This window comes from Paroedura picta, chromosome 3 (genome assembly GCF_049243985.1).
Source record: "Paroedura picta isolate Pp20150507F chromosome 3, Ppicta_v3.0, whole genome shotgun sequence".
Lineage (NCBI taxonomy): Eukaryota > Metazoa > Chordata > Lepidosauria > Squamata > Gekkonidae > Paroedura > Paroedura picta.
Window position 1 is genome coordinate 61,783,043 of NC_135371.1, and position 105,519 is coordinate 61,888,561.

The window sequence follows — 105,519 nt, forward strand, 5'->3', positions numbered from 1 at the left end:
CTGCAACAGTGCAGAGGAAATGGTGATTTCCATGGCTTTCCCCTCAGCCCAGATTAAGAACCCCCCTATCAAGCTATGCTATACACTCCAGTGTGTTAGAGTAGCGATCCCCAACCTTTCTGAGGTCAGGGACCGCCTCCGGGGGTGAGGAGAGAGCTGACGGACCAGTTGCCGCACAAACGCGCACATGCAGTTGCCGCACATGCGCGTTTTCGCCACCAGGAGGCGCAAACGCACATGTGCACAGTTGCCGTGCATGCATGTTTTCGCCACCAGGGGATGCAAACGCGCATGCGTGGCAACTGCACGCATGTGCGTTTGCATCGCTGGCGTGCTGGCGGCCGCACCTGCCTCTTCCCTTCCTTCTCGCTGTGGGGGAGGGAGGCAGGCGCAGCTGCCGGCGGCCCGGTACCGTGGGCTTCGCGGCCCGGTACCGGGCCGAGGACCGGGGATTAATGACCCCCGTGTTAGAGTATCAGACTAGGAATAGGATGACTCAATCATGAAAGCCTTTCAGGGGATACCAGGCTCCAGGGGGGAACTGGGGATCTCCTGGGATTATAGCTAATTTCCAGAGATCAGTTCCCCTGGAGAAAATGGGGGCTTTGGACAGCGGATTAAAAGATTCAGCAGAATTGAAACAGGTTTATTTTTTAAGGGCAAAGCTCCAAGAAATCTATGGGGGAAAATCCCTGTGTGTGACTCTGGGGAAAAGGAGACACTAGATGTGGAAAAGGGAAGGAAAGAGAGAGCAATTGTAGACAAGTGAGCTGAGTTGGGTTCAGGATTTCTCTCTGGGGAACTGATATAGGGTTGTGGGTCTATTGCCCTGAAGATCTCTGTGAAGACAAAAAACGCCATTGGCTCTAGCATTTTCTCCTTTATAGGAGTAACCTGTGATGCTTCTAATCACACCAAGAAGTAGGGCAAGTGTAATGGGTGTTTATGTCAACAGGGATCTCAGTGGACCTTCCTGAATAAAACTGAATTTATTGCCGCTCAATAGATGCAAAGGTTTAGGATGTTTTCGTCCTCTAGGTAGCTTTCAATCAGGATCAGAGGGGCTCTGGAATCATTTGGCATGGAAGATCTGAAGAAAGAACTCACTGTGGCGATTGAAAGCTACGTGGAGGATGAAGAGGTAAGAATTGAGAAAGCATATAGAGTTTACTCCAGAGCAGTGAAAAGAAATAACCAACCAAGAGATATCCTTGTTGGCTTTGAATCTCTTTAAAGAACGCATTTCAAGAAAAGCACAGAGAAGATCCATTTACTATTGAAAACCAAGAAGTTAAGATCTTTCAAGATTTACCACCAGAAATACTACAAAAAAGGGCACAATTTCATTTTTTACGTCAAATTCTGATTGGACAAAATATCAGATATTTCTGGAAGATCCCATTTGTACTGGAAGTCATTTTACCAACAAGAAGAAGGATAATAAAAATACTACAACAAGCACAAGAATCAGTGGGCACCCTAGCCAAAGGTTCCGCGCTGGCGGAAGAACAAAGAAAGCAGTTGTCAACAAGAATATCAGGGAGCAACAGGAAAAGGTGCCATACCTAAAAAGTAAAAATGGAGTCCTTGAAGATAGTCTCAGTCAATGTCAACGGACTAAACTCACCGAATAAAAAATCAAAAGTTTCTAACTAGTTAAGAAAGCTAAAATGTGATATAATATGTTTACAAGAAACCCACATTGCACAAAGACATCAAAACTTATTGAAAAACAAAAGTCTAGGAAAGGAATATATTGCATCAGCCAAGGAAAAGAAAAGAGGTGTGGTGACCTATATTACAAACTTAAACATAAATGTGAAGATTATATCTGAGGATCCAGATGGACGTTTCTCTGTCTTAAAGATCAAACTTCCAGATGGCCAAAACTTTGCATTGGTGAACCTATATGCCCCAAATAATGCAAAAGAGGCTTTTTATAGGGATTTTTAAAAATCCAATTTGGACTTATTCTAAAATGAGGTAATGATAATTGACCTCAATGCAGTTCAAGATCCGCACTGGGATATATCCTCAAGAAAAATGGGTTCAATATTTCCATCCTTCGCAAGATCTAATTTCCCACATTTGGCACTAGTACACATTTGGAGGGAACATCATCCCAAATTGCACCAATACACATTTTATTTGAATAGACATGATGCTTACTCAAGACTGGATCAATGCTGGGCATCAAAACAAATGTTACCTAAACTGAGAAGTTTGGAGATATTACCAAACACCTTTGCAGATCATAATCCATTACAAATACAAATAGTGTGAGAAGAATTGGAGTGAGAAGGTGGAAAATGAATGATTATCTTTTGGAGGATCCAAAGGTACAGCAAACCTGTGAAGCAAGTCTACAAGAGTTTTTTCAGATAAATATTACTCCAGATGTTCCACTGGCCATGGTGTGGGATGCCAGCAAAGCATACATGAGGAGCATACTCATGCATTTGAATACCACAATAAGAAAAAGAAAGGAAAAAATGTTGACTGAAATAAAAGAAAAATTACAACAGACAGAACGACAACACCAGCAGCATTAGACAAGAAGATTAGCAAAGCAAATAAAATTACTAAGAATACAGAGAGATAATGTAGAGGTCAAAGAAATGAGGAAGAAGCTTGACTATCTTAAAAAAAAAAACTTTGAATGGGCAGATAAACCTGGAAGATGGCTAGCTCAAAGACTGAGGAAGAACTCTCAAAAGCACAGTATCACAAAACTAAAACACGAAGGTCTGCACCATAATAGTGAAGCAGAAAATCATCTTTGTTAAATTTTTCCAGAATTTATATTAAAAAACGGATCAAAATATAGACCCTGGGATATTTTGCCAAAAAATACCAATGAGCAAATTTACAGATCATCACAGGAAAATTTTAAACCAAACAATTACAATGCAAGAAATAAATGACGCCATAACGGCAACAAAAGCTCAAAAAGCCCCAGGGCCAGATGGACTAAGTGCAATATACTATAAGAAGTTAGGTCATATTGTTTCCTCTCACTTACTTCAACTGTTAAATGAGGTTATAGATAACCCTGGAAAATCTCTCCCAAAATCATGGCGACAGGCTTCGATAACACTCATCCACAAAGGAGGAGGAGATACGATTTCACCTAATTCTTATAGACCAATCTCTCTGTTAAATATTTATCTTTGCAAAAATCCTTGCAGAAAGATTTTAAAAATGTATTGGTGATATTGTATATCAGGACCAAACTGGATTCATGCCAAGAAGGTTAATGAGGAATAATATATGATTTGTTTTGAATATTGCAGAATACGTGCATAAAGAAAAGTTGCAGGCTGCTTTTATATTTCTGGATGCAGAGAAAGCTTTTGATAATGTTAGTTGGGACTTTCTATTTGAAACATTAAAAACAACTGACTGTGGCAGCATTTTTTTGGAGCTTATCAGACAAATATACTTGGAACAAGAAGCAAGAATATTAATAAACAATCCATTAATTAAAAAATAATCCATTAATATAAACAAAGGTACCAGACAAGGATGTCCTCTGTCTCCATTGCTATTCAATTTGGTACTAGAAATGCTGGCAACCAAGATTAGAGCTACAAAGGAGATCATGGGAATTAAAATTGAAGATCAGGAATTTAAATTGAAATGCTATGCAGATGATGTAGTTGTACTGTTGTGAATCCATTAGCATCGATCCCATCTCTCCTAGAGTTATTAAATGACTTTGGACTTTACTCAGGATATAAAATAAATAAGGACAAAACAAAGATTGTTTTACAGGGAATCACAGATCCTGATGCACAAAATGTCAAAGAAAAAACAGGCTGTGAGATAAATCCCAAATGGGTAAAATATCTTGGTACTTACCTAGATAAAGATTTCCGAGAACTCTTCACCAGTAACTATGAAAGACTTTGGAATATTAAGCAACTTGATATTAAGAGATGGAATGATCTGAAATTGTCTTGGTCAGCTCGAATGGCCATGGTCAAGATGAACATATTGCCCAAATTTAACTTTTTATTACAAATGTTACCAATAGAGATCCAGGAGAAAACGCTGAAAAAATGGCAATCAGTAATTAACAAATTTATCTGGAGTGGGAAAAGGCCAAGAGTCGCTTTTAAAATACTTCAAGATGAGAAGGAGAGAGGAGGACAAGGTGTTCCTAATTTTAAATTATACAAACATGCGGCAGCACTTACATATATAGTGGACTGGATATGGGAACCACAATTAAGAGAATTGGTTTTTGAAAGAAAACTCTAGGTAGCTTCCATGAAAGACTATGGTCAGCAAGAAAACAAAAACAAGAGGCAATATCAAGTACTTGGATCAGTGGACTTTTGAATGTATGGTCAAGGTATAACAAAAGACTATCTCCAGCACCATCAATATTGAAATCACCAATCTTTAAATCGCTCCGCGGTATAAAATAAAAGGGTAAGGGCTAAGTGGGAGGAGAGTAGGGGGGCTCTGTCCGGGATAAAAACTCGGAGGAGCGAATCAGGAGCCACAAAGCGGCTCCCGATTCGCTCCTCAGAGTGGCACTCCAGGGCCAAGTGGCCAATAGGGCCAACCCTATTGGCTACTTGGCCCATCTCTCGAACAGCTAGCCACCGACTCCAGTCCTCCCAAGCCGCCATACTCGCGAGATCGCCACCGGGGAGGAGGCTCACCCCACGCCGCTGGACTCAGGGAAAGATACTTTCCGTACGCCCAGCAACAGCCCTTCCCCGCCCATGGACCTCACCGCTACTGCCCCTCCGCCTCCCGGCCGCCGCCGCCCGCACCCTTCCGATCCCGAGCCGGAACGTCCGTCGCCGCCGCCGCACGTGCGCTTCCCACCCCAACCCCGACCGTCCAAGCCTTCTCTGTGCCCCCACTTACACTTCGCCCGCTTGGCCGTCTCTCCCCACCTGTTGCCGCCAGCGCCACCCACATACCGTGAGGCCCACCTGCCTGCTGCCACCATGGCAGCAACAACTACACATGTGCGGCCTCCGGCGTTACGTCCCGCTGCGGCCCGCGTCGCCCACCACTCCTCGCTGGCCCGCTGACAATCATTGGAGCCCGCGGCCTACACCGCTGCCGACCCGCTCCGCAGCCAGCGCCGCACCGAGCCCTCACCAGCCGCGCCCCACCACGTGCCCGCCCGGTTCCATCCTGGCCTCCTTCTAGATGCCGTCGCCACGCCGCGGGCCCCCTGGCCTGCTCACACCATTCACGACCACCGATGGGACCCGACGCCACACCCAGCGAGCCAGTCAACTGTGAGTCTGGCCCCAGACAAGGGGGGGAACAGACAGACAGCCCGCAGCACCCACGCCCATGCCCAGCCGCCTGGAATCCCATGCTCCCGCTGCTAGCGCCCACTGTATTTATACCACAGTGGGCTTAATCCCTAGTTGAAGCATACTTTGGCAAAGCTCAACAGAAAAGCCTGACCTGTCTTCAGTATAAAAACTTATTATCCAAAGCCTCCAAGTTTAAGGATATGTAAACGATAAAGAAAGGAGTAGAAATTCAATGGTTAGAATACAACCAATTACTATCTAGATTAAAAGCAGAATTTCAGCAACTGTTAAATCCAGGGGCTTCAATACCTGAATTTGAAAATTTGGTAATTCAAGATGCACCTCACTTGCAGGGACAAATATATAAATTGTTATTGAGGTATGAGACGGAAATGGAACGGGTTAAGCCTTGTATGATTAAATGGATGCAAAATATTGAGACAAATGTGACAATACAACAATGGGAACTAGCATGGTCTAGAATCCCTAAGTATACTAACAGTCAAATACTCAAAGAAAACTGGTATAAAATGATTTACAGGTGGTATGTACTGAAATTGCTAAAAACTGTGATAACAAATGTTGGAAATGTGGTGACAAAGTAGGTTCTTTTTTCATATGTGGTGGAAATGTGAAAAAGTTTATAGGTTTTGGGCAAAAGTTCACACCATTGTGCAGAAAATGTGGGGTCTTAGATTTCTTATGAAAGCTGAATCTATGTTATTAAGTATATCTCCGCAGTGCCTCCCAGCTCAAACTCAAAGTTTATTCTTCTATGTGATGACGGCAGCAAGACTAGTTCTGGCCAAGAAATGGAAAACACAAGAATTACCTTCGATAGAAGACTGGTTGAACAAACTAATGGACTTTGCAAAGATGGCCAAACTGACAAGGATAGTTAATGGAAAAGCAGAAGAGGTGTTTCAAGAACAATGGGGACTGAATTATTTAAGAAGAAGATAAACTAAAAGGGGACACTTTTAGAGGGGATTTAAGTGCAACAAATGAAGAGCATAATCTATTTTTCCTTGTATTTTTCCTCACCTTGACTCCGTGGCCCTTTAATGGGCTCCGAAGCGACACCTCTGAGATCTCTGAGGCTTCAGAGATCCCTGAGGCGGCTGAGGTGGCTTCCTCCAAAGCCGAGGTAGTCTGGATCTCAAAGTACATGCATAACCCTAATTTGAAGATCTGCCCAAAATACTAATATCCACAGCAGTATGGTGTTGTAGTAATAGTATACTAATCTTTAGCTTGGTGTAGTGGTTAGGAGCACCGACTTCTAATCTGGTGAGTTGAGTTTGATTCCTGTCTCCTCCACATACAGCCAGCTGGGTGTCCTTGGGCTCACCACAGCTCTGATAAATGTGTTCTGACTCAGCAGTGATATCAGGGCTCTTTCAGCCGCACCAACCTCACATAGAGATGAAGGCTTTGGGCTGCCTCGGCCGAAAAACCTCTGAAGCAGGGGTGCTTTGGAGACAGATCACCCTGAGGCGATCTGAAGCTCAAAATCCCATAGCCAGACAGATTCGAGGCAGCTGTTCTGAGGTGCGCTTCAGGGTGCCTCTGGCCACTTCAGAGTGCTCCGACATGGCTTCCACCGAAGCCGAGGTGGTCCAGATTCAAAGATGAGTGCACAACCCTAACCTCACAGGGTGTCTGTTGTGGAGAGAGGAAAGGGGAGGTGATTGTAAGCCGCTTTGAGACTCCTAGTGTAGAAAAGTAGCATATAAGAACCAACTCTTCTTCATATTAATGTAAAATCCATCATCATATGTAGACTTTAATTTCTAAAAGAATACATAAATTGTGGAAGTTATGCCTTTTAACTTGGAAATGCCTCTTTCCCTATATAACTGGGAGGGGAAGGTGGCTGATTACTGTGCTCTCTTTCTTACCCTAGGTTCACATATGTATCTGTTCAAGTGTGAATCCCTCCTTCCATTCAAATTAAAGCTTGCACATCTCTGAATGCTTCCTTGATATCTTATTGGCCTTCTGCTGTCATTTTGAACTTGCTATGTCATATTGAAGACTACAATTCAAGTACTGAAATATCTTACCCTGGTGTATTCCTATAGATTTATAAATGGTATGTTGCTATCTTGTTTACTAGAATTCCTGGCAGCAGCTGTATCATCTGTTATCCCTTGTCAAGATAAAAACAAAGCTTGAGACTGTATCTTTCAGGGACAGGATAATCTTCACAATTGTGTTATATAAACACTACCACCAGATTCTTTCCTAAACTACTGAATACTGATATGCATTTCAGAGCCAAAGTTCAAGATCTGAACTTGGCAATGAGACAGTAAATATAAACTGTCTTTCCCATACCCACAATCTCAAAACACAATATTTTGGTGGTCTATTATTGCTAGTTTACTAGATCTCGCTAGTGTGGAAGCAAGGCTTCCAAAAGGCCTAGAGAAATATGCGCTGTCCCTTTAATGGAGGCTTAATTTGTGGAAATGGGCAGGTTGCTGTGACACATCGTTTCCTCTCAGAGTGCCTATTGCCTACTACAATCTCTGTCACACAGGTTCAGAGATACAAGTAAGTCAGGCATCACACATTGCTACCCTTCTTGCCTCTTTTAAAATCTATAGTGGATCATGACCATTTCACCACTCTTCAGCAAACAGGGTAGCCCAGCCGCCTTCAGACACAGTTATTGGGGTTGTGGACTCCACAGTTCCATTAATGCACTGCCACCATTTATTCATACCCAAATGTTGTTGTTGTTGTTGTTGTTGTTGTTCTATTTCTTACCCGCCCCTCTCAGCATGCCGGCTCATGGTGGATTACGGCATAAAAAGTACCATAATAATAAAACCCCATTAAAACAAAACAACAATACAAAACCCCCACATAGCGGGAAAACAATTATTCCCCATAATGGAAGGCCTGCCATCAGGCGGCAGGGAGCTATGTCAACAATCATCACCCAAGATAGTCAAAGGGTGGCATACTTCCTGATGGGGAAGTACAGAGATCTTTACTGTGTGTATGAGACTCCTTTCCTGAAACAATCAGTTTACAAGATTAAACAAACCAGAAATTAAATTTTATTTATGGTTTGAACACAATACTGAAGACAGTAAAGTACATGTTACAAAGTTTATTTTCCATTGAACTGTTTTCCTGTTCCACCATTTGGAATTTGTTCGTTACAAATTCACTTTTCTTTCCACCTTTCTTTAACAGCTCTTTTCCAACTTCTTTTATTAACATTCAGTCAGCTCCCATTGGTCACTCTCAGTGAGAGTTAGAACATAATCTCTCTGATATAGAACTAAGTTGGTGTCCAGTGGCACCTTTAAGACCAAGCAAGTTTCATTCAAGGTTTTTGTATGCATGTACAAAGCTTATACCATGAATAAAACATTGTTGATCTTAAAGGTGCCTCTGGACTCAAACTTAGTTCTGCTGCTTCAAACCGACACAGCTACCCACCAGAATCTTTCACAGTCACCTACTGCCATGAGGAAAAAATATCTTGCCCCTTTAACAGAGGATTCATAGAATGTTTACTTCCATATCATAAAAAGCTTCATCTGTACATTTCCACACATTAAGTCTTTCTCCAGGCAGCTGGCAATCCTAGTTGAAATCATGCTGTATTGGTCCAAAACTAGAGGGAGGGTGGTATATATATAATAAATAAATGATTTAATTACGGTAATTGTTATGTGCCCTGACCTGGGTGGTCCAGGCAAGTCTGTTCTCACGAGATTCCAGAAACTAAGCAGAGCTGGTCCTACTTAGTATTTGGATGGGAGACCAACAAGAAAGTCCAGAGTCTCTATACAGAGACAGGCAATGGCCAACCACCTTTGTTCATCTCTTGCCTTGAAAACCCTATAAGGTCATTATAAACTGACTATGACTTGATGTCATGTTTCACAACCAGTAGTTATTCTTTCAGAATATAATTCCAAGGTGAAAGCCTATTATAAAAAACTAGAAATTAAGCCCACTGCAGGCTGAATACAGCAGGCGCTAGCTGTTGGAGGCCAGGGTCGCGAGTGGGCAGACTCACCGGCGGCAGGCTGGCAGGGAGTGGGAGTGGTCCGGGCTCTCGGTGGGGCGATGGCGGCGATCGAGCAGGTGGGCGGCCATGTGCTGGGGCTGCCGGCGCAGCAGGTCACCTGTGGAGGAGGTTGGCGGCAGTTTGTGGGTGAGGTCTGCCATCTTGGGGGGAGGCATGGGGTCCTGCAGCCGTGCGCTGACGTGTCTGCGCGCAGGCAGCGAGGGCCGGGTGGTGCGGCCGCAGCGGATCGGGTGGGCTGCAGAGCGTTTAGGCAGCGGAGAGGCTGGCCGGGGATCTGGGCGTCAGTGTCCTGGCCGTGGCGGATTGGGTAGGCGGCGAGGAGCTGTGGTGGGCGGGTTCGGGAGGGTGCGGGGAGCGGCGGACAGGGAGGTGGAGGGGGGTAACGGGGGAGTGCGGCCGTTGGGAAGGGCAGTCGCTGGGCGGTGGGAAAGGAGCTATCCCGGAGTCCAGCAGCGTGGGTCGTCCCTGGCAGCCATCCTGAGAGGATGGTGGTTCGGGAGGAGTGGAAGGTGTTGGCTGGGCTGTTCGGGAGACGGGCCAAGTGGCCAATAGGGAGGCGCGCTTTGCGCGCCTCCCAATTGGCCACTTAGCCCTCGAGTGCCAATTGGAGGAGCAAATCAGGAGCCGCTTTGCGGCTCCTGATTTGCTCCTCCGAGTTTTTATCCCAGACAGGGCCCGCCCTCACTTCTCCCCAACAGCCCTTACTCCTTTATTTAATCTGCTCCGCAGGAGCGGATTAAAGATTAACACAGGAATCAAATAGCACCCTAAAGACTAAACGCTTATTTCAGCATAAATCATCAAAAGCCAGAGCTCTCTTTTTCAGATGCGTGATCTGTAGGGTCTGGTTTTATATAGGTTGGAGGGAGAGGCATTACAAAGAGAGGCTAGTGTCAAAAAAATAGACATGAGACACACTCTGAACTAACAACAGAGAAGAATACAATAAATCAAGAAATACCTTCCAGTGAATCAACCTAGAGACAGTTGCTTCACGAAGCAATCAAGGCTGTCTACTTGCCAAATCTCTGAAGCATTACAGGTATATTATCTTGCTTCACAGAAATTCAGTGTTTTGAAGCAAGCAACGCTTATACACGAGGCCAAGGACAAGTGGAATTTTTATTCTTGTGCTCAAGAAGCACGGGCAAGCAATGGCACACCACCTCTGAATGTCTCTTGCCTGGCAGCCAGACTTTCCTTAGGACCTCCTGGCTATATTGCACACATGCCAGTCAATAAAGAATACCTCAAGATATTTTAACCCTGATTTCACCCGTCCTTTCCCCCTCTACGTTGTATAAAATACCTTGCTTATTCTTGAATTTTAAAGGTCTCTTGTGTGCCATATTCAGAAACTGAAGTTAAGAGAATGATCTTGTATCTTCTCTCAAGTTCCCAGGCTGAGCCAGCATCAAAATACCATAGTGACAGGGTGGGACAGTCACAGATCTCCAAAAAAAAGAAACAGAAGAAAATAGGTAAAGGGGCTGCTCAATAAGAAAGGAAGAAAAACAAGAGGAAAAATCCTGTATATGAAGGGGGGAGGAGAAGGGAAAGAAGAGTTGGTTCTTATATACTACTTTTCTCTACCAGAAGGTTTCTCAAAGTGGCTTATAATTTCCTTCACTTTCCTCTCCCCACAACAGACACCCTGTGAGGCTAAGAGAGCTCTGACAAGACTGCTGCATGTGGAGGAGTGGGGAATCAAACCCAACTCACCAGATTAGAAATCTACTGTGGGAATCATTCAGCGTACTGAACCAAAGCGGAGCCATTTTGACCGCTGAGTGACCGAAGGAGGATGTGCAGAGTATGGAAAAATACTGCCACGCTGGCAAGAACAGAGCTATGTGTCCTAAAGTCCAGAAGGATTGAAAAACAACTCCAGATAGGAATAGGAAGTGCTATGTAGGCTCAATGTATGTTTAGGCTCAATGTAGGCTTAATAAGTAACCTTGTACATCCTATGTAGGGGGAGAAGACGGTAACAATAAAAGAGGAAGGGGAGGGGGAGTCTGGAGCGCGCTCAATCCCCGGACGGGGAAACTCTGCCCGGACTCCCCTCAGCTCCAACCCAGATGAAAAGGCACACCGACTCTGAATCTTTTTCCAGGGGCTATCAGCTGTCGGCTGGTACCGACAATCTACACTCCTAACCACCACACCAAGGTGAGATCCCCACACACACAAACATATAATCTGATGATTAAAACATGACTATGAGTAGAGCTTCATCACCACTAATAATAGTTTTGCTTTATCTGCAAAAAAAAAACCTTCCTAAAAAATTCTGTTTTGCGCATTTTTGCAAAATTATTGAAAAGAGGTGGCTTCCTAACTGCCTCAGGCAGACCAGTTGAAACTTTTCAAAGTGTTGAGGTAAATACCATCAACTTGTAAATATTGTGCCCTTTTAAGGGACAAGATATTTTTCCTACCATGCAGGTCACAACCCTGCACTCAAATGAGAATGGAAGGTGATGGAATACAGATCTATATTTGACAGAACTCCTGAAACTGTATTGTATAAGGGGCCTTTTGTAACAGACCTTTATGTAAGGTTTTATGTTCTCTCATTTGATAAGGTGACCAGAGAACAAATGCAACATCACGTTTAGTGACCAGAATGCCTCAAAATAAGCATTAGTCTGAAAACACAAGGCCTGGGCTTCCTAATGATTTGGACATTGCACTAGCCTGGTCTAGCAGCCACCTCTGAGTACCTAAAGTGTATGTGATCCAAAAATGACAGGCTATTTTGGGGTAAATATTTAGGTTGTTTTTATATGATGTTTTGATAGATCTTACATCAGTATCCATATTCACATTTGCCTCAGACCGATTCTGCATGAGGAATTTGCCCCTGCATAGCCTCTAATTGCTCATGGGTTTTAGTGCTGCTTCCTCATGACGTTGGCAGCAACTTGCGCCTGGACAGGAGCTGGCACAAGTTTTTGTCTGGTTTGCTCCAAGATGAGGGAAATTGCAAAATCCTGCTTCCCCTTTCTTGTTGCGCTGCAAATCGGGGCACAAACAGGGGCAAGCCTGTATGAAAAGAGAAATGCGCAACAGTCTTAGTAGCATTTTGCCTGCCTTCACCCCCTTCTTCCCTCTCCATTTCCGGATCACAATTTTTTTTTATGGTGTGGTCCACATTGCTACGGGACCACAACGTGATGTGCCCTCAGTTCAAATAAAATGTTATCTTCAGTGTGCATGGTAATATTGGGATCGGGCAGCAACCCAATCTAAAACACATTCCTATTTGTGTTTTTTGGTGGTGGGCTATGAATGGGGAAAGAAGGGGTGTATGTGATAAGAAGCCTTTAGCTTAGCATCCGTGCTGTGTGTTTTAAACCTTTATTGAGAACACACAACCATCAGGGTTCAATTACCATGGCCAGCCTATTACAAGTCTACCCAAACATAAAGACAGGCCATTATACAAAGAATTCCGAAAAGAGATCTAAAGAAATGGTTTATTGTTGTAGCGTGTCCCCGTAGCAATGCAGAAGTATATTTTGTTCTTTTTAAATTAATTTTGAGACTTGGGAGAGATGGATGTTTGAGTCCCCAAAACCATGCAAAAACGATCTAAGAGACAATTTTTTTTCTTAACCAAGCACTTATTTATAAATATAACATCGGGAACGTTGAACCAAGAAAGTCAGCACAATTTCTCCAAAGTTTACTTCTGACTTTTTGAATCCTTCCAAATTTGGCATCCCCTTGGCATATGATTGCACCCAGGAAATGGCAAAAATAGACTAACTTCTGGCTTCTTTTGAGAAGTATTTTTGGCTTGATATACATAGATTTATTTTCTTGGCAGAGTGTGGACTAAATGCCTTGGAGCAGTGGAAAAGTCCTCTAATCTTCTTTGTGCTTTGATTTTTTCCCCCATTCCTTACAGATAGTTTTAGGAAAAGGCACAAACTCAAAAAATGATTCCATGGTAACCACCCACTGGCAGTGATTGGTTTCAGGCCTGAGATGCTTTTTTTCTGACGCACATGAGATACACTCTCAGCACAGAATTATATAATAGCGAAGAATGGTGAGCCTAGACATATGCCATAGGAGGTGGTCTCCAAAAAGTCTAATATTTACATATATTGGTTGGAGCCATAATTTACAGATCCCATTCAACCACTCAGCTACACTTTATAATGAATTTAGAAATTTAGTGTATTGTTACAATTCTGACCACTGAGGAAGACCCAGTAGGGTCGAAACGCGTTTGGTCTTATATGCTGTTAGTTCTGTATAGTTTTTATGTAGTTTTTATTCTGTTTTTAATAGTGATTGGTTTCAGGCCTGAGATGCAGTAGCCATCTGCAGCAACCATCTGCAGGCTTGCCATGGTTTGTGATAAAGATTGGCCTCCATCAGTCCAAACTCTGCTATCATTTATATACACTGAAACAATCTCATTAATTCAAAAAGGAGGGATGGCAGACCAGTAATTATGACATGAGGATCAATTAACACCCACAAAATCCTATATCTAGAAATAGCCTTAGTATATTACTTTGAGATACTGAATACAGGGTGATGGGGTTACAGTAAAGTCTTTGGGAAGTTAATAGGAGAGGATTACAGAGACTCTCTAAAAACCCCAAAGGAGGCCAGAGTATTGGGATTCCATAAAAGGATACTTCTTTCGAGATGCTGATTTTCAGAGGATGGGGCTCCATTTACAGGCAGGGTGTGGCAACGCAGATGTGGATAGAGGTCTCCATGCATTGCTTGTGGTCCCTATTCTCAGGAGAAGATAATGGTAACCCTAAAAAAATGACAAATCAAGAGTTTTAAGTCTGCATTTGCCTGACTAGCTTGGCAACTGCCTGTGCCTCCCCCAAGTTGCATCTCAGGGCCCTGCTGGCAGACTCTGTGCACTCCCCCCCCCCCCGGGGTTGACGTAAGACTGGCCTCTTGAAGCGCTGCGGTTGCTTGCTTCAAAACTAGCAGCATCACTATAGAAACGGCTCTAAATGGTGAGCCAAAAAACCTCGCCGCGCGAGCAGAGGGCCAAGCGGGATAGGCGGCCAGGGGCGCTGCGCATGTTCGCTCTGTCCCACCCGTCGGGCGCTTGAAGCAAAAGCCTGGCGCGGTAATCGCCCTTGCAGGAAGCTTAAGACAGCGAGCCCCACGCACACGCACCCCCCCCCCCCCGCCGCCGCCGCCCCGCCACTCTTTCTGCAGAAGTGCCTTCCTTTCCGGCATCTTTCCAAGCATTCCACACGCCACCCTGCGTCGCCCGCCCTTTCAGCTGGTCGCCGGCAAGCCCGCCGAAGCCCTTCGGGTCCCAGCGCCACACAGCCGTCCAGAGCGCCGTCCCTTTCGGAAAACTTGGGCGGAGGAGGGCGATGTTCCCGCGGTTCATCTGTGGCTCGGAAGGTGCCTTAGGGCGGGAAGTGGGGAGGGGCGGCGGCAGCCCCCCAGCGCACGGGGCTAGGCACCGCCTCGGCTGCCCTTCTCCGCCCGCCCTCGTGAGGGGAAGGGAGCTGAATGAAGAGGAGGGAAGCGGGGACTTTTCCTTCGCTTGCTTGCGCGCAGAAAGGCAGGCCCAGTCCGAAGGCAGGTCGTGGCCCCCGCGGCGTTCCTCCCTGCCAGAAGGCCGGCGCGGAGAGGTCCGGAAGGCTGCCCGGCTTGTGCCAAGCCGGCGACGGGGGCGGGGCGGGGGCAGCGCCCCTGAGCTCTCCTCTGCCCAGCCCCTCGCGCCGAGCGCCAGGCACATGGGACGAGGGCTTGAGTTCTCTGGCCCGGGGCGGCGATGTTCCTCGGGCCCTGATGGGGACGCCGAGCCGCCTTCCAGGCCCTCTTCTCGCGAATAGCGCCGCCCCGGGAAGTGGCCATGAACCGGTCCACGGACCAGGAGATGATCGAGCTCAAGAACCTCAACTTGGAGAAACAGCTGGATCTGACGCGAGGCCTGCGGGGCACCGCCGAGCGCCCGGTCCGGCTGGAGAGGGCCAACGCCTTGAGGATCGCCCCCGGGAAGGTGCCCGAGATCCTGAGCCGCGTGAGGCAGATTCGGCTCCTGGGCGGCCAAAGCGACCCCAAACTGACCGAGGAGCTGGGCGAGGGGCACGTCTTCAAGCCTTGCGCCCAGAACCAGCCTACCTGGTGCGACCTGTGCGGGGAGTTCATCTGGGGCACGTACAAGAAGCGTCTGCAGTGCGTCCGTGAGTACGTGGGACGGTTGGCCAAGTTTGCCTTTGCAGAGGGTTCTGGGAGAAACAAAGGACGGGGCCCAATCGAGCCCCTCTCAAAGTACAGGCGGGTTAAGCAATAATAACAACAACTATTAATAATTATTATGGCAAATGGAAATGCAGCTCAGGGTGTTGTAGACCTGTTGGCTGGCTTAGCAGGTTGTGTGGTGTTGCCTTTTCTGTGGCTTATTTAACTTACATGATGGGCAAAACTCAGTGGGGGAAGCTTCCCTGTCACATATTGTTGGGGGAGGGCTACATCTGTTGCATCACTTTTAAAAATCATCCAATCCTTACAGACTCTTAGGGCCCTGCCACAAAAAAGCTAGTAATCCGAGAAATGTGCGTTCACGTGAAAGCTTGTACCCAAAATGAAACTTTGTTAGTCTTAAAAGTGCAACCGGATTCAAACTTGATTCTTTTGCTTCAGACCAACATGGCTCCATACCTGAACTTGACAGGGTATGTTAAAGTAGTAAGTCTGTTGGCCCAAGTTAACTGGAAGCTTCATGCCTTAGGACCTTTTAAAGTTTTTCAGATGACAAAATAAAAGACACAGTAACTGATGAAATGTCTGTAACATCACCTATTAACTTGTTTGAATGCTGGGTGAATTACTATGTCTGAAGGAGACTCTGATAAATTTCAGAATCATACAATCATACCCTGACCTTTATGACCCAGGCTAGCCTGATCACTTTTTGGAAGCTAAGCAGGGTGGGTTGGCCCTGGTTAGTATTTGGATGGGAAACCAACCAAGGAATACTAGGGTCAAGACACAGAGGCAGATAATGGCAAACCACCTCTGAATCTGCCTTGTCTTGAAAACCCTACAGGGTCACCATAAGTAAGCTGTCAGTTGACATCCAAAATATTTACTTAGAAGTAAGTCTAAGTAATGTCAATGGTACTTGCTTCTAAGGAAGTCTGCATAAGACTGAGGCTTTGGGCAAGTCATAAGCCCATTAGAATTAAAAAGTATGTATTTTCTTTGTTTGACTTTTTAATGCATATGGAAACACTTGTATAAAATGTGTATGACAGTCATGGCTGACAAATCCCAAACTTGAATTTTATGCCCATATAAACAGGTGCCACAATTCTATCACCAGTTATTTGGTTTTTATTGGATACATTCATATATCACATTTCTTCCACTGTGAAATTCAAGGCAGCACAAATAAGTTCCCCAGAGGATCTCTCACCCAGGTAACAAGTAGATCAAGACCCACTTAATTTCAGCAAGATGCTATATTGTGTGCCTTGGCTTTCTGAAACCCTATTATATCTAACCCATCACTCAATATTATAGATATTAAGGGGAAGCAGATGAACTTGGGAGGGCATCTTACCCCATAGCTTAAAAATTAACAACAATGTCATATGTATTGTGCCATTTGATGACAGTTGAAAACTGCCATGGTGAAATCTATTATCTGTGTGGATATGAATTATAATTACTGATCTGTGAAAGCTGTTAGACATAAACAAGTTGTCTCCTTGATTACTGTTGCAGTTACCTTGTGTGATGGACAAACGTGTTTGCAGTGTATTCTGCAATATTTCTAGACCAGAGGTTTTTTGATAATTCTCACCCAATGTGAATCACTATCCCTGTGTCAGTGGTTCTCAACCTTCCTAATGCCATGACCCTTTAATACAGTTCCTCATGTTGTGGAATTATGCAAGCGTTCTTTCACAGAAATTAAACCAAAACTGATCAATGGCGTGAAGATCCATTGTTCATGATTGTATACAAATTGGTTTTCCCCCCAGGATTTCTCAGTTCAGTTCTGCCTCTTGTCCTACCATGCTGATCTCGCTCTTTTCCGCTGCTCCAGACAGACAAATGCTCTATCTTGTGTGGATGGTGCCCCCCCCCCCCGGGCAAGCTGCTTGCCCTGCCGTGACCCCTGTGAAAGGGTTGTTGAGGACCACTGCCCGATGTGAATGCAGAGGGACAGTGAGTGGTCCTGTCTTATTTGCGGGGGGGGGGGAGAATTTATATGCACATCCTTGCCTGCTTATTTATTTGGAATATTTAAATCCTGCTTTTTCAAAAGTCAGGGTGACTCACCCAAAAAATTAAAAACAAACTTTACAATAGGTAAAGGTACCCCTGTGCAAGCACCGAGTCATGTCTGACCCTTGGGGTGACGCCCTCTAGCGTTTTCATGGCAGACTCAATACGGGGTGGTTTGCCAGTGCCTTCCCCAGTCAATACCGTTTACCCCCCAGCAAGCTGGGTACTCATTTTACCGACCTCGGAAGGATGGAAGGCTGAGTCAACCTTGAGCCGGCTACTGGGATTGAACTCCCAGCCTCATGAGCAGACAGCTTCAGACAGCATTTCTGCTGCATTACCACTCTGCGCCACAAGAGGCTCATGTTTTATAATACAAAAGTTATAAAAATAATATTTACTACAAACAAAAAATTACCTCCACCACATCTGCTCCATCACTAACCCCAAGCGCAAATGCATTCTGAAAAAGCCACATCTTACGGGCCATTTAAAAATCCAGGGGATGGGAACCTGGTGCACAGTTTCAGAGAGGCTCTTCCACAACAGAAAAGCCTGCTTTCTAGTTGAGTCTAGACTTGCTTTCCAGAAGAGAGAAATGATTCAGTAGGGACTCTGGGCTGACCTTGCTGTCTGCAGAGGTCTGTACCAAGAAGTATTCTTGAAACCAGATGGGACTAAGGACTTTAAAGATAATAACCAGTTGCCTGAACTGAACACCAAAGCAAATGCTTTGCAAGGATAAAAATTATATTTTGGGGGGATTTAGATATATTGGACCTGGATAATATCAGTGTTTTCTGACATTCCCAGATCCCATTACCAGTATGGCCTTTGGATTTGGTAATATTTGGGAATCCTGAATTTCTTTCAAATCCATTATACCCTATGTGGACTATTAAAGTATTTTGCATATCTTTCCTGCAGTATATTCAGTTGTTGCGGGGGGGGGGGGAGCGTGTTGAGGTAGAGGCACCCAGTTTGCAGCATAGAGCTTTCCTAAAAAAAACCTCCAAGTTTCAAAAGGATTAGACCAGGGAATCCAGTTTGATGAGCCCCCAAAGAAGGTGCTCCCATTTTCCATTATTTCCAAAGGTGGGGATAACAAGGCAATGCAATGTATTTTTGAATATTTTTTCAGCATAGATACAGCTGGATACACACCCCTATTCTATCTGCACTAGCTGAAGCCTTTGACACATCTTCCAGGTCAGCACCAAGGATTTTATTATTTATTTATTTAGGAGACGTCTTTGCTGTCTCATCAGAGTCCAGCTCAAGATGATTTACAGTTAAAATAACAGGCTGTCATTTTAAAAAACCAACAAGTCATGGGATATAAGCTGCATAGAACTATCTATAAAACAGATCTCATACCAGAAGTAGACCATTAAAAAAGTTAAGATGAAAAAAGTTAAGATGAAAGATGAAACCCCTAATTAATATCCAGAGTTTAAAAGATGTGTATCTAAAAGACAATAAAATAGGCAAGTTTCAAGAGGGACAGCATTCCAAAGGTGAGGCACCACCATAGAAAATGCTCTGTCTCTAGTCATCAGCTTCCTCCCTCTGAAGGTGGGGACCCAGAAAGCAAGGCTTAAGGGGCAAATCTTAACTGGATGGTACTAGAGAAGACAGTGCTTCAGATGCCCAGGCCCCACGCCATTTAGGACCAGCACTTTGAACTGTGCGTGGAAACAGATGGATGTTCAGTACCTTGCTGGCACTCAATGGAGCAGGAAGTGGAAACCACATCATTTTACGCGGCAACATCACTTCTGCCTGGAACCAGGAAATGGGAACACTGTGATGCGCTAGGACTTTCCCCAGTCTATTGTTTTTACCATCAAGATTGAGGCTACCATTTCATTTGCTGAAGCAAAATTATACTTTATAGTCTGTAAGAAATTAAATGATCTATTGAAAAGGGGGTTTACCAAATAGTTATGAATTGGGATATCTATTGTCTGTTTTTTAAAAATTACTGTATTTTGGCCTGAAGACCAAATACTATGACTATTTGCTTCAATTTCATTTTATTATATTGTTTATGCTGGTCAAAGACTGTAACAAATAAACAAACAATCAAGATTGGGAGGAATCCCATTGTGGCATTGTGGCAGAATCACTTCCATGTTGCTGGCAAGAAGTGATGTTGTAGAACCCTGCCCTCCAAACTCTCCTGCCACTGTTTGCAACATTGTAGCCAGATTAAGTCTAGAAAGGATAACATTTTCTTAAACTATGGGCAGCTGGGAAAATACAACTGTTTGGGCCTAAATTTGTTTCTTAGAGCAATTGGGACCAACGCCACCAATTTGCTTAAGGATAATTTCAGTCTATCCAGATCTGGGGGATCAATCTCCCCTAATAACAACAACACTACCAATCAACATGACCTTTTGGTTCACCAGCTTTGGGTTGGTGAATTCCCAAAGATCTGGTAGTGGATCTTGAGAAGAGATTTTGAAGAGGGAGCTCAGCAGGGATCTGATCCCAAGGGACTCCACCCTCAAAAGTGTCTATTTTCTCCAGGGAAACAGATCTCTTTAATATCAGTATCAACTGCACTTCTGGGAGAACTCCAAGACCCACCTTGAGATGAATTCCTCTTTGTCTTGCCTGGATTCAGTTTTGTGATAGTTACATAGAATTACACAGTTGAATTCATATTTTGGAGGAGAGGACATCTGCCTCCTAGTGGGACTTTGGAAAAAGAACTGTGTGCACATAGTCTGTTGTTAAGATGGCTGCCAGAGTTGATGCACTTAGAGCCTCTAAGTTCAACGTGTACACAAATAAAACCTGTTCAGTTCTTTCACAAGTGCCTGGGGTCATTTCTTCCCAAGTTCCCATTAACAAGTTTAATCTTGTTCTGCATTGTCCTCTTGACCACCACATTCAGGCACTGACTCAGGCTAGATAAACCTGCTTCTGGGGTCTAAACTAATGACCTTATAGTTAGTTGTCATCAGTGCATTGATGACATCCAAATGTACAGTTCTGGATATTTTCTTTTAAGGGCCTAGTATAAATGTTGTACAAAATAGAGCCCTGTGGCACCCCGTAAGGGGGGAGGCAGGCAAGTGAATCGCCAAAGAAAATTCTTTGTTCTTCCATTTTAAAAGATGGAAAACACTGGAGCACTGTGCTTGTAACATCCAACTCCAAATGATGCTATAAGATGGAGTAATCCACAGTATCAAAGGCTGAAGAAAAGTTTAAGTCAAGAATGAAGACACATCAATCTGCAATTGGAAGCTGTCTACCAGGGTCCCTACTGCTGTCTGTTTCCTATAACCAGGCCTGAAACCTGCTCAAAAGGAATCAAGGGCAAAAGCTTCATTACTATATGCCTGGAGTTGTGCCAATTTTTGCCCTTTCCATTGTTAAATCTGATACTGGCTTGTCATGGTAAGATTTAGAGCTTAGAGAGTTTCCCTGCCCAATCAAACAGGGATTTCGCTTTGAAGAGTTAAGAGATCCCTGGTCTAGTGTGGTTAAAAACTGCCTTTGGAGACCTTAAGAATCATTTAAAAAACTCAAGAGAAGTATTGTTGTTTCAAGAGAAAGGGTTTGGGTATTGGAAAGTGTGTACCAACCTTCTGGAAACCAAAAGAATCAAATAGTAAAAAAAAATGTACGAGTATTTGGGGAAACCCTGGGACAAAAGCCTTTCAACATGAACATTTAAGTAACTGTGAATAGCTTAAGAAACTCTCCTGAAACAAAAGAACTGAAGTTTGTGCATGTACTGACTTTACCACAGAAATTTTCAACCCCTGATTTCACTTGACCTTTTCTTTCTGTATTAACATATTTTGATATTTTTGAATTTCAAAATGCCTTGAGTGTCATTTAAATTAAGCTAAAACAAGCTCCTGACTCTCTCCTCAGGTTCCTGGATTGAGCCAACAGCCAAAATATCGTAGCATGATAGAGTGGGATAGTCAGAGTTCTTCAACAAGGCAACATATTACTAGGGCAGTTCAGTCAGTGAAGGGAAAGAGAAACAGAAATAGAGGGAGAATCTTACCTTTGAGGGAAGGAAGTGGACACGGAGGGTGTCATATCATCAATATGTATATGATGCTCAGCTTTACATCTTTCCACCTCAATCCCCTGGTGATATACTAGAAGTCTTGAGCCACAACTTGACTGCTGTGGTAAATGTCATGGTTCACAAAGTTGCACTGGTTAAGCAACAGGACTATATTTTAGATGTCTGCTTGATTTCTGTAGTCCAGACTTATTGCAGTGTTCATTGACTGCCCCATCCTGTCGATTTATATGATGTAAACTATTTTGAGTCTCTATGAGAAAGATAGCCTATAAATAACATAAGTATATAGAAAAATTGAAAGGAAATTGGGCTGGCAACTCCAAGATTAATTAGATTTATGATGCAAATTGTTTTATGTTAATTCACTAAATATTGTTAATGGTCATGAATAACGATCAAGAGCTTGGTAATAGTTCCAGATGAACTAATCTAGAATATTTATTTTTATTATAAAAGGGTTCAAGTTTTGTACATTTTGATGAGTAAATTGAGAATACCAACACAAGTTAAATGTGTTAATTTAGAACAGTTTGCTGCTTTAGTCACTAGAGGGTGTCAGAGTGCTTGAAGTCCTTCCTAGAGAAAAAAGCACAAAGAATAAACTGGATATTACAGGAAGTCTGTTAGTCTATTGTAGTAAAACAGAAGTCCAGTGGGCAACACCTTAAAGACTAATAAACGTTTATTACAGTATGAGTTTTGTGAGTCAGAGCTCACTTCTTCAGCTACAATAGAAAGGAAATAATTTTCCTCATTTATCCTACAGAAGGGAAAGGAGAAGGGCAGAAGAATGATCAGAGAAACCTGGTATCCTACAAGGGGTGTGATTCGTAGAGATTGTTGCTTCACTGGTAAAACTGAGCAAACTTAAATGCTGCAGTATAGAACTGGGCTTTGCAGCACTTGACTAATGTAATTATTGAAAACTTACTGGATCGTGCATTTAAGAAGTTGGTTTTAAAAATCCCTTTAGAAATTATGCTACACAGGTGCAAGTGTCCATTATGTTTCCCTTAGGCATCCTGAAATATAATCTGGTCTGTTGTTCAGTGTGGTTCCTCCTGTTCTTTGCCTCCACTCCCATGAATAGGGTTGCCAACTTCCAGGTGATGGCTGGAGATTTCTTGGAAATAATCTCTTTACAAATAATCTCCAGGCAACACAGCAGTTCGCCACTTTGGAAAGTGGACTCTATGGCATTATATTCCATAGAAGTCTTTCCTCTCCCCAAACCTCACCCTCCTCATATTCTGCCCCCCCTAATTGAACTCCAGGTATTTTCCTTCCCAATGCCTATTGAGCATGTGACTGTCGAGAAGCCTGCTGTTTGATAGTAGCAAATTGAGTAAAATCTCAAACATTGTATTTGATCTGGAACAATTGTTTTCTGGTTTGAGGGTACATTCTGGATTCACTTCCTATAGGCTAAAACATAAATTATGCTTTTATGGTGGGGTCAGAGGGAGCAAACAACTTCACAATAAGTCCATATCAGACTTATTGTAATAAAGATAATTTGGAACAACTAAAGTAAATCAGTGCACTCTTTTTATTAATGCTTGGTTTATGAATATGAACTGAGGCTGAACTATCCCATTAGTCTATGGCAATGAACACTTACATGAAGCTGCATTATAGTGAATCAGACCTTTGGTCCACCAAGCTCCATATTGTCTTCTCAAATTGGCAGCAGCTCTCTAGAGTCTTAGGCAGAAGTATTCACATCACCTAATCCTTTCTGCTTGTGATACCAGGGATAGGAGTGAGTAGAAAATATATTTGTACATAGAAGAAAAATGGCAAAATGCCAGCAAAAAATCAAAATTCAAAACTTTCATGCTATAGCATTCTATCATTTGTCCCATTCTACAAAAAATCATTTTGAAAACACAGCAGAAATATAAGAACTTAAAAAGTAGGCCTATATTGGAGACAGCCTGCTATTGTCCCTTATAGACACATTTTGAACACAGAAGGTATATAAATAAAAAATTAACAATAAGATATGAGTTTAGATAAAAGATTATACTGTTAAATGCAATATACATACATAGAAACATACATACATACATATATATACATACATACATATATATATATATATATTTCGACATGCAGATTTCTATACACAAGTGAAATTAGTGGGTTAATCCTTAAAGGCAGTGGTCCCCAACCCGCGAAGGCCTTGGCGCCGGGCCGCGGCTCCTTCTTCCCTCCCCCCCCCCCGAAGCTCGCAGCTCGCCAGGCCGCGAGCAAATCGGCCGATTAGCTCGCAGCCCGGCAAGCTTCTTGTTTCAGGAGGGGAGGGGAGGGGAGGGAAGAGAAGCTTGCCGAGCCGCAAGCTAATTGGCCGCTTTAGCTTTAGCGGCCGATTTGCTGGCGGCCCAGAGGGGCTGGGAGGGGGAGCCGCGGTCACCGGCATGGCAGCAGCGCAAACGTGCATGCGCGGACTGCCGGGCGCAAACGCGTGTGCGCGGGCCCCTGGGCCACCCTCTCCCCCCACTCCGCCGCAGAGGTCCGCAGCGGCCGAAAGCTTACGGACCACTGCTTAAAGGAATGTTTACTCTTATCTAATAGCTTAACCAGTGACACCTGGTAATATAAAAAGACTGTTCCATGTATTTTTCTTATGTTATTATGTAAACTGCCCTGAGCCCCCGGGAAGGGTGGTATATAAATATAATAAATAAATTAATAAATTAATTATTGAAATGTGAACCTATTTATTTATTTATTTATTACATTTTATTATACCTCCCTCCCTTGCAGTTCAGGGCAGTTCACAGCATAGTCCAATATACAAGCTCTAATATAAAATACAGTACACTCCAAAATTACTCTCAGTAAATTGCCTCAATATTACTGAACATTTAAACCATTTAACCATTTAAAATGTTTAACCATAACTTAACAGATTGGTCGAACAGACTGACAGACATTTGGTGCTGTGTTCACTCTTATTTATTGGTATTCGATTAGATATGATACAATTGTTCATTGACATGTTTATTTTACCATGTGATGTTTTAAGTGATATTCGTATTCTTAACAAATTACTTTCATACTTTGAGCTAATAGAACTTGAAACTTTTTCTATCAATGTGTATAGATGCCATCCTGGAAGGTCAAGTTATAAGCACAGACCGTAGTGGACTAGAGGCCTATACTAGCATGGCACATCCTCTGCTCAGGGTGACATTGTACCAAACAGCATGTGATTGATATTAGACATTCTTCTCACATAAGCATATATCCTATATAGCAGTTTCAAGCCATCTAAGCAGGGAATAATCAATGCAGGCTGTCCCTTAAAATGAGGCCTTTGTCCTGGCAAGCAGCAAAGTAGTTGCCAAGGAAAGGTGATGCCTGCGGACAGAGAGGCTTTTCATGCCTCTGCCTTTGAAGAATGTGCATATGAGGGATCACTATCTGATCCATTCTGTCTTTCTGTCAAGAGGTTATACCAGTAATGCAAGGCATAGCCTTATTAAAACAATGCTCAGGAGTGTAGGCCACATTTAGCTAAAAAGCAGATGTTTAAAATGGGATTTTTTAAAACTAAGGACTGTAGAAATAAACTGATCACATGGTTCCAAGAACAGATGGCGTAGGCACAAACTTATAGGGTACATAGATAATTACATTTGGTGTGGCAGGGGAGGCAAAATGGAATAAATATTAACTCCGATTATGACTTCTTATTCATATAATACACATAAATAGCCAGGCCTTGCTGAGCAACCAGCTGGCTAATTTGTATACCATTCTATTGGAAGAGAAAGGCTGAGAAAATAGACTATTAAAAGAGGGGTTGTAGTAGGATTGCCAGATCCTCTGGGGACAGGGTGGGGTAAGATAGTCAGATCCAAGTTGGGAAACTCTTGGAGATTTGGAGTTCAGTTGGGTAAAATGCCATAAAGTCTACTCTCCAAAACATCCATTTTTTTCCAGAGGAACTATTTTCTGTAGTCTGGTGATCCCCAGTTCCACCTGGAGGCTGGCATCCCTAGTAGTCAAACAAAATGGAGGGGTTGTTGGCTGAGTTATGGTCTTTACTGCAAGCCATCTGATAAATGAGGGATAACCTTAGTTTGACCACACTAGTCAAAGAAAGAGTCATGTAAGTTAGTGTTGTTGAAGAAAAATTGTGCCATCATCCATCAACACGGGGGGAAGCTGAAAATAATGGAGGTAGATGGTTGGATACTTATTCAGATTATACTTTTCATTTAGTAATCTAAGGACCTGAAGAAGAGTAGTTATTTTCCCTGTCTCCATTTATGCTCTCAACAATCCTACCCAGGAGGTTTTAGGACCGAGTATGAACTTGAACTAGGTTACCATTTTATCTTAAAGTCACTTGTATGTTGAAAGTTGGCTTCAATATAAATGTGTTTTTAGAGCAAGCATATGAATTATGCAAATAGAAATAAATACTCATGTGAATCTGCCAGGAGCTTCCACAGGGAAGGCCCACTGGTGACTTCTAATCCTACATGGTACTGCATTGGCTGCCACTAATTGCACTCTTGGGTTGAGTGATGGCAGCAGGCTGGTTGAGCCTTTCCCAGGGAGGCAAGTGATGATTGTGCCTGGGCACTGTGCCTGATAGCATTTGCTTGCATATACGTGCACAATTTTTCGGGTTTGGAAAACACTAAGGCTGCCAGCAGACCTGAAGAAAAATGTCCTGTTCATTTAAAAGTAAAGGTAAAGGTATCCCCTGTGCAAACACCGGGTCATGTCTGACCCTTGGGGTGACGCCACTGGTGGTTTGCCAGTGCCTTCCCCAGTCATTACCATTTACCCTCCAGCAAGCTGGGTACTCATTTTACCAACCTCGGAAGGATGGAAGGCTGAGTCAACCTTGAGCCGGCTGCTGGGATCGAACTCCCAGCCTCATGGGCAGAGCTTTCAGACTGCATGTCTGCTGCCTTACCACTCTGCGGCTGTTCATTTAGAGAAGGCTTAATGTGTGGAAATGAGCAGCTAAAGTTTTTCAGAGCATGGAAGTAAATAACATCACCTATTATATAAGATCCCATTAAGCTTTTGTCAAAAGGACTCTTTTTTTCCTCCAGGGAGTTGGCAACCTAGAAAACCAGAATGGTGACACCATGTAGTAAAAGGTCACCACCACCTAACTTTCTGTTTGAATGAAGAAACAGATGGAATGGAACAAGACAAGTTAATGGTAATGCATTCACTAGGTGGTCTGCCAGAGCGCATTTTGTTAATTATCTCTAAAACTCGGAGTTGGCCTTTTCAAGACCCAAATTCCTATTGTGATTCAAGTGCCATCTTTACCCCTTCTTCTCCAAGCCCACTGCTGCCTATTTCAAGCTTCAAAGACCATGTAATATGCAGTGACATCTGATCTTCCCTTTCTTTTCTGTACACTGGAGGTGATCATCTGGCATATAATGAGTCCAGGACATTCAATTGCTTTCAGTCAGTCCACATGAGTTCCTTTTCAGTCTGATCTTTGTCCCCTTGCCTTATGATGTATCTTCATTTTACTTTTCTCTAGACTGCAAGTTCATCTGTCACTACCGATGCCGTGTCCTTATCCGACTTGACTGCAGCGGTCCCAGATATCAAGACAGTGATCAGAATGAATGTAATGAACAGACGGTGGAAAAAGACACCAATGTGGTAAGAAAATAGTTCTAACTCCTACGCAGGTTGTAAAATACAGACATATCTTTACACCTAAAGAAAATATATTGGGACAACAAAGAAGTTCTCTAAGAACTCATGTGACAAGAAGTTTCCAGGTTCAATCAGAGCCCAAGCATAGTGTTATAGTGGTTTCAATGTCACTCAAGGAGTGGGGAGAACCAGATTTAAACTCTTACTCAGCATGAAACTTTCTGAGTGACATTACGCCAGTAGCTCTCTCTCAGTCTAATTTACTTCACCAGCTTTTTGTGAAGATGCAATGGATGAAGGAAGAGTAATGTGTGCTTCCCTGAGCTCCTTGGAGGGAGAGCAGGATAAAATACCATGTGATAGAAAGTGGATTCAGGCCCAGCCTAAATTGTAAGCACATTACCATTATATGATCTATATTTATATTATTTTTGAAATAAAATGGATCTTTTTCGTTCATAATTTGTTAAAATGTCTTTATAGGAGCAGATCTGGAGGGTGGGGCAGGTTATATGTTGATACTGACCCAAAGACATGGGTTGTAAATTCAATCCCTGGCATGGGAAAGTTTCCTGCTTGAAGCCTCAGAGCTCTGCTGCCAACAGAAATAGACCAGACATACGGAGGTATATCTCAGGTATGGCACGTATGGAAGATGTCTTGGGCACCACTTGATGGGAGCACCACTGAGTCAGGATGATGCCATGGCATGGCCAGTGCCCAGCATCAAGCATGGGCAAAATTTCTAAGGTGACGAGCAGAACCTCAGAGGTGCAGGTACTCCTTGGCTGCAGAGTGAGGCATAGTGTATGGCTGTGTACTTGGACTCATGCAGGCTGCTGGTGGTGGCATGAATCATGCTGAGGTGCTGCTTGTTGTTGAGGAATATCATCACCATCAAACCTGGCAGAGGGAACACTGAGGCAGGAAACCAGGATGTCAAAGTTGCCTCAACCACTGCCTACCCAGAAGTAACTGGCTGGCTTGCTGCCTCCTGCTGCCACTGGTCTGCCTTATGCAGCAAGGCTGCGGCTGACACAGAGAGATACATATGTCCTGCTTGTCAGTGTTTGTGCTGGGGACCTAGAACAAGGAATGGGCATATAGGACATACGCCTCTCTGCAGTCTGGGAAAGGTAGAACAGGGCTCTGCAGGAGCCTGGAGTAAGCTTTGGAGCAATTGCTCTTGGGAGTGGGACGCTATCTTATTAGGAACAAAAGCTGGGTTTACTGGGGGCAGATGTTTGCTGGGACTCAAACAGTGTAAGCCACAACCATCTCAAGTAATACCATTGGAGCAATCGCCTGTTGTCCCGTCTTCTGAAATTAGGCTGGTCTGCGCAATAGGATGGCTGGTGCCTCATCCTAACCTCACTGTTGGGAATTCTCCTGGCTATGCAGTTCAGGTGCAAATGAAACCATAGATAGTCTTATTTTATATTGTGATCAGTGGGTTTTATTTCAAGGTTTCTGGGTTATGCCTGCCCTGAACAAATGTCTTGGATGGTCTCGTTTTTATTGGCATATATTGATCCATTAATAATTTACTGTGTTGACAGATGGGAGGGGTAGCAAACACAACAGAAGACAGAATCAGCATACAAGAAGATCTTGATAGGCTCGAGAAGTGGGCTAAACTGAATAAAGTGAAATTCAATAGGGACAAAGGTAAAGTTCTGCATTTAGGTAGGAAAAACCATTTACACCAAGACTTGTCTTGGCAGTAGTATGTGCAAAAAGGATCTAGGAGTCTTAGTAGACCATACATTGAACATGAGTCAGCAGTGTGACTCGGTGGCTAAAAAGACAAATGGGATTTTGGGCTGTATCAAACGGAGTATTGTGTCCAGATCACAGGAGGTGATGGTACCACTTTGCTCTGGCTCAGCCTCACTTGGAGTACTGTGTTCAGTTTTGGACACCACAGTTGAAGTGGAATGTAGACAAAATGGAGCGTGTCCAGAGAAAGGCAACAAAGATGGTGAAGGGTTTGGAGGAAAGGTTGGGGGAGCTTGGTCTGTTTAGCCTGGAGAGGAGGCAACTGAGAGGGGATCTGATAACTATTTTCAAGTTTTTAAAAGGCTACCATATAGAGGATAGAGCAGAGTTGCCCCAGAGGGACAGACCAGAACCAATGGGATGAAACTAATTTCAAAGAAATTCCATCTAAACTTCCGGAAGTAGTTCTTGACAGTTAGAGCAGTTTCTCAGTGGAACAAGCTTCCTTGGGAGGTGGTGGGTTCTCCATCTTCGGAAATTTTTAAACAGAGGCTGGATAGCCATCTGACAGAGAGGCTGATTCTGTGAAGGTTCAAGGGGGTGGCAGGATACAGTGAATGAGTGATAGGGCTGTGAGTGTCCTGCACTGTGTGTATGTGTGTGTGTGTGTGGGGGGGGGAGTTGGACTAATGACCCCCGAAGTCCCTTCCAACTCTATTATTTCATGATTGTATGCTTTTGTACAGATGAATGCTGGATTGTGGTATAGGTAGATGATGGATTTTGATTTTTGGTGGGTAAACAATGCACCCAATCATTACTATAGAATAAAAAACCAATGCATTAAAAAACAGTATACTACTCTTGAACTCCACAACTTATTGCTTTGTCTACTCTCATCCTTACATCAGATATTCTGTTGCCCTGCAGTGCCTGCCAGGCTAAAAGTAGCTAAAAGTTGGGTGTCAGATGTTTGGACAGAAGTGCAATTTCAGTGCTTGCCATAGGTACTGTTTTCCTTAGATATGCCCCTGCATACATAGAATTAACCATTCTAAACCTTTGTACTTTTGACACACTATCAAAGTGTACACATACTTCATACTTCATTAACTCTCTTCTGTAAGCTTGTGATATCTGTAGCACAATAATTGTAGTTTGGTAACAGGCATGATGTGGATGATGGTCTTATTGCTGCCTCCTTGAGAGAATCTTCCTACTGGGGTACTCTGTCCTACCCTCAATTTATGCAGACATTGATCTGCATTTTCCATACAATGTAAGATTTAGCAGAAGAGAAATGATCATAATATTAATTGTGGTCATGGTAGATCCAATTCCATCCTGTTATGTTGGTGCTGCTCTTTGCAGCTGGGACTATATATTAATGCCTCCCCAGAGGAGAAGAGTGCAAAAAGGGCAGGTGCTTAAATATACGAACCCCATCAGCCCAGCTGGGATTGCTCATTACTAATTAACACTTTGCCACGTGCTGGACTAAACACGTCTGCCATTGAAATACACTGCTTAGCAACAGCACTTATCAGATATTCCTAAAGCAGACAAAAATGCACAGGCACACACATTTGGGTAAAGGGAGATTACTTATTGTCACTCCCAGAGTCAGGCTATTGTAAATCATATCTTCTGTGTTTTTCTATCTCTTTCAGTTGCTGCTATGCCTTGTAATTTAATTCAAACCACCTAATTCCATCTAAAGCCCTCTTCCCCTTTTTCCATTCACTGTTGATGTTTCCATGAGCTTAAAGATATATGAAGGATGGTGAAGAGGTCATAATACAGTTCCAGAAATATGGCAATGTGGATTTAATTCTGTTTCACAACAATATTTTACAGTTAGAGTTATGCAATAGAATAAGATTGCAGAAGATGCACATTAATGTTTCCTTGTGTAAAAATTCCCAATAAGTAGACAAGACATTTATTTGTGGTCATTTAGACCCGTATAACCATTGGCAACCAATAAGCAGAAACTGCTACAGTAAGGTAATAGATGAACTACACCCAGTGTCCCTGATAAGCTTTCTTCTTGCTGAAAATTTACATGGGGAGTTTGCAAAAATGGTGACTCTTACCAGAAGTCCTAAATAGCATTGCCTTCTGTTATTTACTTCAAGATCTGCTACCTCATCCTGCTGCACCAGACCTGTGTGACCTTGGAAAAGCTGATTATTTTTACTGTGCTTTCATTTCCACTTTCTATGCTAGAAATAGTGGACTAGTCCTACAAACAATGGAGGGGAAGCCTCCATCAATGGGTCCCCTTATATACTACATTTGGAATAGAAAACACTAGAGACACTTTATACTTTATACAGAGCAAATTAATTACTTTCTAGTTGCTTTCAATGAATTATTCTGGAGGAATAAGATTCTATGATGTCCCGGCTCCTTACCCTACACCAGTTTGCCATTAATCAGTGAGAGGTAGAGCTAGTTGGCTGTCTAAAGCTATGTGGCAGGTTGTCAAGACTCTAGCCTTCCAGACAGCCATCGCTTTTTCATTATAGCTGCTTGACCATTCAAAACCTGTACTATGTACTTAATCTAAATCTGTAAATTGCTGTGCTTTATAAAATTATACTATTAACTTGTGTGTGTAAAGTGCTGTCAAGTTACAGGTGAAGAATAGTGACCCCAGCTAGGAGCTTTCAAGGCAGGCAAGAAGCAGTGGTAATTGGCCATTGCCTTCCCCTGCAGAGTCTTCCTTGGTGGTCTCCCTTTCAAGTATGGATCTTACTTAGTTTCTGAGATCTGAATAGGGGGAATGAGAAAAGGAGAAAAGAACAGTCTTCTTAATAGAACCTGGGTTACAGTGTAACAGTATGTAGTTTAGAAACAGGAACCACATTTGAAAGATTAAATTTTGTGCATCTGACCATTGTCCTGATATTTTCTGGTTTATGGAGGCTGGATGCAAGGTTAGATTGTCACTGACTGAGTCAATTGTGCTTAAATGAATGAAGATAAAGGAAAGAAGAAAGGTCTCCATTCCTTCTTTTTGTTTATATGGATTGACACTCACCCTTTCCTTGCATTTCTAGATTGTAGATAGGATCAAAAATCTGATGTATCAGAAAATATGATGGTTGATTAGCTTAAAAGAATTACAGCGGTCTGCTGGTGAATTTTATTATAAGTAAGAATAGGTGTTAGACTTCTGGACACTAAGTGGGCTATAGTCCACGAAAAATTATGTTGAAATAAAATCCTGTTCGTTTTTCCTAACACACTGACACAGTTTTCTCCCTGGAACAGTTCCTGCTGCAAGCAGTTTATTTTCTGAAACAGAGTGAGCCTGAAGATAGCTTTGATTGTTACAGAGATTCACTCATTACTGATTTAGACAATTGTCCATTCCTATCACAATATCTTAAGACATATTTTCTGAATACTATTCCTGTTAAAGTATTCAAACCAAATAAGGAAAAATCTAGAACATCACAAGGCGGAAAGATTTTATGTTATGGGATTTAAAGATACATATTTTCAGCAAAAACAATGATGGAGCCAACTTTAATAATAAAAATAAACAACAGCGAGATCAGATTAACCACCAGTTACTGTTAAATTTGTTATACTTCTAAAGGTAAACAAATAGATACCTAAATGCTACACAGGTCCATTTCTGAAATGATAAAATTGATGCATCTGATCTGATTTTCCTTAGTAATTGCAACTGTTTGGAGTGGGGACAATACCGTTTAAAAATGAAAAGATGAATAAAGAGTGACAATAGCAGACTTTTATAAAATCATGAACTGTTGCTTCATTGAGAAATATTTTGCTGCAGTAAAACTAAAACTCGGGATAATTCAGTAGCAGAAGAATCAACAAACTGTTAGGTTACAAAATTAATTGCCCCAGGATGAGATGATAGTCACTAGGTCAAGGCAAACAGATGTCTCATGGTTGTAACAATCATCTTTAAACCGCCCGTGGCGCCACGGGCGCCACGGACTAAATAATTCGTTAAGGGCTCTTGAGGTGGGATTTGTCCGTGATGAGGAAGGGTCCGGGTTGGACCCTTCCTCAGGACAGACAATCGGAGGGACCAATCGGCAGGCGCTTTGCGCCTGCTGATTGGTCCCTCCGATTCCCAGCCCCAGCAACTGCGAGCCGCACAGTTTTATTTATCCCTGATAACCACAATGGGGTAGTTACTGACCTGGAGCCAGACATCCTGGAATGTGAAGTCAAATGGGCCTTAGGAAGTCTGAGCAACAATAAAGCTAGTGGTGGTGACAGCATTCCAGTTGAACTATTCAAAATCTTAAAAGACGATGCAGTAAAAGTGCTACACTCAATATGCCAGCAAATTTGGAAAACTCAACAATGGCCACAGGATTGGAAAAGGTCAGTTTACATTCCAATCCCAAAGAAGGGCAATGCCAAAGAATGTTCAAACTACCGCACCATTGCACTCATTTCTCATGCTAGCAAAGTCATGCTCAAAATTTTACAAGCTAGGCTCCAGCAATATGTGGACCGAGAACTTCCAGAAGTACAGGCAGGCAAGTATAGAACTTCCTCGAAGAGGCAGAGGAACTAGAGATCAAATTGCCAATATATGCTGGATCATGGAGAAAGCTAGGGAGTTCCAGAAGAACATCTACTTCAGCTTCATTGACTATGCTAAAGCCTTTGATTGTGTGGAGCACAACAAATTGTGGCAAGTTCTTAAGGAGATGGGAATACCAGAGCATCTTATTTGTCTCTTGAGAAACCTATATGCAGGTCAAGAAGCAACAGTGAGAACTGAACATGGAATCACTGATTGGTTCAAAATTGAGAAAGGAGTTCGGCAAGGGTGTATACTGTCGCCTTGCCTATTTAACTTGTATGCGGAGCACATCATGAGAAAGGCGGGATTAGAGGAGTCACAAATTGGGGTCAAGATTGCAGGGAGAAATATCAACAACCTCAGATATGCAGATGATACCACTCTAATGGCAGAAAGTGAAGAGGAACTAAAGAGCCTGTTGATGCGGGTGAAGGAGGAGAGTGCAAAAGTTGGCTTGAAACTCAACATCAAGAAAATGAAGATCATGGCATCCAGCCCTTTCAATTCCTGGCAAATAGATGGGGAAGAAATGGAGGTAGTGACAGATTTTATTTTCCTGGGCTCCAAGATCACTGCAGATGGGGACTGCAGCAAAGAAATTAAAAGATGCTTGCTCCTGGGGAGGAAAGCTATGGCAAATCTAGACAGCATCCTAAAAAGCAGAGACATCACCCTGCCAACAAATGTGGATTTAGTCAAAGCTATGGTATTCCCAGTTGCAATGTATAGCTGCGAAAGTTGGACCATAAGCAAGGCTGAGCGTCAAAGAATTGAGGCTTTTGAACTCTGGTGCTGGAGAAGACTCTTGTGAGTCCCTTGGACTGCAAGGCGAACAAACCGGTCAGTCCTAGAGGAGATCAGCACTGACTGCTCTTTAGAAGGCCAGATCCTGAAGATGAAACTCAAATACTTTGACCACCTCATGAGAAGGAAGGACTCCCTGGAGAAGGGCCTAATGCTGGGAGCGATTGAGGGCAAAAGAAGAAGGGGATGACAGAGAATGAGGTGGCTGGATGGAGTCACTGAAGCAGTAGGTGCAAACTTAAATGGACTCCGGGGAATGGTAGAGGACAGGAAGGCCTGGAGGATCATTGTCCATGGGGTCGCGACAACTTCGCACCTAACAAGGCAGGCTGAAATAACCTTGTATGATTAGTATGTTGTTTTCAGAGGGTTGCCACCATTCGCAGAAACTTATGATAGAGATCCAGTATTGGGAAAACTTATCAAATAGAGATTCAGTATTGAACACCACAAAGTTGCTGAGGGCAAAAGAATATAATTCAAATTAACAGGAGCCTTGGGAATTAAAAATGAGTCGTGTTCCCATTCTCTATCATAGGCTTTCCTGGGGCTGTTCCATCAGAAACAATAAGGGGGGAAAGCGAGTGCAGAGAAGTACTTCCCAGTGCCATGTTAAGCAGCTTTAGACCCTGCTAGTCTAGTAGCTTAAAACTGACTCAGTTTAGGATGGTACTGTAAGCAAACAGGGTGAAATAAATGTGTTTCAACAGCACTTATTTCCAACGAAGGCGTAAGAATGCGGCCAAACAGGCCGAACCTAAAGGTGAAATACTCGCTGCTTAATTGCGCGGGGCGTTCAATGCTGCCGGCGTCCTTGGGAAGTTCACCGACAGAGTGATGCGGAGGAGGGGCCTGCACTGCTGGGGGGATTTGAAAGCCGCCCAGGAGAGAAGACGAGCGAGCGACTCAGCGTCACTCCGCCCAGGCGCGGCCGGTTCGAGGATGAAGTCACTGCGGGGAAGGGCCGGCTTGCCTAGGGCGGGAGACCTTGCCCGGGCCGCGCCTCGCCTCGCCTCCAGTGGCCCCTCCCTGTGCCCAATCAGGCGGGCGCGTGCGGGAGTGCAGACGTTTCAATCCCAACGGCTGCCAAGGGGGGCGGCTCTCCGCCGTGGCTGTTGCCATTCGAGCAGCGCCAGGCGGGCAGGGCGCGCGGTACTTGGGACTAGCACAGGGGCAAGCTCGGGCAAAAAGGGGGTGGGGGAGAGACCTACGTATTCAACAGTGAGCGGAGTCTCCGGCTTCGGCGAGCGGCAGTAGAGGGGCCGGCGTAGCGCGTCTTCCCGCGGCCGCTGGTGCTCGGACTCTGCCGCTGGAGAGAGAAAGGGGAGCCTCTCTTCCCACTGGCGCTTGCTGGCTATGAGCGCGTGCGACGCGGCCGCCACGCCGTCTTTCGAGATGACCTGGAGCAGCACCACCAGCAGCGGCTACTGCAGCCAGGAGGACTCCGACTCGGAGCTGGAGCAGTACTTCACCGCCCGGACCTCCTTCATCCGCAAACCCCACAAGGAAAAGGTGAGGAGCCCTCCCCTGCCGCTGCGCTGCCCCGTCCCGTCCCGGAATGCCGGTTCTGCGTCGGCTCACCCTGAGGTGCCCGCGGGAGGCGGCGAATACCTTCGCTCCACACTCCCCTTCCCTGCCGCCGCCGCCGCCGCCACTTTCCTATGACCTGGACTGAATCCCACGCGGTACTCCGAGCTCTTGATGGAAAGGGGGGGGGGCAGGATTTCCCAGCAGCCTTTCCCTTTCGGCCTTCCTCATGATAAAAGCCCCAGTAATGTGTTTGGTTGACTCAGGGGGAGGGTTCCGGATTTTTAAAACTAGTAGCTCTGAATGGAGTGATTGGGCTCCGGCTTCGAAAGGGTCAAACTTCTGTGGCGGGCAGGCCAGGGAAAGGAAAAGAAAGCGATTGACAGTGTAGAGGAGTGGTGGGATGGGAGGGAATGATTCCCCTTATTTTTCCATCTGAAGGTTGGCTCCAAGACGGGACAGTTTTGCCGTCCATGATTTGGATGCCAGCTGTGTAAAAAGCCCTTGTTATTTGGAGGAGGATTTGGTGAGAAATGAGCTGAAGCACATACTTTGGTAGATTTGTTATTTTTCTTCTGCAGGGACAGCACTTTTTCACTGTTTTTAAAAATATACTAATGGTCATATTAGTTGTGCTAAGTTCCACCAAGCCCCTCATCAGAACTTGCTGGAACCCTGAAAAAAAAGGTGCCAGTATATATTACCAACAAGTACAGTCGCTAAAAAGCCCTGCTAATAGTGAATATGGCCATACTATAGATAGTAAAGGTACAGAAGAGTTTATGATGGTGGCTCAGAATTGGAGCCATTATTACATTTAATTTATTGTAGCCTACCTTTCATACAGAGCTTCAAGATGGATTGCATAGTGTAATACAATGCAGTAAAATAGCATATCTATAAACAGTGCAATAGGACTAGGATTATAAAATAAGAAAGAATACAAAAAAAAGGGTCCAATTATATGCAAAAGTGATGGTGGGCATGTATATAGGAATGTATGTAGAGTGAGATGTGTTGGCAGAGCTTTGCTGAAGAGTAGTGGTTGATCTTTATGCACATGGGGATGCACAAAATGGATAGAACAACACAGGGAGATGCAGGTCAGCACCAATAACTATGGAAAAGATGAAATAACACATTACCTTGAGCAGGCTAACAATAATGGCAGGTGTAGGATTATGGCTTGAAAGGGATCGGTATGTTCAAGGCCATATGCCAGGACAGTAGTTTAACAAGCTTCATTCAAGAAAATGAATGAATGGTCACTTGGGGACATGATGAGATTACAGCATGGTACCAGAATGTAATGAGGCTGCTCATGTTGTCATTATCTTCATTCATTTTGAGCTGGGCTGGGTTGCATTATGTATGTGAATGGAAGGATCAGTTAAGCTACTTGGTTATGAAATGCTTCTTCCTGTGAGTTTAGGGATGAAGATACTCATGGGTATCTACCAAATGTGACTTCCCAAGCATATTCCTTTAGCTTGGTCTTGAACTTTCCTATTCTTCTTACTGCTTGGATTAGAACAATTTCAGGAACAGGAACCTGTTTAAATTGGCAGGAAAGATTATTCTCACACTCTAATCTTGGAATTAAATGTTCTTCTTTTGTTTAGTTACTTGGCCTCTTGGAACCTCAGATGTCTGCCATTTAAATAGGGTGGGTAAGGGTGCTGTGGGATCTATAATGGAACAATTATTGATGCTTGCTACAGGTTCTTAAAATATCTAGAATTCCATCCACGTACATTGTGGGCTGCTTTTACACGAAGCATTCCCCAGATTTCAGCCATGTTGCTGATGTGTTCTCCCCACTCTTCATGTTGTCCACAGACAATTAAAAGCCTATTATATCCCCAAAAGCCTCCTGCTTTATTTTAAATCTGTACAAATCAGTATGTTATCCCCACCCCCACCACCAACTTAATTCAAACAAATGGTAACCTTATAAAATCAGCATTGCTTTTGTTTGGTCCTTGAATCTATTAAGCATCTTCATTGTGCTGTATGTTAATTTACTGCCCACCCTATACCTATATGTAATTGTTGAGGAAATTCTGTTGTACTGTATCTAAAGAAGTGTGCATGTATACAGAAGTTTATACTTTGAATAAAACTTTGTTAATTTTAAAGGTGCCCCTTGACTCATACTTTGTTCTTCTGCTTCAGACTAACGTGACAACTCATCTGAATCTATCTTAGTTGTTCATATTACATTGGGAGAGTTTTAGTAAGCTCTTGTAGAATAGCATTTGGCTGCCTAAACAAAAAAAAGTGGGTATTGAACTGCTTTTAAGATCATTACACAGTATGAAGGCAAAGGCTGGCAAATCACCTTCCAGGAAGCTGGGAGGGATGTGGCAGAAGTTTCTTCAAAGGGCTCCCCCCTCCATGTTGCAGGATGCTCCTTATTTGCCAAGATAAAAAATAGACTAGGGGTTATGAAGAAATTAGGAACAGCTGAGCCTGCCTGAGGATTTAAAGGGTGTGGGCACCCAGGTGCAAGATGTATTCAGCCTCAGTCTGGGCTTGTCTGTGGACTGACAACTGTTTGGAGCTTTTCCTAGTACAAAAGCCCATATGTATTACTTTTATCTGGAGATGAAGTGCCATTTAATTCTACATCTTTGTTTTTGATTTATATGCTTCCTGTTGGGGAATGATCAACACCTAAATGGTCTTTCCCCCATCTGAACCCCATGTGTGTGACCAGTGGATGAAAGCGGATGTAGAGTCAGCAAGCTCTTTGGGTGAATAAGGGGGAAAGATGTTAGTAGACTGTGACTAAGCATGATGGAGCAGGGTTGTATTACAGCTCATCTACATCAGATGGCAAAGACTTTTAGGAGGAAGAGAATGGAGAAGGGGGGGAAGCTAGCAGAGGATCAGAGAAACATTTGTTAATTTTTAGATCTTCAGAGCATTCACATTGGGAAACACTTGTGAACCTAGTAAAATAGCACTGGATATGTGTTCATTATAGTTGCTTGGATGAGGTCAACTAATTTGTCCTTAGTGTATTGTAAAATTCCACTGGAGTGCTAAATTCCATTCTAGAAATGATGTGTCACTTGCCTGAAATCTGGAATTCTTACAATGGCTTGAGAATAGAGTATAAATACATAACTAGAACAAGGGAAGAAAATCTAGTGTTTCATGAAGGCTCATGTCCCTGTCTTTTAGTCAAAACATGTGCAATTATATATAGACTTTCCCAGTCTGTAACACTATAATGCATTTGTCTCTATACTTCTGGGGCACAGTGTGTGTATTTTGTGGGTAGAAGCTGAGCAGTAGCAAATGGCACATTGACTGTAGCTTGTTTTTTGACTCAGCCATTATGAAAGGTTTAGTTCTGTGTTTGTCTTCCACCTCTCAACTATTCCAGTGTCATGGAAATTCAGGTCTTGGCCTCATTGCATCTGGCATGCGCACTTGTATATGGTCAGATGTATTATTTTGGGTGCAGTTTCAACGCTAGCTTCTGGGCAAGAAAAATGAGATCTTATAGGGCAGAGGGTTAAAGGTTCACATAAAACGAGTAACACGGCAAAGAAATGACTAAGAGTTTTGCTACAGAAATACTGTATGTTAACAGCTGAGAGATGTTTCTTGTTGGAAAGTGGCCAGAAGTTAGCTTATAACATGAATGAGTTGGAAAGAGACAATTTCTGTAATGTTTGAAATAACTTTACTGCTAATGTTAATAGTATGGACTGGGTGAGAGTAGGGCAGGGGTAGTCAACCTGTGGTCCTCCAGATGTCCATGGACTACAATTCCCATGGGAATTGTACATAGGGTACCTATGATAATATTCAGAATGTGTGAGGGTTGGGGGGGTGGAGTAAATGACACACATTTAGCAGTAATGCTAACTCTTAAATGAATATAAGAATATAATGTGTAGTAGGGGTAGAGCTGACAATTCAGCCATAGTTCAATATGAAATTTAAACCTACTAATCAGTCAATTGTTGTTGTTCTGATACTTGGAAAAATATCTGTTTATTGAAATTAGGACACAATAGTTGAATTGTTTTTGCAGTCAGCATGTATTACATGTGGAGTTGAGTTATTTGGAACCAAACTAATGCAAGGCCAAGACTGACAGCAGCTTGCCAGGGTCTCAAGTGGAGATCTTTCACCAATTGCCTGATCCTTTTGGAGATGCCAGGGATTGAACCAGGCCTTCTTGCACATCAAGCGGATGCTCTGTCACTGAGCCAGGGCCCTTCTCCAAGTACAGAGCTACTAGACTATGAAGATCCCCATTTTTTACTCGTTTCTGTATATAAAATGTGGTATTGGAGATCCAGCATGGTGTAGTGGTTAAAAGAGGCAGCCTCTAATTTGAAGAATGAGGTTTGATTTCCTACCGTTCCACATGCAGCCATCGAGGTGACCTTGGGCCATTCATAGTTCTCTCAGTGCTCTCTCAGCATCATCTACCCATTGTGGGGAAAGGAAGGGTAAGCAGTTGTAAGCTACTTTGAGACTCTTTCGTGTAGTCAGTCAGTCAGTCAGTCAGTAACCTTTTATTGGCATAAAGTGTAGTCAAACATGGGGTACAATAATCTGGCTATTCTTCAATTCTAAAGCAGCTGTAAGGAGTTTAACAGTTGTTGAAACAGAGGCCATTGGTATATTGGCAAACAGCAGTGTTCACTGGCAGTTCACTTCAGATACTCTCAAAAGCTCATTCCCCTGTCACCAATTTTGTTGGTCTTGCGCTTTTGGCCTCTTGCTCTTTTTTACTGCTACAGGCTACCCATCCTGATCAGGATCCTCTGAGTTAGTTATATAATGGGACTGAGTTCAGATTTCCATTGTCTTGTAAACAGGATGTTAGTGCCCTTAACTTCATTCACCTAGCCAGAAGGAGAGTTCTTCCTGTGTTCGCCCTAGCAATCTTCCCCTTTATGCTTGTCACACCCTTGTACTCTTCCTCTTGGTTTTTTTTTTCCCACAGGATACAGCCACTTCCCATTTTCTTTCCCAGGTCAGATCTTTGTGCATGGGAAATCCTCCCCACCCTGTTAACACTCAGCTTCCCAGAATCCAGCCACAATCCAGGTTTCACTTTTTTTGTACGACACTGTATAGTCTTGCTTGGCAGATCTATTAATAAGCCAATTACTCTACTGCAAAGTTGCCTGCTACAGAGATTGTTTTCTATGTCTGGTTAACTGATGGGAAACAAGCAATGGGATTTGTTGGCCACAAGAGCTCCCAAGAATGTGTGTACCAAGGAGAAAGAGAGGAGGGCAAATGCTAGCTTTCTCCCATGCACAGAGCCAATAAAAGCCAAACTCTGTTCCTTGAGATTCGATGCACCATACACTCATGTCTTTTTCTCCAGCTGTGGGTTTGTAGCAGTTAATTTAAAAAAGCAATGGACCTAGTTAACAAACTGCAATGCAATTGTCAGGGGTTGTAGTGGCAGGTCAATTAAACATCACAACTCTAATTTTTTGCCTCCAAAAACCTAGAATAGAAGCTACTTTGGTATGAAATAAGAACATATTGATAGGGTGAAGTAGCAGCACTCCCCTTTAATGGATGTAGTTTCTGAAGAGGTATCTAGAGCAGTCCTTGTTGCTGTTGAAGGTAGATCAGCAATGCGATGATGCAGGTCCTTGGACAAATGATTTGGTGTCTGTTATCTGTAAACTGCTCCGCGGGAGCGGTAAGAATAAAACAGTAAGGCCTAGGTGGGAGGAGAAAGGGGCGGGGTGAGTCCGGGAAAAAAACTCGAAGGAGCCAGCTTTGCGGCTCCCGATTGGCCCCTTCCGATGGTCAGTCCAGGGCCAATTGCTCCAACGCGGCGGGCCTCCTCCGTGGGCCGTGCCAAAGCCGCAGAGTCGGGGGTTGAATCTTCGGCGTGGCCCAAGGAGCTCTGAACACCTGCCTTTCTCCCCAAGAGGAACCCGACGTGGCTTACAGTAGGAGGGAGGATTGGCAGGAGGGCTGCCCAGGGGGCGGGGGGAGGAAAGGGGCTGCTAGCACCCATTTTATTTCCAGATACAATAAATCTAGTTTAAATACATTTAAATCTAGTCCAGCTATAAAATACCAGAGCAGCTGTGGGTGTAAGCCGAGTATTATAAAGTATTTGTGAACACATAGCTTAAAATAGAAAGGTGTGCTTCTGCCCATGGAAGAAGGATTAATGTACAAGAAATCCAGTTGGCTCCAAACTTATTTACTACATAAGTGTTGTTGTTGTTAGGTGCGAAGTCGTGTCCGACCCATCGCGACCCCATGGACAATGATCCTCCAGGCCTTCCTGTCCTCTACCATTCTCCGGAGTCCATTTAAGTTTGCACCTACTGCTTCAGTGACACCATCCAGCCACCTCATTCTCTGTCGTCCCCTTCTTCTTTTGCCCTCAATCGATCCTAGCATTAGGCTCTTCTGGGAAGACCATAGCCTTGACTAGACTCACTTTTGTTGGCAGGGTGATGTCTCTGCTTTTTAGGATGCTGTCTAGATTTGCCATAGCTTTCCTCCCCAGGAGCAAGCGTCTTTTAATTTTTTGCTGCAGTCCCCATCTGCAGTGACCTTAGAGCCCAGGAAAATAAAATCTGTCACTACCTCAATTTCTTCCCCATCTATTTGCCAGGAATTGAGAGGGCCGGATGCTATGATCTTTGTTTTCTTTATGTTGAGTTTCAAGCCAACTTTTGCACTCTCCTCCTTCACCCGCATCAACAGGCTCTTTAGTTCCTCTTCACTTTCTGCCATTAGAGTGGTATCATCTGCATATCTGAGGTTGTTGATATTTCTCCCTGCAATCTTGATCCCAATTTGTGACTCATCTAACTCCGCCTTTCTCATTATGTGCTCCGCATACAAGTTAAATAGGCAAGGCGACAATACACAGCCTTGCTGAACTCTTTTCTCAATTTTGAACCAATCAGTAATTCCATGCCTGGTTCTCACTGTTGCTTCTTGACCTGCATATAGGTTTCTCAAGAGACAAATAAGATGCCCTGGTATTCCCATCTCTTTAAGAACTTGCCACAATTTGTTGTGCTCCACATAATCAAATACTTTAGCATCTGTAATCTGTAAACCGCTCCTGCGGAGCAGTATAAATAAAGCACTAAGGGGTAAAGGGGAGGAGAGAGGGTGAGTCCATGATAAAAACTCGGAGGGCCCAATCAGGAGCAGTGAACTCCTGATTGGGCCCTCCGAGAGTCACTCGAGGGCCAAGCTGGCTGGTTGGCCCGACCTTGGCTGGGCCGGCCGGAGAGTCGCCACACCGAGGCAGCTGCCTTCTCCCCAGGTAAGTCCTCCGGCAGGGTTACCCTCACCTTTGGGAAAGGTGCAGGGATGCGGCGTCCCTGCTCCTTTCCCGCCCGGGATCCCTTCGCCCTCGGTAAAGGAGCAGGGGTGCTGCATCTTAAGACGCAGCAGCCCTGCTCCTTTCCCGCTGGACACGCAGCCGGCTTCCACGGGGAGAGGGGCCATCGCAGACGCAGTGGCCCTACTCTTTTCCCACCCACGCACTGTGGCCGCGGAGGCCGCGCCAGGCCTCCAGCCACAGGACTGCCACAAATAAAATGGGCTTTCCCCCTAGTAATTAATGAAGCAGAAGTAGATGTTTTTCTGGAACTCTCTAGCTTTCTCCATGATCCAGCATATGTTGGCAATCTGATCTCTAGTTTCTCTGCCTCTTCGAAATCTTGCCTGTACTTCTGGAAGTTCTCGGTCCACATATTGCTGGAGCCTAGATTGTAGGATTTTGAGCATAACTTTGCTAGCATGAGAAATGAGTGCAATAAGCTAGTATTAGCCAATATGGTTTACATGGTTAGAATGCTATACAAATATTTTGAAGACTTAGGTTTAAATCCTCAGACTGCTGTGAAAACTTGCTAGGTTACCTAGGGCCAATCACACACTGTCCGCTTAACCTACCTCACAAGGTTGTTGTCAGGATAGAAACAGTATATACCACATTAGGCCCCCTTTGGGGAGAGAAGTGGGGTATAAATGATGTAGAACTAATACTTACATAAAAGTGATTTATTTGTTACCTGAGTATTAATCGGGTATCCTGCTCAAACCTGGGCCACACAAGTAGAATATTGTCTCTCTGGACTTCTGGATTCTTGTTGGAGACAGTCATGCTGCTTGGTTTTTAAAGTTGATAACGCTACCCAGCACTGTATTGCTAGAACTGGCACTTAATAAGTCACTCTTAAGAATATCAATTCCCCCCCCCCCAAGGATTTACATGGTGCTTTACAGACATTTTTAAAATGTGGCACCTTTTAAAGTGTATATCTCAGGTAGCTACAGAAGTGAAACAGAAAATGTAGGAAATACATCCAAGCAAACTCCTTGGGCACTGAAATCATTCCCACTTTGGGGGAATTCTCCACAATCTCTGCTGAGGCATGATGATTGCCATTGCCTTTCTAATATATGATGACAGCAGTGTGGCTCCTATGACTCCTGCAAAATTAAATGTTGATTTGCTAGATCTGCAACCCACCATATCTCTGAGAAACTCAGAACACTTATCTCACAGCAGTCCAGCATAAAGAGAGAGCTATCTAATTATTAGTTTCATAATTTGCCAGGAATTTGAACCTAGGATTATTGCATACTTAAATCACTGGACTATAAGGTCTAAATGGACAGAAATCTTTATCTTGTTAAATCTGCATGATATTCAGTTTACATATGTATACACACACGGACGCTTACTGTACAGTGTGATTGTGTGTTGCTATCTGAAAGACTTCTGTTTACTCATGCAGTGGGAAAGGAAGTGGTTCCCAATAATCCCCAGAGACTTCTTATTGGTTTGTGGTGATCTCATCTAGATTTCCCCACAATCTCCCTTCCCCCACCAAAGAGTGATGTCAACAGGAAAGCAGGCTGATGCAACAGGGAGCAATGAACTTCTGAAAAATCAGTGGAAGAGAAAAAACAGTTGGTATGCATGTGGGAGACTGTTCCTAATTCACTATGTGTGTTTTGCATGTTCATACAGGAGCTGCATGGAACCCATTCTGGTGACAATTAGTGCTACACATGGTTGGCTTTCATCTAAAGTTATAAACTCAGTTGTTAAATCCTTGAATTAATGGTTTAAAAGATATTGATTTGCTCACTGTTAGTCTTCTTTAAGCCTCTATCATTGAAGTGAAACATTTTTTTCTGCTCGTTCTAACAAAATGACCTACATGTTACTGAGATTGCTCATGTATTTCATTAGGAGCCTTTCCTAGCCACATATTCAGAAAATTGTAAAATAAAAAAGAACCATTTTTAAACACTGGTGCGGTGTGTGGTGACCTGTTTGAAGTAGAGTTAATATCAACATCATACCTTAGTTTCAGATGTAATAATGTGGAATTACAAAGTAAGGTCTCCATGAAACAGTCATACCAACCCAGGTTATTGCTGGAGCTTTGGTGCAACCCCTGTAAAGTCTTGCCAACAGAGTTCATACTGTTGTTTGCAAAGCTATGTAAATCCTTGGGGGGGGGGGAATTGATATTCTTAAGAGTGTCTTATTAAGCTAGAATCCTAAAGTGTGTTCTTGCACGCATTGCTGCTCTACATACCAACAACTGAACACACCTGAACCTGGAACCTTCGGGGAATCCAGGTGGTAGTTAAGTGGTAGTTGAAGCGCTGCAGTGTTCAGGTGTAGCAAAAGTATTCCTTGCAGCCTTTCTGATAAAGACAGGATTCTCCTTCTGAGTCCGATGTTGTATATTAATCATGAGGCCCAGTACACTGCCATGTTGGGTTGGTGAAACACTAATCAAAGGTGTAGTAAGATTATCTCGGTTTCTCTTTCTACACCCACATGTATGGTGCCTGCACCCAGGGGTTTTATCAACTGATCACAGCTGAGAAAGAAAATTGGGAAGTAAGCCAGTAATTGCAATTTGGTGCCGTGAATTCTTTCCTGCCTTCCCCCCAGGCAAGCAAGGAGGAAAATATGATGCAATTCAGGGGGAGAAATGAAGTGGAACAAAATAAAATGCACCGCATTGACTTCATCTGTTACCTGTGATGTCTCTTGGCAATCCCTCCAGGGATGTTTTGCTGTCAGGTTCATTCATTGGTTAATCTGTCCTTCCAACTCATACCATTTTCATTGATAGGATTTACCATCTATGAAACCATCTCAGGGTATGCATACAAATATCTAAGATCTTGGTGTTAATCTCCAGGAGGCCAGCAATGGCGGGCGGCTGGCTGCGGTAGCGGCAGCCAGGGCTGCAATCGTGGTCTGGTGGGGAGGCGGCCTGGCGCCTCCAGGAGGCTGGCGATGGCAGGCAGCTGGCTGCGGTAGCAGCGGCCAGGGCCCGCAATCACAGGCTGGTGGGGAGGCTCCTGGCTCCTTTCCTGGCACTCCCCCCCCCCCCAGGCAAGGTCCCTAGTTCGCCGCCGGGAAAGGAGCAGGGCCCGCTGTGTCTGCGACGCGGCGGCCCTGCTCCTTTCCCGGCGGCGAACCATCTGCACGGCCAGTCCAGGGCACTGTGTGCGCCTCCCCATTGACCACTTGGCCCCCGAGTGGCACTCGGAGGGTTAGAGCTTTACGGCTCCTGATTGGCCCCTCCGAGTTTTTATCACAGTTAGGCCCCGCCCCTTTCTCCTCCAACCTAGCTCTTAGGGCTTTATTATTACCGCTCCTGTGGAGCGGTTACAGATTAGTTTTGTAGCCTGCCCTTTAAAGTAGGCTCGCGGTTGTTGGCAACAATATAAAATGTACCAAAATTACAATTTACATAGTTACACAATTGATATATTAGGAATAAAAACCAGCAAAAGCCACCTCCTAAAAACATTACAGAAAAGGCTAGTTTAATGGGTTTGGTAATGTTTTTGAGTGGAGTTCTTGGGGAAGGAGGCCAACTGTTTCCTCAATGGTAATTTCCTGGCCTCAACCAGAGGCCTGGCAGAACAGCTCTGTCTTGCAGGCCCTCTGGAACTGTTGAAGGTCTCAGAGGGGCCTGATATCGCCTGGGGAAGTATTCCATCAGATCGGGGCCAGGACTGAAAAAGCTCTGGCCCTGGTTGATGCCAGTTTTATTATCTTTGGGCCAGGGAACCCTGATCATGTGCTAATCACTTTATCTTAAAGCTCTTTGCAGAGGTATAGCGGAAGATATGGTTTTGTGGAGCCAATGCAGCTGGGAGAACATTTTTGTAATGTGTCCTCTCCTCTGAGTCCTGGTGAGGACTTGTGCAACTGCATTCTGAGCCAGTTGGGATTTCTGGATCAGCTTCAAGAGCAGTCCTGCATACGTCAAGTTACAGAAATCTAGTCTGGAGATGACTGTTACATGGAACACAGTGCCAACAGATACAGCACATTTTGTCTGGCCTATCAAGTTTGAAGAGCTATTTATCTTTCAAACTGTTTTTCTGACCAGTCAGAATACAAAAATGCTTTTGGGGAAGTTTGAAGAAGAGCTTTTGGAGTCTGTAAGGGGCTCTTCTGAAAAATTGTGCGTGTGTGCACATTTAGATTGCAAACATGATTGTAATCTAAATCTAGAAGAGGAGTTGTTGATGACAGAGCAAGCAATCATAAAGTCCAAGCTTCCAAATGAATGGTACCAAACAGATATTCCTGCCATGTGAGATTAAATATCTGGATAGAAGGCTTTTGTCCTTGGATTACGGTATAGTTATCTGTAGCAGACAGACATACGGATGGATAGATTGACAGATGCTTGATTTTGTGCTGGGTTTTGCAGATGGTGGTGCTTTGATGCTCCCTACTTGAGAGAAATCACCTTGCCTTTTGTCACTAGAAAACTTGTGGATGATAGAAAAAAGAAAGTTGACATTCTTTCTGCTTTGCATTGGACATTTATTGGAAGGGCAAGAGCATTCATTATTGGCAAGTAGGTGATCCAATTTACAGATCTCTGGTTACTTGGTGTGGAAAACCAAGCCTCATTATTTTAGTAAAAGGGTCCCACTGGTCCCAAGCAGGATATGAAGATGGCTAAGCCTGGCAAATACCGTCTTCTGTACCTCCCGATTTGGGGGAGGACACTAAAGGTAATTTGAAGCATTTTGTGAGATTTTAGCCTTCTGTGAAATGTAGATTAATCAGACTACCATTTCTTCTACAGGATGAGCAGATTGACTGGGAGAAGCCTATTTTGTCCCAAACTGAGATTGAGCAGAAGATAAAAGAATACAATGGCCAGATCAACAGCAACCTCTTCATGAGTTTGGTAAGTCCAGGAACAGTCAAAATTCGGGGCCAATCCAGTAACTGAGCTCCAGATGTTTTTACCTACCTTCCCAGCCTGACTGTTGAATCCTTGCCAGAAACTGTTATCTGTAGCCATCCCCAGCTTTGTATTATTCTGCAGTCATTTATCTGTTTTACAGAGGTTGCACCTGGAGCTCTTCTGAGCTTTTCTGGATTTACTTTGGTTTCACTGCCTTTCAAGAGAGTGTGGCCTATCATTGGTTACCATGAACCTGCCTCCATATATAGCTCACTGTATCTCTGTTCCTACAGAACAAAGACGGTTCCTACACTGGCTTCATCAAGGTGCAATTAAAGCTGATCCGTCCTGTCTCAGTACCTGCTAATAAAAAGGCACCCTCTATCCAAGACACAAGGAAGAGCTCCTCACGCAGCCAAGCAATAAAACGCCGTACCTCATTCTACCTACCCAAGGACACAGTCAAGCACTTGCATATAATTTCCCGTACATGTGCCAGTGAGGTCATAGAGGCCCTGCTCAAGAAATTCATGGTCGTTGACAACCCCCGCAAGTTTGCCCTCTTTGAGAGAACAGAAAAAGATGACCAAGGTACTACCCTTCTTTATGTAGAAGAGCAGCTCTGTACAAGAGCTTATTCTCTGGGCTAAACTGAATGATGTGTTTGTGCAAGGGATGTGAATCTTTCCTGTGTTTCTTCCCCCCAATGCAGTTCCTCAAAACCCTGGAAAAGGTGATTTGTGGGGCTGCAAGACCTATGAGAATTGATAACAATTTATTTTATTAAAATATTATGACCCACCTTTTCCCATGCCTCAAGCACTGGAGGGATTGCATTGAGATGAGGAAGCGAGCAACTCAGACCCTCCTCCATTTTTCACAAAATCTAGTGACTGAAGAGGGAGGTGGGTCAATTTGCCCAGTGCAGCAGTCCTCTTCCCCCATGCCCCCCAGTTGCAAGTCCACGTAGCCCTGAGACTCCAGTCCAGGAACCAACTTTTAAGATTAGAAGGGACCAGTGGCAGCAAGAAATGCAGCAAAGATTCATGCTCAACATCACCTTTTGATCACTGGATCCAGTCAAGTATAAATTATGAGTGCACATTAGTATCCCACTCAATATTGGCCTTTAACAGGAACTGGCTGAATTTGCCTCACATTCTTTGCTTAGGATCTGTTCCCTGTAACAAATTCTAATAAGAGAAGTTAGAAGTACATTGTTGTAGAACAGTGTAAACAAAACACCCAGTATCTCTCGACTGAGTGACTGTTGAATTGCTGATTTAATTATTTCTGATGTTTTTATGTATCAGTGTATCTCCGCAAACTTTCTGATGAGGAGCAACCACTGCGTCTCCGACTGCTGGCTGGTCCTAGTGAAAAAGCACTTAGCTTCGTTCTAAAAGAGAATGAGACTGGAGAAGTCAATGTGAGTATGTATATTATTTAGTACATTTAAGGCTGTTGCTAAGTTATGAAGGACTAGCTGCATATTTGTTTTGTAGCAGGTAAGGCCAATAGCTATTGACTGACATTGAACACCTGGCTCTTTTTCTCTACGTGGCCAGAAAAGACACATAGACACTCAGACTTCCTTTCTGCCTGGCTGTCTTAACAGGGAACTAGAATATTGCACCCTGCTGTTTAAGAACAGCTGCCAAGTTTTTGAAAATCCATTTGTCTGATGCACCCAGTGGATGGGTTTTCTCATGTTAAGAGCTGAGTGTCTTCAGTAGCCTTAATTTTCTAAACCTTTTGGTGAGAGTTCAGAAATCTAGGCTTTGTGTGTTAGGGGTTGGGGGCATCATATGAAGTCTTCTGTTACCCACTGAAAACGGCATGGGAACTTAACTTGTAGAGCAAATGTTGTCTAGCAGAGCTTCCAAAGTGAGATGGTAGATGAAACACATATGTGGAATCCTCCTGTATGTTTTTGAGTCTGATTCATACTATTGGTTGAAGGTATAGCAAGGACTTTAAAAAAGGGCTCGTGGCTGTAGGGAAAACCAGCACTTGAAAACTAACTGCACGCATTAACATACATTTTGCTTAGAATCTCAAACACTAGGCTTATATGCACATTTTTCATTATCGAGTTCACAATCCTTAAGAGTTGCAGATTATTTATTTTGTGCATGCAGTATTTAACACATGAATCCCTCTTGCCCAAATCTGGCCTCCCTCTAATATTAAAGCTCAATCAGAAGCTCAGTCCTTCAAAGAAGGAGGTCCTGTGGCTGGGCAGGAAGAGTCCAAGTGAGGAAACGTGCTTGCCCAACATGGACAGTGTGCAGCTATCTGCAGCTCGCTTCTCCAGGAACCTGGATGGTATCCTGGAGGCTTCCCTCTTAGTGGAGGCTCAGGTCACAAGAGTGGTGTGGCTGACATTCTACCACCTCTGCCACGCCAAACTACTGGCGCCCTACTTGGCCCCAGAACACTTAGCCACACTGATCCACACAACAATCACTTCTAGACTAGACTTCTGCAACTTGCTCTACACAGGCCCGCCCTTAATCTTGATCCAGAAACTGCAGTTGGTTCAGAATGCAGCGGCCGGAGTCCTCACAGCAGCACATGGAGGTCCCACATCCAGCCCATTCTCCAACTACACTGGTTACCAGTCAAGTTCTGGATCAGGCAAAAGGCTCTGGTAATTACCTTCAAGGTCATACACAGTCTGGGCCCAGTGTACCTAAGGAACCACCTTTCTGTCTACACCCCCTCAAAGAGCTCTGCACTCCCCCACCTCCAACCAGCTACTGATCCCTGGCCCCAAACTGGTGGAACGAGCTCCCAGAAATCAGGGCCCTAATGGAACTGAAACAATTCTGCAAGGCCTGCAAAAGGGAGCGCCTCCACCAGGCATTTAATTGAAGTCAGTCAAAGTGATAAACATTGACTGGGCTCCCAAACCTCCCCCTGTTTCTTTTCGCCGTGGTCAATGAAGGAAGTGGGCAGGAACCTTGTTGCTGCGGAGTTGTGTGGGCTGCCCTGGGAATAAGGTGCTCCTGGATGTGAGATGAGGGAGTCTTAGTCAAAGCAGGAATGGAGAAGAGGAGCTTTGTGACTTGGACTTTTGCAAAGTTGGGTCGCGTTAGTGGGCTGAAGCACCTAACTTATTAGACAGAGCTGCGGCCCGGTACTGACAGTCCCGGTCCTCGGACTGGAGGTTGGGGATCACTGTTAGATTACTTGTTAGAATGTTATCCTCCCTGTTCATTATTATTATTGTGGTTTATCTGACACAGCCATTGAGTTTGATGTATTGTTCTTTGTTCCATGTGAACCACCCTGAGCCTAAGGGGAGGGCAGTATATAAATGTAATAAATAAATAAAGCATAGATTCTTCTTTCAAAACTAATGACAATTCTGTCACTGCTTCCTCACATTCTTTTGTAGTGGGATGCCTTTAGTATGCCTGAGCTGCAGAACTTCCTGCGTATTTTGCAACGTGAAGAAGAGGAACATGTCAGGCAGATCCTGCAAAAATATACCCACTGCCGCCAAAAGATTCAAGAGGCTCTGACCACCCGGACCCCAGGTTGAGGCACCCATTCCAGACCCAGCACTCCAGCAAGGATAAGATGCCAAATACACAGAAATGGTGAAGCCAAGTGGGACTCGAATGAAGCAATCCTAGGAGTGTCTGTGGACTGACTTTGGAGGGGCAGGGGGATGGGAAAGGAGCTACAAGGATGTCTGGTTCCCTTGGTGAGCCAATGAATGGGTGCATGTGTGTCTGCTCCTTATGGAGTGAATGGTTAATAGTGGTGTTGAGTGGAAGGCACAGTGGGACCAGGTAGGAATTACCTGTTGAATGAATGTAAAGATGCACAAAAGAAATAGTACGCCTGTGGCTATCAAGAATGTGATGCCATTTTTCTATCACAGACTGGCTTGGTGGTGTGTTCAGCCAGTGTGAGGCTTTAAGAAGCAGGGTCAACCAAAGTGACCGCATATTTGGATGTATTCCCAAGAGGTCACCCTAGCAAGAACCCCCCCCCCCCCGGACTTCTTTTGTATTTCTGTTGAGAATCTCATTGTGAAAGCTCATGGACTAGATTGGTCAATCTTACCTACTTTTTCTTTGAACCATATAACAGTAGGACTGCTAGAAGAACTGAGCCCTAAAATGCCTATCAGCAAAAGGTGTTAGCTGGGATGTGGACATACAAAGCAATGGGTAGTAACATCTGTCACTCAGTTAGGTGAAATAGACACAGGAGATAAAATCAGCCTTTGGAGGTCTGTGGTAGGAATCAAAATGCCAAAGGAATAACCCCAAAGAAAAGCAAGAGAGTTTTTGGTAAATTTTCCCACTGTTACTCTAATTTCAGTGTTTACTTTAGAATTGCTATTTAGATTAAAGTTGATGCCCCCACCCCACCCCCAAAAGCAAGGACAGTAAAAGGAACTAGGTCTTTGAAACTGAGGAGGAGACAGTTTGCTTTTGGCTTGTACATGAAAAATGTGGAGATGGGTGACATGACAAATCCTAGAGTTTAGATTTCTGTTCTGATGAGGGCAGCTACTACTTTGACTCTGTCTAATTTTTGCATGCACACAAACATTCCTGACTTCAGCAAGACCTGGCAAGGAATCCCTTCCTATCCCTGAGGAGGCATGGTACTTCCTTGTTGTAGGGGGTGGCATCTATACCCTGAAGCAAGTTACTCTGCTTATATTTACAAAGCTTGAGCAAGTCTGTATGTTTATGGAAAGTGAAGTACACTGTTCAGAGCAGGCACTTAGAGAAAACTCTGCTTATTAGAAACGCTAGGTCCCATTGAAGAGTACAGTTTAAAATACAGATTGCCTTGAGCATCCAGAGGATAAAAGCTCAACTATTCAAGTTGCCAATGGTGCTGTTTGTATACCAATCAATAAAAGATTCAGGAGTTAAGATATGTCTGGTGCATATGTTCCTTTGGAACCAGTTTCTAGCTTTGACTATCACTTCTACCATGGTGGCCTCTTCTTGTGTGTTCTCATCTTGGCCATCCACCTTTTCCTATATATACCATCGAGGAAACAGTACTAAGTCAAGCCATGGAGCTGACAAATGAGGAACACACCAATACCTATCACACCTTTGAAAAATTGGTTGCATGGGTTTGGCCGAGGTAGCCACACCAAAATGAAGATGATTAAAAGAGTGACCATGCTGTTTTCAAAAATGTTTTCGGTGCTGGCAAATGCTTTATTGATTTCCCAAAATGTGGCATTTCATTTGAGCAGTGGTTTTTAGTAATGACTACCCTGTCTTCTGCTGGGATAATTAAAATGAGTTCAGAACATAAGTCCTTGTCAGAGAATTGAGAAATGATGGGGGATCTTTAAAGATGCAGTCTGTAGAGTGAATGTTGTAATTGCATTCCATTGCTATATAGAGCTGAAAACCCCTTGCAATGTCTAAATATATATTTAATAAGTCTGCATGAATCAGATTTATTATGTCCCTTGTGTCAGCTGTCTCAGCAGCAGCTGCTGCACACAAATGCCCTCTAGCACAGGTTGCTGCTCTGGTCATGCCATGCAGTGCAGGTCTTGGCAGGAAAGGGTTGATTCTACTAGCCAGAAAAGTCGTCTTTTGTGGCTGCTGGAGCTGTACGAGACTGCACATGATCTCAAACATATCACCAAGGAACAGATACACTAATGCCAGTTCTGTGCATGCTGACAAGGAGTGCTTCCTTCCATTACTACTTGGAGTCATACAAAGTCAGGTTTGTGCGCACCATCTGCTGGGCATAACATTAACTGTGCTAGACTTGCTGTGCAAAAGATGACTGAGCTGAAGAAGAGTGGGGCGCTCCTCATAAACATTTTCAGCAGTAGCCAGACACATTCTTCACCTGTTTTTCAGTAATTGGGAAGGGGCTCAATGTTTCAGGAAGCATTGTCTTCAAGCTAAATTGTTTTATTTAGCTTCAAGTGGTTAGCTGTGTTGGTCTGAAGTAGCACAACAAAAATGCCATCCAATAGCACATTTAAGACCAACAAAGATTTATTCAAGGTGTGAGCTTTCGAGGAAGAGTGCATGCCTTGAATACATCTTTGTTGGTCTTAAAGGTGCTATTGGCCTCTATTTTTGTTGTGCTTTATTTAGCCTTACTGATGCCAGCATGAAACACAATCTGACAGGATATATAATGGCATCCCCTTCTACGTGATTCTCTGCTAGGCTGGGATGGCCTTGAAATTACTTACAGGAAGATGGTGATGACCTAGTAATGGAAAAGATGACAAGAGGTATAAAACAGTAGGAGAAACCAGGCAGAATTGAGATGGTTTGGGCAAATATGTATTTCCCGAAACTTGCCTCATTTGTCCTGAAAAATCTGAGTGAACTCTTACTGTACCTCTACTAAGGAAGAGTTGCGAAAGCTTGCTCTGATCTTTATTTACCTCAGTTTTAAATTCATTGACATGGAAATAGATGATGTGATCCTGTGTATTTGGATGTGGAAAAGTTGGGTTCAAGTCTCCTCTGTTGTGCACGGATTCCCTAGCCTTCCACTGAGGACTAGATGGCTTACTATTTCAGTGTGTAAAAATTATACATGAAAAGTATTTTTCCTTTCCCTCTTAAATATAGAAGGCAAGTTGCCAATGAAAATTATTTAAATAATAGACTTGTGTTGGTTTAGTAAGTGTTATCTCAAGTCCCAAGGGATTGACATTTTAACTGTTTAGGATTTCAGTGGCACATTTCCCACGGAGTTCTTCAGTGCTTGACTCAGAAGAAATGTACATGAAGGCTGGGGTTTTAGACTCATCTCAGAAAAGTGTACAGCGCAGGGGACATGTAGGACGCCTGGTTTGCGAATTCCTTTTCCTACTGATACCAAAGAAACGTGTTTAGAAAGACGGCCCACTTTCCCGGAAAACGCCTCCCATTGGAGAGAGCATGGTCACATGAGCCAGGCACCCATAGAGGGAAGAATCTTCCAAATCCACCCTGAGAAAACGGCACCAAGATTGCCAAGCAAACCGGCTTTCCTCCATATGTAAAGCAAGAATAACAAATGCACAAGGAAGGAGAAGGAGGACAGCCTGAGAAACAGGAACCAGCTCCAGTCCGCTCATTGGATGAATGTGCATATCAAGAGCAAATGTTGCACAACTACACTGTATTTCTACACCAGGCCAGCTGAATTTCTGCAGTTCACGCAGTCAAGACCAGGGACAGGAGATTTTCCCCTTAAAAATTTACTTCAAAATGCTCTGTTTTCCTCGGGGAGGGGGCAGAAGATAACGTTTTCCAAATAATGCAGCAAAAAGAAATCTTGCTTCCTTCGACCTCACTGGGCTGTTGTGCTTCTGGGAGCACCTTCTCGGTAGGCGTTATTGCACTGACCCTGCCGCACCACGGGGCCCGTAGCGCCGCCTGCTTGGCGTCTGGCCGACCTTCGACCGCGCAGCGTGCTCCGCGCGACGACGGGGACCGGAAGTGTCGCTCCCGGCGCCTCTGGGCCGCGCTCGCCACGCACAGCGGCTCTCCGGTGCTCCTGGGGCCGGAAGTTGCGTTCCCGGGAAGGGGCGGGGCGTCCTGGGCGGGGAGCGGGCGCCGTTCTCGGGTTCCCCGGAGGCCGCGGGTGGCGCCTCCCTCCCTCCCTTCCCCCCTGCCATGCCGCCGCCGCTGCTGCTGCTGCTGTGAGCGATGGGCGCCAGCGGCTCCAAGGCGCGGGGGCTGTGGCCTTTCAGCTCGGGCGGGCCAGGCGGCTCGGAGGGCCCGGGCGGGGAGCAGGCGCTGGCCCGGGCGCGGGGGCTCTGCTCGGCTACCCCCTTCATCTTCACCCGCCGCGGGTAAGAGCGCGGGTCAGGCGCCGGGGGAGGGGGCGCCAGGCTGTCGTGGGCGGGGCTCCGGCCGGGCGCTGGGCATTCGGCTCTTCCGGGCCGCGTTGCTCGTGGGTCTCCTCGGGAGGCAAGGCGGGCTGTGCCCCCCGGGGCGACGCCGCTGCGGCATCCCCGGCCTGCTGGCCTGGCGGCGGCTTTCCCCGGGCTTCCCGCGACTCACTGGCCTGAGCTTCCCGTGAGGGCTTGAGCCTGGGCCGGCGCCGGGTGAATGCCGAGGCCGGATCCTGGGCCTGGTTTCTCGCCGCACCGCCGGCCGGTCGGCCGAGCGCACTTCTTGCAGGCTTGTGGGCACTTCGCCGGCGCCTCAGCGCGGCTCTTCGTCTGCTGACCCTTAATGGAAGAGTAGCGCCCTCTAGTGGAGCCCATTTATCTTCTCTTTCGCAAAGAGTCTCCTGGGAAGACATTCCTGTCGGTCGGGTCCCAGCAGCGCTGGTCTTTAGCGAAGCTGCCTGTCACGGGGTTCAGAGCCAAGACCCATCTTATTCCTTTTCTGTGCACTGTCTCACTTGCTTTATGTATTAAACTGGGGGTAAAGCCCGTTGTCTCCAAGAATACAACGGGCACTAGAGCTTGGCAGTGGGAAGAGGAAGGGGAGGAGTTGTCCAGTCTGTAAGGGCATGGGGTTGAATGTGTGTGTTGTGTGGGAGGTTGTGGCAAATGAGGGCATGGGTGTGGAGATATGGGTGTCAAGAACCTGTGGTTTGGAATGTTCGTTGAGTGTGGGAGAGGACTGACCTTTGGGAATTGTGGCATAGTGGTTACAGATGAGCTTTCCAGAGCCATGTCCTCAGATATGTGAAGGGAAAATCAGACTGGAGACTCTTCTTAGGGGAAGATTACATGGCAACCAATTCCCCCCAGTTCTGTGTCATTTCCCTTCCTGTGTGAATTAGGCCACAGACACCGAAATGCCCCTCTGCCCTAATACACATGGGGTAGTCACAGTACACAGGCATCCACCCTGTTCCTTCTTCTCCATTTTTTCACTGTTGATAAAACGTTATGTGCCCACTTTCTTCTTTCATGGTTGCTCCTTAGAAGAAGAACGGATTTTTGTACCCTGTTGTTTACAAATTCCTTTTCCATTCGTCTCCCCACAATAGTCAACCTGTGAGATATGTGGGGTTGTGAGAGATCTGAGAGAACTGGGAATGGGTCGCAGTGACCCAGCAGGCCTCAGGTGTCTCAAAGCATTTTCCAATCGTCTTCCCTTTCTCTCCCCATAGCAGACTCCCCATGAGGGAGGTGGGGTAGAGAGCCTCACATGGAAGCTGGCAAACCTAAGAGGAAGGCTCTCTATGCACAGCACTCTTGACCTTAGTAAGGTTTTTTTATACTGTTTTTTTATTTGCCAGGCCAAGGTTGAAAAAAGTTATTGCAGTTCCCATGTGTCTCCAGCCATTTACTTGTTCACTATTTACAGTTTCAGGCTGTAAATATCTATTTAGATCTTCCTGCACTTTCCAGACTCACAGGACTGATGCTGGTCTGTCTGTCTGCGCCCCAGAATACAAACAGTTGCTGGTAAGGGCTGGCCATAACCCATAGGCCAGGAGGAACACTCCTGCACCACTCCCTCCCAACTGCAGGCAAAAATGGCTCATTTGAAGGCTGGACTCTGACGCATTGTACAATTTTGAAGTCCCCCTCCAAACCTCCAGTAATATTTCCAACCCAGGTGAGGCCCGGAGAGCTCCTGGAATTATAGCTCACCTGCAGAGTATACAGATCAGCTCCCCAGGCAGAAAGGGCTACTTTGGACAGGGTTGTGGTAGAGAAGAAACATTTAAGGCCTCCCACACAGGTTGTTGTTGAATTGAAAGACTTGAGGCCTACTGTACAGGGTTGTTGTGCAGATGAAACAGGAGACAAAAGAACCAGTTTCGTCTGCAGAATAACGCTGTGCAGTAGGCCTCAAATCTGCAGAGAGTTGCAAAGAAGAAAGACACATGGCTTGGCTGTGTCTAACCCCCGGCCAGAGCAGTATTTTAAGTGAGAAGGGCTTTTCTGTGGCCTCCCTGTCAGGCAACTGTTTGGCAGAAGGGGAAATTCCCCCCCCCCTCAAAAGGAAGGCCCTCGGGCTCCCCTGCTTTGCTCTTGGAAAGGCCTCCCTCCCCTCAGTCAGGGCCTGTCAGAGGCTCCTTTGCAGCAGGCCTGAAGGGAGGGGGAGGGGGAGCACTCTCCAGCCTCCTGCCAGCTCTGTCAGGATTCTGAGGCAATTTACAGTTGGACATGACAGTTAGGGCAGCCTTGGGGCGAAAAGGGCTGGCACAGCCTCTGTTCTCATCCCCTTTGGCAGCCCTGCTGACCTCCTCTCCCTGTGGTGGTCAGGAGCAGACTGACAGCCATGTCTCCAGAGTGCCCCTGGCTGGGCTGACTGGATGGAACTCTGGTCTGTCCTGGTGAGGAGCTAATCGGAAGCCACGAAGCGCCTTCCGATTGGCCCCTCCACTCGTCAGTCGAGGGCCAAGGGGCCAATTGTTGCCCCCCCATCCCGGACTGAGCCCACCACAACACCCCTTAAAAGGTAAAGGTTTCCCCTGTGCAAGCACCGAGTCATGTCTGACCCTTGGGGTGACGCCCTCTAGCGTTTTCATGGCAGACTCAATATGGGGTGGTTTGCCAGTGCCTTCCCCAGTCATTACCGTTTACCCCCCAGCAAGCTGGGTACTCATTTTACCGACCTCGGAAGGATGGAAGGCTGAGTCAACCTTGAGCCGGCTGCTGGGATTGAACTCCCAGCCTCATGGGCAAAGCTTTCAGACGGCTGCCTTACCACTCTGCGCCACAAGAGGCTCTTACAACACCCCTTACTGTTTCACTAAGAGGGGCAGATATATATATATATGGGAAGTAGTTAACAGCACTATTTATTGGAAATGTCCCCAAAGTAAATAACGTTAAAAACTTTTGAATCAGTTAACAAGTACAGTGGGTTTTTTGTAAGATACTTGAAGCAGCACAGCAAGGCTGGAGTCCAGTGTTAACTTTAATACTGGCAGTTTTGGTCAAGGTATGAGCTGTCATATGCATGCACACTTTGTCAGATATCTCATAACTTGAATAAAACTTGGTGGATCTTAAAGGTGCCACTGGGCTCAAACTTGGTGATATGTAAGAAGATTTCTGTCAGAGTGGGTGAACTGTGGCCTTCTGGGTTTCATGAACTATTTAACATTTGCCCATAACAGGCTGTCCAAATTTGATCAGTCAATGGACCAATTTCTGTTATCGGCACTGGTGCTGCGTTGAGTGAAACTCTGCTGTCCTGGTTCACAGCATCTGTTCTTCCAAGTTCTTGTTGATGCTGGCTGCTTGGTTTAGTGCTAGTGTGAATGCAGTATCTAAAATAGGATTGTGTGCTTCAGCCGCCGAAGCAGCTGTTCATGCCCAACGTGGCTAGTGCCATCGCACAGGGGGGAGAGGGTCAGTGCTGGCGCACCAATCGGCATTTGCACGCCAGCGCAGACCTCTGCGTGTGGGTGCCGGATTGTGCGCTTCCAGCGACGCGGTGCTGGCCGCTTCAGGCATGAACGGCTGCTTTGGTGGCTGAAGCGCACAACCCTAAAAAATCTTTAGCTCCAGCAGTCTACAGTGTGTGACATTATGGGAGCATTTATTAATAATATATGGTTTGTTATGATGATTTCTTGGGAGAGCTGTCAGTTTACACACTAGAAGAAGGAGGAGTTGGTTCTTATATGCTGCTTTTCTCTACCCGAAGGAGGCTCAAAGCAACTTCCAGTCGCCTTCCCATTCCTCTCCCCACAACAGACACCCTGTGAGGTGGGTGAGGCTGAGAGAGCCCTGATATTCCTGCTCGGTCAGAACAGCTTTATCAGTGCCATGGCGAGCCCAAGGTCACCCAGCTGGCTGCATGTGGGGAAGTGCAGAATCGAACCTGGCTCGCCAGATTAGAAGTCCACACTCCTAACCACTACACCAAACTGGCTCTCTGGAAATTAAACTAATAGAAGAATTTGATAACTTTCTGAAATGATCTTGGGAGCTGATTTCTCCCTCCACCAATAAGGCCTGATTCTGCATTGTTGTTTGGCCGGACTAAGGCTATGCTCCTATTATTCTTAACTAGTAATCAAGCCCGCTGCGACTAATGCAGCGGGCGCTAGGGCAGGCAGCCCCCGGCAGTCGTGCGGAGCGCGGCTGCTGGGGGCTGCCTCGGCCGGTGGCCTGATGCAGCAAGAGGCGCTTTGCGCCTCTCGCCGCGTCAGGCGGCCAGGCAGCCGGGCAGGGAGCCCCGGGCAGCCGCGCTCTGCGCAACTGCCAGGGGTTGCCTGCCCTAGCGCCCGCTGCATTAGTCACAGCGGGCTTGATTACTAGTTAAGAATAATAGGAGCATAGCCTTAGTCTGTTCTGAAAGAGATCTTTTTTTCGTACCCTGCCTTTTACTACCCAAAGCAGCCCCAAAGCAGCTTACAATCACCTACCCCTCATCTCCCTACAACAGGTACCATGTGGCATAGGTTGAGGCTGAGATAAATGTGACTGGCCCAAGGTCACCCAGCTGACTGCATGTGGAGAAATGGGGAATCATTCTTGGTTCTCCAGAGTCTGCTGCTCTTAACCTCAACACCAAACTGGTGTATATTGAGCATTTCTACAGAGATTTGTGAACTGGAAACAACAGAAATGCTAAAGTCTTTAGTTCTTTCTGAACTAAGATTAGTGATGAATGACTCATCTGTTTGGCAGATATCTCTTTTGTACTCCCGTGGTAGCTGCATAAAAATGGAAAACATATCTACTTTAAACATACTTTTTATGTAGAAGTGATGATCCAATTCAGTCAATATTTCATCTTCAAAATTATCAAGAAACTAAAATGCACAATTATAGCTGTTTTTAATGCTCATTCAACTGTGACAGTCATACATTCTTCTGTAAGTGAAATTTGTTATGTAAACTTCAGTTATTAACAGAAGGTATGTAACAATTTAAATTGGCTTGTATTTAACTAAGTTTTTTACTTTCTTTTTCTTTGCAAAAACAGATTGTGGATTCTGCAGAAGTAGTTATCTTTTGATAGTGATGGAAAGTGCCAACAAGCCACACTTTTCAAATTTACACCCTGCCCCATGTCATCTGACAGAAATCCTGATGTTATGAACTTAGGCAGATTGTGAGTGGGTGAGCAGGAAGGGATGTGCCAATGTTTGTCTCTTCTGGCCCTTCCTTGCATACCCAGGGAATTGCTTCTGTGGGATGGTAGGTGAATTTCTTCTTGGCCAGGTTGGATTCTGGAGATTTTTGGTGCAGGAATCACTTGGGCAAGAAATTGGGGTCACTGTAGGTGGGCTGGTAGTTGTGAGTTCCTGCATTGTGCAGGGGGTTGAACTAGATGAACCTGGAGGTCCTTTCCAACTCTGTGATTCTTTTCCCCATCCAAATACTAGCCTGGGCCAACCCTGCCATGGTTTATGAGATCTGATGAAATCTGGGCTATCCAGGTCAGGGATTTTGATATTTATTTTTGTTTTTCTGCCATATTTAATTTGTCATGAATATCTGCTGTACCCAAAGTGCAAGTAACTCAAATTCATCACCTAGTAGATGAGATTCTAATTGGTCGTGTAGTCTCCCTAACATGCAGGTATTCATAAAATGCACGTGGATGCCATAATTCTCTTGCTAGCACTTAGATCGGGAATATAGATTTAATAATTCAATAATTGTTCTTCAAAAGGCAGGTAGCTATGTTAGTATGTCTGTAGCAGTAGAAAAGGTCCAGTGATACCTTAGATTAACAACATTTGTGGCATGGTATGAGCCTGCATGAGTTATGACTCACTTCTTGTGATACTAGAGTCTACCTGTCCTGAGAGTGGGGTGATTTCAGATGCCAAATGACAGTAGCAGGCAAATGGCAATAGCAGGTCTCATTGGATTAGGTGTCATATGTAAAGGTGTAGTAGGTCTGGGGAAGTCAGCAGTAGTAATGAGACAAGAAACCTAGGTCTTTACTCAGTCCAGGAGGATGCATTTTCTTGAGTTTCATCATAAATCACAATTCAACAGTCTCTTTTTCTTATCTCCCTTTGAAAGAGGCAGCAACTGAATGTCCTGGAAGGCTAAAATGTTCCCCTGCACGGTTTTTGCACGTTGTAGTTTCTAATGTCAGACTTCTCACCAGTTTCTCTTCGCCATAGGGACTGAATGCCAGTGTCAAAAGGCAATAGCAAGGGAAAGCCCTGGCCTCTGTGTCTTCTATATTTTGCCCTCCAGGGCAACTCGTCAGCCACTGTATCCAACTCTCATCTAGTAGGCTCTACTTATATTCTTATGTTTATGTTTGATACTTTTATGGTTATTCATTCTTTTGCAGTTCTATGTATTATGATGAAGATGGTGATCTTGCTCATGAGTTTTACGAGGAGACAATAGTCACCAAGAATGGGAGAAAGCGTGCCAAGCTGAAAAGAATCCACAAGAACCTGATACCTCAGGTAATACAATCAGAAGAAATCTGGGGAGTCTAGTTTGGTTTCCAGCATTCACGCTTTGAACAAGCCAAGAATATTTATATTTTAAGGAATTATTTCATACCTTGTAAACTGGATAATCTGTATACAGAGTATGCTGGAGAACTTGGTTGTTTGGTGGAAATATGTAGTCCCCCTGATACAGAAGATGGCGTGCTTACAGTGGCCATCTGGAGTATGTGTGTACATGGGTGTGTTACAATCAGTTAAAATGAAGAGTTAATCTATAGCAGTCTACTTTCTCATCAGGGACTCCTTTGGCAGTGACTGAGATCTCAAAACACTTGTTTCAAGATAAACCTCCAATTTATATCAGTGACATTTTTAAATAACGGAATTAGGACTATTAATGATTTCAGTCATGACCTGTCCCTCAAAATATTATCAAAGCTTCAGGTAATGTATTTCTAAAAGTTTGGTACATAACTAGTGGCAAATATGAAAAGCAGTCTTGGTTTTATAACAATTTTTGCTGGTTTCTAAAGGTTTACCTAATGAATTAAAGGAATAGTAGCAAATATCCTACCCATGTTCAGGGCAGTAAAAGAGAAACACTACTAAAATCATCAACTTTCACCTAGCTAGTAATAACAGATTAAAAATGCCCTGAAGCAGTCAGTGCAAACTTTAAATGGACTCTGGGGAATGGTAGAGGACAGGAAGGCCTGGAGGATCATTGTCCATGGGGTCGCGCTGGGTCGGACACGACTTTGCACCTAACAACAACAACAACAAACCCCTACAAAATCTGGACAAGGAAGACAAACTCCAGATTTCAGGGAAGTCATCTCATAGCTTGAGGGCAATCATCGTGAGGAAAAATTTCTCTCACATCTTTGTGGTTAAAAATGTCAAGCGTTGACCAGTCTCCAGTGATAAAAAGGTTGGGACCACTGCATTAGATCACTGTGTCCAGTGGTATTTGAATAGAGAGTTGGGTGTCATCAGCATATAGATGAAACCCAGTTCCAAATCTATGAATGATTTCTCACACAGGCCTTTGCAGAGAGATTAAACAGCAAGTGGAATAGGAAATACGATAACAATAAGCAACACAGTGCAATGACTATCTTCTGACGACCAGCTAACGTAATTATTGTAACATTTTAGTGACATAAAACTAATCAATCCAGTGTCTGTCTGATGGTTGTCTCAAAAGTGTGCTGTAGTTGATGCTGAATATATTTCTGTGCTAGATATGGACTCTCTTAAACAAAACCCCCAAGATGAATGAGAAGGCTTTCTCTTCCTTTCCTACCATTCTCTCAGACCTTTCTGCCAACTTTTGATGAGTACTAACATATTCAGGATAGAAGCTGCTTTTTCATTGTTGAGGCAGCACCTAAACATAGTTTGTGTGTGTGCAACCTAGGACTCTCCTTGTTGTAGAGGCTATGGTAACTGGATTTGCCCTGATGACAATACTTTTTTGTGTGTGTGATAGTTGCAGGCAGATATTGAAGATTGCTATTTCAGTGGCTCCTGCAGCTGGCACACCAAGAAACAAGTGTGCATTATTGTTAGCAAGATGTAGATTCTCAGAAGATGCAGGCCTTGGTCATCCAGTGACCTTTATAGCAGATAAATGGCTGTCAAAGTGGTGACTGTTCCTCAGAAACTATGAATGCTTCCCTCTTGATATTGTTGTTATAAAATGGGCATTGCAAAGTAGATTCCCTTGATCATTCAAGTGCTTTGATATTTTGGGCTTTGCCGCCTTGCAAATTTTCTTCCAATGAAAGATGTGGGACTGCCATGTTCTCAGTGAAAGCAGTTGAAAGGATTATGCCTTTCACTTTTCTTCTTGGAAACCTTATAAGATGTCTGAGGTTTGTCATTTGGTGGAATTCAGTTCATATACTCACTGGCCTTGCTTTACTCAGTGGTCAGAGTACTTGTGTACCAAAACAGTGCTCTTCTTACCTTTGGCACTTATTTATTATTTATTATTATTTTTATTGTTTATATATTGCCCTCCCCTGATGCTCAGGGCAGTTTACATGGAATTGGAGAAAAACAGTATAAATAACATGATAAACTGAACAAGAGCAATACAATCATAACAGAAGAACAATAAAATAATGGAACAGACATGTTGAGAACATCCATTTAACTGTAACATATTGGTGGTGGTTTTCATGGGAAAATCATGGTTTTCATGGGACAGACTCTCCAATGGAGCGATGGAAGCACCCTCTTTCAGAACCCCAGGGAAATGGACCCTACTGTGCAATTGTTGTGAAATTTGGAGAGGGAAGAGCCTCCCGAGTTACCTTGAAAGTTTGGAGGCTGTAACTGAAACCCCCACCACCCTAGGCCCCAGGAAAGGCGGGAATGCCTGAATTTCCATTAAAGTCAATGGCAATATTGACTTTAATAGGCGCTGAAGCCGGATTGGGCTCAATCGGGCCCCTGGTGCACAAGCCTACTAGAAACATCTCTAGCTGTGGGACAGGGGAGGAGTGCAACAGAAGTCTGTGTGATGTTACACTCAATCACCCCTGCCCCCACAAGTGATCAGCACAGCAGGGAGGCTGAGGTAGCTATATTGCATGAAGCTGGAAGAAGGGGACCAGGGGCCATGGCTTTTCCCTTGTTACCTGGCTTGCGTGCAGGAGAAATGGGCACAGTGGCAACTTTCCAGGCCTGGTGCTGAGCCCCCTGGCTTTGCTGCCACCCATCTTCTGCCCCCCTCCCCTGCAGTTGGGAGAGCACTCGGAGGAGTGGCCAAAGCCCATGCTGGATGCCGGACAGGCGGCTTTTCCTGTGTCTCCCTAGTGGGGGGAAGGGCACAGAAGAAGACACATAAAAGCCTGCCCAGCCAGCAGCATAGTCGCCAGCATGGGCTATGGCTATCTCCATGTGGTCTCCCCACTGCGGGGGGCTGGTGGTATGCGAAAGACAGGCAGTGGCTGGGCAGACCCAGTGCTGAAGCCCCTTCAGGACACCCTGAACTGGGTGAGTGACAGGCCGTCTGCCCAGGGCGCCCCTCCAAGCGTGCTCCTGCCCACAGTCCTGGCATCCTTGCATCTTCGCCTTTGAGCCGAGCCAAGGGTGGTTGCTGCACAGTACCAGCATGGCTGTTGGATGCCAGGCCCCAAGCTCTTCTGGTGCCTCATCCTGCAGGACCTCAGCAGTCCCTTTGGACGCCCCTTCAATGGTACTCCCGCTGTCTTCTCTATCATCCCCTTTCTGTGCCCCTGACCACTCCTTCCTGCACTTTAAGCCCTTCACTAGCTGGCTGCGATGGATGCCTCTGAGCAAGCCTGGCCCTCTGGTGCGCAGCCCCCTCCCCACCCACTCACCTTTCTGCAGTGCCTGATGTGCCCTTCCCTGTGTCCCTCACCAGCCACGCATTCCACCCACATGTGCCCCCATCCTTCCCCCAAACCTCTCTTGCATATCGCAGTTCTGCTTTCCTCGCTCGGAGCCCTCTTCTCTCACCAGCTTGCCTGAGTGATTCCCCCCATCATCCACACACTGCCTGGCTGGCCGGCATTTAATTTGCTAGCCACTTGTATTGCAGTTCTTGGATTAAAAAAAGAACTGTCCCTTTAATTCTGTTCTAGATGTGAATTAAAAATCTGGTATTGTGGTTAGAGGAGTGTCTTACAGCAGGGATAATCAACCTGTGGTCCTCCAGTTGTTCATGGACTACAATTCCCATGAGCCCCTGCCAGCAAATGCCAACAGGGGCTCATGGGAATTGTAGTTCATGGGCATCTGGAGGACCACAGGTTGACTACCCCTGTCTTACATTGTCAGTGTGGCTCCAGGGAGGCCAAAGCCACAGAGCAACTTGGCACTTCAGGGGTGCAATTGTAAAACTACTGACATTGTTTGGGGGGGGGGTTCTGAACCACTGAAACATCTGCAGCATTAGTTGCTCCCGCTGACATCTCTAGTAACAGAAAATAGTTTACACACTATCTGTGCCAGATTGAGAAATATCTGGTCCCTTCTGTAGTGTGCAGTGGTGAAGAGCTCGTACTGGAAGGTAAACCCAACAATTAATGCCACTAACTTCTGAGTAAATATATTTAGGGTTGTATTGTAAGAGCCAAGTGAGATGTGTTGGTGGGTATTGACCCACAAGTGATTGTGGTTGTCCAGCATGGCATGTTTGCTTGCTGTACCCATTTTCTGCAAGAGTACCCAGCATCCCTAAATATAACTTTTTCCCAGCACCAGGGACCCAGTATAAATTAAGTTCGCCCCCCCTCCCCCAAAGAACCGTGATTTTTGTGCATAATTGAGCAGAATATAAAGGATGTCCTGCAGGCAGCATCAGAGGAGAGATGTATATGTAACATAGATAGGATGAGATCTTCCTGATGATTTTAAAATTATCTCCTCCAGTGTTTTTGCTAGCATTCTGTGCATTTGCTTCAATGCTAACTTCCATTGTGCTCAGAAATGTTTCATGACTGCAGGCTATGGCATTCCTTCCTTCCTCCCTCCCTCCCTCCCTCCCTCCCTCCCTCCGCCTCCTGCTTTGCTTGCTTTGTTTCTTCTCTCTCCTTCCCACCTGGTGGGTGGCAACCTAGCTGCCCAAAGTCCCCCCCCCCCAGCCAAGATGTCTCCACATAAAATTGTGAGAATCAAATCCTCAAATCCATTTTTTTGATAGTTTAGTTGTTCATAGTGAATTTTAGACACATAACAGTGAGGAACTATCATGTGCCTCTATTCAATGTCCCTTGAAGTGAATGGATCATTTGTAGCCTAATTCTCGAAAGCTTTGTATGTAACCTAATCTCATCCTTGTCCCCTCCTTCTCATTGCAGGGCATAGTGAAACTGGAGCACCCTCGGATCCATGTGGACTTCCCTGTTATCATCTGTGAGGCCTGAGCCACAGGGCAATGTGAACAGTCACTGTGTGCTGTCACAGCACCTCCTTTGCCCAGTTCTACCGTACCTCACGTAAACCACACTAGGCAGCCACGCATCTCTGCAGAGTGATGGATCTGGAGAACGGACACACGGTTGCCTTTAAGCTCCTCTGCTTGGAGGAGGCAGCGGCGGCAGCGGCGGCATTGGGAATATCTCAGGATTGGATAGTTCTTTGGAATAGGGTTGGCTAGGCAAACATATTAATAGGACCTGTGTCACATGAGATGTGTGGCCTTGTTTAGTAGTCTGCTCAAAATTCCCTCCACTGAGTCAAAAGTGAAATCTTTTTATCAGCCACTAGGTGATGTGTAGATGGCAACAGATTCCAAGAGTCTTGAACCAACCTGCACCTCTTACTGACCAGATGTCCTACTCTCTGAGTACCCCTGTCAGCTTCTACAGGAGCTGACCATGGCATTTCTGTTTATATGCAGCATAGGAGAGTAAAGGTTGGCAGGTGAGCAGCAAATTCTTATGTCTCTTCCTGCCCTGCCACTTCCCTCCCTCCATAAGACACCTAATGTTGTACTGCGTCCTTGGGCGGATAGTGTCAAATATTGCAGTTCATGAAGGATAGCTTTCTGAGATGCACTTAATTTTGAGGTCCCCATTGAAATGGGCTGATATGTGGGCCTTGTAATAGCTTCTTCATGCACTACACTGTTTTGTTTTGCTAGCAATGTCTTTTCAACATTGCTACTCAGAAAATTCTGTGGACTCGTGCCTATGCTGTAGCACATTAACGGAGCCTGCTGGCAGCTGCCCGTAGATTTTCTGTTAAAGTGTATCAAAGGGGAAACTTCCTTGGAGTCAATGTGTCTAAGCAGGCTGCAGTTCCATTCCAGAATGTTCTTTTAACTTTACATCCAGTTGCAGTGTTGGATGGGCTATGTTCCACACACACTTGCTTCCCCCCCCCCCTCTGAATATAATTCTTGGTAACTTGATCCCTTAAGTTTTGCTGTCAAGGCTAAGGTACCTTTTTACTCAGATCCAGGTAGTGATCTGCTTAATCCCAGTTCATTTGATTCCTTCTCCAAATAATCATGAAGTACTGTCATCTTCCTTTACCAGTTTCTTTGATTTATAGGATTTGAGCCAGGCTTACCTAGTGAGGGAAAATGCAGTGCACTTTAAAGGAAAGTGTTATCTCTCCTTCAGGAGGACCTTGTGCTAATGAAATGTTAGATTAGCAGAGCTCCTTCCATTGGCAAGCATGACACTGAAATGGTACCCCTGCCTCAAGATCCAAACTGTCTGATTTTTAAGACTTAAAGCTGCTGAGACTGAACAGGCGCAATCCTGTTGGGGCAGTTATTGCATTTAAGGACGTTCTGTATGCAGTGTGAAGCCAGGAGACCTGAGCCTGCCTGCCTTTTCCACCAACCCCTCAGAACTTTAATAAAGCTTTAAAACTGGATTATAGGTAGGTTGGCTGTACCAGTTGGCTCATTGCACACTTATTTTCCTTCCCAGAACATGTCGTTGCCTAAGTTTTCTACCTCAAAGTTTAATTTAATCAGCTGGTATAAAGTTGCTCTGGAACATCCATACATCTGTGTTGTGTTTGTCTCTAAGTATGCACCTGCAAGGGAATCTTTATAAGCATAACGAAATAGATTAAGAAGGATGTGGGGTGTCAGGAGCCGGGTTGACAAAGAAGGTCACTGTTCAATTGGACGCCCCCTTTTGCCTCTTGCACAGCCTCTGTCAGCTGCATATTTGGCCCCAGTGTTGATGCTGGGGTTGGCCCTTAAAGCACAGAAAGAAGGGCTTTCCCGGGTGGCTTTTCAAGTGGCAACTGGAACCTGCTTTCCCATGTCAGAATTCTTGTCATGATACCTTGACAGTAAATGTGAAGTGCATAATGTATCACATCTTCTTCCTTCCTATTTCCATACTCCCACCCCAGTGTGGCTTATTTTTTTGTTCCCTTCTAACTAGATGTGGTTGGGAAGCTCTGAAGTCATCCTCACCCTTCACTGTAAAAGGAAATATCCTGAATCACAAAAATGAGTATATTTGGGACAGAGATACTCTCAATGCTTCTTTAGCCAGTAAAACTCCACCTCAGAATTATTATCACAGTGGGTCCCTGGCTGAAACCTGGAGGGAACAGCTTATTCTAAAGAAGAATTATTGAAAGTATATAGGAGCCTGTTTACCAAGAAGCTTGCTGATTAAAACTTGCCCCGTGTAAAGTTGGCAGAAGCGCCTTCTTCTCTGCGCATCACATGTTCCCACTGGAGTAGTCTACTCTCCACTGTGGTTGGGATGAAGAGCCCTGAAAGATCTTGAGACTGAAAAACATGATAGCAACTTCCCTCCCCAGAATCAGCAATCTCCCCCCCCCCCGAACTACCTAATTTTTTTCTTTAGTTGGCCCTTTTTTTGAGCAATCAACTATCATGTGATCAGCAAACTGTCGCGCAACATTTTCATTTTCCTTCCCCCTTCTAGTGCTTGTATGCATCATGCTGAGGACCTCGCTCCCACCGGAACCTAAATGGAGCCTCTACCCAAAGGAGCTTCACTTCTGCGTAGCTTGAAGCCGCCCAAGATGCAGCAGAGGCTCCTTGGCTGCTCTCAGCCCCTTTCTCTCAAAGAGGCTGGCTTGCCCATTGGGACTGCAGCTGTGCAATTAGACTGCTTGAGTTCTGCAATCCCACCCGTGCTGTCCTTACAGTGCTTTCCAGCAGCCCTGCTCCTTTTGGGAGTAGGAGCCGTTGAGCAGGGAGAGGGCTTGTGGAGACCACTTGATAAGGGGCAGTAATAATGTGAAACTCGGTGTAAATATATATATATATTTATATATTATCACTATTGTTGGAGCGAGCAAAAAGTTTTCCTTTTTTATGACTTCTGTGCAAATGTGTGGTTATGTAAAAGACTGGAACCCACTAGCACTTCATTTTTTGCTCCTGTAGCATATGGATTGGAGACAAATGTGTAAAATATTTATGGTCCTTTTCCTCTGCCTTGAAGTGCATTTGTCTAATTTTGTTATATTTCAATAAAATTATTTGTAGGTCCCAGAAGCTTAATTGTTGCCTCTCTTGTCTGCTGTCCTCATACACTTCTAAGCAAGCCACCTCAGCCTGGAAGAGCCCAGCTAATCTCATCTGAGGCTTGGCCTTATTCTTTCTGAAAACCCAGCTTCTGGGAATTGTAGGATAAGAGGTGCATGTCTGCTTCAGAGGATCTGAACCAGTGTCTCTCATGGGCCTGAATATTACAGGCTTCAAGTCCAAACTACTGAATTATGCTTGCAAGCTAATATGTAAGCAGAACTGCTTTCCCAGCTTAGTCATCCTATTGCAGCAGATTTAAATTGATCCTCTTGTTAATCAAAGTCTACCCATCTGGGCCATCAGTACATGAAAAGCTGCAAAGCCGAGTACAATTTTTGTCTTCCAAAGATATCAAACTGTCTCCTGGCTTAATTTGGTAATCTTGATTTCAGGTGTCCTATAGAATTGGAGAAAGTGTTAGAAAACAAGTGTTTTGAAATTTCTTTAAACTATTGATTAAATGTAACACAGTTGCTCAAATTGAAGCTGAAGTCCCTTCCCAAGGTAATAATTGCTTGTTATTTGATGCAGTCTTAACTTTTATCAGTAGATTTTAGCAAATCTTGAGTTTTAATGCTGGAGATAAATTTGCATGTCATTGTGTTCTTGAATTTAAAGAAGCTTTTTACTCTAAATATATTCCAAGTAGATATATACCAACCACCAAAATTTGTCTGTACAATGAAATAGTAGGCATGCAGTTTATAAGAACTTAAGAAGGGCCCTGCTTTATCAGACGACCAATCCATCTAGTCCAGCATCCTGTCTCTCACATTATCCAACCTGATAATCTTGAGGGTCAACAACTGGGCATAGAGGCTGAGGCCTTCCCCTGATGTTGCCTCCTGGCTCTGGGATTCAGAGAGATAGTGCCTTTGAATGTGGAGGCTCCCCTCAGTCCCCATGGCTAGTAGCCGTTGACAGACTAACCTGCCATGAATAACATTTTAAAGCTATTCCTGTGGCCATCACTACATCCTCTGGCAGCAAATTCCACATTTGAATACCCAGTTCTGGCTGGAAATACTGTAGGGAATCTCTGCAGTGAAAAGAAAGTCTAATGGCACTTTAGAGAACAAAATTTTATTCCTGCATAAATTTACACGGACAAATGCTGTACTCGGCTTACATTGGAGTAAAGTGTGTTTTTCAGTCCTGTATGTTTTTTTTCCCCCTGTTACAGACTGACACAGCTGCTCCTTAGGAATTAATTTCTGTGTTCCTGGAGGTGGACAAGATGAACCAGAGGGAGCAGTCCAGTTCTTGAAACTAACCAAACCAGTTGATGGCATCTAAATTAGGACTATGTATTTAGATTTGGCAGATCTGAAAGGCTAAGTAATCCATGATTTAATCAGTTTCCCTGCAGGGAAGTTGTTTTCATATTAAGTCTGCCTTCCTCACAGATTCAGTATAAATTGATGCAATCAATAGGACAAGACAATAATAGCACAGTAGGATTGGGATTATAGAATCTGCAACAAGGAAAAAGTATTAGACATCATGTAGAAAGCAGACGATGTAGAAATAGTTTGCCCTTCAGCACCTCACCTTTCCCAACCACCACTAACTTCATTTTGTCAGGATTCAGTTTCCATTTGTCCTCTCAGCCCTTTGACCGCAGCAGTAAGGCAGTGGCTCAAGACTTCCGCCACATTGCCAGGAAGTTTGGATACAGAGATACAGAACTGGGTGGCATCCATCATATCAGTGTCAACCAGTTCTAAGGCTATGAATGATTTCTCCAAAGGTCTTGGCACAGAATGGGACTGAGCTGCAAGAAGGATGGGACATGCACCCTGTGCAGTTGACATTTCTACTGCTGTCCAGGAGAGGGCAATCTCTAGCTTTATCTCATGCCCCTTTCTTAGTCAAACAGCCCTAGCTGATTTTAAGTTTACTTTCTGGATTATGGTAAAGAGCAAGGGGTTGTGGTTTGGCCCATTCACCCCAGACAATGAGCGATTTGTTCCAACTTTGCTGTGTCCTGTGGTATTTCACCCTCTGCTGAGAGGTTTGCTTGGAATTGTGAAACATGACCAGCTTCTGCTAACCAAAGCCATCAGGTTCTGGCTGCTGTGGCCAAGTAAGTTCTATAATCAAATTTCTGGCTAACGTCTCAGGAACAGAACACAATAATAGCTAGGGGGTAAGCATATAAAGAAAATGCCTTCTGCATGACGGCAAATAGCCATGTGAAGCTTTTGTTCCACACACCAAATAGATGTGCTTATTGAGATGGGTTCCATGCTGTATGCATATTCATGGGATTTCTAGTAGTCCAAATGTCTTATTAGTATAAGATCCATTTCCCATGATGTTCCCAGTTCATTCAAAGACAAAAGCAGGAATCATGCTTTTTATTTGGCCAACTTTGGGAGAAGCTTTAGGGTTAGGCTTCTTTATTAGGCAGAAGGCACTTATAAGTTGACAACAGGTTGTGATGTTTGTCAAATTGCAGTTACTTTCAGAAAATAGTTGAATAGCAAAACCTTTTCTGTGATCTACTTGCGGGTACTTTATGGACTTTGTAGGGATGCTGTGAGCCAACGATTAGAATACTCAGGTGGCCTGATCCTTTAAAATTAGTGGGTTGGACCCAGTAATCACTCAATGGAAGACGATGGTTGCAGATCTTCCCTACTTTCCCCTTAGCAGCCCTGTCCAATCCAGGGAAGTTTATTCCCAAATCTGCAGAAGCTTTGTGGAATAATAGGCACCTTGGTTTGCAAGCTACAGTGGGAAAGGGGGGTGGGAATGAGTCCTGCCTCAGTCAGTGGAGCTTTCAGGATAGAAGAGGCAGGTTTTGTCTCTTCACAATACATTTTCATTAGGGTTGGAAAGGACTGCTAGGGGGAGGGGACCTTGGGGAAAGCTGTGACCCTTGCACTGTGACCCTCTCCTGTGTTAATTTCACCAGGATACCCTTCAGTAGGCTGGGACTGATCCTTCTGCTTTAAGGTGTCGTAAAGAAATAAGACTCTTTCTAATATTAAGCTGACTTGGCTCTTTCCTATTGTTCTGTGATTAATCTCTTTCATGATTAAGCCAGTTCATCTACTATTAGTGACATCATGGTGTTGCTTTGATTCCATTAATTATGTGTCAAAATCACTAGAGGAAAGCCTTTGTCTACTGTGTTTCTATGGCTAGCCAAGCACAAATATCCTGAGATGTAGACATCTCCCCCTTGGAGGATAATCTTGGCCCTGCCTCTCATCCCCAAATGTGTTTTTTGCTTACAGCTAAAAATCTATTCGCTTTAAAATTTTGAAGTCTGCAACTCTCTTTACCCTCAAGACCAGTTAAATGGAGAAAGGAAGACTGGAAAGTGCTTGCCAAGGTCAAAGGGCAAGGCTTTCCAGGAACCAGCTTTAAAAATTTCAAAATCCCACTCCATCCTTTCCCGCCTTGCTTAAAACGGCAGGAAAGAAAAAGGGTTTGGCAAGTTTCCTGCTATGAATACTGAAGACCTCCCCAGTTTCAGCAGTGATGCACTTGTGGTCTTTTTGAATGACAAAAGGTTATTCACTCCCAAAGGGCACATGCTGTGTTGCAAATTCAAAGGAAGTTGCTAAAGGAGAGCTCCAGAGTATGTTACATCTGCAATGGAAGGAAGTGTTTTGAGCTTTAGAAAATTTGTCCCTGGAATTGAGATCAGCTAATTTAGTACCAGGCACATAACCAGAATTTTTTCCCTGAGGGAGGGGGCAAATGAGAATAGGGAGGGCATCAAACGTCTGGTTTGGGACCGTTGCAAACCAGTTTACAGGGCAAAGGCCTATTATTAAGGCCTAATATTAAAGCAATATAGTAAAGAGTATATCTGTGCCTATTCAAAAGATCTTTCCTTTTCCTCCAATTGAACAAACGGTTCTTTTACTTACAGTTAGGGCAGGCATCAGGTGCAGTATCTTTTTTCAACCAGGCTGTATTTCTATATCCTTTCTGCAAAATCTGCTAGGATCCATTTTAAAAGTACTGCCAATTGTAGGGTTGTGACTTCCTGTGTCCTGGAGCATCTTTTTAACTACGTGGAACACCTGCTTGATCAGACCAGTGATCCATCTGCTCCAGCTTCTGGTTTCTTATGGCATTCAGTTGTCTTGGAAAGCCCAAATGCAGAGGTCAAATCCTCTCTGCTATTTCTTCTCTTCAGTGACTGTCACTGATAGAGTAACCCTTGAACATGGAGGATCCATTTAGCTATTATGACAAATGGCTGTTGATGGATCTATTCTTAATGAATTTGCATTATCTCACTTTAAACTACCCATGACAGGTCTTGACAAGTTTCTTTGGATCCAGGGCTGATTCTGTACTTACTTTGTTTTTTCCGTTGTGGATCCTGTTGAATTCAGATCGATTTGAACTTGGGTATTCCTCTATTCCCCCCCCCCCCACACACACACACAAATTGAAATAGAAAGTGTTCTGCACTCGATTGGGAAAACTCAGAGCAGGAAGGGAAGCCAAGCACAGCAGGAGTCTCTTTCTTGAAGGGTTGGGGAGGATTAGAGACAGCGGGGGGGGGGGGAATAAATCCAAGAGGCCAATCTCTGCTGAGAGAAGTTAGGGCTTCTGGAGCGCAGTCACTTTAAGACAAGCCTTGCAACCGGGAGCCAGGTATTCTTTGAACTGACATCCTGGCCAATCAGGGAAGACTGCTACAGCGTTGGAGGCACCAGGCAGAAAGTTAATTCACAAAAAAACAGATCTACACATTTATTGATGCCAATTTTTGAAATATTGAGGGTTATATCCACTTTTGGATGTTGCAGGGGAAAGGTAGAATCAATTTGGATCAATCATGCATGTTGCAGAAGGAAAAATTAAAGTGCCCCATATCAAAGTGGAAATCGAATTCAATGTAGATGTCAGGGATTTATTCAAGCTGGCAGTGGGCCGCAAATGCGCATGCATGGCACCCCCATGCATGCATGCATGCACACATGTGCGTGAGTGCTGCGCATGCGCGAATGCACGGGAGTGCGCGCATATGCGTTTGTGGCCACACGTGGCACAAACATGCGTGTGCAACCTGGCTGCGCATGCGCGGCCGGGCAATCGCCCTCCCCGCCGCCACCAATCCGCAGCCTAGAAAAGGTTGCGGACCACTGAATTAAATCATGGGCATCCTTTAATTTCCCTAGAAGCTTTCCATTGGTTAGTCTGATAAATGAATAAAAACTTTTGGTGGAGATTTTCTGTGGGATCAAAACTAATTTTTTTTTGGCGGGGGGGGGGGCGGGATATGAGAAAATATATTGTGATATTATTCCTGGTCCTTGGTTTGCCAGCTTGGTATAGTGGTTAGGAGCATGGAATTCTAATTTGGTGAGCCAGTTTGATTTCCTGCTTCCCCACATGCATCCAGCTGGGTGTCCTTGAGCAGTAATATCAGGGCTCTCTCAGCCTCACCCACCTCACAGGGTGTCTGTTGTGGGGAGAGGAAAGTGGAGGCGACGGCAAGCTGCTTTGAGACTCCTTCGGGGAGAGAAAAGTGGCATATAAGAACCAACTCTTTTTCTGAGAGCACCATTGTGCCTATGAACTGTGCTCTGGTGGGAAAGATTATTTACAAATATATATCATATTCATCTGCTTCATTCTCCTTCCTGAAGCAGAGTACAAAACTTTAAAGAGTAATTACAAAAACAGCACATTGCAAGCTTCTTATGGCTAAGCTGCAGGCAGATGACATCCTACACAAAGACCTGAGAGCCCTAAAGGTTGCTGTTTGCTTCTGCAAAAGCACACACACTGATCCCTTTCTTCCTGAAGAAGCAGGAAGTGTGTGAGAGACCCCCCTTAAACAAAGGAATCCCCAGAACACATGCTGGGGACTTTCCACTGCTCATGGGTGCTATTCCCAGCACTGACCACCCAGCACCACTAGGGAGCACACAGGTGCAGCTTAGTTGCTGAAATAGCTTAACGACAGCCCTTCAAGGCTGGATTTATCAAATTACTTGCTTGCAATTCCAACACTGGCAGCCGTTTTATCTTGAATTCCAAAAGTGTTCACAGGATCAAAAAGGTTGTGGATTCCTTTCAGATCCCATTGCCATCAAATTCAAAGCTCATTTATCCCTGTTTATGGGCTTGCAGCAGTATATTACTTCTGTTTTTGTTTTTGCTGTGTTTTTTTCAAGAAGTACTACTGAAAAAAGCTCTGGTTGTGCCTTTGGGTACTAAATATGGATATGCTACAGCTGGAAGATGAGGCAGTAGTTCTAGATCTCATGAGAACCAGCACCGAAAGGGCATTGCTTGGTTGCTTCCTGGCTTCAAAATTTTAATTGACCATGCACATCTGTTTTGTATCAGTCCCTCCCCTCCTGTTATGGTGCAAATTTAGGGTAAAAAACATGCCAGTAGCAACCACTTCCTCTTCCCAAGGGAAACTGTTTAGGGTGCAATTCCAAATTGCCTAATCTGGCCTATAGTTGTGGCAGTTCATGACGCCCAGGGAAGATTGGAATTCTATTACCTTCCTGGCCCCAGTGAACCTCAGATCTGTGCCAAGCTGAAATAAAAAGATCTTTAAAACAAAGCACGTACGTGGTTTACTTTTTATTTATGGGACTTTCACATGGGTTTTTTGCTTCCGACCACAGTCGGTTATTTCTAAGCTTCTGCACAGCATCATTGGCGTATGTTGCTTTTCCATGCTTTCCCGGACAATCTTTGACCTGATGGTTGCCTGTTAGTATGTAGCCAAAACATGTTTGCCTTCTGTGTGGAAGGCATGCTGCTCTTCAAAAGGTGCCACCCACTTTAGTGTCCCGTTTGCTGTTGCACTCCCTTGCAGTTGCCGTTTCTTCCCTTGTGACACTGCGGGGCCTTTTCTCATCAGTAGATTGATTATTATAAGAATGCTGAAGCAACCTGTTAGATCCTCTGAATTGCTAGCTTTTAAAATATATTACAAAACGTTTACATTTTCAGGATACGTCTTTCCCCTTGATCTTCACAATGAAAGAGGCTAGTGGCTGGCTATCTTTAAAAAATGGAAACTGAAAATTCAGAGGCTGTAATAAAGAGATTATAACATTATAGGGTTATACTGATGAGGCTATTACCATTTTTAAAAACTAAAAAGGCCCTGATGGCTTGCAATAGAATTTTTTTAAAAGCTCGTCCATCACATTTTGCGGCAGAGTGAACAACCTCGGTCTCTCAGATCCTAGTATGATACACTGACCGAAGCACCAATGCTCCTAACTATTAAGTGCATAGCTCTAGCAATCGCAGTCTACATAGCAACAACAAAATGAACAAATTTGCAATCTGGAGGGAGTATCTCATTTGCCCAGCTACATAACAATTGTACTTTGAGGACTTGGCTGTGTATAGAAACTAGACATGCAGAAAGCCTCTGATGAATGATGGCCTTTACCTGCCAAATGTGGTCCAAGTCACTGAAGCCAGACACACACATGCTGTTCACAGATAAGTTCTAAAAGCAGTGATAGATTTTGCTTGGCAAAATGCCGTGTTTAGGGCAGGTTCTTCTTGCTGTTGAAGACAGAAGTGGGGGTGTCCTCTATCAACTGCTGGGCTTATCAGTATTACCAGGCTGACAGGAGGGTCTGATGGATGTGAAACTACAGTAGAAACAATATCGGCATTCAAGGGAGGATGGAATAGCCCAGGTTGTGGCTTGGCAAAGGTAAGACAAGGCAGTGTCGCACTTAAATTTTTGCCAGAATATGACATTGGGGGGGGGGGCATTGCAGGAAGGAGTTCTCACTGGTCAAAGGATACCAAATGCTGCAGCTAACATTTTTTTATATAGCTGTAGTACTACTGATAGAAAAACACTAGGAACAAGAGCACATGGGCAAGGGGAACAGCATAAGTGGCAGAAATGAAGGCAGCAGGGGAAATGAAACGCGGCCAGAGCATAGCTTCTAGATGCTTCCTGTGCTTAACATCTGGGCCTGGATCCTATGCAATGTGAACAAAGTGGTTGGTGATGCATAAATGGAGCTACATAAACTGTGAACTCACCATCTCGTACCGTTTTCTTTCTGTGCCTTCTGATATTATGTTTTGTTGGGCCATGGAGCATGAGAGGGGGAGAATCTTGTGTGTGTGTGTCCAGACAATTGGGAGGTAGCCGTGGTAGCTATTTAAGTGAACTGTACTCTTCCAACGCAGATATTCAGATCTCAGAAGCTCAGCAGGTTTGGCCTTAGTTACTGCTTGGATAGCAGAGTACCAATGAAGTCCAGGGTTGCTACCCAGAGGCAGACAATGGTAAACCACTTCTGAAGTCTCCTGCCTCGAATACCCTGTGGGATCACCATATATCAGCTTTGACCTGATGGCACTTTATGCACATGCACACACACACATTTTCTGCCATGGAGTGACATGATTTCTGTGTGGAGTGTTGGTTTGTGAAAGTACATTGGCTATGCAGTGTGTGGCGAGTGTAGTATGGGTGTGTGCACGTTTATGTATGCCTGATTCAAGGAGACATTTGAGGGGCATTCCTCAGTGGGGCTTTCTTTCTCCTTTTCTTTCTCCTTTTTCCTCTCCCCAGTTTTCAGTGAGGCATAGGTTTGTCTGCTCTGGGTTGGGAAACGCCTGGAGATTTTGGGAATGGAGCCTGAGGAGAGCAGGGTTTGGGGAGGGGTGGGATTTCAACAAGGCATAATGCTGTAGAGTCCATCTTCCAAAGCAGCCATTTTCTCCAGGCCAAGTGTTGCCTGGAGATCAGTTGTAATAGTGACAGATCTCTAGCCACCATCTGGAGATTGGGATGCTAGTCGAGTGTGGATCGCCTCCTTTCCTCTGGTACTGACTTGACCAGATAGGCTTTAGCCCCATCTGGAGTAGAGTTGCCAGGTACCCACTGGCCACTGACAGGGTGTGTGTGTGGGGGGGGGGGTAGGATGGCCAGCTCCAACTTGGGAAACACCTGGAAATTTGTGGGTGGCGCCTTGGTAGGACAGAGACCGAAGTGGGGAACAGTGTCATAGAGGAAGTCCACCCTCATAAGCACCCATTTTCTCCATGGACACTTACATCTTCTCTATGAGCTGTAATACCAGGGATTCCCAGGTTGCACCTGGAGACTGACATCCATAGGGGTTCTTTTCCACTGCTTCTTGAAGGAAAATGTCTGAGGTGGGTTGGTGCCTGCAGCTTGCTGCATCATGTCTAGGCACCATGTTCAAAGGAGGGGGTCATTTCTGCAGTTTTACTGCTTTCCCAGGTTTTATTTCATACTAGTAAAAAAAGCCCATTGTATAAAGAAGACAATGGGCGCTAGCAGACGGGGGCAGGCGAGGGGCGGAAGGCTACCTGTTAGAGGAGGCTGGCGGCGGCTCCTGATGGGTGCTCCTTGGGGGCTCGGCGTTTTTTTTTTGTCTGTCGCTGGCTCCTGGGAGGTATGGTTTTCTGCGGGGATGAGGCCGCTTGTTGGCTGTGGGGTTTTTTTCTTTTTTCTGTCGGTGTCTCCTCGGAGGGAAGGTTTTTTGGCTGCCCAGGCGACCCCCCACCCGAGGATCTCTGGAGCCTTCCCCCACCGGCCGGGAGAAGGCTGGCCAGCCCACCCCCCACCCGAGGCTCTCTGGAGCCTTCCCCTGGCCGGCGGAGCGGCTTCGCAGCGTCTACGACGCTGGCCAGGGGAAGGCTCCAGAGAGCCTCGGGTGGGGGGGTGGGCCGGCCAGCCTTCTCCTGTCCGGCGGAGCGGCTTCGGTCCAGACCACTGAATGAGGAAAAGATCCTTGGTGCTTCAGTCCCCCTCCTCCCAATTTGTGTCTGCTGTAAATCCAACATACTGTGGCTTCAGTCGTAGTTAAGTTTTTTGAAAGGATTGCAATACAGTACTTGGTTACATCTCATATATGGGAGTGTGACCCCTCCCTTTTCTGTGGGGTGGTGTTGGTGCTGCTGCTTTCTGAGTTTATTGTCCAGTATGTTTTCCTGAGATTGAGCATCTATTTTTCTCTCCACATTGGGTCTAGTTCAGTGCTCTGGTTCCCTCCCCAAAACACTTCCTCTGCCTTTGTGGTCTTTACACTCAGCTGGTGCTTGGAGCCAGTTATCCGCCCCCACCCTGTAGTGATTGTTCAAACATGTTATGTGTGTTTCCTTCTTTTCATCTTGCCTTTTTAGTCAGCTCTTCCATGCCCTAGATCACTTCTGATCATTTTTCTTGGATACCTGTCCAAAATTTCTGGTTTCTATGTCCACAGCTGAGTATCTTACTCTCCCTGCAATCTTTCTGAGGAGCAGCTCTCCTGGGGATTAGAGAATTTCTGCCTTCTTAACTCTTTATAGCCTAAGATGTCCTGGTCTTTGTTGTCTAACCTGAGACCCATTATGTGACTCATTTTGATGGCTTGGTCCCTTGCTTCCTTTCACTTTCCCCCTGGCTTTTTCAAGGATGGGTTGGGGAAATTGCCAGCTCTGGATTGGGAAAACCTGGAGATTCTGAGGGTGGAGCCCAAGGAGAATGGGGTTGGAGAGGGGAAGGACTTCAGTGGGGTATAATGCCATAGATTCCACCCTCCAAAGCAACCAGTTTCTGCAGCTGAACTGGTCAGTTGTAATCTCAGGAGATCTCGAGCTGCCATCTGGGAGTTGGCAACCATTTTTCCTACCTATATAGAAGCCCTCTCTGCAAGTAGTAGAATAGCTGTTGCCTTTCTGAGCACACATTAAATCCAGATTTTTTTCCCCATTCGTTCTCTTAAAATGATCAAACATGTCTGAGTAGTGCACAGTAAGCAAAAGCATTTGCTTTCTGGTTATGGCAGGCACAGCGTTCAAAAAATGTGCCAGTGAATGAACTTACTGCTAGTATAGATGTTGTTATCACATCCAGTAATAATGTTGCCAGAGAAGAAGAAACAATAGACTAGCTTCCTGAATTGCCCACCCAACCTCGTACCATCCACGTCAGGCAAGTCATATGTTCTAGCCAAGTTCCAAGAATCATGGCATGGATATGTAGAGGGGAGGATCTTTATATAGCAGGGCCCCCTCGAGAAATGTAATGTATTTATACCTCTGCACACACAAGTCCAGTGCATGCAGCACACTCATCTTGATAACAGGGTGGTTGAGGAGGAGTAGAAATTCCCCCACTTACATACATGTGCACACAAACATATGCTGAAACATTTTTTCCACGTACAGTCCTTTTTATAAAGGGAAATATAACACAATGGCCTTCAGGACATCACTGAGGTGGGAGTCCTAGAGGCCTCTAATGCAGGCATTTTCAACTTTTTGACCATGGAGGAGCACCTGAGATACATTTTTAGGCTTCGGGGACCCCTGGAAGTGATGTCAGCTGGCCATGCCTCCCTGCCTCACTCCCTGGAAGTGGCATAACCATCTGTACCCATCACCTTTCTTTCACTCCCTCCCCGCACCTTTACTACTACTATGGGGGCTTTGTCTCATGTAGCCCAGATTGAAGGGCAGGAGCTGAGAAGACAACCTGGACCCCCGCCCCTCCATCCCATGCCACAACTGACTCCCCCCCTTTTACACTCACGGGCCTACCAGGTGGAGGCAGTCAGTTCCCTATTTTGTAGCCAAGTCCATTTAGGCAGGAGGAGAAAAGCTGTGGACCCCCTCTGGAGTTCCCATGCACCCCCAGGTTGGGAATCCCAACTCTAGTGACTCTGAGACCATTTCCACATGAGCAATTTGCTCCTTCCCAGCCTCTCATTGTTTTGGTGTTTTAATGCTGCTTCCTTATGACATCAGCAGCAACCCATGGCTCTCCAGTGTTTGGTGCAAGTTATCATCCAGACTGCCTCATGATGAGGGAATGTGGGAGAATCTACTACCCCTTTCTTGTTGTGTTATTCAACGAGGCACAAAAAGGGGCAAACATGTCTGAAAGAAGAAATGTCCAACAGTCTCGCTAGCATTTTGCCCACCCTCACACCTCCCCTCTTTATTTCCAGGTTGCTAAAAATAAAATAAAAAAATTAAGTGACGCGGTCCACATTGCTATGGAACCGCAAAGCTACATGCCGGTTTATCAGTGGAAATAAAATGTACTGCCGTGTTCTTGTCAGTGTACACATTAATATTGGGAGCGGACAGCAACCCTATCTAAAACACGTTCATGTTTTTGTTTTCAGGTGGTAGGGCATGAATGGGGAAAGAGTAGGGGACATGTGATGAAGCAGATATCTCCCTATTAGCATGGCGTCTGTGTCCCGTATTTTTAATCTTTATTGTGAACGCACAATCATCATGGAAATGTTTTTTTAATTATTACTTTTGGGACTCGGGGGAAAGGTAGGAAATTTTAGTCCCCAAAGCCACCGCTGTGAGGGGATTGGTGGCTTGCATTGATTGACAACCCGAGGAGTGGGAGGGGGGGAACCTGTGGATTGTCCACTTTTCCATCTTCTCTGCTACCTCATTGGGAAGGGAAAAGCCACAATAAGACAGTGGGATAACACGGGAAAGGCCTCCCATCAGGAAGCGGCCAAACGCACAGTTTACAATTGCGCATTTAGGAGCAGGAGGTGGTGCACATTGTATGCCTCCGCACGAAATGGCCCCAGTCTGAGACAAGAGCAGCTTTCATATCCCCAACCATGTCCCAGATTGTAGACTACTTTTATACCTTATAAATCAGTAACAGACCATTTGCAAACTAAACTGTTTACGTGACTGCATAGCCCCATCCCTGTACACATCTAGATTCTATCCCTTGGTCACACTATATTGTGATGGCGACAGAATGTATCTTTGTATAGAAACACCAATGGGGCTCAAGAGATTAGTTTGCAGAAGTGATATATGCCTTTTTTTCAAGGGCCATTTGTTATGTGTTTTAGGACTGCGGAAGCCATTGCTGCTGGTTACCTGTTCAGCCAGCACAACTATCCTTGTGCATCCTCCCTCCACCCTGAGCCTCAGGGGAGGGCGGTATATAAATACCATAAATAAATAATGTTGCCAAGTTGCCTAATGGAGATACATTTCCAAATTAATTATGATCTGCCTAGCTAAGCGCTTTCACACACCTCACTAGGAGTGCTCCATCTAATCCCCTAACTCTGCACTAAATACTGAGAGCCCCTCTGCTATGCTGCCTTGCAGAGTTCATTAGTCCCGCCTTGCTCATGTTCCTCTGCGTGCTGAACATTGGGAAACGAGCCCAGATCCCTGTAAAAGCAGAGGAATGGAAGGAAAGGAAAAGGGCTTTTTATGATTGGGGTGGGGATCTGTTTTCAGACCCAATCTCCAAACCTCACATACTGTGTTATTTCCCCCTTTCTGGGTTATTCCACCTATCTTGAACTCTAAACAATAGAAGTCAGGCCGCCCAGATTCTCCTGGCAGCAGTCCTGTTCCCTATCCGCTTTGATTAGCTTGTTCCTCACCCCATTGCCTCACCTCTCCCTAGCTCATTTCCTTCCTTCCCCAGCTCCCCCTGCAGCGTCTCCTCTCCAAGGATGGGTATCTTTTGCTGTCCAAGTCCAGCCACAGGCCATTCACTTTCTGACGGGATATCCATAGCATCACACCCACGTCAGTAGTCGCAGGAACACGCAGCGTCTATTTTCCTTATGAGAAGAAGGGGATATTTCCGAACCCCACCTCTGTCTCTCAACTTGACTTACTTCACAGGGGCGAAGGGAGCACAATGTGGGGGGAAGCAGTTTGCGTGCTGCTCTGGTTGCCTGGAGGAAGGCCAGGCCCGCAAAGACAATATGTAAAGAAAACATGTTCCGATTATGTCAGTGGGCAGAGTTCCTGCCCTGCCGTTGTCTGTGACGGAGTGGCAAATACCTGTTTTTATTTCTAAAGGATGATTTCTGAATACAGGTGTTGTCATTGCTCTGATAACTGAATGTAAATTACAGATTGAACAGAAAACCATTTACTTTAAGGTCAGTTCATCACTTTGATGAAAATGACACTTTTCCTGTTTATTGTACTTTCTGGATTACATTAATAAATATACTAAAATATATTTTTTGCCACCCGTGAAGCTTATATCGCTATAGAATGAGAATGCATGACTTGGAGAGCCATCTTGGTGCAGAAGTTAAGAGTGGCAGCCTCTAATCTGGAGACTCAAGTTTGGTTCCCCACTCCTCTGCATGTAGGCAGCTGGGTGACTCTGGGCCAGTCACAGTTCTGTCAGAGCTCTCTCAACCCCACCTACCACACAGGGTGTCTGTTGAGAGGGAAGGAATGGAAGGTGCTTTGAGACTCCTATGGGCAGTAAAAAACAGGGTAAAAGAAAACCAGCTCTTCTTTGTCTTGTTCTTGGCTAGAGTGTACATTTGATTTCTCTTCCAAAGTCTACCTTTCTTTGACAACATTTACATCAATTTTCTTACAAAATGCAAAAATCTGGCCATTATATCCAAGGGAGAATTAGGAATCCACTACAATTTACTTATCCTATGAATGATGCAGAAAATCTATGTCTCATATTCTCCAAAAAGTTATTCAAACATCTGATCAAATGTTGATCAGTGCCCTGTCACTCCAAACAAAAGCCGATCAAAGGTAAACTCACTGATCTGGACATCTCTATAAAAAAGCCCAAGTCACTTGGCAAAATTTCCACAAGAAAAGGTATTGCTCCCAACTAGTTTTGCTGAAAAAAACAGAAAGAGAAAAAAACAACCTCACTGGCATGCTACTAATCAAATCAACAAGAGCTCCAGTAATATCATCAACCTTTCAGGGCACAGACTCAGCCCAGCAGAAGAATCAGTTCTTTCATGTGGACTGTCATTCTGCCTCACCAAATCCACACAGATGATTAAGTTTTGCAGAGACTTGCTAGAAGCCTTTCTCCACTGCCTACACCTGAGGGAATACTTTCAACATACCCAGGAACAGGACAAGAAAGAACAGATAACATACCAACAGATACCATACATTCACAACGTACCATCACGCCATCTACTGTAGAACAGCTGCCATCCCTCCAACCCACCAGTAGACAAGAAAACAACACTCCATAAAAAAGACACTCAACATGGAGCGCCTCCTGATGATCGCAGTGCCACACTGGATCTCTACACTGAATGCTTTCACCATAGAGCCCCCCTGATGTGATCAGCACACACTATCACATGCAACAGAATCTCAACCATGCTGAAAGAAATGCCAGAGGCAGTCTTGGGAGATATTATAATTAAAGAAGCTGAAAAGGGTGAAGCTGTTGTTGTACTATATAGATCAAACAACATCCAGGAGATTCAAAGACAAACACTGCTTTTTGCAAACAGCTATCCTCAGACCCCACACAGGAATACAACATGAACTAGACAAAGTCATGAAGGAATTACCCTTATGCATACAGGAAAAGGGTAGATTGTAGTGTATTTCTCTGGTCTGGTGACAGAGCAGACATAACACTGCACAACCAATCACCCCACCTTAAAGAAAACAACAACAATAACTTTAATCTTATAGCTCACCATTTCCTGCAGGCTCAGGGCAGGTAACATCAAACTATAACAATACTAGTAAGCAAGCCACTGTAAAATAAATACAGCAGGCGCTAGGCATAGGAGCCCCCGGCCTAACGCAGTGAGAGGCGCGAAGCGCCTCTCGCCGCGTCAGGCCACCGGGCAGAGGGAGCCCCCGGCAGCCGCACTCCGCGTGACTGCCAGGGGCTCCCTCGGGCAGTGGTCTGACACGGCGAGAGGCGCTTTGCGCCTCTTGCCGCATCAGGCCACCGGGAAAGGAGCAACTGCGAGCCGCTCTGCGCACAGCTCACAGTTGCTCCATAAGGGACTCAGAGGGACCAATCGGCAGGCGCTTCGCGCCTGCCAATTGGTCCCTCCAGTAGTCTGTCCAGAGGAAGGGGCCAATCGGCACCCTTCCTCATCACGGACACATCCCGCCTCCCAAGCCCTTACCCTTTTATTTAGTCTGCCCGCGGGCTGTGTTAAGATGGGAGGTGGACGCAGCATAACAACAGGGTCTCCATTATTTATTCTCAGCATTCCACAATTAGGAAGAGTACATTTACACATACAATTCTGATATATTTATTTTTTTCACTGCCCCCCCCAATTAAAACCAAACATATGGTGCAAAGCATAACTAAGAGTTTTCAATCAGAATCCTTTTGCAAGTCAAATTCTAGAGGAAGTGGCCTCAGTAGTCGAAATAAAGTCTTGTGGTACCTTAAAGACTAATGAGTTTATTGTGGCATAAGCTTGTGTGAGTCAAGCCTCTCTTGTCGAACATACTGTGTGAGGTTACACCACAATATCTGTGTTAGTATTAAAGGTGCCCTAAGACTTTGTTGTTTTGTTTGCATTGGCTTTTTGTTGTTGTTGTTGGAAACTGGCAAAAATTTTTAGAGGCAACATCAATGGCAATTTTGACCCATTTTTAAAGCATTGGGGCCTGTGGAAGAAGTTTCCTCGTCATTATGTGTCATGCTGTCCTGTCCTGTCCCCCGGGGCTAGGAGGCAATTATGTCACTTCCTAACTGCCTGTCAGGATCCGCCTTTCATCATTGGAAAGTAGCAGAGAACAGGAAGCTAAAACAGAAGGAAACCACTTATTTGGTTCCCAGAGGGAAGGACATTTTCTGTGTTATCAAGCTTGCTTGTACCTACAGTGAACCTTTTCATTGTGTTCAAACGCTCTGAGGATACATCATCAAAAGTGTGATGCCTTTGGAGTTCAGCTTCTAATGATAAGGACCATTGGTATGTGTACCCAAAATTGTGATAAGAACATGCACATGCCAAGGTTTGCATTATGTAGATGAGGAATCATTGTATTTGGACAAAGGAAACACCACTGACAGATATGGTTGATGTGATGTGTGCCCCTTCCCACACCTGAGTCTCTGAAGGTCATCAGTGTGTTCCAAGCACTTTGTGTTCCCTATTCCAAAAAGTTTTACAAAATCTCAGCTAACCACAGGGTAGAAGAGGGGAACTAAATTGGTGGTCTCACATGGCTACTGTTGAGTCAAAGCAGGGATGGGCAATGCGTCCATTTTTTAAAGATCCAAATTTAGTCCCTAACTCCTCAAGACACAGTGCTAGATTTACATGCAGAGATATTTTCTGTGTTGTTATTATTAATGCTTACTGTGTTGATTCATTCCATTGTACAGCTTGCTATAATGGTTCTTTGTAATATTAGTAAATTAAACTGTTCTGCAGGAGTTAGCCCACATCATGTTCTGGTGTTTATATGTCAAATATTCAGTCTTGCAAGTTCACATGTTTTTCTCCAATTTCCAGCAGTCATTTCTGGATTTTCTGACTTCCAAGTATCAAAAATACACATTGAAAGTGTGGCCTGTCCCTTGAGACTTTTCATCTGAATTCACTCACTGGTGTTTTATACAGTATCGCCCATGGGTCCTCCAAATCAAGTACCCTGATTAAGAAGGCCCTTAGTGTCCATGGGAAGGCCTACAATTTTTTGAACTATCATGAAGTTTTTAGTACTATATTCATTTTACATCTGGTAGTGGGGAAAACATAACTGTTGCATCTTACACTGAAACACATTTGCAGAAGACTGCTTACACAACACTACAAGGACCTTTCCTTTCTTCTGCTGTTTTCCTTGTTTCTGCTTCATAGCTGGGAAGTATGAATTCAAATTAGAGCTAAAGGCAAAAGTAAATAATTGCTGGCTTCTATAGTTTGTGTTCCAGCATGTCCTTGAGAGCTGTACAAGAAACCATTCCAATCCCTACACACACACAATTGCCTGTCAATATAAATGAGCTACCTTGGAAATCAGTACTGAAAAGCAGGATATTAATTCTAGAACAAACTAAAGTCAGGGATTAACATCATGTACTCTGGGAGGGGGGAATTCCCTTAATTTTTAATGTCTCACCTGATTAAAAGTTTGGTTTAAAACCTAACAAAGCTGGCATTGTTATGATATTGCTAATTTCCCCCTCCTTGGCTTTGTGTCTGGTCCTAGTATATGTTGTCCAGTCTTCTCTCTCTACATTACCCACAGAGCTGGCAGTGATCTGAGTTTAAACAGCTGGTTTTTCTGTTCTTTCTTAGACCTTCTGAAGGGGTGACTCACTGACTGTTTCCTTTCCTGAGTACCATTCCAGGCCCACATAAGCATCTCATAATTCAGATGCTCTGGCACTGAGAAGGTCCAAGCATCGGACAGATGCCCCTGACTTTAAAATGCTCTTTCTCTAGGACTGTTTCCACACTAGCAATATCGTTTGGATTTGCATTTTTAAAGGGTCAACTTTTTTGTCCATTTCCGCACTAAAATGTGCTGCTTCAGACTCAGTCCCAAATTGCCTTATCACTTGCCCCGCAGCAAATGAATCCCCAGAAAACTAGATTTCATCTTTTCAAGCAGGGTCTAACGGGGTCTAATTCAGGGCAGCCCAGTGCGGAAATGCGTGCAATCAGGTTTTCCCCCCGTGCCCGTTATTTTAAGTCATTTGGGAACGCCTGTTTCGTCACCATCCTCCCTCCCACTCCCTTCCTCCATTCTGAAAAACCTTTTTTTAAAAAAGGGGTGATCGCATTCTAACAAAGTTTCTGAGTTTTTTAAAAAGCAGTCTATTAGTTTTACACAGCAGTGTTATGATATTAAAACACTGAAACCCAAGGTGTTTGTTTTAAATTGCATTGAAGACACTTTTGGGGTAAGGGAGATGATCAAGGGTGCAAAATGGTGGAATTAAGGGGCACAATGAAAACAAAGGTGCAAACAGTCACCATTTTGCAAAAGACACATTTTTCGAAAAGGGGAAGTGAGTAAAGCATGATGGGAGGCTGCCTCCATTGGTAAGTTGCCCATCCATCCCAACTTCCATGGGACAATCACGCCTTTGAGGACATTGCCCGTGTCCCGCCTGGGTCCTTAAAAGTCCCACTTCCTCAGCCTGGACTCAAGCTGCAGGCTGGCGGTAGCACTGAGATGGCTGGAAGAGGAGGTGGCAGCGGGAGCAGTGGTGGCGGGAGCAGCAGCAGCAGCAGCGACGAGCGTTCAGCCAAGGCCAGGTCAAGCCTCCTGGGGGGCAGGGGAGTAGGGGGCAGGAGATATGAAGGAGCTCCCTCCCCGGACCAGGAAGCAGTTGGAGGGCTGATGGTAGGGCGCAAGGGGAGCCTGGCTTGCAGCTTTGGCTCGGCTTCATTGCAAGGCCACCGCCTTTTCTGGGCCCGGAGGAAAGGGGGGTGCAGCGGTAGGGGAGGCCCCCTTGCAGAGAAGAATGCCGGGGGACACCCTTTTCGCCCAGTTGGAGGGAGGGCTGCTGCCACCGCCCCCGGTATCCCGCTTTACCTCCGTCAAGTTCTGGTCACCTTCTCCATTGGACTCAGTGCAGAAAGCGTGTCATGAATTTCAGCCTGGGAAATAAGGTGAGGAAAGCCCTAATGCAGAAACACTGGAGTCGACACGCAGCATCCAAAGGAACTCCAATGCAAGACTAAAACAAGGTATCACCCCTAATGCAGAAACACACTGTTCCCCTTCCACCATTTCTTTCCATCTTTCTGCTATTATACTGCAAAATCTCTCAAAAGTCCTTCCTCCCTTTCCAGCCCACCTTCTTCTAGAGGGTTCGTCCTGAACGTTGGTTTTCTTCAAGCTCCCGCAGGGATTCTCACCAACTATTACTTGCTAGGTAATGTATGCCAATTTCCAAATAAATGACAAAAACTTCTCCAAATCAAACTTCAGCCCTAAAGATATCTATAAAACATTATATTGACAGAGGGTTGCCAAACTCTAGATGAAGTTGATGACATTAACCCCACTGTGGTCCATTTCTTCCACAGACCCCAGTATTCTCTGCTTCTACCTGCTAATCCCCTTGAACAGTGGTTCTCAACCTTCCTAATGCCACAACCCTTTAATACAGTTCCTCATGTTGTGGTGACCCCCAACCATAAAATTATGCAAAGGTTCTTTCACAGAAATAAAACCGAAACTGACCAATGGCGTGAAGATCCATTGTTCATGATTGTATATAAATTGTTTTTTTCCTGAGGTTTCTCAGTTCAGTTCTGCCTCTTGTCCCACCATTCTGATCTCACTCTTTTCTGCTGTTCCAAATAGATGAACACTCTATCTCGATCTACCCCGCAAGGCTGTTGTGTGGATGGTGCCTCCCTGGCCAAGCTGCTTGACCTGCCACAACCCCTGTGAAAGGGTCATTCGACCCCCAAAGGGGTCCCGACCCCAGGCTGAGAACCACTGCCCTAGAATCTCCTAGAATTTCCCAATTCAGAATTTGCAAGCCTCCACTGACATCGTTTTAAGAAGAAAAATCAAGGTCTCCTTCATTCCTCTCATCAAAGTCCCTCCCTTCACTTTCTATTAATTTAATATCAGGATGGATTTTCCCACCAACCACAGTATGAGAATTGAACCCTTCTCAATGAGTGGGATCAGTTTCTAACGGTGTCATCCAGCCTTTTTCATCTCTTTCACCTGAACATTCTTCAGGCTTTGAGAAACCCCAGAAGCAGCACAATTGTGCAGAATATGGTTGGGAAGCATAGCTGTGTAAACACCCACCAGGTGTCCCTTCTCTTCTCACCACCCCATTCCCAGCATTGGCCATTTTGGGAGGGCAGGAACAGGTCAACATGACCATATGGTCATATCACCCCAAAAATGTTGATCAAATCTTTAAAATATATTTTAAAAATAATTTACTCTCACTCATCCGGGAAACCCTTCCAGGGCCATCAAGAAACCCCAGGGTTTGAGAAAGCCTGGTGTAATTCTATGCAGAGTTATTCTGATCAAATCCTATTAATTTCAGTGCCTTTAGACTGGAGCAATTCTACATTGGATTGTGCTGTAAAACTGGTAACAATTTCAAGAAGGTTGACTAAGGGAATTGTCTTGTCCAGTTGGAACAAGTTACAGCTGTTCCTTCTGTCTCAGCTGACCAATAATAAACAAAAGGCTCTTACATAATACCAAAATAAAATTGACAAATCAGAATACAGTATTTAAAACTCAAGATCGCTGATCTGTGAGAGTACAGTTTTATAGAAAATCATTACTGCTGCTTGGGCAGCACTAGTGAACGGCTTTTATTTTATTTCTATATGTGGCTGTACCATCTATTCCTAGTGCAAACTGATGCAAGGGAAGAGATTGCTAGGCCCCTGTTGTCCCCAAGCAACACAGAGAAGAAAAGATAGACTCTAAATGCATGACTGTTCTTGAGGTTTAAGAAGAAGGGCCTCCTCTAACATTTTTATTTATTTTTCTATATCCAAAGGAAACAGTATATTGTAACATACATATACTACATGACTATTGGGAAGGGATTCACTTTACATTTCCTAAATTGAAATATTAATAGCTGGACACTTCTTTGCTAGAATAGGCGGCACCCCTTTATGAGAATGAACTGAACAAGAAGTGTAGGAAATCTATACAATGTGTTATAACCAAGCTTAATCCAGTGTTGGGACTTTTGGGCTAGACTTGGCCCTAAGTCCCTCCAGAGAAATTGAGTTGCAGAATTTTTGCAGAACATTTGTTGTTATGGGTTATCTTTTGTGGATAAGGCACAGCACTTATCTAGTTGTGCCTGTTAATTGTTTTATCTAGACTCACAGCGCTTTGAGGTTTAAAAAGAATAATCTTTACTAGAAAGGTTATACATGAATGTATACCATATTTATCTGCTTCAGTCTCCTTACTGAAGAAGTATACAAAAGCTTAGAAGACAGTTACAAAAACAACATATTGCAAGTCCCATCTGGGTTGCAATCAGGACTAAATGGCCATACATCAGTAGATGGAGAGAATGGAGAGCCTAAAATAGAGAATCCTTCCTCCTTGCAAGCCAATATCTTTCTCTTCCTGAAGAACTGGAAGTGGGCAGTAACTCCCTTAAACAAAGGGCTCATCCAGCTACGAGGAGTGAAAATTCTTGAGCATGTGGCTAGAATTGTCTGCCTTTTCAGCATTGATAGTGCAACATAGGTGCAACTTTTCTGCTTAACAACAACCCTTAAAGGTTGACTTCACCAAATTATTTGCTGATTGCAATTCTAAGACCCTCTCCAGTAACACACACCATAAAGTGAGAAAGGCTTTACTGAAGAAATTCAAGAAATGATTTTAAAGACTGTTCATAGAATTCAGTGGCAAAATAGCTATGCTAAACTACCTGACCAATTATTCAATCTTTACAGCAGAGGGGTTGGCTCTTATAGCTGAAGCATACTGTTCCAGAACAAACAACATGTATCTTCTGGCATGGGTGGGGTAAGTGGAGGAATGGAAAGAAATCCTAAAGGAAAAGAGATAAAAGGGGCATTCTCTTTTATCAAGTGTTGGCAAGTCACAACTGATTTACAGTAACCCCCACAAGGGGCTCTCAAGGCAAGTGAGAAGCAGAGATGGTTTGCCACTGGCTTCCTCTCCAGAGTCTCCTTGGTACTCCTTCCAAGTACCCACCCTGCTTAGCTGACAAGAACTGACAAGATGGGGCTATACCACCCCACCTTCCCTCTTCTCCCATCAGAGTCTATACTTTATAGAAGACCTGCCATAGCCTCCTGACCTTTGCCGACCAGTCACAGGGCTGTCTCCACTGTATATTCTGGTCAGGAGCAATCTCCCCCCCCCCTTCCTTACCAGATTCACAGCTCAGCTAATTAACAGACCCAGGGAGATGACCTTGACTAGAAATCATCAGTTGGGGGTGGGGGAAGTGTAGGTGACACCTGCAGAGAAGTCAGAGTACAGAGAAAGAAATGTTTAGCTGATACTTTCTTCTAAAATGGATTCTTGACAAAACATGTGTGTGTGCCATACACCTTTGAATCTATAAAGATGTCTTCCTCCGGCCATTTGCACACAGAGGTTTATGCCCACAGATGACCAAGTATCAAGGCAAGCACTAGCTTGCAAATCTGTAAACCACTCTGGGAACAGTATAAATAAAGCAGTAAGGGTAAGGGGGGTGGGCCATGTCCGGGATGCAGAACGGTGCCCATTGCCCCCTTCGCCCTGGACTGACAAGCGGAGGGCCCTCCCAACTCGTCAGTCCGGGGCCAAGGGGCTAATCAGCAGCCACGTGCAGCGTGGCTGCCGATTAACCCCTTGGCTTTGGACTGATGAGTTGGGAGGCACAAGGCGCCTCCTGACCCACCCACCCCTCAACGTGGGCTGCCTTCAGGCTGCCATTATGCGGCTGCCCGCTGACACGCCATGTAGGCGGCCATCTGGGGCAGCCTGCCATGCGGTGGGGGGGAGGCGTTGGGGCCAGCAAAGGGAGAACCCCACCGCATCTGCATCACAGACACAGAGGGGCTGTCCCTTTGCCCGCCCCTAAGCCCTAGAGTCCAGCAGGAGGCAGCCGGGGGGGATGCTTTGGGGCGGCCACAGGGACAGACCCGCCGCGTCACTGACGTGGCAGGGCTGCTCCTTTGCCCGCCCCGAAGCCCCCAAATTGGGGAGCTGGGAGCTGGGCCGGGGGGGGAGGCCCGGGGCGGGACGGGGGCGGGGGACAAGGCTTCGCCGCAGGGAGAGCCCCAGGGACCCTGCTCCTTTCCCTGCACCGAAGCCTGGGTCTCGGGGAAAGGGGGGGCAGGCATCGACATGCGGAGGGGGGCCCTGCCTAGTGGCCTGTTGGCACCCACTGTATTTGGCGTACAGCTGGCTTGATTTCTAGTGCACTAATATTCAGAGATTTATGTTAGAACCATTCAGAGCTCACAGAGCACATTTTGTATGGTGCTTTGAGTCCCAGCAATCATATACAAAAAGAGATATGAAGGGTTGTTTTCTTCTAGCCCTTAATGAAAAATCCTTACCTCAGCACTTCCTGGAACTTCCCCTTCCCCTCACCTGCCACAGCCAGAAGACAGGCCTGTCTTTCTACCAAGCGTGGAAGCTCTGGGCTGCTCCCAATGGCTGTGCTCTGCTGTTGCTTCCCTCTCCTGCTGAGGCCAACCGGAGACTCACCCAGCACAGCAGCACTTTCCATCCAAGTTGAAAGGGCTGAGAGCATTAACAGCATAAGCCGCGCCCAGCACCCTGGCAACAGTGCCTGTTTATGCGCCCTAAATGAGAATAGACGTTTATTCTAGCACCAAGTTTTTTGCAGACTAGAGTCCACATTGTCATACGCATTATGGGTCCCCACTAGGCAAACGTTTATACAAGAGGTTATGAAGGAGAATAATTGAAGTGCAAGGTCAAAGGACTATGAAATGTCTGAAATACAGGATGAGCTGTAGATATGTGAAATTCAAATATAATGAAGAAAAATAGAGATGAGCATTGCTGTTGTGAATAATAGCTGTATTTTCTTCATTACATTTGAACGTTACATAAGACTGCTCCGTATTTTTCTATGGGAAGCAAGTGTTCTTGTATCATAGATGAGAAATTGAGAGTGCACAAATTGCCCAAACTGCATATAGAAGCATGACTGAACCTGAATCCTGCTCTCCTTGATCCAAGATCAGCAACCAAGAGACCCTGTAACACAATGACTTAATTGTCAGCTCTTCTTCGCAAATTCAATTTCACCCTTTTCTCACTTGCCAGTACAGACCGTAATTTGTTGTGGTACTTCTCATTCAACTTTTCCCATGTCACTAGTTCTGCACATTTCCTCCCCTGAGCATTTCTCCAGCCCTATTATCTTTACTAAGAACTCACTTTTCCTTTGGGAAAATTTTTGGTGAATCTGCAACACAGTAGATAACCACAGTCAGGAAGAACCTTCTGGCAGCTTACATTTCCTAAGTTGTCTTCTGACATTGCAAAGTTAAATCTTTGGGACAGGAAGAACCAGAGGCTTAAATGCTGACCACGAGCCCTTTGACAAGCAAAGGAAATCCTGTTGTCATAGTATGAAAATACATTCTTGCCTTCAGATGAAGATCTTTGGAATTGCAAAGTCCAAATGTTCTCATGTGCCTCAGTTAATTAGAGAATTTAGTTACACCAATAGGATCCACAAGGTCTTGTGAGTGCATTTTGAGATAGTGGCACTTTGATATGCTTTAACTTTGGTGTGCCTTGTTTATATTTCCAAGGCGTTTTATCCCAAAGTGAAGTCACAAGATACCATGGATCCTCTAGATGAGTTGAAAAAGAATCAGCGGGCAATGGCACAAGCTGGACTCAGAAATGGGTCATCTCCCTTTTAGCCCAGATAAAACTGAGACACATCACATAGAGTCTGTGAGGTCTGTTGAGTTGAGTGAACAGTGCTCAGCAATCCATGGACGACATACAGTAGTGAGCTGGGTAGGTGGCTTATTTGAAAATTCCTGCCACTCTGAATCCATGTAAAAAAAGGAGCAGACTATTCTTTTTTGTCTACTGATGGTGTTTCCTGATTACTTTAGAAGTCATGATGATCTTTCATTGTAGTAGTAGAAGTGACAGCTGCTCCTATGAGACAATGAAGAAATCCAGGATGTTTTATTGCAATGAACTGGCAGGATCATGCTGTTCCTACTCACTTCCTACCCAAAAAAGAAGAGGAAGAAGAAAAGACAGAAGTTCATAGTCGTTCCAAGGCTGGTCCTCCTGTGTGTGATTTTTTAGCATTCTTAAAAATTGTGCTGGAAAATGTATGTGTTAGGGCAGTGGTCCCCAACACCCGATCCGGAGACCGGTGCCGGTCCGTAGTTCAGTTGCTACCAGGCCGTGGCTCCTCCTCGTCCTCCTCCCTGGCTGCTGCCTCAGGAGCTGCCTTCCACTCTGCCACCAGCTCATCTTTGGTGCTCTCCAGCGGCCGCCATGGCTGGGGCTCCCCCTCAGCATGGCACTGCGCAGCTGCTGCTGGCAGCACCCCCCAGCAGACAGTGGGGAATCAGGGGCACCGGTGGGAAAGCAAGTGGAGCAGGGGCTCAGGTGGCAGCAACGTCCCTATGCAAAAGACCTCTCCCCCCGGGCCTCAGTAAAATTTCAAGCGTTGACCTGTCCCCGGTGATAAAAAGGTTGGGGACCACTGTGTTAAGGGAATAGTCAGAGTGTTTCCGCACAAGGACCAATGTTGCTAATTGTTTCCACAAAGCAGAAACGCTATTTTAAAAAGTTCAATTTTGGCATTATGCATACCTGCATTTGTAGTGGAATCCAGTAGCGTTTCATTCATTTCCCACAGGTTTCCGGTCTCGCAAAAATCGCTAGAAAGGAAGCGATTTTTTCTGTGCTTGGTCCCGCCCCTGGCCGTCAATCAAACAAACAGCCAATGGGCGGTTGTTATCATACTCCGGAAAAGCCCCTTTCCCTTTAAGCACAGTTAAAAAACACACACACGTTGCAACGAATATGCCTTGATTCTTCCTAATTTAGAGACCCATCTAGCTGGCATGTGAGCTGGCGAGTCATCATTACCACGCTCCCACATGTGAAAAAAAAATCCTCCCCTGCACAGGTGCAATTTTCGGCCAAAAATAAAGGGAACTTGCAAACAGGGATGTGTTGTGCTTGGGGACTTAGGGGAGCTTTAAAGCACTTCTGTGGAGGGACTGTAGCCGGAGAAGCCTCGCTGGGTGAATGAAGCCTCGCTGGTTTCTTGCTTTCCGCTTGCTCCGAGGAAAAAAAATGGTGATCGCTTCGCCGGAAGTTTGGAGGAGAGAGCCAGGGGGAGGGACTTTGTTGGAACCGCAACAATGGGAATGCACAGGTCTTTTTCGCTAGTGTTGCAGATTGTTCGCAAGAGTGTAGCGCTTTTCGGAGGCTGAATCCACTTTTCTCGATTTCCCTAGAAGCGCTACAACAAGTCGCTTTTCGCGGAACTGTTGCAGGAGTGTTGCAGATTGTGTGTGACATCTTGCGGAACTGCAAATTAGTAGTGTTTACAATTTGCAAGCCTTCTGCTACATTAAAGTCGTGCGGAATGGACCTCAATATGATCTCATGTTACAGACTGAGGGGCTCACTATTGGTCACCATGTCAAAATTGTTTGAGAGATGGACCATAGGGTTTTATTGGCAAAAAACCCTGATTCATGACAATTTGAAATTTTGTGCCAAGGCAATAAATATCACAGCTGTCCAAGTATATGCTCTGACAACTGATGCAAGAGAGGTGGAAATTGAAAACTTCTACATCATCATTCAACACACTTTAAAACAAGTACCCAAGAAGGATGTCATTTATATAATGGGTGACTAATGCAAAAGTTAGCACACAAGCAGAGAGAGACTTTACTGGCAGGTTCAGGCTTAGAGAAAGGAATGATGTAGGTGATCACCTGGAACAATTCTGTCAAGAAAATCAGTTTCACATCATGGACGTTTGATTCAAACAGCATAAACATTGCCTATACACTTGGACATCACGAAATGGACTACAGGAACCATATTGACTATATTTTATGCAGCCGACGATGGTCCCGTTTATTTTTATTTTATTTATTTTGGCATTTATATACCACCGCTTACCATAGTCTCACAGCAGTTTACAGTGACTTGATAAAATATAATACTCCTAAAACCCTTAAAAATACAACAATAACATTTAAAATGTTCAGATGGCGACATAATCCCAATAACTCCTCCACCCCCTGTTCAGCAAAAGGTCAAAAGATCTCATTCAGCAGGAGCGAGGGCAGCTAACCATCTCTAAGGGATGCTCTGCTGGAATCACCAAGACACCCGTCCCAGCCTCAACCATAAGCCTGGTGGAAGAACTCCATCTTATAGGCCCTGCGAAAAGCTTACAACTCTGACAGGGCCCATAGCTCCTCTAGGAGCTCATTACACCAGGCTGGGGCCAGGGCCAAAAAAGCCCTGTCCCTGGTTGAGGCCAGACTAATGTCTTGGGGGTCCGGGATAGCCAGTACGTTCATACCTGCAGAGCGGAGGGCCCTGCAGGGGGCATAGGCAGATAAGCAGTCCCGCAGATAGGTAGGGCCCAAGCCGCATATAGCCTTAAAGGTTAAAACCAATACCTTGTAGTTCAGTCCTTGCTGTCGAAACATATGCAGACACTGATTGTGGTTCAGACTATGAACTGTTACTGGTTAAGATCAAAACAAAACTCCTCAACATCAAGAGAACATCACATTAAGGAAGTTTGATATACATAAAATTCCACTCACATATCCAGTAGAGGCGAAAGATCAATTTCAACTATTGGACACAACAGACAAGATGCCTGATGAATTGTGACAAGAAATTCAATCAATTGTTGTTGAAACAGCAGTTAAACACATGCCACATAAGAAACCAGAAAAAAGATCAAAATGGCTATCAGATGAAACTATAAGAATAGCTTAATGTAGAAAAGCAGCAAAAGCTTCATGCAAAAAGGAGGAAACAAGAAAATTAAATGTGGATATTCAAAGGGCAGCAAGAATAGACACTGAAGCTTACTGTAATCAGAAATAGCACAATAAAATCAGAGTCCAGTAGCACCTTTAAGACCAACAAAGATTTATTCAGGGCGTGAGCTTTCGAGTGCAAGCACTCTTCCTCAGACTGTGATCTTCTTACATGACAGGAAATATAAAGCAAAAATAAATTCTGTTACATCAGTAGACTGTGTCACAACCAAATACAGCCAATGATAATCCTTTGTCAAAACAGCCAATCAATCCCCTAGAATTCAGTGTACTTTACAAAAACACAGGGAGAAACCAAACTGCCTTTTATTAGTGATCAAACGTTCTTACCTCCCCATATGTTGCCTGCTCCATCTGTGTCCATACTACTGTGAGACATTCCTCCCAGGGAATTGCTGGTAACTATCCCAAGGCCAGGGAGTCAAACTCAAAATTCCATTACAATGCCATATCTTACAGTCACATTATCACAAATAAAATAAATAGTGAGGAATATGGATACACAAGTTGAACAAGGTTAGCATGAATAGTGAGATAAAAAGCCCAATGTCCTTGATGAGTCCTGGGTATGTCATAGTATTGAGTATTATAATAACTTGCATTTCTGCAATCTCCCTTTGTAGCCTGTTCTTGAAGTTCCTTTGCAATACAGCAGCTACTCTCAGGTCTGTTATTGAATGTCCTGGAAGGTTGAAGTGTTCCCCTACAGGTTTTTCAATTTTGAGGGTTTTGATGTCAGACTTGTGCCCATTCATTCTTTGGCATAGGGTTTGCCCTGTTTGCCCTATGTAGAGAACAGGGGGCATTGTTGGCACTTGATGGCATATACTAAGTTGGAAAACAAGCAGGTATATAGGGCTTTGATGGTATAGGTGATGTTGTTAGGTCCAGTAATTGTGACACTGGAGTGTATATGGCTGCAAAGTTGGCATCTGGGTTTGATGCAAGGTCTAGTACCAGTGTCCATGTTCACATGAGATGCTGCATTGGTGTGGGTGAGGAGTTGTTTGAGATTGGGGGGCTGTCTGTGCGAAATAAAAGGTTTACCCCCCAGTGCTTGGGAAAGAGAACTGTCATGACACAGTACAGGTTGTAAGTCACTGATGATGTGTTGTACTGTCTTGAGCTGAGAGCTATATGTAACCACTAGTGGTGTTCTGTTGTTTTCTCTTTTGGGTCAGTCTTCTAACAGGTTTTCTCCTGGTATCCTTCTGGATTTGTTAATCTGTTCCTTGACCTCACTGGCTGTGTATTTTATTTCCCAAAAGGTTTGCTGTAGATCATTTAGATGGGAATCTCTGTCTTTGGGATTGGAGCAGATGTGATTGTAACGTAGGGCCTGGCTGTATACAATGGATTGTTTGCTATGTTCAGGATGGTAGCTGGAGGCATGCCGGTACATTTGTCGGTCAGTAGGCTTTTGGTATAAGGTAGTCTCTAGGCATCCATTGTTTATTTTTACAGTAGTGTCCAGAAAATATATTTCTTGCATAGATTGGTTCATTGTCAGGTTGATAGTGGGGTGAAAGTCATTGTATGCCTGGTGGAAAGTATCCAGGGCTTCTTTACCATGTGTCCAGACAATTAAAATGTCATCAATGAATCGCAGGTATACGAGAGGTGCGAGTGAGTGAGTATTCAGGAAGCGTTGCTCCAGGTCTGCCATGAAGATGTTTGCATATTGAGGTGCCATGGGGTGCCCATGGCTGTGCCATTGATCTGAAGGAACAAGTCATCACCAGATCTGAAGTGGTTATGGGTGAGAACAAATTGGCACAGTTTGGTGGCTGGGTCAGCTATGGTGTTGTTAGAAATTGTATTCCGAATGGCTTGTAATCCATCTTTGTGTGGGATGTTGGTATATAGGGACGCCACATCCATGGTGGCTAAAATGGTGTTCTCTGGAAGGTTGTTCAAAGATTGTATTTTCCTCAGGAAGTCTTAGGTGTCTCAAACATGCCTTGATGGCATAGGGCCTTAGAACAGAGTCCATATAGCCAGATACCCCCGTGGTGATAATGTTTATGCCTGAGACATTTTTTAAACACTAAAAAGACAAAAATAATGGCCACTCCAAAAACAGACATGTCACAATAACAATTGATGATGAAGAGAACAAATGCATTCAAGATTTCTTTCTTTCTTTCTTTCTTTCTTTCTTTCTTTCTTTCTTTCTTTCTTTCTTTCTTTCTTTCTTTCTTTCTTTCTTTCTTTCTTTCTTCCTTCCTTCCTTCCTTCCTTCCTTCCTTCCTTCCTTCCTTCCTTCCTTCCTTCCTTCCTTCCTTCCTTCCTTCCTTCCTTCCTTCCTTCCTTCCTTCCTTTTGGATCACAAATTGATGTGAGTTGTGATTGCAGCATGGAATATCTGGGTTGTTCAGCAGTGATGAGCTTGAACCGAATATGGAGGTATAATCCATTGCTGTTGTTAACCCCAAAGTGCAGGCAAACTAATGCTGCCATCCTAAGCAGAGTTATACCCTCCAAATCCTATTAACTCCAATAGGCTTAGAAGAGTTTAATAAGCATTGGTAGCACCCCAAGTGTTGTGTATGTAGAATTCAAGAGATTTATAAAAGACTGTGAGCTTGGACCTGAAGCTTGGTTCCTGAGCCCTTGCTTGGGATTCCCAATGGGCCAATGAAGGGAAAGACTTATTGATCAGTTAAGGGCCAGACTTAATGTCCAATCACAAGCCTCCATTAAGGATAAATCATGTGTCATAGTGGGAGTCCCAAAACTGTATATAAGTTACATTGCTTTGTGTTCAGTAATTCAGTATTTCTTGTTCTTGGTAAAGAGCTGGTTGTTTAAAGCTTTAGTCTTCGTGTCATTTGTGTCTCAGGGAGGGAGGACCTGGGACTATGGGCCCGGGGCAGGGAGAGGGGGGCAGCCTCTGTCAGTGCTCCCCCCACACTGAGCAGCCCTGGCTGTGGCCTTGCCAGATCTCGGCAGGGCTGCCTGAAGGGGGGAATGAGGAAGTGAGCCTGCCCCTGGCAGTGCTCCCTGGCCAGCACTCCCCCCCCCCAGCAGCCCTAGCTGCAGCCCTGGCAGGCCCAGCAGGGCTGCCTGCGTCGGGGAGGAGGGAGACCGCCCCACCAGCACTCCCCTTGCCCCAAGCAGCCCCAGCTACAGCCTCACCAGGCCTTGGTAGGGCTTCCTAGGTTGGGGAGGAGGAGGGAGGGAGTCTGCCCCACTAGCACCCCCCCACACCCCGAGCAGCTCCACCACAGCCTCAACAGGCCTCGGTGGACCTTCCTGGGTCAGTGGGGAGGCCAGCACCCATTGTATTTTTCATAGAATGGGCTTTCCTGCTAGTCGTTCATAAAATATCTGCCAATGCTCTTACTAATCAGCCACAGAAGATCTCAACTGTCTCTTGAGTTTGTATATCAAGGATTCTGCATTAGATAACTCAAAGGCTGTGATCCAAGAAAACAGCTTCTTGGAAGCAAAGTCCGTTAAGTAAAATGGGATTTGCATCTGAATATAATCCCAGAGTCTTCCTTCCACCACTGCAGTTATGATCTGAAACTAACAAAGGCTAGAGATTGTCCGTTTAAAAGCATAAATGCTCTGAATGGCATTTCTTTTCTTTGAAACAAAATACAAAACCGTTATGAAAAAGGCAGAGAAAGGGGTAAAAGTTGGTGTTCAGTTAGGATTTTGAGACAGAGGAGCCAAGACAGGGAAAAGGACAGTTCACTCACAGTGTTGCAGTGAAGGAAAGCCTGTCATATCCACCACCATCCCCCCATTTCTGCCACTTCTTACTATTTAATGAAAACTGATGAAGCTGATGAAATCTCACTAAAAACATTGTAGTTTTTCTGATCTCTGCACAGGAGAGTGAATTTACGCCGCAAAACTGATTTTGCTCTGCTTGGTCAACCATGTCTTTTTGCTTACAGAAGTGGTCTCCAATCTCCGGCCCGGAGACCGGTACCGGTCCGTGGATCAGTCGGTACCTCGTCCTCCTCCCCAGCTGCTGCCTCGGGGGCTGCCCTGCCACTCTGCCACTGGCTCACCTTAGGTACTCTCCGGCGGCCACCATTGCTGGGGCTCCCCCTCGGTGTGGCACTGTGCAGCTGCTGCTGGCAGTGCCCCCCAGCAGGCAGCGGGCAGTCAGTGGTGCCGGCGGGAAACAAGTGGAGCAGGGGCTCAGGCAGTGGCGATATCCCTCAGCAAAACACTACCTCCTCAGTAAAAAAAAAGTGTTGACCGGTCCCCAGTGATTAAAAGGTTGGGGACCACTGACAGCATCTCTTCATCATCATTTCTGAAAGAGGCTTTCAACGATTTATTTCTCTCCTGTCTGTCTCAAGCGCTCTATTAGTCATGCAGAGCTTCAGACCTGTTATTCGTCTCCTCCCTTGTGTCAACGCGCATCAATGGGTAATGCCCCCCACTCCATTCCCTGACAATGAGAAAAAAGGGTAGCTGCTTTTCACCCTATATGCACACTTTGATTCTTTCAAACAAGGAAATAGCCTCAGGGACTGAATTGAATGCCTACCCTTTGTGGGACAGCGTGATTGATGCCTGATCCTGTGCTCTGTATAACCTTTGGTGCTTTTTATGTTTTCAATGAGCCGCAGAGCTGCATTTTACCTTCACCAATCTCACTGGTAAAAACTCCGTTGTCACTGGGTAAGGAAGAGAGATTCCCGTGCTGCAGGGAAGCTCTTTGGTTATACAGATTAGTGACTGCATTAGAGAACAAAGCATATCACTGAGTTTCTAATAGAGTCTAGCAAGTGGAGTTGGCAAAACTACAGTGGGCAGAGCTATGAATTGTTCCATGCAGAAATCATTGCAGCGTAGTTTTTCAACAGACTATATTCAATGCAGAACAACTATTGTAGTATAATAAAGTGGTCTATACTGGTTGTTTTTTAAACTGTTTTATTTGGCTCCATGCAAAATACCTCCAGGGGAGGAAGCTGTCTCAAGGCAAGTCCAACCTGTCTCCCCCTCTTACTACCTGCAAATTCAGAAAACCACTGACCTGAAAGGCCAGCACAGAGTCGCTGCTGCTGCTGCTCAACGCATGTCTTCTCTTTCAGAGTGCTTTGTCCTGAAAATCCCCACAGCTGCATGCCCGGTTAGAATCACCTCTCTCACAACAGCTTTGCCCTGTGCTGACTCAGCAGAGGTGGGTGCCATGATGGCCTGGAGTGGCACCAGCACCTTTCAATGTCTGACAACCTAGGCAATGGTCAACATGGGTGGGCTGGCCCTGCACCTTGCATGATGGGCTCCACATTTCAGATGACGGCCGAGATTGATTGAGAATGGTTTATAACAACTCCTCACTAAAGGATGTAAGAATTGTCACTTCCTCAGACTTTATTAGTGAAAGATGCTGGGGATCTCCATTGCAATACTGCCCAATACACATATGTTATCAAGATGTAGGCAGACAGCCACGCAATTACATAAAATACAGGGACTTAAAGTGAACTTATTTCATTGACTGTGCAGATGTCTAAACCACTTTAAATCATCACAACTGTTTTGAAAAGAAACAGTATGGCAAAAAAAATCTGGATTAGAAGTGTAGCAGCAGACTGTGTAGTTAAACTGTCACTTCTGTCTACCCTTCTGGACCTAAAGCCAGCCTTAGCTGAATGTTGCACTATAGGTAGGGCTGACAGCCTTGAGGTAGAGCCTGGAGATCTCCAGATGTAAGAGATCAGATCCCTGGCTGCTTTGAGAGGGGTGGACTCTGTGGCATTATGCCTAATTGGGCTCCCTCCCTCCCTTAAATTCCAGCATCCTCAAGTTCTACCCCCAATTCTCCAGGAATTTTCCAGCCCAGAGTTGGCAACCAGAACAACATACAAGTGACATTGCACTTCCTCCCACAGTAATATGCTGCAATTGCTCAGGAAGATGGTGAGATCTTCTAAAGTATGCATAGTATAACTTTATGCCCAATAAACGCAGGAACACAAGGCGTAACAGACTCCTTCATAGCAGTTTCCCTGGCCAGTTTGCCCTGAGCCCTGAGTAAAGCCTAGTCTTGAATTGCTCCTCCTTCCTTCCTTCCTTCCTTCCTTCCTTCCTTCCTTCCTTCCTTCCTTCCTTCCTTCCTTCCTTCCTTCCTTCCTTCCTTCCTTCCTTCCTTCATTTATTGTGGTGCCCTGAAAACCCCATGGAGAGGGGTTCTAAATATTATACATGGTTCCTGCTGCCTGTAGGCACTTCAAAATTACATTTTAATTTCATTTGTAATTTTTGAAAGTACACGATTATGGTTTTCACTCAGTTCTGGGAGTATTGATATTTTCCCAGTTTTGAGGAAAACTAATATTTCCCAGCATGACTTTATCATATGATACCAATGCTCCAGAAATTTAGTGAAAATTATGACTTCCTGACTTTCTGACATAGAATTAAAATTATAATTTTTGAAGAGCACACCCCTAGTTTAATAATGTGAATATTTAACTCTACCTGTATTTCTTTGTACAGTCTGTTGGCCTTCTCTGACTCCTGTTATCCTTTTTTCCTTTCCTTATCTTAAACAATATGCCAAATACTTGCCAGGTTTATCTGCATTTTCAAAGTGTCTTTGCTTTAAAAATTTTTTTAAATTGCACATGTACTTCTGCTCAATCTCATTGATCTCTTAATTATCTCAACCCCAATTTCTCCCCCCCCAGTTGCTTTATGTTCTTGTTGTACTTTTTTTAGTTATCTGTTAAATTATTTACTAACTTTTTCTTCTTCTTTTTGAC

The 105,519-nt window shown here is 44.7% G+C and overlaps 3 protein-coding genes across 8 annotated transcripts; 2 read left to right on the forward strand and 1 right to left on the reverse strand.

Annotated features, from left to right (window-relative positions):
* Window positions 1-10,030: 10,030 nt before the first annotated feature.
* On the reverse strand, window positions 10,031-16,926 carry LOC143831164 (uncharacterized). The gene is made up of 4 exons (XM_077324241.1): window positions 16,922-16,926; window positions 14,563-15,584; window positions 14,010-14,137; window positions 10,031-13,257 (listed from the first exon to the last, which is right to left on the reverse strand). Exons 1-3 carry the CDS (start codon window positions 16,924-16,926, stop codon window positions 14,049-14,051), a joined length of 1,116 nt encoding a protein of 371 aa, XP_077180356.1. The 3' UTR covers window positions 10,031-13,257; window positions 14,010-14,048.
* RASSF1 (Ras association domain family member 1) lies at window positions 15,209-53,079 on the forward strand. 2 transcript variants are annotated; one of them, XM_077325957.1, is made up of 6 exons: window positions 15,209-15,539; window positions 27,186-27,310; window positions 48,068-48,172; window positions 48,466-48,763; window positions 49,486-49,601; window positions 51,576-53,079. In XM_077325957.1, the coding sequence occupies exons 1-6, from the start codon at window positions 15,209-15,211 to the stop codon at window positions 51,720-51,722; spliced, it is 1,122 nt and encodes a 373-aa protein (XP_077182072.1). In that variant the 3' UTR covers window positions 51,723-53,079. The 2 variants fall into 2 exon arrangements, with proteins under 2 accessions (XP_077182072.1, XP_077182073.1); XM_077325958.1 differs by lacking the exons at window positions 15,209-15,539; window positions 27,186-27,310 and adding an exon at window positions 35,281-35,927.
* A 2,614-nt stretch (window positions 53,080-55,693) lies between these two features.
* Window positions 55,694-70,469, forward strand: TUSC2 (tumor suppressor 2, mitochondrial calcium regulator). Of its 5 annotated transcripts, none has more exons than XR_013229092.1 (4): window positions 55,694-55,985; window positions 62,380-62,500; window positions 67,324-68,857; window positions 69,376-70,469. XR_013229092.1 is itself a non-coding variant. In XM_077325967.1 (3 exons), the coding sequence occupies exons 1-3, from the start codon at window positions 55,840-55,842 to the stop codon at window positions 67,387-67,389; spliced, it is 333 nt and encodes a 110-aa protein (XP_077182082.1). In that variant the 5' UTR covers window positions 55,694-55,839; the 3' UTR covers window positions 67,390-70,469. The 5 variants fall into 5 exon arrangements, 1 of the variants encoding a protein (XP_077182082.1); XR_013229093.1 differs by having other exon boundaries at window positions 69,892-70,469; XR_013229094.1 differs by having other exon boundaries at window positions 67,324-67,888.
* The last annotated feature ends 35,050 nt before the right edge of the window (window positions 70,470-105,519 follow it).

Bases quoted from the DNA above. Each gene is read 5' to 3' on its own strand.
- LOC143831164 (XM_077324241.1), bottom strand. The intron at 14,138-14,562 runs GCACTTCTGCAG...TCATTTTTTTAG, and splicing joins GAAAGATGCCGGAAAGGAAG to GGTTACCATTATCTTCTCCT.
- TUSC2 (XM_077325967.1), top strand. From the start codon at position 55,840: ATGGGCGCCAGCGGCTCCAAGGCGCGGGGGCTGTGGCCTTTCAGCTCG. The intron at 55,986-62,379 runs GTAAGAGCGCGG...ATTCTTTTGCAG, and splicing joins TTCATCTTCACCCGCCGCGG to TTCTATGTATTATGATGAAG. The intron at 62,501-67,323 runs GTAATACAATCA...TTCTCATTGCAG, and splicing joins ACAAGAACCTGATACCTCAG to GGCATAGTGAAACTGGAGCA.
- RASSF1 (XM_077325957.1), top strand. From the start codon at position 15,209: ATGAACCGGTCCACGGACCAGGAGATGATCGAGCTCAAGAACCTCAAC. The intron at 15,540-27,185 runs GTGAGTACGTGG...ACTTTTCTCTAG, and splicing joins GAAGCGTCTGCAGTGCGTCC to ACTGCAAGTTCATCTGTCAC. The intron at 49,602-51,575 runs GTGAGTATGTAT...ATTCTTTTGTAG, and splicing joins ATGAGACTGGAGAAGTCAAT to TGGGATGCCTTTAGTATGCC.